Source organism: Piliocolobus tephrosceles, chromosome 4, assembly GCF_002776525.5.
Source record: "Piliocolobus tephrosceles isolate RC106 chromosome 4, ASM277652v3, whole genome shotgun sequence".
Taxonomy (NCBI): Eukaryota; Metazoa; Chordata; class Mammalia; order Primates; family Cercopithecidae; genus Piliocolobus; species Piliocolobus tephrosceles.
Window position 1 is genome coordinate 77,883,274 of NC_045437.1, and position 126,936 is coordinate 78,010,209.

General features: G+C 42.2%; 3 protein-coding genes and 1 long non-coding RNA gene across 10 annotated transcripts in view; 3 read left to right on the forward strand and 1 right to left on the reverse strand.

Annotated features, from left to right (window-relative positions):
- Positions 1-45,713, forward strand: part of RASGRF2 (Ras protein specific guanine nucleotide releasing factor 2) — a 273,755-nt gene extending 228,042 nt beyond the window's left edge. For both annotated transcript variants that reach the window (XM_023214960.2, XM_023214961.2), the window contains exons 19-27: positions 16,573-16,685; positions 21,738-21,798; positions 22,138-22,241; positions 23,581-23,665; positions 27,867-28,064; positions 31,480-31,559; positions 32,983-33,100; positions 34,984-35,052; positions 41,248-45,713. In XM_023214960.2, the coding sequence (XP_023070728.1) occupies positions 16,573-16,685; positions 21,738-21,798; positions 22,138-22,241; positions 23,581-23,665; positions 27,867-28,064; positions 31,480-31,559; positions 32,983-33,100; positions 34,984-35,052; positions 41,248-41,340 (921 nt within the window). In that variant the 3' untranslated portion in view covers positions 41,341-45,713. The remainder of the gene's footprint in view (positions 1-16,572; positions 16,686-21,737; positions 21,799-22,137; positions 22,242-23,580; positions 23,666-27,866; positions 28,065-31,479; positions 31,560-32,982; positions 33,101-34,983; positions 35,053-41,247) is intronic.
- A 3,104-nt stretch (positions 45,714-48,817) lies between these two features.
- Positions 48,818-81,256, forward strand: CKMT2 (creatine kinase, mitochondrial 2). Of its 2 annotated transcripts, none has more exons than XM_023214963.2 (10): positions 48,818-48,873; positions 65,275-65,446; positions 66,851-67,049; positions 68,599-68,694; positions 69,195-69,416; positions 71,182-71,267; positions 72,178-72,301; positions 73,623-73,757; positions 78,318-78,443; positions 80,991-81,256. In XM_023214963.2, the coding sequence occupies exons 2-10, from the start codon at positions 65,295-65,297 to the stop codon at positions 81,108-81,110; spliced, it is 1,260 nt and encodes a 419-aa protein (XP_023070731.2). In that variant the 5' UTR covers positions 48,818-48,873; positions 65,275-65,294; the 3' UTR covers positions 81,111-81,256. The 2 variants fall into 2 exon arrangements, with proteins under 2 accessions (XP_023070731.2, XP_023070730.2); XM_023214962.3 differs by having other exon boundaries at positions 48,821-48,869; positions 80,991-81,252.
- On the reverse strand, positions 67,326-109,955 carry LOC111544448. The gene is made up of 3 exons (XR_002732162.1): positions 109,680-109,955; positions 78,520-78,613; positions 67,326-67,806 (listed from the first exon to the last, which is right to left on the reverse strand). It is a non-coding gene; the product is annotated as an uncharacterized LOC111544448 (long non-coding RNA).
- A 13-nt stretch (positions 109,956-109,968) lies between these two features.
- Positions 109,969-121,683, forward strand: ZCCHC9 (zinc finger CCHC-type containing 9). Of its 5 annotated transcripts, none has more exons than XM_023214964.3 (7): positions 110,000-110,090; positions 111,181-111,307; positions 113,355-113,752; positions 117,126-117,276; positions 117,502-117,594; positions 119,749-119,817; positions 121,083-121,683. In XM_023214964.3, the coding sequence occupies exons 3-7, from the start codon at positions 113,372-113,374 to the stop codon at positions 121,199-121,201; spliced, it is 813 nt and encodes a 270-aa protein (XP_023070732.1). In that variant the 5' UTR covers positions 110,000-110,090; positions 111,181-111,307; positions 113,355-113,371; the 3' UTR covers positions 121,202-121,683. The 5 variants fall into 5 exon arrangements, with proteins under 5 accessions (XP_023070734.1, XP_023070735.1, XP_023070732.1 ...); XM_023214968.2 differs by having other exon boundaries at positions 113,380-113,752; XM_023214966.3 differs by lacking the exon at positions 111,181-111,307 and having other exon boundaries at positions 109,969-110,090.
- The last annotated feature ends 5,253 nt before the right edge of the window (positions 121,684-126,936 follow it).

A 126,936-nucleotide genomic window follows, 5' to 3' on the forward strand; every position in this document is an offset into this window, starting at 1 on the left:
CTGTGCACAGACAGATGGCTGGAGGCTGACTATAAACATTTCAGATCTCTGCACAAGCCTCTGTAGAAGGCCTTTCATGTACGATCTATGGCGATTTTGGTTTTCCTCAATCATCGTATTGACCAACCAGTTCTGAAGAAATGCTCTGTCCATTTATTGGAGGAATTTCACAGACCATGAGCGATGCTGGTAAAAGAGCTGCAGCTGTGTCTGCAGGCTACCACTAGCTCCATCAGGCTCTGGGTCCTATCTGAATGACAAGTGGCCGAGAATGAAACAGTCATGTATTTTCTTAATTGTAGGCTTAGGGGAATGTTTTTAAAACATGAGATCAGACAAAAATGACCTACCTACATAAAAATCTCCTCCCCAAAGGAGTTTACAGAGGAACACTGCTACTCCTTTTTCTGTTTTCTCACCTCCTTGATTCATTCACTAATAAGAATTGGGCACCAGAATGTTCCAGACACTGGGATAGGTGTGGGGGTGAACAAGATCCATGCAGTCTCTGACCTCAAGGGGCTTCCAGCCATTGGGAAAAGCCACTGGGAAAATGCCCACTAACAGTCAATGGACTGAATGTAATTCTGTGTGTGGCCGGCTGTTAAATTGAATTCTTCAGATTGTTTCTGACATTCAGGCAGAGGACCAAAGGCACCGGGGCAGGTACAATAGGTACCAGCAATAGCCTGCATGGCCTTAATGGAGTGGCTAGGCCACCTAAGCAAAACCAGCTAAGAGCTCGTGAAATCAATCCTGCTAGCAGTTGTGATCACCCACCTGTGGGAAGTTGAGGCAGCGGAGGTCAAGGAGAGGGCAATTTCCAGAGACAGCCATCTGTGTAAGTTCCCTACCACCATGGGGAAGGCAGGGTGATGCCTCCTTTTCACTTCCAGCCACATGAGAAATGTTTCAAGGAAACCACCCAGCTAGCCTCCCCTGTTAAGGTGAAAGGTGCTCGCTGGGCAAAGTGAAGAGTGGTGGATGCTAGAAGTGAGCTGCATTCATATGTGTTTCAGTGAACCAGGTGGGTCCATGGGGAGTATGGCCCCCAATCTGGATGGCCCTGGATCCTGCCCAAGAGGACGTCCTGGAGGGGTGATGTGTAGACAGACGCTGGGTGAAGCAGACCACTGGCAGCCCAGGGCCTGGGAGAGTTGAAAGTGACTCACAGGAGGGCAGACATTGCCAGGGTCAGGGGAGCTGGCCCTAAGTCTCTCACAGAGAGGTCTCCAAAGTCTCACACAGGAAAATCTGGCCACTGGCCACTGCCCGCCTGCCACATCTAGAGAGAGAGCCAGGACTGGGCTCCCCCTGCACTATCACACTAAATTATTGTTTTCCCCTGGTGAGCTGCAGGACCGGAAGCAATAGCCCGCTAGTGGAGAGGTGGTGGGGACATCCGAAAGGGTCTCCTATGCAGGCCACTAGGCTGGAAGCAGCCCACGCCAAGGCTGGAGGGAGGCTGGACTGAGGTTTTGAAGAATATACTGGACTGGACATTTTGACTGTTGAAATGACACCATTCTTGTAACTAAAAAGTAGTGAAAGACTTTGGTGCCTACCCAGAACTTCATGCCAGGTGGGGAAGGATAGACTATCAACTGGTTTACTGGGACTGGCAAGAAGCAGTAATGCTGTTTGATGATTCCATTATTACTTATGATACAGGGAGTCTAGGGTCCCTTGGGAGAGCAATTTCACAAAATCTATCAAAATAGCTCAGCTGTTATATTTCTAACTCGCTCCAGTTCTCTTACATTCATTTTATGGTGAACAAAGAGACACATATTTAGCTAATAATGAATAACTTGAGTTTACATTTCAGTTGACATGCTTTTTGGCATTTTTATTGAAATATCACATACCGCATATAAAGGACACTAAACTTCAGTGTGTAGGTCAGTGACTTTCTGCCTGTGTAGACGCCCATATAACTGCCACCCAGGTCAAGACCTGGGACATTGCCAGCACCTGAGGGGGGCCCCCAAGTCTCTGCCCCTCTTCCTGAGTGTTACCCTGTGCTCTGTTAGTTTTAGTATTTACATTTAGCATTGCTTATGGTATGTTTTACATATATACACTCATTTCCCATTATAAGAGGGTTTTATATATACTTTATCCTATAAACACAGACACACACACGCGCACACACACAAAACAGAGTCCTTATCACTCTCGTGAAAATATACCCTAACACTTTCATAACACAATTAACAAATAAATGTAGTCTGAGGTAGAAGACAGGAATTAGCGGATCTCACAACCCTACTCTAGTCACTTATAACAGCTGAGGTGAGAGTTTTTACGTCTCCAAAAATCACAGTAGGAGTTCAACTCAGTCCTAATGTGTCTTTGTAGCAGAGATCTCAGAGCTGGGGGACTTCGAATCCTGTTGGAGCTGTGAAGTTAGGATGATCGTGATGGAAAACCCTGCTCCGGCATTTATTGGCTTTTCTGAGCAAACTATTTGGCTCCTCCAGGCCTCCAGTTCTTCATCTGTAGAAATGGAGATTAATGCCACTTTTTCCTCTATGGGAGGGTGAGGATTATGTGAGTTAAAACATACAGAGTAGCCATTACAGATGGAGGCTCAAAGCACTGCGGATGCTGCTCTTGATAGAGATAACCGTGTGAAAGCGGCATCTGGTCCAAACCCAGACCTTCAAGCAGGCCAAATGCTGTTACCCCCATGTGACCAGTGAACCACGTAAATCTCAAAGGGGTCCAGTCAGCATTGTCCAGGTAAACTTGCTGTGATGGTGGAAATGTTCTATATCATGGTGCCCAGTACAGCAGCCTCTAGCCACATGCCGCTAATTGATCACTTGGAATGTAGCTAGCGTGGCTAAAAAGCTGGAGTTTTAATGTTATGTAATTGAATTAAATGTTAATAGTCACAGGTGACTAATGGTTACAGTATAAACAGCACAGTTTTAGACCACTCAAAAGCTGGAAACAGACCCAGCTGTCAAAATTCCTTCCCGTCTCCCAGAGTGCCCCATTCCTCTGAAACAAGAACCCGACCAGGTGGTCTCCACGATGGCTCCAGCAATAAGTCTGCTCAAGGGGGCACACCTGTGTTAGGTTTGTGGCGAGGAAAGCAAAGCCTTTGCGTATCCTCAGAGTCAGTGTTATCTCAGAGAAGACAATGGCTCTTTCCCAGCAAAGGACAACCAGTGAGCATCCGTCTGCCCCACAGAGTTCAGGTTTTGGGGCTGCAGTCCCAGGTCTGAGGTACAGTGGGGACTCTGACTCATTAAGGTGGAAAAGTGCGTGCCGGTGTGATGGCCTCTACTTAGTGCGTTCAAGGTCTCAGGGATCAGATTTCCCAAAATGTGAGTGGACACACTTTGTCTCTTCCGTTTCTTATTTTGACAGATGACAGGGGCCCCTTCTAAATTTTTTTTGTTTATTATCTGGCATTGCCTAGTGAAACACAAAACTCAGTGTTGAATTAGAGCACTGAGTTGAGGTTTGTTCATTGTTCCAAATCTGAAATGGAAGTTGGGCCAGGACAAACACAGCACAGAATTTTCGGTGTGGGCGGGAGAACGAGAAGCGAAAGAAACAACCGGCTATTGAGCAGGCAGCTGCTGTCACCTCTCCTGATGCTCCTGGCCTGCTGCTGTCACCTCTCCTGATGGCTCCTGGCCTGCTTCCAGCCCTGCCCTCCTCGTCCATCTGGGCTGGTGCCAGTCGGGTACTTTTCCATCACACTCCCAGCCCGGTCTCTGCCCTTAAAGAGCAGATCTTCTCTTCCATTTGCAAGGCAATCTCAGCCTATGGGGCCCTGACCTTTGAGCTCTTCGCAGGAGAAAGATGCCTCTGCTCTGAATGGCGCTTCTTGTCCCCACTTCCTGAAGAAGTTCAAGACTTTATAAGCCCCTTTCCCTGAGCCTTCACCATGGCTGGATGAGACTTCCAGTGGAAAAGTGTGTCACTAGGACTCTGAACAAGGAAGAAGAAGCATTGAATTGCATAGAAGTCATCTATCTAGGAGCAGCTGAAGTTTGGTATTGGTTTAGTTATGATACGGGGCACATGATCTTTTATGGGTGACTTGAGAACCTGATTCTTAGCATGAAGGTAGTTTCCTCTGTGAGGACGGATTCTGAATGACAGAAACCCAATTTAAAAAAATAACATACTGTATCACTTACTTTATGTCAGACACTGTTTTGTTTTCAAATATTAAGTCACCTACCATGACTCCACTCATTTGAGGGAGAGGAGGTCGATATTGTTATTACCACTGCTTTACAGATGCAGAAATGGAAGCTCAGACTGAACCATTTCCCTGAGGTTCCACCGATAGCAAATGGCAGCAGCAGGTTTCAGTCCGCACCGTCTGGCTGCACCATTTTTGCCGGGAACCCCCAATCTCGCAGCCTCTCCATCTTGCAGGCCAACTGTTGAGATGTAGACCGCTCAAAATGTGAAACATAAAAACCCGCTTCTGACTCAGGACAGCGAGAATAGCACATGTCAACATTGCCAATGCTTTCCCTGTTTCTCAATCTTTCCTTAGGAAAGTTACTTTTGACCCTGAGTCTATTTTGTGTTGCTTAAATGATTTGTACTTGCTAAAGGCTGGTGCAGGGAAGAGTGCTGTGCCTCTGCTGACAACCACTGCAGCACCTCCCAGGCTGAGATGGTGACAGTACCCACCCTTGCCAGCCTCCCCAGGCCACCTGCCTGCAGGAGGTACAGTTAGAGATGCCTGCGGTGAAGGGCCAGGAAACCCCCACTGTTCTTGAAGCCTCAAGACCCCAGACATCCCACCTTGACAAGTGGGTGAGATGCTGCCCACTGCTCAGGGGCCACAGAGTGCCACGAGGCTCCTGGGCATGTCCCCAGCTGGTGGGACTGATGGGGATACTAGGAATAAGAAGATAAAATTTAGTCTCAATGTGAGATGCTAGCAGCTATGAAATGTTTTTAAATGACTAATGAGCTGTCTACTGCTTCAACCTTGCAAATGGTGTTTTTTGGTTTTTTTGTTGTTTTTGCATGTGTGTTTCTTTTTTTTTTTTTTTTCAGAGATGGGGTCTTGTTCTGTCACCCAGGCTGGAGGACAGTGGTGCGATTGTAGCTCACTATAGACTTTACCTACCCCTTGCCTCAAGTGATCCCTCCACTGCCACCTCCCAAAGTGCTGGGTTTACAGGCATGAGCCACTGTGCCCAGCCACAAATGATTTTACACAATCACCATGCCAGAGGATAATTGACGGCCTATATACTTTTTTCTTTTTTTTTTTTTTTTTTTGAGACAGAGTCTCACTCTTTCTCCAGGCTGGAATGCAGTGGCACGATCTTGTTCACTGCAACCTACACCTCCCAGGTTCAAGCAATCCTCCTGGCTCAGCCTCCCAAGTAGCTGGGGTTACAGGCATGTGCCACCACGCCAAGCTAATTTTTTTGTGTTTTTAGTAGAGATGGGGTTTCACCATATTGACCAGGCTGGTCTCGAACTCCTGACCTTGTGATCCACTTGCCTCAACCTCCCAAAGTGCTGGGATTACAGGCGTGAGCCACTGCGCCTGACATACTTTTTATGTCGGTCTCACCCTTTTATTATTCTTCAGCACCCATTCACTTCTAGCTGTCGACACACTGTCAGCCTCTGCGTATCTCAGCCAAGAGATCCGAAACATCCACCAGGCACGCACCAGTGTTTGTTCACAAACAGATTTGCCATGACAGCAGCCGAAATGAAATAGAGAATGCTTCATTTGATTTAAATAGTCCAGCAACTTCAGTTCCTTTTGGGTTCTTCTGATTGCCTGGACACATAGGCTGACCCTTATCTTTATGGTAGTGCTGGGTCCTGCTGCGATCTTTTACTGACCACTGCCCTCTCTCTCCCCTCTCAGAACAGATGCCTTAGGCGTCACATTTCACTTTAGTTCTTCAGAGATTCCTGGGTCAAAAAGGTCTCAGATGAGGAGAGAAACCTGGAAACTTGCACACTAGTTTGGATTCCATTGTTAGCTTGCTAGTTTCCACATTTGTAAAACTGGCAAAATTATCTGTGTGGAGTTATAATGCACAAATGAATTATTTGTCATATCTCTCTGGAAAATATGAAATGTACGAAACTATTATCTGATAAGTATGGATTTTCTTTTATTTAATTCCAAAGATAGATTTTTATTCTCTCTTTTTCTCTGGTCCAGGCAAACAACCAACCAAGTAAGAAAATCCTAGTTCCTTGAACTACTTACCAAAGTTTTTTCTTATCTTTTATACATCCCTATTGTTATCCTTTAAACTCTCCTTACAGTGAGACATTTACAGCAGGATTTATTAAGCTAGCATAAGCTAGATTTAAGCTTTTAGGAAGCGTGTCTTCAGTGGCACTGATTTTCCATTTTCATTAGCTGCCGAAACATTTTCCCCATTGAACTAGTGCGATTCCTTAACTCTTTGTGGATGGATTTCGTTGATGGAATTGTATGTACTTCGATAGCTTCTTATCCCTGTTGTAAGAGTTTTCTGATGCAAGTGCCACAGAGAGTCCTTATTTTTCCTCATTTGTCTCCCACTCTTGTAATCACTCTTGGACCTCGGAAGCATTTCTGGAGACTGTGGCATGCAATCCTCAGCATGGGGAACGATGATCCTGACATCACCTGGTCCTTGTTTGATCCGACCAGGCCTGGACCAGTGCTTTCCATCACTTCAGAGCTGCCTCAGGATGTCAAGAGCTGACTTAACAATTGTGTATCAACAGGTTCTCAGGGCCCCACGGCTCTGCCTTGCCTGTTGCCTTTCTCTGTGTTCCTCTCCTCTCCACTCTGCTCTCAGATGTCACTAACTTATAGCTCCCAATCTCTTTGCATAAAGTCTCTCCTTGGGTGAATGTCAAAGATGCTACTTCCTGTAACTCGGAGTGCATCTTCTCCTTGGAGAAGGAAGGATGCACCCACCAGCTTTCTTTATCAGTCTTTTTCCCTCCTATGGATCAGGGTAAAAACAAAAGTATAACTAATAGACTACTTTCTAGTTATATTAGAATTAAAGATAATTTTATTGGCAAGGGGCATTATTTAACTAAGAAAGTTGAATACAGTTTTAAATATCAGCAATAAAAGGATGCCCTTCCAGACTTTTCTTTTTCCCTCTGGTCTTTGTCATTTTCTTGAAAACGACAATCCATATAAATTTACCACCTACTTAATGGAAAACACAGCATCCAGAAAAAAAAAAAAAAGATTCTCTCTTTTTCTGGTAAATGCTTTTTAAACTGACTGATTCCCTTTTGGGGCGTAAAGATGTAAGCTTGGAAGTGATCTGATTCTGGGGCTGTGGGGCAGTATTTAAAGATTCCTGTGTGCACAGCTGTTCAGAACTAGGGGCTGAATTTTAGCAAGTCATTCAAATGAAGAATCATTTGTCAGCAAATGATCAAATAAATAGTTTTCTTGATGGTTTTTTCCTTCTCACTGAATGAGTGTCATTCATTGCCATTTGCCTCTTCCCAGTTATTTTTGTTCTAACATATCTTCCACATTTTCACTGTGCCTTCTCCCAGGAGCCTCCCACTTCGCATCTGCTAAACTAATTTCCCAAACCACCAGTTTAAAACTTAGGTAGCTTGTTACCACTTGTCTCAAAGTCAAGTATTCTCCCCCATGGACTTTTATGCATTCATTCAACAAACGTTTGAGGGCTGACCAGGAGCAGGGCACAGAGCTTACCACTTTTGGGTTTAACTGTCTGTGGGTTTTACCACCTGAAATATAAGTCCCTAGATGATTGTCAGGCATATATTTTCTCTACATTCTGTTCCTCTTTGAAGATTCAAGAACCTGATGAATTGTTAATGACTAGTAAGTGTTGAACGTGTATTGGAAAGTTTAGAATTACTGCCGTATTGCTTTGTAGGGTTTAATTCCAAACTTACTGCCCTTCCTTATGTTTTTCTATTAGAATGTTCGTTTGCACCGTGTGAACAATGAGGCTTTTAAAATATTTTTGTAGTTAGGCAATGGAAAATGCCAGGAAACCCCGTCCTTTCACTTTTCCAGTGAGAAGCCCTGATTCAGAGTCCCTGTTGCCCCAAGGTAGCGCCCACGCAGGCAGGCCAGGGGTGGTGGCCGGTGGGCAAGGTGAGCAGGTACCCTGCAGAGCCTCCCATCCCAGGTTTTAGCCAGCACAATCTCCCCTGGAATAGGGTTTCAACGTTAAAGTTTTGAATAAGGTTTCCTCTCCTCAGAAGAGCTGAAAAGCACCTTGGTTTAGGAGGTTGTCTCCAGTTCATGAACATGAGGAATGCAAACCTGTGTACCCCAGACCCGTCAAGGCTGATTTGCATATATCATGTTCATTCGGTACCTTTGCCTCAGCTTCCCACTTTACAAACTGGCCCGAATCTAACCTAATGCTACACCACAATTTAAATTCTTCATCTTGTGTCGTCAGAGAAGACAGAAAACCATAGTATGCTTTTCATTTTCTTGAAAATCATTAAGTTAACCCCCCACCTCTTATTTCTGAGCTCAACATATCCTGAGTCCTTCTTTATAAGCTCTTTGTTCCAGATTTTAAAAGTATTTGTGTGATTTTAATCCACTCTGCAGTATTTCCACTTTCCTTTTAAAACCTCTGGCCACCATCAGGAATATACTGTACTTATTACACTGAGAAAATTACTCTCATAATTCTCTTTAGCCTCAAACTGCATTTATTGAATCAGATTTTCCCAATGTCCTAGAGTTCCCTTGGCCATGTATAGTAAATTACTAATTACTACCCTGCTCTCCTGCAAGAATGAATATCATTTCTAAAATGCCTAAGCTATCAACAGGGATTCGTTTTAAAGTGCCAGAAAATCTGATTTATTGCTTTGCAGATGATTTTTCTGGTATATGATCTAGCCTTATTAATGCAAACTAGTTTATTCAGACTGGAAACCTCGGTTTTCAGATCCCTGTCTCAAATGGTCATCAGTGAAGGGAAATAGTTCCCGGCTCAGCGACTGTTTGACATTTCAGCCTACCCTTCCCCAAGCCAGCAGCCACTAATTCACTGATAGGTGCTCTTTTCTTTTCTTTTTTTTTTTTTTTAGATGGGAGTCTCGCTCTGTTACCCAGGCTGGAGTGCAATGGCACGATCTCGGCTCACTGCAACCTCCACCTCCTGGGTTCAAGTGATTCTCCTGCCTCAGCCTCCTGAGTAGCTGGGATTACAGATGCCCACCACCACGCCTGGCTAATTTTTGTATGTTTTAATAGAGACGAGGTTTCAACATGTTGGTCAGGCTGGTCTTGAACACCTGACCTCAGGTAGATCCACCCGCCTCAGCCTCCCAAAGTGCTGGGATTACTGGCATGAGCCACCGTGCCAGGCCCGACAGTTGCTTTTTCTCAAGAGGCTGAGTGGTTACAGCAGTTAAAAACTCAGGCTTTAGCCAAGAGTTTAGCCTGGATCTAAGTCCTGGGCCTGCCACTTGCTAACTGTGTGACCTTGGATAAGATACCTAGATTTTCTGTACCTGGACTTCCCCACATGCAAAATGGAAATCATGATAGTAACTATGTTGCAGGATTGCTATTGATGATTAAATGAGATAATAAAGTAGTTAAAATGTGGCCCGGTGTGGCGGCTCACATCTGTAATCCCAGCATTTCGGGAGGCCAAGGCAGGTGGATTGCTTGAGCCCAGGAGTTGGAGACCAGCCTGGGCAGCAAAGAGAGAGCCCCATCTCTAAAAAATATTTTAAAAATTAGCTGGGCATGGTAGCATGTGCCTGTAGTCCCAGCTACTTGGGAGGCCGAGGTGGGGGGAATCCCTTGAGCCCAGACTGCAGTGAGCCATGATCACGCCATTGTACTCCAGCCTGGGTGACAGAGTGAGACCCTGTCTCAAAAAAAAATTACCTAGTATGGGGCAATCTCTCACTGTCTTACTTATAATTACTTTAAGAGGTTTTTTTTTTTTTCCAACCGATCCAGGGAAAATGCTGATTTTCCTAATTATTTATGAACATGTTGAGTAAAGTCAATACAATTTTGGTAAAATAGACTCATCTCACAACAGCATCTCTCCCTTGGAGGATTCTGACATCATCAGTGGACAATGTTTTGCTCCTAAGCATGTGCTGGGGGCCACACTCCACCCTTCCACAGTTTTTGTCTTGTTCCTGGCCCGAACTATCCCCTTTTTGCAGGTGGTTTCCGGACCTGGGTTTCCAGGCCCAGCCTCTCCTAAGGGTCAGTAGGGCATCCCCAATGGGGGCCCTTGCAGATGGGCGCCCTCCTCAAGCCTCTCCCAGTTTCTTTGGTTAATATTTCTTTCTTGTGCAAACCCACCCAGAAGTCTGCTGCTCCGCCTCCACTGCAGAGCCTTGTTTGTTGAGTTGCTCAGTAATTCTTTTTGAAGGAACAAGAGCGATGGGCTCCTTTTCAGAGAATGAAATATAAACGTCTTGCATTTTCCGAGTGCTCCACCTTTGAGAGCAGGGCGGTTTCTTTGTTCGAAGCCTCTGTCTCCGCATCCCTGCTTCAGGAATTGGAAAACAAAAACTAAATTAGATGCCGTTGCTTTGATAACTTCAATAAGTACCTCGGAGTCTCTTGGGTGCCATGGATTCGCTCTCCTGGCGCAGAAAGCTTCTTGCGGCTTTGTGTCCTAAACACTGGCAGGCGACGTCCCTCCTCCAGGCCTGCGGGCTCCACCCAGGGGCCCGCGCCAGGGCCAATGCCGACCCGGGAGCGCCATCTTGTGGGCGCCTCGATTGCTGCCTGCAAGAAGGCACTCGGGTAAGTCTTATTCCACCGTTTCAGGACTTGGGGAAATGTAGCCAAAAATTAAATGCTGGACAATTACAACTTGGCTGTCAGCCAGACATTAGCAATCATTTGTCTCTGGATTTAAATAGGGCAAATGTCTTTTTGCTGCTTTAGATTTCTTTTTATTGAGCAGCAGCTACCGTATTTTCAACAGGGACTTTTCAATGACCAATTCTGTATTTTACATGCATTTGTAAAAAATAAAATCATCCATTCTAGGTAGTACATCAGAAGATCTAGATTTCTTTTACTTTTTGAGAGTTTTTTTAATGATTTTTTTTTTTTTTTTTTTTTTTGGTAGATAAACAAAGGTAATGTAAAGTCTTGCTACTCAAAATATGGACCCCAGAGCAGCAACATCAATATCACCCCGGAGGTTGTTGGAAACGCAGAGTCCTTATCCCTGTTCCAGATCCCCTGAATCAGAATCTAATTTTAGCCACAACCCCTAGTGACCCCTGTCCACATGACAGTTTGAGAAGGGCAAGTATAAAGGTCTATGAAGGAGTCAGAAGGACTGGTGTTCTTGTCCCAGCCCCTCCATCTCCCCGTGCTTCTCATCTCAGCCCATGCGATCACCTCTCTTCAGCCTCTGTGGCCCATATGTGACAAGAGACCCTGAGATTATGGTTCCTGTCTTGTCTGATGCTGGGTCAGCTGAGGAAGAATTAAAATTATATACATGGCCGGCCACCGTGGCTCATGCCTGTAACCGCAGCACTTTGGGAGGCCAAGGAGGGCAGATCATTTGAGGTCAGGAGTTCGAGACCAGCCTGGCCAACATGGCGAAACCCCATCTCTACCAAAAATACAAAAATTAGCTGGATGTGGTGGTGTGCACCTGTAGTCACAGCTACTTGGGAGGCTGAGGTATGAGAATCCATTGAACCTGGGAGCCAGAGGCTACAGTGAGCCCAGATTGTGCCACACTCCAGCCTGAGCAATAGAGTGAGACTCTGTCTCAAAAACAAACAAATAACAACAACAAATTATATACTAAAGGTCACTTTGTACATTGTCAAAACCTGTGCAAATGTAAGTGAAAATTATGGATGGCAAAAATTCTTCCATTTCCTACTCCGTTACCAGAGATTCTGCTTTGCATTATATCAGAGTCTGATTTATATCATCAGCAGCAAAGCAACTATTCAGCTGCGACCATTTGTCATGCTTCAAATAGTGTCTTGGCAGATTTCATTAAGTCTTTCAAAGGTCCCTCTCAGGCCAGTCGTCCCAGAGTTCAAAATAAGAAAATTACATTATGTTTTTCTTAACAAGACCTTTCACACACTTGGATCCTGGGGCCCCAGAAGCGTTCGGCCCCATTGAGCCCAGTACGGGGCACAGTAGTTACTCACTAATGCCAGCTGATTAAACCACTAATTGGCCCTCAACACGGTCTAAACAGTAACCTGATATCCTTCACACTAATCGTGTGTTTATGGTAATCAGATTATTTGCATCATTAGAGACCTGACATAGCTACATGAAGACTTGGTTGTCTCACTAATATATATATATGAAATAGTCATTAAGGAAATAAAGTCCTGATGGCTGAGAATGTGGTGCACACAGACTGACGAAGGTGAGAGCATTAACTGTTTACAAACATCCCTTTACCTTGAAATGAGGGAGGGAGTGGAACCGAAGGAAAGAACACTGGCAAACTATTACTGTCTTCTCTTAGCATACATTTTAAAAAAATTAATACCGAGAAGGTGTTTGGCAATAAATAGGTGAAATTTTAGGAAAACATCATCTGAAGCCATATATTGAGGAGATGTTGACATCTGTGTTGCTCCTGGCCCCCAGTTGCTCCTGGGCTCTTGTTTCTGAAGAACTGGGACTATGGTCAAACAGTGAAAAGTAACATGTTGGGAATAATTTATGACACCATTTGTCACCAAACTGAGGTAAAAAAATACTAAATTCAAATTAGATTAGATTTGCATTGTCTACAATTTTTGAAATTATGATCTTGTTAATTGTTTTTACCAAATATAGTAAAATCTTGCTGTTTTCTTTTTATCTGATTTGTTGCAATTAACAAGATTCTCTCCAATCATTTAAAAGGATTCAGAATGTCAGTGCTTCATAATTGCTTTCCTTAAAGTTAAAATGTAATTATGATAAGTAACTTTATATGGTAGAAGATAAACACTGATGCCTGTACATATAAAGATATAGTCTATCGAGTAAGATCCTCAAAAGCAGGACTTTGCAGTGTTCAGTTCATCTCCGAATACCTAAAAATTCCTCTCTGCTGCCTGTACATGTTTCATAAGGATACATTTAATTAAAGAATGTAAGAGACACAGTTCTACCTTTTTGTTCCTTTTTTCCCAACATTTATCTTGAAAATTTTCAAATGGAGAGAAAAATTGCCAGAATAAAAGAAAGTATACTGATACACATCTAGAATCCCTCAGTAATCATTCCCATGTTTAACATGTATTCTCTCTCTCTGTCTCCCCACTCCCTCTAAGAACAAAAACCTGTTCTTTTTAAAAAAAATTGCATTTTTATTTTAGCTCGGGGGGTACATGTGCAGGTTTTGTGTGGTGCTAAGATTCGGGCTTTATTGATCTCATCACCCAGATAGTGAACATAGTATACAATAGGAAGTTTTTCAGCCCTGGCCCCACCTCCCTCCCTCCCTTTTGGAGTCCCCAGTGTCTACTGTTGCCATCTTTATGTCCACGTGAACTGAAGATTTAGCTCCCACTTATAAGTGAAAACATGTGATATTTGGTTTTCTGTTTCTGTATCAGTTTGCTTAGGATAATGACCTCTAGCTTCATCTATGTTGCTTTAAAGAACACGATTTCTTTTTTCCTTTTTTCTGTTTTTTTTTTTTTGTTGTTGTTTTGTTTTGTTTTTTGTTTGTTTGTTTTTTTTTTTTTTTTGAGACAGAGTCTTGCTCTGTCACCCAGGCTGGAGTGCAGTGGTGCAATCTGAGCTCACTGCAAGCTCCACCTCCTGGAGCTTCATGTCATTCTCCTGCCTCCTTCATGTCATTCTCCTGCCTCAGCCTCCCGAGTAGCTGGGACTACAGGCGCCCGCCACCACACCCAGCGGATTTTTTATATTTTTAGTAGAGATGGGGTTTCACTGTGTTAGCCATGATGGTCTCGATCTCTTCACCTCATGATCCACCCGCCTCAGCCTCCCAAAGTGCTGGGACTACAGGTGTGAGCCACCGTGTCTGGCCCATGATTTCATTTTTTATGGCTGCATAGTGTTCCATGATGTATGTATACCACATTTTCTTTATCTAATGCACTGTTGATGGGCACCTAGGTTGATTCTGTGTCTTTGCTATTATGAATAGTGCTGCAGTGAACATGTGAGTATATGTCTCTTTTTGGTAGAGCAATTTATTTTCCTTTGGGTATATACCCAGGGATTGCTGAGTCAAATGGTAGTTCTATTTTTACTTCTTTGAGACATCTCCAAACTGCTTTCCGCAGGGACTGAACTAATTTGCATTCCCACCAGTAGTGTATACGTGAGGAACCTGCTCATACATAGCCAACAGTAAAATGATCAAATTCAGGAAAATTTACCATTGGCAGAATGCTCTCTACTAGTGCACAGTCCTGATTCCATTTTAGGCAGTTGTCATAGTAATGCTCTTTTAAAGCATTCCCCTCTTGACTCCAGGTTCAAAGCTTGCATTTAGCTGTTGTCCCTTTGGTGTCCTTTGAGCTGAAAGAGTTCCTCAGTTTGTCTCTGTTGTTTATGACACTGACATTTCTGAAGAGTACAGGCCAATGATTCTTTAAAATTAGATCAATATTATGCATTTTAGGCAGAAAACTAAGGACGTATTACATTGTAGATCATTACATTAGTAGATACATGATGTTGGTTTCTGCCATCATAGGGGATGGTAACTTTGATTGCTTGGGGTAAGGTGGTATCTGCCAGATTCTCCCTTTGTGGCTAATAAGTAATCTCTGACGTGTACTCTGACACTTTTCATTCTGTTCTCTAATACACTTCATTCAACTATTTTAGCATTCATTCATGATCCTTGCCTGAGTCAGTGATTACCGCTTTGGTTGAAAATGGTGATTTTTGGCCAGGTGCAGTGGCTCATGCCTGTGTGGTGGCTCCCAGCACTTTGGGAGGCCAAGGCAGTCAGATGACTTGAGGTTAGGAGTTTGAGACCAGCCTGACCAACATGGTGAAACCCTGTCTACTAAAAATACAAAAATTAGCAAGGTGTGGTGGCACGCACATGTAATCCCAGCTGCTCAGGAGGCTGAGGCAGGAGAATCGCTTGAACCCAGGAAGCGGAGGTTGCAGTGAGCCGAGATCACGTCATTGCACTCCAGCCTGGGCGACAGAGTGAGACTCCATCTCAAAAAAAAAAAAAAGAAAAGAAAAGAAAATCGTGATTTTCTAACTCCTTTATTTTTTTGTATCTACTCTTTGGAATTCTACTATAAAGAATAGCTTTAGCCTGGGTGCAGTGGCTCACGCTCGTAATCCCATCACTTCAGGAGGCTGAGACAGGAGGGTCACTTGAGCCCAGGAGCTTGAGACCAGCCTGAGCAACATGGCAAGACCCTGTCTCTACAGAAAAATTAAAAATTAGCTGGTCGTGGTGGCACACACCTGTAGTCCCAGCTACTTGGGCGGCTGAGGTGGGAGACCACTTGAGCCCAGGAATTTGAGGCTGCAGTGAGCTGTGATCACACCACTGCACTCCAGCCTGGGTGACAGAGAGAGGGAGACCCTGTGATTAAAAAAAAGAAGAATAGTTTTATTTTCTACCTTTTAAAAATCTGGCTTCATGAGCATCAATATCAATAAGGACTTACAGGTTCTTCTTATTAAACCGGTTATTGCTCATTACTCTCATTATTCATTTTGATGCTCATATTGTCCCAACTGTCCCCGGTGGGTGCCTCTTCAATCTCACTTCTATGTTCATTCAACGTGGCCCCATTAGTCTGTATCATCCTTTAGCTCTTAGCATATCTATATTGATGTAGATATAGATATTGATAGCCTTAGCATATTTTCATTCAAGTTACTGCTCGAATGACAGATTTTATTCTTGCAGCAAGTATTTTTTGAGAGACCGATATGTCACAGTTACTGATCTTACTCATCATCCAGAAAAAAGCCAGGCAATTAAATTGGCCCTTGCAATGTAATACAGAGAGTTGACAGCTGTGAGTTACGTGTGCCGTGGGTGCACAAAGAAAAGCTCCCAATCCCACTGGGTGAATGAAGAAAGACTCCAGGGAGAGTGCGTATCATCTCCTAGGCCCCAAAAATGAATAGAAATAAATGTGTGGAGGCGGCATAGTGTTCCAGGCTACGGGAAGCACATATCTCTTGAGGAACTGAAGGCATTTGTTAAGTCTAGGACAGTGTGAGTGTGTTGGGGGCATGGTATGTGTTGCAGGCCACAGGGATGCAAGCAGTGTGAGAGAAGAGGCTGGAGGGGTGGGCCAGGGCCTTGTAAGCTCTTTTAAGAACCCTTCCCAGTGGCCGTCCCTAGAGGCAGTTGTTCTCAACACTGACTGCACATTTATACCCCCGGGGAGCCATGGGGGAGCCTGTCAGAAATACCAATAACAGACCCCCATTCCAAACCAAGTAAATCAGGACCCTAGGTGTGGCGTGGGACTCTAGGGTGCATACATTTCAATTTCCATACCTAGCTTCTAGAGAGTTTATCATGGAGAATGGTGTCATGTGTCACAGAGATAACCCTTTCAAAACTAAAATTTAAAAAGGTTTATTTTGTTTTATAGGATTTTGAACTCAACAATGAATTAAAGATGAATGTCCTAAATTTGCTAGAAGAAGTTTTGCGAGACCCAGACCTTCTTCCCCAAGAAAGGAAAGCCACTGCAAATATCCTCAGGTGAAGGCAACTGAAGATGCCGACTGGATGACATTGGTTGATTCTTGTTATGTTCATAGAAAATAAGAGCCTAGCAAACCAGAAGAATAAATCTTAGAATCCTGGGGACAGTGGGGCCTATGTTCTCAGCAGTAAAGCATTATGTATCATCTTCTCTTTCCTGGGGGCAATGTGGGGTCTGCTGTCTCAGGAAGACTTGGGACAGCGTGGTATAACTCATGTGGAGTGCAATTGCCATTATCCATGGAGGCAGACAGCGGTTTACCGTAGAACCAACAGTTAAAGAAAGGAACCCTTGAGGAGCCCCTCCTGCGAGTCCAGCAGGCATCAAAGAGAAATGATGTTTCCTCATGTGGGTTATTGTAAGCTCGTGTGTGTGAGGGTGGCAGTGTCTGTAGGAGTCTCATGCACCTAAATTGTGGATGGGACATCACAGCGTAGTTATGAATTTTCTTTGGCTCATTTCACTGGTCCCGACCAACTTTTCTACAGCTTGTCAGTTTAGGATTTCCATATCATGTAGGTGGTATAATTGTGGGGGATTGTCTAAGGTAGGACTCCGCACTTCTATGTGATAAAGTCTTCAACTTTGGCCATAGTGCTAGAGATTTGTGTCCATAGTTGTTGCACCCAGTATCCAAGTGAGTAACAAGCTTTCTTATAGCTTCTTGAACTGGTGGGTGGATTTTTTTCTTGTCCACTCTATGTGGAAAGGGCGGCCATCGCTGGCTTTGTGCAAACATTTCAGGTGCAGCTTCCCAGCTCACTCATAACTATGTCCTCTGTCCTTGCATGGGGATGGGAAGCCCAGCATCTCTCTGCAGGGTCTGGTACTTCTTTACCACTCTGATTTCTAGTTCCCTCTTCATTTACAACCTCTAGAAATGACCCTTCCTTTCCTGGAAGCTTGGCTGCATTGTCTGCTTGTTACATGCTATCCAGAATGCTTGTGTCATCCACAGGCAGTCTATTTTAGCTCAGTCCATGTTTCTGCAAGTCCTTCCTGAAGCAGCAACACCAGATGTTGGTTTGTGATGTGTTAGCAACTGGCCTGTAAGTCTTTCTTAGCCCCCATTAGCTGAAGATCCCATAGCCGGACCATTCTTTGGTGAAGGGACTTTTATGGGTAGAATTGTATCTCCCTACCCCCTAGAAGATATATCGAAGTCCCAGCCTCCCATACCTCAAAATGGACCTCATTTGGAAATAAGGCCATTGCCAACGTAATCAGTTAAGATGAGGTACTGGAGTAGGGTGGGCCCCAGTCTACTTCGATTGGTGTCCTTTTAAGAAGTCAACCATGGAAGACAGACACAGAGACAATGCCATCTGAAGATGGAGGCAGAGACTGAGTTATGCAGCTGCAAGCCAAAGAAGGCCAAAGATCGCTGGCTAACCACCAGCAGCTAAAAAGGCAAGGGAGGGTTCCCCTCCAGGATTCAGAGGCAGCACAGCCCTGCTGACAGTTCGATTACAGACCTCTGTCTGGAAGGTGAGACAATACATTTCTGTTGTTTTAAGCCACCCAGTTTGTGGGATTTTATTGGGGCAGCCCTAGGAAACAATTAGGGGCCTTCTCCACTTTTTCCAGTCTATGAAAACGTCTAAATAAGCCCAGGGATTCCATTACTGTGTCTGTTTTCAGATTTTAAAATTGTAAGTACATATTAAGGTGAAGCCTGGTTTCAGTGCATGAGGGACTCTGAGTGATTACTGTTTCTTCTCTCTTCATGACTGGTTTGTTATGCTCTTTGCATTTGAAACTAATACTTAAAAACTACATTCTGGAAGTTTGTGCCCCTAGGGATATTTGACTAAATAGCTGTCAGGGAAGTGAGGGTGTTCAGGCTGGGAAAAACTGTCAGGATCAACCAACGTGAGGGCCTTTTGTTGCCAATCCCCTCAAGACGCCTATGCCAGACTTTACCCATCAATTCTGAGAGTTTTCTCTCTGCACCAGGAGGTGACCTGAGAAGACAGTTAGTTGGAGTTGGTTCTTAAGATGAATCCTGTTTGCCATCCCAGGTCTTGATATTCATCAGGCTTCACATGTGCCAACTCTTTCTGCTGAATAATGACCTGAGAATTAGCAGTGTAGGACTGATAGGGAATAGAAATTTTAGTAGGCAGTACAGCTTGAAACTACAACACTGAGCAGAGTCTGATTCTACCTTTTGCAGCATGTCACAGGGCTAAATCTTGGCTCAGCCATTTACAGAGGTCAAGTTCTCAACCATTCCAAACCTGTTTCCTCATTTATAACGTTGGACTCGTAATAGCTACTTCATTAGGTTGTTGTGAAGAGTACATGACGTGAAGTGTGTAAGGAGGTTAACATGATGCCTGAAAAGTCGTTAGCACTCGTAGTAAAGTGAGTCTTATTACTGTTAGAAGCACTGACAGTAGTTCCCAGAAAAAGTAGTTTCTACCATTAAGGCCATATGGCCCAAGTGAAACCAGGCTGGATCTTACTCAAACTCAACTTTCTTTAGGCTTCATCACCTTTTCCACACACAGAGAGTGTGGACCAATCCCAGGACAGACACTGGTTGCTTTTGGCTTTGTTTTTGGACTACCCTAATTGAAAGAGGAATTTTCCAATCATACAACTTAGATAATCCCATTTCCTTTTATTTGGTATTTCATTATAAACGCACAATTATTAAACTGATGATACTGTTATAGACGTGGTAGTGATGGTGGTGGGGAACCCAGGATCCTGGAATGTTCATCAATGCCCAAGGGTCGCCAGAAGACTAGAAGCAAATCTTTTCTCTATAGGAACTGAACCAGAAGTGCAGAGGCCTCCACATCTGAAGGGAAAGAATTCTGAACCACGCCCTCTAGAAAATACAGGCTATGACTGTGAGAGATAAAAAACGTATCATATGGTGGTTAAGTGCAGCCCTGACTTTAGAGATTTATATGCATTCCTGACATATAAGAGATATGAACATAAAACATGTTTTTATGCGTAGGTTACATTAATGCAATGAAGCAAATGTTCTTTTGAATGAAGCCTCCCTGACTCACAGCCTCACAGGGGTCACTTGATGAATACACTTAATTGCCATTATATAGTTTATTGCCCTGTTTGTAAATAAAAACCTCTACTCAAAACTTGTATTTCTAAAATACCATCTCTCCTCCTCCAAAGTTGTCTAACTAGCTGTCTTCAAAATCTATTCAGTGTAGAGATTTTTCTAGACACCCAACATGCCACAAAATAAAAGAAACGGCGATTAACTTCTTGGATGTTCAACTGTGATGGGCTCAGGTCATAGAAAAGTCATCCCCAAACCCCACGTAGCGTCAGTGAGAAGACATAAAATGTTAGGTAACTTAATGGAACCAGAGTGCATCTTGGAAAATGAGGGTAAGATCATTGAGAAGAGGAACATTCGATGGGAGCTAACTTAACTTTTTGACCTTTTCTTTCCAAGGGAAAGATATTATCCAGCTTCATAAAAAGATCTTTCCCACTGGTACACATAATTACGGAGCCACTGATCTCTCTCCGGGAACCTAGAATGGCGGAAAAGATGATGTGCACTTTCAGAAAAGTCACTTTTATCCCTCATGGGTAACCCTTCATGTGATTTAATAGGCTTGGGAGAAGGAGTTAGCTTTAACTTATTTTTTCCACATCTTAATCTGCCCTTTAAGATAAGATGACTATTTATTTCTACTCACAAATAGTAAGGCTAAGTGCCAAAAAGAGGGCTGCTGCTAGTATAGTCCAGAAGGCTCCTGCTCCCCCTTCAGACAGCTGAGGGAAGGGAGTTGTGTTTATTGAGTGTGCTGTGTGTGGAACCCTTGGAGAGGTGCCTTCCCTGAGCCTGCTTAAGAGAAGTGCAGAGTAAAGGAATGGCCCACAACCTTGGCCAACTTAGTCAGTGTCTTTGAGCTTTTGTTTCCTTATCTGTAAAACGGAGATCACAATGCCTGCATTATCCACTATCCTGTATAACAATCCCTTGGAAGGGATTTGTTAGGATACAGGAGATAGTGCATGTCAAATGTTGAGCACATGCCTGGCATACAGCGGGCATACAGAGCCATCTCTGTTGATATTATATTTTTGAGAGTTGTGGTGGTTGTTTCAATCAACTCAGAACACAACGAAACAAGGCATCATCATTACTTCTTTTTAAAACTGGCTTCCTGCAGCAGACAGAGTACACGGTTTGGGACCGTTTAACGATTTTAATACTTTTAATATGTGCTTGTGCCTTCCTATTGGAAAACATAAAATCCTTGGCTCCAATGGCACATTATGTAATTGGATGCCTACTGGACTCCAGTTTTCCTGGACTCTGAACTTCTGTTGGACATAAAATACCCTGTAGTCTGAAACAAGTATCTAAGGTATTAACTTGTATTTATTCATTTACTCATTCATTCATTCATTCATCATTTATTTTTTAAAAAGATATTTATTGAGAGCTGAATAACATGTATGAGATTCAGGGCCAAAAGTGTCTGAGGAAAGTCCACCTGGAATGCAAGGGGGAGGAAGCTATCTGCTGGCTCCTGCCTGGCATTGTTCAGAGTCTTGCCACATAAGAACCCCCTGTGCTTCTGGTCTACATAAGCTTGAGAAGGCGGTGGCCGTGCGTCTCCTGCCTCTGTGACGGCAGGGAAGGCCTACGGTAGGAGATAGAGGCGTGGGGAGGAGGGCACTCAGGCCTAGGAGTATTACTGGCTGATAGCATTAGACGATGCTCCATTTTACATTATAGATGGTCACTCAGAGCACACCCAGCTCGCCCTCAGACTCACTGCGATGGCGGTGGTTTCATTTACAACCTTCTACGTCACCGGTTGGCTCTTTGTTCTAAATCAGCTGTCCCAATGATTCTCTCATGCCTTGAGCATGTTTTCTGTTTGGGGATTGCTCATCTCCAGCTCAGCAGCCGGTTGTGCTGCATGGCCTTGTAGACCCAAATCTTCAGACCTCCCATCCAGGGAAAACCAAACTGCATTTTATAGTTTTGTTCCTAGGTTGTCTATTTTTTTTTTCCATGGAGGATAATTTGATCTCTTTTTCAGGGCCCTCTCACAAGATGACCAAGATGACATCCACCTAAAATTAGAGGATATAATTCAAATGGTAAGTCTGACCACATTTTTATCTAGCACAACTATGTGCAAACTACCTCGCCAAGGTGGGCAATATGCTTGTAACTGATCAGGAGTGTTGTAGCATTAGGCCCTCGGTCCTATCTATGAAGCTCTGTGAGATGAACCACATTTGGCGTGGGGTCTAGCAGTTGGTCTAAGATATTCATGTTGGCTTTGATATTTTTAGCTTTCTGCCATTTTTTTCATAGTTAGAATTTAGCGGTGAACTTCATGCTTCCACACATGCAGCTGTGTGCCTCGCTGACCTGCAATGAGATGGCAGGCGCCCTCTCTTGGGTGTTTCATTTCCCTCCCTCGTCTCTTGCAGACTGACTGCATGAAGGCCGAATGCTTTCAGTCCTTGTCGGCCATGGAGCTGGCGGAACAGATCACCCTCCTGGACCACGTCATTTTCAGAAGCATTCCCTACGAGTGAGTGCCATCCCCGACAGCAGCAGGGCTTGGCTGCACTAGCTGGCTTAGAAGTTGACATTATTCCTAAGGCAGACTCTGTGTGTGTGTGTGTGTGTGTGTGTGTGTGTGTGTGTGTGTGTGTCCCCGCAGTTCCTGTGTGAATATCTACCAATTGTTTCCATCCATGGAACTGGCATACCTCTGTGTCCAGCACTCTGCAGGGTGGGAGCAGGACCAACAACAGCAAGGGACAAAGAACCTTGCCCAGGGACTCAGTCAACTTAAGTACATGTCAGAGTAATTTCAAGTGTTTTTAATGCCTATACAAAATAATTCCTATATGCTCCATATCGCTTGTCCCTTGTTTCTTGCTGTGTCTGGTGACCTGCTCAGGAATGAAGGGAATGAACTGGGACGCTGCCCTGAAGACAGCCCATCTGACCAGGTGGAGCTTCTGCCCCACTGAACTGCCTGGTCAGGGGAACGTGCGGTAGGAGCCTAAAAGGTGTGGTTTTCAGCCCTGACCATGTGCACCCTCCTGAGCACTGGGGAGAACAAAACACGATCCCTGCCTTTGAAATCTGCATCCTCCAGGAGAATGGCAGGCAGGGCAGAGCGGAGGGAGAAAATTCTGCTTCTGACTAACATGTTTGGCAGTAATGACATTTTTGGACCCTCGGCTAAGGCTTAATATTTGTAAAAGCTAAAGCCTGTAATCCCAGCACTTTGGGAGGCCGAGACGGGCAGATCACGAGGTCAGGAGATCGAGACCATCCTGGCTAACACGGTGAAACCCCGTCTCCACTAAAAAATACAAAAAACTAGCCGGGCGAGGTGGCGGGCGCCTGTAGTCCCAGCTACTCGGGAGGCTGAAGCAGGAGAATGGCGTGAACCCGGGAAGCAGAGCTTGCAGTGAGCTGAGATTCGGCCACGGCACTCCAGCCTGGGCAACAGAGCGAGACTCTGTCTCAAAAAAAAAAAAAACCCAAAAAAAACAAACAGCTAATCCTGGGAAAATAGTCTTGATTTCTAAGGTAGTATTTAACCTCTTTATTTCCCTTGTGTTGGTTCTTGTTTTCTACCTTCTGAGAAGCCTTTATAGGATCCTAATAGGGACACAGTTCCAAACATTTATAACAAAAAGCTGGAAACTGAAGAATCTTCCTTTTTGGCATTGAGAGGTAAACTGCTAGAGCCGAGGTAAAATCCGCTTGTGAGGCTGGCAGCAGCAGGTGTCAGGAACCATTCTAGGCCGTGTTAAATGGAATGTTTCTAATATTCATGACAATTATCCAGGATCATAGCCAGCACATTTTTAAAAACTTAATTGGTTTTGTGTTTTGTTTTTCACTTTCAGGGAGTTTCTTGGGCAGGGGTGGATGAAGCTGGATAAAAACGAAAGAACTCCTTACATTATGAAAACTAGCCAACACTTCAACGATGTGAGTAACCGTGACAGGAAAACCTTGGGTGTGTTACAAGAAGATGGATATTGGGGTCTAAAGAATCCTCTAAAATAAAGCAACTCTGTCACCCACTTTATTTATTTATTTTTTTTTTGAGATAGAGTCTCTATCTGTCGCCCAGGCTGGAGTGCAATGGCGTGATCTCGGCTCACTGCAAGCTCCGCCTCCCGGGTTCAAGCAATTCCCCTGCCTCAGCCTCCCGAGTAGCTGGGATTACAGGCACGTGCCATCATGCCCGTCTAATATTTTTTGTATTTTTAGTAGAGACGGGGTTTCACCACGTCAGCCAGACTGGTCTCGAACTGCTGACCTCAGGCAATCTGCCCGCCTCGGCCTCCCAAAGTGCTGGGATTGCAGGTGTGAGCCACCGCACTCAGCCTGCCACCGACTTTTTAAATAGAATTGATGGGATATTGAAGACAAGCTTACCTCTTGTCTAAGAGCTCACAGTAATGTAATAATGTCCAATTAACATCCTGACATAAGAGGTTCACCTTTGATGGTAGCCAAGTCTGGTAAGTGCTCAATAATGTACAGGTTGCTGTTCCTATTTTTATCACCATCACTACTTCCTGGTCATAAATCGACTAACAGAATGCACAGTACATGTGTCACTGGCCCCTGGTGGTGCTAGTGACGGTAAGGCTGGGTTGGTGCAAGTCCTCATCATTACTGAACGTTCAGCCTGAATTACATTCCAGGGTTGGAAGGGGCCTCTTGGAGCATAACCACATTGTGGCTGTAGTTCTGTGCAGCAGTGGCCAGCTGTCAGTCCATCTTCCAGCTCTGCTTTTCCCCAGCAGTAAGATTGGGAGATGCTTTTATACCTCCCTGCTCTTAATTAGTGCTGTTCTCATAGTCTTAGTCCTGTGGTAGAACAAGTAACAGGTGTGGGAGTGTCGACTGGCCTATCCAGGCAATGGGAAGCCTCCCTTTCCAGTTTCAATAAACTATAATAAAAGGAATGATGATTTTAAAAACAACAACAACAACAAACTACCAGGAACCCCATAGGTAAATTAATAAGTCATCTAGAATCAAAATGCAAAAGCGACAGTTTAGATTCCCAAGACAGTGTTTCATGCAGGCTTTCCCCAGAGTACGTGGATGCTGAGTGAATGCTGCCACACGGTGAGCTTCAGTGCTGCGCTGCCTAAAGGACAAGGGGCACGGCCCATCTAGTCCCTGCCCTGAGAAACAGGTTCCATGCTGTGGGAAACTAACCTCTGTTACCTGTGGTGAACTAACACACGGGATATAATGGACAGTCAAAAGAGAGGTTTGATCCCAGGCTCCAGACCCACATACCTCCTCCGCTGGGATGGCCGCTGCATTGCACTCTTGACAATGACAGATGGAACCTTTCATCTGCACCCCAGAGCCGCCAAGCCTGCTTCTTCATTGTCCTCTCTGTTCTCAGTCTCGGGTAGTGGCCTCACCATACACTCACTCACCCAAGCCCAGGATCTAGACGTCATCTCCCTCACCACCTCACCCTCACCACTGCCCAGCGTATTTGCAAACCCTAAATCTACATGTATCTCAGGCCCTTCCCCACCCTGCCTTCCCCGCTGCCACCACCTTGATAGGTGGCCTTTTATCCTTTCTCTCCAGGAGCTCCTAACTCATCTCTCCTCTGCAACCTCACTGCCCTCCAATCCATCTGTTAGGTTCAGGGTCAGGTTCCAGCCCATGCTGAGGTCCGAAGGGAGTGGGTGGATACCTGAAAGAACATGCAGGGGGCCATAGGTAGGTGAAAGATGATTTTGTTCAGCAGGAGTTCTCATCAGCAGCTCTTTCATCAGCAGCTCTCTTATGCTGTCCGCTCTGTCTCAGCTGCTTGAGCTGGTCACTCCCATGTATAGCTACGTGGCCAGCTCTCCCTTGCCTTCAGGGTCAGCAACTTAACTCTTTCTCTTTCTGGGCATGAGCTCCTGGACCATATCAATAGGGCAATTATACCCTTTACAGACAACAGTGGCTTAGAGCCAAGTGATGGCCCTCCATGTTTGGCTACTTGGCTGTGATAACAAGTGGAGTTACATGCCAATGCTCTAAACTCACTGAGTCCCTCTGGCCCGGATGTCCGCCTTGGCCTATCCCTGACCAAAGCACATATACCTTAAACCATCCTTCATGCAGCAGCACAGAAATGATTTCTCTGAAAGGCCGATCTAATTATCTCCCTCCCTTTGACAAAAATCCGTCAGTGGCTTCCCCTTACCTTAGGCATATGGTCCCAACTGCTCAACCTGGCATACAAGAGCCCAGCCCATCTGTCACCCTTAGCTCTCCCAGTTCTTATGCCCCTCAGATGGCTGCCAGATCCTCCATTACACCGTCCCTCCCACCTCTGTCCCCTTGCTCTTATACTTGGATCCTTTAACACTCAATGCAAGGCTGGATACTATAGCTCACACCTGTAATCCCAGCACTTTGGGAGGCTGAGGTGGGAGGATTGCTTTAGCCCAGGAGTTCAAGACCAGCCTGGGCAACATAGTGAGACCCTATCTCTACAAATACAAAAACTTAGCCAGGCATAGCAGTGCATACCTGTGGAGGCTGAGGTGAGAGGATCACTTGAGCCCTGGATGTTGAGGCTGCAATGAGCTGTGATCATGCCACTGTACTCCACCTGGGGAAAGAGAGCAAGATCCTGTCTCCAGAAAAACAAACAAAAACAATCAATGCAGGCATGAGCTCTTCCTGGAAGCCTCCTCTGTACTAGACCAGATGCCCCATGCTGCCTGTTTATTCTCAAACACTGCCGTGAATAGACTTAACTTTGTGTTTCACCGCATGGCATTTACCTGTCTATGTATCTGCAACCCTCCCCTTCCTACCTACCTAGGCTCAGATTGCATTAAGGTCATGGATGGATTTATTTGTCTTTCTGTTCCCAGCACCTAAAATAATCTGTTCTATCCCATTTCCTCAATAGTTATTGGCAAGAACTTCTTCATCAAAATTACTGATTAACAAAACCATTTATTCCCAGAACAAACTGGATTCCAAGTAATTCCTCTCCTCACGCTAAGGATGCGCAGGCCCTCAATGAATAGCACTGCAGTAGGTGCTTTAGTGAATTTCCACAGTGGTGTTGAGGCACTATGAGGTCTTAAGTAGCTTCAGAATCATCAAAGAATGGGTGAATCCATCAGATTTAGTGTACAGATATAAGATTATCCACCCTGGCCGGGTGCCATGGCTCACGCCTGTAATCCTAGCACTTTGGGAGGCCGAGGTCGGCGGATCATGAGGTCAGGAGATCGAGACCATCCTTGCTAACACGGTGAAACCCCATCTCTACTAAAAACACAAAAAATTAGCCGGGCGTGGTGGCAGGTGCCTGTAGTCCCAGCTACTCGGGAGGCTGAGGCAGGAGAATGGCGTGAACCCGGGAGGTGGAGCTTGCAGTGAGCCGAGATTGCGCCACTGCACTCCAGCCTGGGCGACAGAGCAAGACTCTGTCTCAAAAAAAAAAAAAAATTACATGCCCTATATTACCTTTGTTAATATGGTAATCCTATTTCACTTTTTTCCTTTCCATATTGCAAGAGCTGAGCTTCTTAAACTGGTTTTAAGTAATAAAATTACAGCACTTAGCCTCAAAACTGTAGGTCCGTTTAACTGCTGGTGAAGAACGAGATAAGATGAAGAAAATGTTCTCCTTTTCACTGCAGCCAAGTGATTCTGGTTTGAGAGTTAATCAGTTCAGAATTTGATCTAACTGGGGGCAAGTGTTTTTTCTTTCTCTGTGGTAACTGTGGCTTCCCAGAGTGAGGAATCACACGCTGTTGGGGGCCAAGGAGTAAGGGGAAAGGCCCCAGGGAGTGACCCATGATCTGCAGACCTTGCCTTTCCGCAGGCGTTAGGTTATTCTGTCCTGTTTCCTCAGTAATTATTAGCAATGACACCATCAAAATTGCTGATGAACAAAATCACCTCTTCCCCCAACAAGCAGGAAGCCAGATAATCCCTCTCTTCACTCAAAGGACAAACAGATGCTCATTAGCTTATTCTTATAGACTTCAGTCTCTTTAGAAAGTGGGTAGCTAAATGTAGAATATGATCAACATCCTGCCTTCCTGACATGTCTGCAGATAATTTACGTAATTTGCCTAAATGCATTGCTTTGGCTCTTAGACTGCCTTTCTGGGCTCTTTGATTGTCTCAGATGAGTAACCTGGTGGCCTCCCAGATAATGAATTATGCTGATGTCAGCTCCCGTGCCAACGCCATCGAGAAATGGGTGGCGGTGGCGGACATCTGCCGATGCCTGCACAATTACAACGGCGTGCTGGAAATCACCTCCGCCTTGAACAGAAGTGCCATCTACAGGCTGAAGAAAACCTGGGCCAAGGTCTCTAAGCAGGTGAGCCTCAGCTTGTGACACAGCCTGCTGCTAAGAGGAGGAGAGGTTGGGAGATGGGAGCCAAGTTAAATATTACTAATTAGGAAATCATTAACTGAAATGAGCTGCTCAGTTGCCAAAGAAAGGTGCCAACATGGGTAATTACAGTGCTCTTACCACTTAATTGATTTCATTCGTGTGTATTTCTAAACCATTCATTAAAGCATTTTGGGGGACAGCTACAAACAATGTGATTGTCAGTCAAGAGCTGTTTCCTGAATTATTTCGGAGGGCACATTGACTTTGAGTACGCACAATTATGTCCAATGGGTCCATTCATTCTCTCCCAGAGTGAGGGTGCAAACTCTGTGGGGCCAAAAGCCAGGGACAAAAGGCCTCATTTTTCACCTTTTTCTTGCTCGTTCATGTAGCAGATGTAAAGTTTTGGCATAATGACTTAGATGTGCAGAAATATAATTTTCATTTTCTTTCATTAATCTCAACTTGCCCATGCCTGTCATTTTCACTCAGATAATTTCAAGATTCAAACTAAATCATGATTCTTCGCCTGCCCTTTCTGCTGGCCTTCTCCCTGGGTGTTGTGTGCCTGGGAGGGTATCTCTGGGCTTCTGGGCACCTGTCTGCTCCTCTGGCCTCCTGTGGTCATTCTTTGCTGATTATTCATTGGGTACAGGCTGCTGTGAACTGCCTGTACCTGGTGTCACCTGGCCTGCCTGTCCCGCCCAGGAGCAATGCATGGTGATTGCACCCAGGGAGTGTGGCTGACCTCGCTTCAGGGGTGAAGGGGATGCTTCCAGGCTCCCACGTCCCATTGGTGCGAGAGGGTAGGAGGGTCTACATCAGGCCCTGTCTGCCTAATCCTCCCCTGCCTTGCTGTGAACACCCAGAGTTGGTGAGGGGAATCTACAGAGTGCCACCTCCAGGGTCCCACACCAGAAGATCTGGGTATAGTCTGCTGACATGGCCTAAAAACTGTCTTGTTTTATTCACCCCACTCTGAGGATTTCAGCCCCTCTCAGAGACATTCATTATTTCTTTTCTGTCTTCATTTTGCCCTCCAAGCCTTTCCCTTTAGCATAGGAGAACAATTTAATTTCCCCATGTGGCAGGAAACCAAGCCTAAGTCATATCTTTTGTCTTGCCTTCTCCCACTTATTTCTTAGTAAAAATGCAGTGCTCTGAGAATCCCAAATTCGGCCCCTTAGAATTCACAAGTCCTCTTTTCTGTCAACAATGGACCTAGTAAATAACAGCCACAGTTTTTACACATACTGGTTAAAAAAAAAAAACACCAAATTTTTGTTTTGAGATGATTATAGCTTCACATGCAGTTGTAAGAAATAATGCGGAGATTCCCAAGACCTTACACCCAGCTTCCCCCAGCAGCAGCATCTTGCATTACTATAGACAGTATCACAACTAGGAAATGAACATTCGTGCAATCCACCAGTCTTATCCAGATTGCACCAGCTTTCTAGGGATCACCAGCTATCACCAAGGGATCCCTAAATCTTCCTTAAGAAAGTTTCCAGGTCCACTCTGTAGTTAAGTGATGTTCTTGTCTTTTATAGGATGCGGGTTTAGGAATAACCGAACTGATCATGAAATAGAGATGGATGAGACTAATATTGAAATGATTGTTTCAATATTTGAATATACCATCTGTAAAGGCTCTAAATAAAATGTTAGCATTTCAGTCACATTATAGGTCACTCACAGTGGCCTTAGCATAGGCTAGTGGACTGTCCTCCAGAGAGGCTCTCTCTAGAGCCGAGTGCCTTACTCCAGTCATGGTAGGTAGGGCCTGGTTGCAGATACGCCCTGCTTCAGACACATTTGATGACAACATCTGCTATGCAGCTGTCCCTTCTCTGCATCTGAGATCAGCCGGGGAGTTGTTCAGCAGGCCTGATAATCTGTACTCTGGAACCCACAGATTGTGGCTGTAGGACAGGTTGTATTATCGCAACTGTTTTCAGCAAGGTTAGCCCTGGACCAAGCAGGAGGTCTCTAAGAGCCCTCAGACACCAGAATTGGGAAGACAGCCCTTTGCCTCTCAGGAAGCTGTGCAGCTCCTCTCCAGGTGAGACAAAGTAGTTTGAGGACCCTCAACCTGGGCATTCAAGTTCTTCTCCAGGTAGGACCTGGATCCTCCATGCCCAGCCAAGCTGCCTGGATGTGGGTATTCCCAGGAATGGGTTATACTCTCCAAGGGCCACCCTACCACTCTCCTATGTTCATGGAAGAAACCCCAGACCAATGTCAACGACAATGTTATTTCTCAGTAATTATCAGTTATACTTCTCTAACAAATTGATGAAGAAGATCACAAAAGAAAGGATCTGTAGTAGAGGACATTGTTCAGTCAATACCAAGGCAACCAAACATGTGTTTTGGTCAGTTGGAGATTAACACTCAAAAGGATTCATCGCAAAAGCTGTCTGACATGAGACCTCTCCTTTAAGATTCTACATTTGTCCTGGTGCGGTGGCTCATGCCTGTAATCCCAACATTTTGGGAGGCTGAGGTGGGCGGATCACTCGAGGTCAGGAGTTTGAGACCAGCTTGGCCAACATGGTGAAACCCCGACTCGACTGAAAGTACAAAAATTAGCTGGGCATGGTGGCGTGTGCCTGTAATCCCAGCTACTCAGAAGGGCGAGACAGGAGAATAGCTTGAACCCGGGAGGCGGAGGTTGCAGTGAGCTGAGATCGCGCCACTGTACTACAGCCTGGGCGACAGAGCGAGACTCTGTCTCAGAAAAAAAAAAAAAAAAAGATTATTCAACATGTGCTTGTCAATTCTTGTTTTTTTTTTTTTTTTTGTTTGTTTGTTTTTTTTTCTGTTTTTGAGACAGAGTCTCGCTGTGTCGCCCAGGCTGGAGTGCAGTGGCACGATCTTGGCTCAGGTTCAAGCAATTCTCCTGCCTCAGCCTCCCGAGTAGCTGGGATTACAGGTGCCCGCCACCATGCCCATCTAATTTGTGTACTTTCAGTAGAGACGGGATTTCAGGATGTTGTCCAGGCTGGTCTCAAACTCCTGGGCTCAGGTGATCAACCTGCCTCAGTCTCTCAAAGTGCTAGGATTACAGGTGTAACCCACTGCACCTGGCCTACTTGTCAGTTCTTTAAGTGCCTGTTTTCTATCCATTGCAATTTTTCTTTCTACACATTTTCCCTCTTTTTGGCTAAATGTGTAGATACAGGCACTTCCTCTTCTCCATATGTTGTTAACATTAAATGTAAACATAATGCCCTATCTCTACATCTTGAGAATCCTATCACACAATGACCTTTATTCTGGCAAAGGTATCAGCACCTGCCACCAAAGAAGAGAACTGAACATCTTTTGGCAATTCGCTGTCTTTTTAAACCATAGTATTTTCATCACACTAAGTTTTTTCTTTTCTTTTTAGACAAAAGCTCTAATGGACAAACTTCAAAAGACTGTTTCCTCTGAAGGAAGATTTAAAAATCTTAGAGAAACCCTTAAAAAGTATGTCTATCTTAATTATTAAATTATTCATAATTCAGAAATATATTTACATAATGTATATAGTATACAAACAGTGACCTACCGCCTACTTTGCTTTGAAAAGAAAAATAAATGGGAAACAACTTATATCATCTAGGTATTTTTCCGATTTTCCTTACTATTTGGAATACTGTGCATACAGTAATTGTCTTATGGATATACTCATGGCATGCAGATTAAGAATTAAGAAGGTAATACTACCATAATAAATCAGATTATCTTTTACTGTAAAAATTTTATTGATTCAGTTATTTCCTAATCTAAGCACAATGATTTCCTGTGAGTTTTATTTAAATATTCCAGCACCTGTTGATTGTTATTTTTGGTCTTTGGTTTCTAGAGCATTCCCTTTCTACACACACACATACACACACACACACACACACACACACACAGAGAGAAAGAGAGAGAGAGAGAAATTGAGATTCTCCTGCAACTGGTATTCTCATAATCTACCACATGTACTTACTGTAGAAAACCATGAGTCCTGTGATGGTATGAGTAAAAGCAAGACTAAGACATCATCATCATCATCATCATCATCATCATCATCATCATCATCATAGCAACAACAGCAGTAATAGTATAAGAACAAATTACCGAAGTATTTACTAAATGACAGGTTTTATGCTAAGTGCTTGATATGTGTATGTAAGCCTCACAAGAAATTCAAGAGATAAGCTTTTCTATCTCCATTTTACAGAAGAGGAAACTGCAGTTCAGAGAGTGTTCCCAGTATCACTTAGTAACTGGTCAAGCTGGGATTCGAACCCAGCTTCTCCTGCATCAAAAGCCCATGTGCTTAGCTTCCGGCCTCTGAGAAGACCAAGTATACCCAGCTCTCTCTAAAAACTAAACAAAACAGTGTCTCACCTTAGTCTGAGTTGTGATGTTAAGTCTACACTTTCTAAAAACATTTAAGAACCAACTAAAACAGAAAACAAGTTTTTACCAGTACAAAGCTCTAATTGCATGGATTTTTCCATCTAGTTCATCAAGGCTGAATGCTTGATTTAAAGAGGTAAGACCACAGAGGTTTTCCTCCAAGCTTCTAACCCTCAAAGAATTGTGGGCAATTTATAAGTATTGCAAACAATTACTGCTAGCAAATGCTGTGTATTTGTCTCTAAGATATCCTGTTGTTTGAACATGCCATTTTTTTTTCAAACACGTAGTAAAGCATGGGCTGTCATTTTTGTATTTTATTCTATTGTGAAATGTGTTTAAAATTCTGCATATCATGAATATGCTTCTGAAACTGAAATAAAAAGAGTTCATTCTTCAGGATCAAAGGAGGATCCTTTAATCCACCTTTGTTTAATTTGGGGAGGGAAATAGATATTTATTCGAATGAGTCTCAGAACAGTGCCTCTTGGTCTTGCAGTTGTAACCCTCCTGCAGTTCCTTACCTTGGGATGTACTTGACAGACCTGGCATTTATTGAAGAAGGAACACCAAACTTCACTGAGGAAGGCCTTGTCAATTTCTCCAAAATGAGAATGGTAGGTATAATTTCATAATTAGCCTGTTTCAAAGTCAATGTCTGCTTTTCTTGTTGTCCTTTTTTTTTTTTTCCTTTGGAGAAACAGTCTTGCTCTGTTGCCCAAGCTGGAGTGCAGTGGCACGATCTCTGCTCACTGCAACCTCTGCCTCCAGGTTCAATCAGTTCTCTTGCCTCAGCCTCCTGAATAGCTGGGATTACAGTTTCGTTCCACCATGCCCAGCTAATTTTTATATCTTTAATAGAGAAGGGTTTTCACCATGTTGGCCAGCCTAGTCTCAAACTCCTGACCTCAAGTGATCTGCCTGCCTCGGCCTCCCAAAGTGCTGGGATTACAGCCCCAGCCCGATGTTTGCTTTTTAATCTTGCGATGGAAGAGGAGGTGGATACTGGGACTAATACCCGTTGTGGGCTGATTGAGGAGATTTTTGGTCATGAAATCCTTATTTAAACCAATGTCTAGAAGATTTTTTCTAATGTTATCTTGTAGAATTTTTATAGTTTCAGGTCTTAGGTTTAAGTCCTTAATCCATCCTAAGTTGACTTTTGTATAAGGTGAGAGATGAGGATCCAGTTTCACTTTCCTACATATGGCTTGCCAATTATCCCAGCACCATTTGTTGAAAAGGGTGTCCTTTCCCCGCTTTATGTTTTTGTTTCCTTTGTTGAAGATTAGTTGGCTGTATTTGGATTTATTTCTGGGTTCTCTCTTCTGTTCCATTTGTCTATGTGCCTATTTTTGTACCAGTACCATGCTGTTTTGGTGACTCTGGCCTTATAGTATACTTTGAAATCAAGTAGTGTGATGCCTCCAGATTTGTGCTTTTTGCTTAGTCTTGCTTTGGCTATGTGGGCTCTCTTTTGGTTCCATATGAATTTTAGAATTATTTTTTCTAATTCTGTGAAGAATGATAGTGGTATTTTGATGGGAATTGCATTGAATTTGTGGATTGCTTTTGGCAGTATGGTCATTTTCACAGTATTGATTCTACCCATCTATGAGCATGGGATGTGTTTCCATTTGTTTGTGTTATCTGTGATTTCTTTCAGCAGTGTTTTGTAATTTTCCTTGTAGGGGTCTTTCGATTCCTTGGTTAGGTATATTCCTAAGTATTGATTGAGGAGATTTTTGGCAAAGCCATTTCAGCATCCCCAAGGAGATGAGGAATCCAAGGATGAGTTCCTAAGACTGACTAGTGATAAACACTTGCTGAAAGCTTCTTGCTGGACAGCCAGGTTCTTTTATTTATTTATTTATTTATTTATTTATTTAAGACACAGTTCTGTTGCCCAGGCTGGAGTGCAGTGGCCAGTGGCATGATCTCGGCTCACTGCAACCTCTACTTCCTGGGTTCAAGCAATTCTCATGCCTCAGCCTCCCGAGTAGCTGGGATTACAAGCCCATGACACCACGCCTGGCTAATTTTTGTATTATTAGTAGAGACAGGGTTTCACCATGTTGGGGCCAGGCTGGTCTCAAACTCCCGAACACAATTGATCCACCCACCTCGGCCTCCCTAAGTGCTGGGATTACAGGCGTGAGCCTCCGTGTCCAGCCTGGACAGCCAGGTTCTAAGCACTAAGCTAGAAGCAAGGAGCCCATGGATGACAGCACCCAGAGCTTGCCTCTCCCAAACATGAGGCCACATAGTGCCAGCTGTTCCCCAATTTTGAATTCAGTATCTTTTTGCTTTTGGCATTTCATGTACCTCCTTGAGAGTCAAGAAAGCACCAAGCATAGGGAATGGTCAGGCAGGCTCCACCTGCCTCACTGGAGGAAGGGACTGACCTTTCCGGGAAGAGGCCTCAGAAGAATGTGCTGCAATACAGGAAATACCTTTCTCTGCTTTTGTTGTCATTTTGTTTTGTTTTTTTCTCTGTTAGATATCACACATCATCAGAGAGATACGCCAGTTCCAGCAGACTTCCTACAGAATAGATCATCAGCCAAAGGTAATATTCTGTGGCTGTGAAGGAATTAATAAAGAACAAAGGGGAAATTACTGAATTAGAAAACAACAGTAAAAGTTGATCCAAAATACCAAAAGCTAGCTCATGGAAAAGACCAGTAAAATAGAAAATCTTCGGCTAGTCTGATTAAAAAAAAAAAAAAAGGAACATCAATTCATCATCAAGTTCTGTTGATTTTACTTCTTATATTTCTTGTGAATCTGTCCCTCTTCCATTTGTCTTCACTGCCATGACCCTTGGTCCAAGCTGCAATATCTGTTGCCTACTCTACTTGCATTCACTCTAGGATGCAAAATTCATTCTGCAAATCACAGCTAGGTAGAGCTCTCTGAAATGCAAAGTGGATTATTTTCTCCCTTACATAAAACATTTTCCTGGCTTCCCATTGTTCTTAGGATAAAAAAAAATTAAGAATCTTGGACATGACCATGAAGTCTCGCATTATGTGACCCCCACTTTTTTCTTAAGGTTCAGTTCACATCATATACCCCCTTACTGTCTCCATCCCAGTCACAAATGGCCTCTTACCCCCATTTTTTAGTAGACTTTACTTTTTTAGAATAGTTTTAGCTTTACAGAAAAACTGAGTAGGTAGTAGAGAAACTTCCCATATACCTCACAGCCAATGCCCTATTATTATCTTACATTAGTATGATGTGTTTGTTAGACTTAATGAGCCCATATTGATACATTATTATTATTATTATTATTATTATTATTATTATTATTATTATTATTTTGAGATGGAGTCTCGCTCTGTTACCCAGGCTGGAGTGCAGTGGCACGATCTCGGCTCACTGCAAGCTCTGCCTCCCGGGTTCACGCCATTCTCCTGCCTCAGCCTCCCGAGTAGCTGGGACTACAGGCGCCCGCCATCACACCTGGGTAATTTTTTGTATTTTTAGTAGAGACGGGGTTTCACCGTGTTAGCCAGGATGGTCTCGATCTCCTGACCTCATGATCCGCCCGCCTCAGCCTCCCAAAGTCCTGGGATTACAGGCTTGAGCCACCGCGCCCAGCCGATACCTTATTATTAACTGAAGACCACCGTTTATTCAGATTTCCTTATTTTTTACATAATATCCTCGTTCTGCTCCAGGATCCCATCCAGGACACCACATGTCATTTAATTGTCAAGGTTCTTTAGGCTCCTCTTGGTTGTGTGGTTTCTTAGACTTTCCTTAATTTGGGTGGCCTTGACTGTTTTGAGGAGCCGGGGTCAGGTATTTTGCAAGATGGCCCACTGTTGAAATTTGTCGGATGTTTACTCAGGGTTAGCCTGGGATTTTGGGTTATTGGAAGGAAGACCCCAGAGGTGAAGTGCCATTTTCATCACATCATATCAGGAGTTATATTATCAACCTAATTTATGACTGTTGATGTTAGCTTGAATTGCCTCGCTAAGGCAGTGTTTGCTGGGTGTCTCCACTGTAAAGTTATTCTTTTTTCCTTCCTTCCTCATCCTGTATTCTTGGGAAGGAAGTCACCATGAACACCCCATACCTAAGGAGTGGAGAATTATGCCTGCCTCTCCTTGAGAACGAAATATCTACATAAATTACTTGGAATTCTTCTGCTCAAAAGATTTGTTTCTTCTCCATTTATTAATTTATTCAATCATGTACTTATATCGGTATGGACTAATGGATTTAATACTTAGGATTGTCATCCAATAATATTTTATTCTATTGTGGAAACTGTTCCAAGCTTGGCCATTGGGTGCTCTTTCAGTTGACTTCTTTGTCATACCCTGATCCATGTAGGGTTTTCTCTTTTTCTTTTTTGAGGACTTTCTTACTTTCTGATAGTATAAGATGCTCCACGCCAGGTGTGGTGGCTCACACCTACAATCTTAGCACCTGGGGAGGCCAAGGCAAGAGAATCGTTTGAGGCCAGCCAGCCAGATTACCTGAGGTCAGGAGTTCAAGACCAACCTGGCCAACATGGTAAAACCCTGTCTCTACTAAAACTACAAAAATTAGCCAGGCATGGTGGCGGGCAGCTGTAATCCCAGCTACTTGGGATGCTGAGGCAGGAGAATCCCTTGAAACCAGGAGGCAAAGTTTACAGTGAGCTGGATCGCACCATTGAACTCCAGCCTGTGCACTCCAGCCTGGGCAACAGAGCCCCTGACTCTGGGGGGTAGAAATAAAAAGATGCTCTAGACTCATCTTTTATAATTTGCCCCAGTCCTAGACTCGGCTATTTCTGCCAAAAGCTGTAGTTCCTTTTTTTGGAGAATGGTTTCAGCAACCAAGATATGGACTTTAGATATGCTTGTGTTATGCATGTATCAGCTGACAGAGCACAGGAATCTATGTGTGTATACTAAGTCATATATATATATACACACACACACACATACACACACACACACATACTTATACATATTTATAAGTATGTCTCTATGTAACCATCAGTATTTGTGTTAAGCTAAATATACTGATGCCCCCAACTCTATTCTATTACCATGTGAATCATTCCAGCCCTCTCCCCACATTTGCTTATCCATAAATCCCTTATCCAACAGTGAGAGACACACTTTCTTTTAATAGCCCCTAGGTTTTGCCCCATTTCTGTTTGCCACAAGGCCTTTAGCTATGTTCTTCCTTCTGTCTGGAGTACCCTTTCTTCCTCATTGCACAGTTTGCTTGTACACAGCTTAAGTGTCACTTAGGAAGACTTCCCTAACTTTCCCAAACCCCACTCCACTCTTTTAAGGTTGTATTGCACCATCTAAGTCTCCCTTCTAGCACTTACTGCTGGAGTCACCATTTTACATTTATTTGTGTGATTATGTGCATATGCGTGATATCCATGAAGGTCAGAGTCAGACTTACTGTGTTTATTATCATAGCCCCAGCATCTTGCACAGTGTCTGGACCGTAGCAGATAATAAATGTTTCTTGAATTAGTTAATTCAAGTCAGGAAAAAGACACGGTTGTGACCATCACTGCTACCATTCAGTTTTGAACAGGAAAAAATTCACCATGGCAATGAAGCAATAAAAAGAAGCAAAAGGCATAAAAATTGGAAAGGTAAAGATTAAATACTATAATTCACAGATGATTTGATCTAGAATATCCAAGAGAAAAACTGATGAATTATTAAGGGAGTATAGCAACTGGACATGAAAAAGCCAATAATTTTCAACACATTGGCAATAACCAATTCAAATGTAATATAAAAAATCTCAATCAAAATAGCAACAAAATCTGTAATGCCTAGGATTAAGTGGGACAGGAAATATGTAAGACCTTTATGTACTGAAGTACATAGGGAGAAAGTTGTATCATATTCATGGATCAAAACACTATTGTAAAGAGGTCCATCGTCCTCAAATTAATCTATAAATTCACTGAAGTCCTAGTCAAAATCTCAACAGGGTTTTCATGGAACTTGACAAACTTATCCTGAAACTCTTATGGAGGCATGGATAGGCCAAAAACAGACAAGAACTTTTTGGTAAGTAAGAATAGTAAAGGAGAGTGTTCCCTACCAGTTATGGCCATATCCTAAACTGAGAGTAAATAAGGTAGGACTCTCCACTGGCCCAGCAGTGCAAATCCAGTGAGGCAGAAGAAAGTCCATGTGCGTGTTTAGTCTACCTGAAAATCTAATACGAGATAAAGAAGGCACTCAAAGAAAGTGCCAGAAAGAAACTGACCATTCAATAAATAGAACAGGAATTTTGGCTCTCCATCTTACCATTCACAAAAATAAATTCCAGATGAGTTCATTACCTAAGTTTAAAAAGAAGTATTTACATTATTTGAATAAAACAAAGGATAAAATATTCATGACTTTGGATTTGAAAGACCTTCTTTTTTTTTTTTAAGACAGAGTCTCGCTCTGTCGCCCAGCCTGGAGTGCAGTGGCCAGATCTCAGCTCACTGCAAGCTCCGCCTCCTGGGTTTACGCCATTCTCCTGCCTCAGCCTCCCGAGTAGCTGGGACTACAGGCGCCCGCCACCTCGCCCAGCTAGTTTTTTGTATTTTTTAGTGGAGACGGGGTTTCACCATGTTAGCCAGGATGGTCTTGATCTCCTGACCTCGTGATCCGCCTCGGCCTCCCAAAGTGCTAGGATTACAGGCTTGAGCCACCGCGCCCGGCCTTGAAAGACCTTCTTAAGCACAGAATGCAAAAGCTGTAAAAGCCAAGCTTGATAAAGTTAATGAAAATTAAGGATTTCTATATGACAGAGGACAATTATTTAAAAAGTCAACATATAAGCAGTAGACAAGGAGACAACATTTGCAAAATATAAAACAAAGAAACAGAATAAAAGCATTTCTATAGTCTATACTCTATAAGAAAAGCATAAACAATGCAACTCGTAAACCTGTGAATAGTTAATTCACAGAAGAAACAAAATGGCCAATAAATATTTTTTAAATACTCCTCTAGTAAAGAGAGAAAATGTAAATTACAGTGGGACATCATTTTCACTTATCAGATTGACAAAAATTTAAAAGATTGGTAATATCAAACCTTGCTTAGGATATGGGAAAACAGGTACTGTCACATACTGTAGGTTTGGAAACTTTGCAGGTCATTTTCCATCATCAGTTAAAATTAAAAATTGGTATATTCAATTACTGGAACTCTTACCATTTTTGGTGAGAATAAAACTGAACAACCACTTTGCAAAACTGTGCCATTTGGAAGTTTCTTAAAATGTTAAATGAGCACCTGTCTTAGGACTTAGCAATTTCTCTCTTAGGTATTTATCCAAAGGGAAAATGAAAGCATCCTCCTTAAAAGCCTTGTATAGCTGGGTGCGGTGGCTCACGCCTGTAATCCCAGCACTTTGGGAGGCCGAGGCGGGCGGATCGCAAGGTCAGTAGATTGAGACCATTCTGGCTAACATGGTGAAACCCCGTCTCTACTAATAAAAAAAAATCAGCCGGGTATGGTGGCACATGCCTGTAGTCCCAGCTACTCAGGAGAGTGAGACAGGAGAATCGCTTTAACCCAGGAGGCGGAGGTTGCTGTGAGCTGAGATCGCGCCACTGCACTCCAGCTTGGGCGACAGAGCAAGACTGGTCTCAAAAAAAATAAAAAACCTTGTATAAAATGTTCATAACATTTCTAAATAATAGCCCCTATTTGAGAAGAGCTCAAGTGTCCATCAACAGATGAATGGATAAACAAGTTATGGTACATCTCTACAATGGAGTAGTCAGCTATAAGAGGGAGCAGACTACTGATACAGGCCACAGCAAGGCTGAATCTCAAAGCACTATGCTGAGTGAAAGAAGCCACACATGAAGGCGTACACACTGAATGATTCCATCAATATGAGGTTCCAAAGTAGACAGAACTCATATGTGGTGATAGAAACCAGGGCAGTGCTTGATTCCGAGAGCAGATTGAGTGGGTAGGTGCATAAGGGAACTTTTGGGGATGCTGAAATTGTTCTTTATCATGAAATGTATGTAAGTTACATGGTGTATACATCTGTCAAAATGGATCAAACTATCCATTTCACTTTTGTGTGTTATATTTCAATAAAACTAAAGAAATATTTTCATGGAAATCCCCCATGCCCCAACATTTTCATTTCTAGTGTCAATTCCTTTCCTTTCACTTCTGATGTCTACCCTAGCCTAGCAGAGTATTCACGCATGCACACCAGGAAGCATGCTAACAAGGAATTCACCGAAACTTTGTGTAACAGTGAAGTATTGACAGCAACTCAACATCCATCAATATGAGATTATTAAATAAGCTCCAATATATTGCACTATTAATACTGTATAGCAGTTGGAGCTCTATCTACTGTCATAGGGAGCTCTCTCCGACCTATCATTAAGAGATGAAAGCAGAATAAAATGTGCGCCACGATGCCAATTTTAGGGGGGGAAATGATATATGTAAGTACATGTAATCTCTATAAAGACATAGAAAAACAACTGGGAGAACACAAACCAATTAGTAGCAGTAGTTCCTATTGAGGGAGGTACCTGAGATTGGGGGTTGAGAGAGGACTAGAGATGTTTGCCTTTTTTTTTTTTTTTTTTTTTTTTAACAATGGAAACATATTTTTGATTTTTTTGGTCAAATAAGATTTTTAGGTGTTTAAGAGAAAATGTTGAATTGTGTTAGATTCCCTCAGAAAATGTATGCAGTGGTATCTGAAAGAGGTAAAAGCTGGGACTTCCCCTTTTTTTCAGGTCACACAGTACTTGCTTGACAAAGACCTTATCATAGATGAAGATACGCTATATGAGCTGTCACTAAAAATTGAACCTCGACTCCCTGCTTGAAGATCTGGCCTTGCCCCTGAGTCCACGGGATGTTCATGGAAAGCAGGACAGACAGAATTGTGTATGCCTCACATGGTACAGCACGAAGCCAGTCTCCTTTCTCCACCAAAGAAGATAGAACCAGACTGGAATTCTGTCTCCATTCAGAGAGAAACCCAGCTGTTTGGGTCAAAGACAGATGCTTCAAACTTGGGTGGGAAGGTGAAAGATGGCTATTTAGAAAGCTGGTGGCACGTTTTACGTAAGGGAATGTTAGATGGGAGATGGTAGTTGCCATTTTAACAAAGCAGGTAAATTGGCAAATTTTAAACTCTGTCCGTGTTCTGTTAGAACTCAGGGACAAGGATCCATGAAAAAGACCTGTGATGTTTCTCTGGCACTTTACTGGCCTGGGCACACCTACCAATCTTCTAGGATTTGACTGGTTCCATTACATTTCCTTTTGGTATAAGCTTCACAGAAAAGCTGACACTTCCTCTACAGAGATGGACCAACACATAAGCAATTTCAGTCTACAGCATGTGCATGGTTTTCAGTGCATTCTAAATATTTCTATGTGAGGAATGGCACCTTCTGAAACTGGCTTTCCAATCTTTAGGCAACAGGATAGGAAAGAAAGAATGAAACACAAATGGATTTGTATGTAACATTTCCTTAATTAAAGTAGGCTGTGCCCCAGAGGATTGCAGACAGTGGCTGGCTGAGGTGGCTGGGGAGCTTTTCCTTGAGACTGTTGGTCCTAAGCCGCCAACCCTCTTGGAGAGGCAGCTGCAGTTTGCAAGAATGTGCACGTCCATCTCACCGACAAAACTGTGGAACAGACAGAAGGCCACCAAGTGCTGTGGGGAATCATGGGTTTCAGTGCTGAGTGAAAATCTATACCTAAAGATCATCTCTACACCTTGCTTTGCTTGTTTTCTTTCCCCGCTCATAGTACTGCAGGAATCTATTCTCATTTACACAGACCTTTTTTAGGCTTACTATGAACATTGGTTGTATTTTTTTTTAAAACAGTTTAGTGAAATTTTCTTTTCAAATCCCACACTTCCATATGCTGTTCGTAGATCTCTTTCTTTACAAAATGATGTTGAGAGATCTCTGAGAGTATTATAAGTGCATGGGAAATGGGCCCAACCACCGAACAGCTCTTATATTACGAAACCAAATGCAGGGGTTTGTCCTGCTACCCGAGGCTGGGGAAGTGACCTTACTTTTCCCAAGATTGTCAGTTGTTGAAGAAATAGGGCTATCTCATTGTTTACCTCCCTCTTCTCTTCTCAGGGAGACTGCTGCTTTAAAAGAAGGAAGAGAAAAAACATAGTTCTATTTCCCTGAACCTGTTGCACCTGACATTTTCTCTTAGCAGCATGAAACTTATTGATGCTGACAATGAAAAATTGATCTGTCTGGCTGTTTTCCCTCTTTCCTTGCACTTTAATTATGTTGTTAGAGCTAACAGCTGACTAATAAATTCCACCTGCTGGCTCTTAAGACCCAGTGGAAGAGCTAGCATTGATAATGTACCATAGAGGTAGAGAATGTACTTTTTCTGCATGGTAAGCACCATCTCTGTATGTAACTATATAGTGAAATATCAACTAAGTAAAATACAATACAGTATTTGAAGACCATTCCAAAAATATTTTCAATAATTCACATTAGCCAACAGTGTAGCACTCAACCCAAGGAGGGTTCCTTATGGATGCTTTCTTTTTCTTTTTTAAAGTTGCTTGTTTGTTCTCTTTAGTTTCAAATAAGAGGTTGACGCATCTTGATGCATGATGAGAAGCATGGGCTGTTTGGATCCTAACAACGCATAACTTGTGATTTATTTCTCAGTGTTCAGAAGCTGAGGGTTTGAAATAATACGTATCAGTTGCACCAAACACCTCGAGGTCTTGCAGAAGAAAAGTAAAGGTTAGCTTTCTTGGCTCAAAAGCGTAGTCCTGAAAGGTGAACTAAAACTGGGACAAATCTGTGAGAAGACCACACACAAACTAGTTTCAGGCCAAACAACATGTGGAAAAGTTGGTGCATTCTATCTGCCTTGAGGTTGCTAGAGTCCTTCAGAGGGAAAGGATGGTTCTGCGTGTGCTTTTTGTGGAAGTCTGGACTCATTTCTTTGATCCAAATGTTCCAGAGACGCTGCAGCCATTCTTATTAACGAGAAATATGACAGGAGTTTCCAAATGCTCCTTCCCTTTTGGATCACAGCTTTTCAGTTAGTGACAAAGCTTTTGCACCTATTTCCCGCAAGATGTTGGAACTGCCCCGCAGTGGTCATATTAGGCACTGCCGATCGCTATGCTGACTTTTAGGGGGTTTTATGTTTGTTTGAAAAACAGGGTCTCACTATGTTGCCCAGGCTGGCCTCGAACTCCTGGATGCAAGCAACCTTTCTGCCTCAGCCTCTCAAGCAGCTGGGACTGCAGGGGTGCACCACTTGCTAGCCCTTCACATTTTTGTTTGAGAATTACACCACTTTCTGGAGTCTGCAGCCTTCCTGGAGCTGCAAGAGAGCAAGAGAGAGAGAGGTCCGCCTCTGAGGGAGTGTCTGTTGATGACCTGCACTATTCGTGTGCCAGCTGGGAGAGGAATGCACATTTAAAACACCCTCAATTTGGTCAAATTAAAAATCCCCAAGAGCAATTTGCAGTGTTGTTAAAGTGCCGGTTCTCTTCTGCCTACACAAAAAGCTGGCATTCCCAGCTGCATCTGCCTCTAGTCCATAAATAAGAGGAGATGGGAGGTCAACCTCTAACAGCCAAGTAGCGAACATGTATACTGTAAAATTAACCTAGAAAATCAGAAGTAAAAGCCAATTTCAGGCTTTCGAATGAATGCCCACATTTTGTACTGTCAACGGAATTATCTTGGAGCTTTTAGGGGATGCCTCTGGTTATTAACTGAGACATCTAGTTTTGCTACAGGGACAAATCTCTTACCTAATCCAATATATTAATTTGACAGATTCAGGCATGAAGTAAAACGTTGTCACTTTTCCTTAGTGTTTTTCTGAAGGAATTTAAAGAGGGAATTTTAAACGGCCGTTGCAATATTTTCAAGTGGCTCTCACACCAAGTCCTATTACTGTTTGTTAAGTTGCAGTACGTCTTAAAGTACTACTTATAAACAAATGAAACTCAGAGAAACTGAATCACTTGGAAGAGAAAAATCCATTATGGTCCCATGTGGAGTGAGTAATGATGGATCAGCACCCTTTCTCTCATGTTATTGTATACGACGAGGCTTTTGGGCCAGCAGTGATTGGGCAGCTTTAAAATTCTTAACTAAAAAGAGTAATGCAATACAGGGATTATTCCCAATAAAAATAACTTTTATTTAAAAGCAAGAGATTTTACTTAGCTTTTTTTTTTTTCAAAGTTTGATTTTATCCCCTTGAAAAAAAACTCTTCACTTGAAGTATAAAGGTTTTTAAAAATACAATTGCAAAATGTATTATTTTTACAACTATTGAAATGGCATAAAAGAGAACATCCTATTTATGGCTGAAGGGTGGAGCCAGGCTAATGTCCACAGCCAGAGGGAATCAATAAATAAGAATCATTTTCATTTCAGTAAGAAATCAGACTGTAAGTTTAAATAATGGCTCTATTATAGATACCACCATGTAATTCTGGTAAGAAGACTTAATGAAATCTAATCAGTGTGCCATTTCTCATTGGCCATTGGTGACTTAAAATGAAGACGAGGCAGAGCCAAAATGGAAAACAGTCATTTTGTTGTAGGAATAAACACATGAACGATTCAGAAAATTATTCATCATGCAGCATGACATTAACATTAGGATTGATTGTACTTGGTCTGATCTGCTCAAGGAACATAATAGTTCTATTATACTTAAGGATGTTGGTTTTTACACAGCTCATTTCATTTTTCACTAGAAAACCAGTTATGAAAGAGAGCTGACCTAGGCATCCCAGCCCTGAGTCCTAGGCCCAGTCTCCAGCTGGAAAACCTTAGGCTGGTGTTTATACATCCCCGAGCCTCAGTTTCCTCATCTGCAAAATGGTGCGACTAGTAATCCCTGTGCTGCTTACCTCACAGGGCTATTGTGAGGACCAAATGGATTAGACTGTAAAGTGCAAAGTGCTGTCCGCATGTGAGGTAATCTGATTACTATGCTCAGCTCTCTTTTGTAGAGGATTTCAATGTATTTATCATTTGAGTGTGTGTGCGATGGACGAATATGTGTGTGAGTTTGAGAAGCATATCGTTCGTGTCCAGTTGCTTTGCAAATTTGTGGACATTTGTGATTGGACAGAGGGGTTTGTGCTGTGGCCTAACACTTGCCAGGTGAGGTGTAGGTTATGCCTATATGCAAATTAAACTTCACCTTTCTTGAATATTCAGAAATCTCATTGGTTTCTTCATTTAACTCTTTTCCCTATTTTTCTACATTGTCAAAACCATGAAATGTATACATGTAGAAAAAAATAGAACTTTATTTCTTATAAAGGGTTACAGTCTGCAGGCTGGAGCCTCTGGCCAAAGCCAAAAGCAAGCACTTCAGAGACAAAAGGGAGAGGCTGAGATTTATGCCCAACGAGATGAGCCATACGTATACATTTAGTAGGTTATAGGATAATCTTATGAATATTTATGAGGCCCTAATGTATGCATAGTCAGTAATCATACATGTTACATACAACCCATGTTCACTGTGGGATGGAGACTAACATTAAAATGTAGTAAAATTGGACTGTGTACCTCAAAAGATGAAACACGGGGCACAAAGACACTTGGTGTGCAGTCTCTGTAAACCGGCCAGAACCGGCTGCGGTCTGCCGTCAGTTATGAGGACGGAGTGCTTTGTAAGGCTCAACACTTGTCATGGGGAAACTGCGTTGAGGGAAGGGGGTTCGCCACGTCAGGCTGTCTGTTGAAGTTGAGGAAGAAATCTTCCAGACACAGTTTTCAGGAACTGGTTTTAGTTTAATTGTAGGAAAGAAAGTCTTGAGGCAGTTATCGAGGTGGGGGAACGTTGGGTGTGACTGACCTCTTGCCTTGCCAAAGCTGTAGAATCCTGGTTTTTAATGTTTTCTGGGGTCTCTTTTACCACAATGAGTCTGTTTTGTTTTGCCTGGGGGCCTAGGGGCTTTATTTTTATTTTACATCTTCTTCATAGCAGTGAATTCCTTCAGATATATTATTTTACTTCTAAATATTACTTCTAAAGTTCAGGGAGAAAAACAATTTAGAAGAGGCCCTAAAATTCAAAGAATTTGGGGAAAGCTTTGAAACGATATGAAGGATCAACTAATCACACTTTCTTTCCAGTGCTTAGATTCTTCCTGTGACATCCCCAGCCCATATTTGATTACCTCCAGGCACAGAGAACTCACTACTACCCGGAACAGCTCAGTCCACTGCATGGCAGCTCAACACTCCTGAATGGGCAGTGGAGACAGGAGAAGCCCACGTAGGAGGGGCTTCTGAAATAAGACTCCTATCTACCCCTAAAATTACTGCAGTGGTTATATGGATTACTATATATGAAAATACTTTAACTTCTATGAAGTTGTGGTAACATTTAGAGCTGATGGAATTAAGTTACAGTTGCTGGACACAAGAATAGATTAAGGAAAGGGGTTCCTCCTGCCCAATTCTGAAGTGAGCAATCCAGGCTGATGGGACACAGGAACCCAGGTTCCTTTCATCCTATTATTTGCCCATCCCACAAGGCATCGTCCTTGCCTACGAGGTCAAATTTGGGGCCTACTCTAGCCACACTCCTGCTGGACTCAGGAACAGAAAAGAGAATAAGTCCAGGACATTTTCCTTTAAAGCAAATGATATGGCAGTCACACACTTCAATTCTGTTCCTGCCCCTGTGGCAGAAGCCAGCCACGGGGCAGCCTGGTGTGGCTACAGCCCCAGAGCTTCAAAGGGAGTTGGCAACGATAAGAAGGGAACGGATGGCATGTGACAGAGATGGCATTTGAAAGATTTCCAGAAAGCCTGAATTTCTACTGTGAGTCCCTTATCGAGATTTCGTCCCCATCACACCACCTTTATAATATGCTTGAAGAGGACCAGCCCCCACAAGAAGAGTGGTACTCTCTTTTCTCAACAATGACCCAACTTTTCTTCTGACCTTACCAACACATACATTTACTCCGTAAAATATAAGGTGTTGAGGTAGGGTGAGTGGAGGGGGCCCTAAATGCTGATTAGGCAACTGGGGAGGAAAAGGAGGTTTCGGCTGTAACTGCCATCCTTTAAATCTACAATTCTATGCTCTTCAAAAGCCTTGTAATTTTCTGGATCTGGAAGCTGGGCTATTTTAGGGTCACTGGATTTATTTCACTTGGTGCCTGAACTGACTTGAAACAAGTGTGTGTGGAAAAGAGCTATTTTGAGAAGGAATAAACCGAGACTGCCCTGATGACGGAATATGCAAGCTGGTGGGTCTTGACTCCTTAAAGGATTACAAAATTAATTTGATTGGTTCCAATCTTTATAGAACCACCCCAATCAGGAACCTTTCCGTCCTGCCAAAAGGCCCCCTCATGTGCTCTCCCAATCAGTACCCCATGCAAAGGTAAATTCGATGATATTTTTAAACATGGGTCGTGTTTAAAAGAAATGGACACTCGGAAGGAGAAAGCACACTGGGCAGAAGGTTATTCCTGGGGCTCCACCCCCTGCTCCATCAAGTCCTTTGAGCATGAGCTAGGCTCTGAGAAGTAAGAGACAGGAACCAGCTGGTCATGTCCACGTGGCCTCAGAAGCCGAGTACGTGACGGTCACCAGATGCCTAGGCAGGCTCCCTTGAAATGGCAGGGCTGCTGTCCAAAATCCTGCTGGGTCATTGCTATTTACAGGCAACCTTCCCGGCGTGCGGTGGATATCCCAAGTAGGACTATTTTTAAGCTATGGCTTGCCTGCTGTGGGTTAAGCTGGTGTGGACAGAAAGCGAGATGATTTAGCCGTCTACTGCAGATGGCCTGATCTTGAACAGAAACGTGACTGTAATTGTCCCTGGATCTAGGCCCCAGACAAAGACGCTGGAAAGAGGTCCCTCCAGCCCCTGGCTCAGGGCCCGGTCAGCTGCTGGAGCCAGGCAGCTTGAGATATCCTCCTCTCCGACCTTGGCTTGAGGGGTTCATCCTCCAGAGCTTACCAGGGCCCCAAGGCTGGTACACCTGAGAGAAGAGGGAAACAAATCCCCCAACAGATACGCAATTTCACCCGCTGGGCCTTCCATTCTGAGATCCAGAGCCCTGGCAGAGGAGCCTTCAGGACCAGGCCTGGAGAGCAAGATTGGCTCCTCCTTTTACGTTTCAGAGAAAGGGCAGGTGCTATAAAGAGCCAAGCGCCCAGGGGCCTGCCTTCAAAGGTACAGCTGTGGGGGCCGGTGCGCCCGGAGGTCTGCGCTGGGATTGGCGAGGTCCTCTGGCCCCGCCCCGCCAGGGAGGCTTTTCCTGGCCGGCCCGGCCAGCTCGCCCTACATACACTTCTTGGCTGTGTGCGCTCGGCAGGACGTGGGAGACTCCGGCTTCAAGGTCGGTGAGTCCGTGAAACTCTGCTTTATTCCTCCAAAGAGGGGTCATGGCTAGAGCCAGTGTGAAGGGCCTTGGAGGAGTGGATGCAGGGCTGTGGACCGGGACCCTGTCAGGACGCTGACGGCGAGGAGGCAATGGTGACTCGCTAAAGCCAGCAGAGCGCCAGCCCTTGGCCGAAGCGCCCCCTCCCCCCTGCCCACAGGTGGGAGCAGCTCAGCACCAGGAGCAGAACAAATCAGCACGCTGCCTGCAGGGTTTCTTTTTGGTAGTGAATCAGGAATTTTTCTTGATTTGGAAAAAAAAAAAAAAAAAAAATCTAAAGGCTGTATTTTGACGCTAAGTTTGGGACAACTTTAAACTTCAAATGTCTTTCCCTTGTAATTTAGAGTCTAATCCACTGATTTCTGGGAATGTTTTTCCCCAGTAGTCTCAGTCTCCAAAGACGTGTAAATCAGTGACTTGGGATGAACTAACTAGACAATTAAAATTTTGAGAAGCTATTTACTAATAAGCCCAATAGCCAGGCCCAGTTTAAACTGGCAAATAGTACTGCTAGAGATTCAGTTTTGCCATCACTAACATTAATACATTGATAATGAGCCAAGTAACTATCTCCCCTCCCTGCCATCCTTACCTTTCCCACTGGAGGTTAATTTAAAAAAACAACAAAAACCTGTGGAATTGGCCCCATGTGTTGCACCTGGGCAGAGGCCCATTCTTTGCTAGCTTGCTTGCTTGGTAGTCCTGGGGTTAAAATCAGTCCTGTTCTTGTCCCTCAAGTGGTCTGCCTTCAAATGCTCTCCTCCGAATGTGAGGAAGAGTGACATTTGACAAACAGAGCAAAACCTTTAGGTCTCCTCAGTGCCGCCCATTAGACCTTTCAGAAAGTGTTGCCAGGCTCGTGACCCCTCACAGTGTCAGCCGAGTCAAGTGAGGGGCAGTTAGTGCCCTCAGGACAAGGTTACACTAGGTACACCAGTGCGCTGTTTCCAGAACGGCTGCTTTTCCTGTCTACGGCTCTCACATTTTCTCTGTTCTGAATTCGTGTCCTTGGTCTGTTCTGTCTATCCTCTCAGGGAGGTGAGCACGGCCACAGCATGTGGCCTGAGGCTTCCTGACAGGCTCTTCCAGGAGGCTCTGGGCCTTGTTTGGCGGTGTGAGCACCTCACCTTCCTCTGCGTTGATAGGCACCTTCTCCAAAGACCCCAGACTTTGGAGTTAATCATGCCTGTGGGTTAAGGCACTGTCCCAGCAAAGCACAGGAGTGCCACATCCACCCCATGGACTCTGCCAGCCTCATGACCAAATCACCTCATAAGGAAATGGCCCATAGCCAGGTCAGTTTTCCTAAGGAAACCATGGGTTGGGGGAGTGCTATACAGAATGAGGAGTCCTGGGGTTTCGGACACAGGAGGGGGACTGACTTTGCCCCTAGCTCAGAGGCCCTGGGCCTCCATCTCTGCCATAGTCTAGAGCAGGCTCCATTTGTCTTCCCAAAGGAAGCCCCGTAGAGCCTGTGTCGAGCATTCTCGGAGCTCCTGCCCACAGCCAGGAATCCAGCAGCAACCCATGCTGAAGGTGACTGCTGGAGGTCACACCAACCCTGCCTGGGAAGTCTCAGAGACTCCCTCCCTTGGGCGGGGAAGAAGGCAGCCCACTTCTTCACAGCACTTAAAAGGACTAGATGGCTCCTACCTTCCTGTTTCTTGAAAACAATTTACCCCTTGAGAGACAAGTCTGGTAATAGTTCCATGCCTTCATCACAGGCGGCCTGGGAAAGGCCTGTTTTACGGAGTAGGATTCTAAATATCTCCTGCCTAGGACTATTTGCTGAGTAGATCAGTGATGCCAAGAGTGCCCATTAAGGTTGGCTGTGTACCCAGTGGTTGTGAGGTAACGTAAACCCTTTGCTGTCTTAGAACTGGGAGGGGAGAGGCATTTTCTGCTGGCCTAGGAGCCTGGCATCGTGAGAATTTGTTCAGTGTGTTCTGTGGAGCTGGTCCAAGCCCAAGGACGTCCTCTGTTTTGGGGTAGCTCTCTGGATGGAAAGATGACATGTGGTCCTCCTCCTGGCCTTCCACCTGCCCTCTGGCTGAGGAGTTCAGACACAGGGACACTGAATGGCTGGACCAGAAACAAGTCTGAGTCAGCAGAAAGGCAGACATGGTCCATCCGGGAAGCCCAGGAAGAGCAGCGGGCTCAGGCTGGAGGCAGTGACAGAACCCAAGGCCTCCCTTTCACTTTCCAGGATGTCACAGAACCAGAGAAGACCATTAGACCGGGATCTGAACTCCCGGTATGCCTGCCTGGGACCAAGAAATGTGCAGCTTGTAGCCACTTAACAAAAGGGCTTGATGCAGCTGTCCTTGTTTTTTAGTGGGGAGGGTAGTGTAGGAACAAACAGGATATTATGGCTTTTGGTTCTCTCTGGCTGTGCTCTTGCACCTTCCCATCACCCCAAATCTCCCTGGCTTGGAGCCCAGGTATTCTGCTAATTTTAGCCTAGATGCTGTAAATGTTTTTCAATTCAGGAGTCATAGCGGTGTTCCAGGTTAGGGAAACTGAGGCAGACAGCTTCTATGGGGTGAAAGCTGGAGACTCCCTTCCTCCTCACACTGGCACAGCATCCCTAGCAAGGCCTGGCAGGCACATGGAGCAGCTAGGGTCAGAGTGGAGCGGGCAGAAATATCCCTGGCACTTGGGCTACTTCAGCAGGGGCCTGAGGACAGGGAAAGAGAACGAGTTTATAATCTGCAACTCTAGGAGGAGTGATGTGCCCTGAGGTGACAATCCTGTACGCAGGAGCTGCTGTGGTAAATGCAATTCTACGGTCTTCAGGGTGTGACCAAGTGGAATGACCTGTGGCACCACAGCTTTTAAGCCACAAGGGTGGGTTCCCTCCAACTGCTGGTCAGTGCAGGGCTGTATGTGAGGTGCTGGGGTCTGCAAGGAAGCTGAATCCAGGGCTAAAGACAAACCTGGGTTCAAATCCCAGCTCAACTAGTGTGCTGGTACTGAAACCTGGGGCAGGTCACTTCTCTTGAGCCTCAGTTTCCCCATGCACAAAATAAAGCATACTTGGCAGGATTGTTACATAGACTGATAGTGTTTGTAAGGTCCCTTGCATAGCGCATGGCTCATGATAGGAGCTCATAAATGTTAGTTCAAAAAGAAGACAGAAGGTTTGACTCAGTTGGTGTACAGGATATTCCAGGTAAAAGAAAACACTCAAGCAAAGGCTCAGAGGTGGCAAAGTGAAGGACCTGTTTGGTGATGCCAAGAAGTCATTGGAGACACTGTTGGAGGGGTCGAGTCTGGAAGAAGAACTGGGGAGCCCAACTGGTTAAATCCATTTTGTGAACCCTGATGTTGGTTTTCAGAAGATGATCAGTAGATCTGAAAGTATGTGATAGACACCTTTGAAGTCTTGACTGCAGAGATACAAAATACAAATTGAATGAAGCCAGCTGTGGTGGAGGGCAGGTGGATCACTTGAGGTCAGGAATTCGAGACCAGCCTGGCCAACATGGCAAAATCCCATCTCTACTAAAAGTACAAAATTAGCCACATGTGGTGGTGGGCACCTGTAATCCCAGCTACTTGGGAGGCTGAGGCAGGAGAATCGCTTGAACCCGGGAGGTGGAGACTGCGGTGAGCCGAGATCGCACCACGGCGCTCCAGCCTGGGTGACAGAGCAAGACTCTTTCTCAAATTAAATGAAACATTTAAATGCTAAAAATGTAAGCTAAAATCAAAAAGCATTCAGAAAGGGGCAGGCCGAGTGCTGGCTGCAGTAATCAGGTGTGGCTTCAGGGTGGGAGTGATGATGATCCCATAGCCTTAGGGTCATCAAGGGAAGGGACTCACATTTATTCAGTGCCTACTGCAGCCTGTCCCGTCGTCTTCACAACACCCCACAGGGAGACCTCATCATGCCCATGATGGGGAGGAGCCGCTGAGGCTCAGGTGGGCACCATGCAGCGTTCCTACACCTAGCGGGGCCTGGTAACATCCTGTAATCCGGGAGCTTTTTCTCACTATACATGTGAGGGCCCCATTCTTGAAGAGACTCATTCAAAAAGGTGGAGCCTAGAAATGCAAAATTTTAACACACATCAAAATTTTCTTTTTTAGGTTTTTACTTTTTTATCATAAAGGTAACACATGCTTATTTTTACAAATGATATAATACAGAGTTCCATTAAGAGAAAATGAATCTGCCTTCTCCAAGTCTGTTACTCTGAAGCAACCCTTTTAGCAGTTTGATGAATATTCTTCAAAACTTTTATGTTCATACAAATATATGAAAATGTATATGTACATACATCATCGCTACAAAATTGCAACCACTCATATTCAGTTCTAAGCAAGTTTTTCTTTTCCTTTTAACCTAAAAGGGTGTCACCGATGGGTATCCAGGTAAGTGGAGGCAGTTTTAACTCCTTTAATAGCTGCAGAATGTTTCACCATCTGAATGCACCAGCATTTGTTGAGTGGCAGTGCTGGGCTTCTCAACACAGATTTTATCTGTGGCAAAATCTCTTCTCTAATCCATAGCAGACCCACACATTTGTAAAACGTGATAAAGTGCAACTATTAGAAGCACAGAAGAAGGCCGGGCGCGGTGGCTCACGCCTGTCATCCCAGCACTTTGGGAGGCCAAGGCGGGCGGATCATGAGGTCAGGAGATCGAGACCATCCTGGCTAACACGGTGAAACCCCGTCTCTACTAAAAATACAAAGAATTAGCTGGGCATGGTGGCGGGCGCCTGTAGTCCCAGATACTCGGGAGGCTGAGGCAGGAGAATGGCTGAACCCAGGAGGCGGAGCTTGCAGTGAGCAGAGATAGCGCCACTGCACTCCAGCCAGGGCGCCAGAGTGAGACTCTGTCTCAAAAAAAAAAAAAAAAAGGTAGAATACACAGGCATGCAAAATGCCGGCTCAAAATTTAAAAAGTAAAATGACTATCAAAGCGCTGTAGGTGTTCTAAATGCTTACTCTCAATTCCTGTACTTACGTCGTCATGAACTGCTAACAGCCCACAGACCACACTTCGGCAGCACTGGTCTGGGGTCAACCTTCCATAAGTTGAATAAAATCACTCTTCTGCGAGGAACCTTGTTGTCACTTTTCACCGCCTCCAAATTCAAGTCCCAGGTCTCACAGTTTGTTCCTTTGGCTATGGCTCCAGTGCCATCGTACTTCGGCTCCAGCCTGTCTCAGCTAGTCCTTGCCCTGCCTCTGCCACTCATGGCTCCTGCCTCTGCACATTCTGTCCACTGTATCTGGAAAGTCCTCCCTTTATCCACCGGATGAGGTGAAGTGATAGCCCCAAAGATTTTTCATTTCCTCTAGAAAGCCCTCTCTGACCCACCAGGGAAATTTGGGTCTTCTCTCCTCTTTACTATTTTTGCTCTTGTCCTTTGCATTATAGTGGTAGGTTTTTACAGTGATCTGTCTCCCCTACCAGGCTGTACCCTGAACTTGATAAAAGCTCCTTGAGGGCAGCCCCAGTATCTGACACAGGGATTGATTCTCTAACATGTGTTGAGCAGATGGAGGGATGGATGGTTGGATGGATGGACAAACAGATGGATGAAAGAGCTTCCAGGCTTAGCTCTCAGGATGTAACATAATCTTTGCTGTACACAGGCCATGAACTTGGTGGTTGGCCTTGCCATGTTCAAATCCATCCCTGGTAGAACAGGTGTTCTGCTCTAGACTCTAGAATCTGTCAGGATTGTCCTGAACCTTGGTTTTCCTTGAGGCCCTCTAGGGTAGGTGGCCACCACAAATTCCAGGCACACTCCTAGCTTAATTCAACTCACCAAATTTCAGTAGAATTATCTTTCATAGAGTCCCTCAGAGGCAAATTTGTATTAGTGACAGTGGCCCAGGATGCTGTGTCCTCATCCTTAAGAATCTGGACTAGGAATAGAACAGGGGACACATTTAGTCCTTGTTTTTCAGCAGCATTCAAGGGTAGGCTAAGTCTGCTGTGGGCTGAGGGCAAGGGCCATTTCCCCAGCTGGAAGATGCCTGGAAAGCAGCTGTTGGGAGGGAGGAGTGGGGGCACACAGCATCCATAGTCCTCCATTGACGCACATGGGTGTGCAGGGGTCTATTCGTTGTTTCCACTGGAATCCTGTGCAGTGTGTGACCTGGTCCTAGTCCCAGGGCAGGTGTAGGCATGCAATACAATGCTTTGGTATGGTTAAGACCTGACAAGGCTCCTCAAACAACATCGCTGAATGGTCTGTCCCATAGCCGACCATGCCCTCCCAGAACCCCCCAACAGGCTCTGGCTCCCCAAGTAGACCACAAATCACACACAATTTCTAGTTGCCCAGCAGAGGGCCCTGGTTGAGTGTGGACTATGACTGCTGGCCAGAATCCCAGCGCTGCCACTCACAAACTGTGTGGTCCTGGGTGAGTTATTTTGCCTTTCTCTCCCTGCATCTGCTCACTTGTAAAATGGGAATAACACGAGCATCTACTTCCTGGGTCTGTAGTGAGGATTAAATGGAGTAATACTCATAAAACTAATAGAACCCAGTGCTCAGCCCATAGGGTTTTTCCTCAGACTAAGGACTGGAAAAACTGCCACACAGTAGGTAGTCATCAGATGAGTAAGTAGACAAATACTATCTCCACCCTCTCCTTGCCGCCTCTTTCCCCTCCTTCCAATGCTGCCCACCATGGCTTCTCCCTACCTGAAGCATATCAGTATCATTCACTCACTTGCCCTTGACTCACATGACCCACTGATCGCCTGTAACTCTGTGGTGAGTGGTGTTCCTGCGAAGGAAGGCCCCAAGGGCCATCCCCTGGTTCTGCTTCCCCTCAGTGCTACCTGGAAGGACACCTATGTGCTGTGGGCATTTTGGCCCCATACTTAGCCTCCCCTCGGCATTCGCCTGTGGAAACCCTGCTTGAGAGAAAACACTCAGCATTCCTGAGAGATCAGGGAGCATCTGAGGCAGCTAGAACTCTCTGGCAGCTCCATTCCTTGGGAGACAAAGGGGTTGACCCCATCTAGACATGCTGTAATACTTGTACGGTAAACCCTAGTGAGTGAAAGAATCTTTATTTAAATGAGTGCCTGATGCAGAACACGCGATACATGTGATTTCCCTTTAGCTGTGTGACCTTGGGCTGTTAGTTAAAGTCTCTGTTTTTGAGTTCCCTCCTCTGTGACATGGGATACTTGCTTCTTGGGATTGTTTTGAAAAAAGTACCTTGCCCTTGAAAGTACTCTGATTTTGTTTTCTCTCCTTATTGAGATATGAAAAATGTTATAATTAGTTATCCAGTAAAATGGGTTGCTTTGGCAAGTGGTGGGATCCCCAGCACTGCTGGTATTTAAGGAGAGCCTAGGGAAAGGGATGCCTGAATTTCAGCTGAGGTAAATAACCTCTAAAGTCTGTCGGGCTCCTGACATTCATTCACTCACTCACCAGACATTTAATGATAACCTATCATGTGTGGGCCAGCGTGCTTTGAGAACCAAGAGAAACTGTGGCCCAGTTCTACATTCATTGGGTCTTGTCCCTCTGAAGTATAGGATGGACCCAGTGATTGTCCCTTGTCCCTTTGATGCGTGGAATTCCCAGTGATTGTCCACCCGACTGGAGCCTTGCTAAGCTTCATACACTGTGCCCTCCAGCGCGTGGAGGGAGGAAACCAATTCATGCTCCTCGTGAATTCCAGAATGTTACCCCCACAAGCCCATGCAAAAAGTGGAAGAGCTTCTTCCTTTTCCTTAGAGCATTTCCTTTAGAAAACTTGTAAATTATTTTGCTGCCCTTTTGAAATGTATATAAATCTTTTAAAAAGCTAAGTAAGTCTCCAGTCGATTTTACAACCTAGGACTCTTTTCCTGCAAGGGTCTGGAAGCCATCTCTTTGAAAATGTAGACATCAAGGAAGATGGCTCCCTACGTCCCACTGTCAGTGGGAGGGCAGTGGGTAGTAGTTTCATTTAAGCACCTGGCTCCAAGTTGTAAAACTACCTGCTGTCCTAGAGACTTCAGTTTCATTTTTCCTTTTGAGAAAGGCAATTAGTGAACACAAATGGCCACCCCAATTACCAGGTGAATTTAGGAGGAATTATGCTTGACAAATGGTGCTGTCATGTCCTCTTACTTGAGTTAGAGAACATGTATGTAATGAATGGGTCCTATTTGCTTGCTTATATAAAAGGGTGGGATGTCTTTCTGTCTTTGCAATCTCCTTAGCAGAATGCTAAAGATACGCATCACTAGTTTCATGTTTATTCAATAATAAAATTTTTTTTCTCTCCTATATTTTATGGAGAGGAAATTCTGGGGTGGTAGGAAATTTAAATTGTTTCCCCAACACCCAGCACTTGCTCGTCATCTGAGTTCCTTCCCTATCTGCCTGCTCAGTCAGAACCCCTTAAAAAAAAAAAAAAAAAAAAAAGAAACAGAAGGACATGCACATTTATGCCTTGTACTCTGCTGGCTTTCATCTGTTATCTCTGGGGTAGTCTCTGCTGTGTCACACACGGACATCTCTGAGGATGGGCACAACGAGCTCCCAGGGTTCAGACAGCCTGTCATGGTCAAAATGTCAGGAGCCTGCACTGGGTCACCCTAATTTGCAGATATCAGAAAACAAAGCAGGTACATGCTCAAAACCAGACTTGACAGTCTCACCTGGTGGCTTTTATTGATAGGATTTCAAAATCCATGTCTGAAAGAAATGTATGTCACATCATATAAGTAGATTTCGTTCAAAAGTTTGTGGGGTTTGTGAGCCAAAGATTTATTCATTTCTTGTGTTTCAAGTACTCTTTGATGACATCCTTGGCGTCTGACTCCTTGCCATAGTCCTTAACTACTACACAACTACAACCAACCACTTTACAGGGTTTCCCCTCTCTGTCAATTTTGCAGAGGCCGCCTACTCATTCCCCTAGTTTCTTGTCGTCAACCTTAATTAGGTTGACTTGGTGTTCAGCACAAAGGGCCTCGACCAGCTTGACATACATAGGCTCATCAGAGTTGGATGCAAGTACACAAAGAAGGGGTTGGTTCTGGTCGCCCAGCATGCCAAAAAAGCCAAACATTGATGCTGGGATTTGTAGTGAGAAAAAGGCGTTTATTGCCGGGTGCCAAGCAAGAATGGGTACCTAGCGCTTAACACCTGAGCTCCCTGCTAGCTTATAAGCAAGGGTTTTTAAAGCAGGAGTGAGGGGGTATCCATAATGAGTTAAGAGCTAGGGAATGTCTGGAACTTCCTTATCTATTTTTTGGTTTCAGTCTTTCTGAGGTCTATGACAGTGGTCCGCATTTTCCATCTGGTGTGGGAATTGGTTTCTGAAAAGCAATGCAAGGGCATATGTCAAGATGCTGTCTTTAGTTTCTGCAGGGAATCATTTTGTGGCTCTGACTTGGGGTGGCTTTTAAGTTATTATCTTCTTGTTTAGCAGGTTATTCATTAACTTCCCTAATTGCTGGTTGTAGGACTAGCTAGGTACCTGGAACTTCCCTTAAAGGGACTGAGAATGTTGCCTTGATTTCTATGCTTGGCAGATGTGGGTAAGGGGAGGGACCCAGCATGTCCTCTGTGTTCTTGAAATGAGTAACCGCTATCTATGTGGGCGTTTCTACCTGTCTGCCTTGACCTGAGCAGTTCGACAGTCTGATGCTGCTGGAGGTCTTAGCCTGGTTGTAAGACAAAGTAAAATCAGACACAGATGTCATCTGCCTGGCATTTCCAGAAAGAGCTTTCAGACTGCCTCGAAAACATGCTGGAGCTTCTACACTACATATGCTACAGTTACATGAAACGAGGCAACTCTGTTAGGCTCTGCCCAAAGGAATTTCAATTTTGAAGACGAAATTGTGGGTAAGAGACTTCCTCTTCCCCGAGTGGACGAGTATACCATAGCAGGCTCCCAAAGGGCGCCACTGTAATGATACATGAGGGTATCAGCGGTTTGTCTTCACACCTCTCACTGCCCTTCCTCCTCCACCCACTGGCTCCATCAAGGCACATACCTGAAAGGTGTTCCTTTATCACAGTGCTACACAGGAGGAGAAACGGACCAAGCCATTGTTCCTCCGTCAGGATTCCTTTGTGTGGGCATGCATCCCCCTCACTACTTTTTTTTTTTTTTTTTTTTTTTTTGAGACAGTCTTACTCCGTAGCCCAAGCTGTAGTGCAGAGGCACAATCTCTGCTCACTGCAGCCTCCGCTTTCCGGGTTCAAGTAATTCTCCTGCGTCAGCCTCCCAGGTAGCTGGGATTACAGGTGCCCACCACCACGCCCAGCTAATTTTTGTTTTTTAGTAGAGATGGGGTTTCGCCATGTTGGCCAGGAATCCTGGCTTTAGATCAAGGAGTCAAATGCCTGGTACAGCATCTGTGACGTCAACACATGATGGAGGTCCAAAGTACGCCTGTGTTGAGGTTTTTTGGCAGCTGCCGCAGGCTTTGACAGCTGGGGCAGGGCAGAACCCCTTGTCAAGATCCAGAAAGTGGGGTAGAAAGAGGGGGTAGCCACCTCCCAGAAGTGTGAGGTGGGACAGCGGAGCTTGCTGGCCATGTGGAAAGAACATGAAAGGTGGAGTCAGATAGGTGTGCATTCAAATTCTCTCTCTGTCACTCCCTAGCAGCATAAGCCTGGACAAGTCATTTAACTTCACAGATAGTAGATATCACTTATACCTTCTCTGAATCTGGCTTCATCTGGAAAACAGGGACAATAGCATATAATGTGCCTGGTATAGCAGGTACCCAATGGTTCCCTCTCTCCTTTCCTCCTTGTAATGCAAATATTACTCATTTGGGTGGAGATGTACATTGAAGGCCTGAGAGAGCAGCTACATCGGAGGTTGTCTGGGTGTTGAAGAGAATGTGGGGAAATTCTTAGGGCACGATGTCATCACTGGGTATAGCAGTCTCTGTGGTGGTGCTGGGCAGCAATGGGGACTGATGGCCAGGCCTTCACTGTAGGTCTTACAAAGCCTTTGAAAGAGTCCCAGGAGCCAGCGGGATGGGAAAGCTGAGATGGGGCAGCTGGGGATCAGGCAGAGAGCGCAGCAGGGCCAGAGCTGTGAAGAGTCCCAGCGGCTGTGGTGCAAGGGGCCTGGGGCCACCACACAGATCATCCACATCTGCCAGCAACACTCTGCCCTCCAACTGCTCCCCAACCAGTGGGCCCCAATACCTAAGGCTCTCACCACCCACCCAACTGTAGACCAGAAATCTCAGGCATCCCCGATTTTCTCTTTCATTTCCAAACCATTAGCAAGACCTGTCAGTTCTGCCCCAGAATAGACTGCAAATACATTCTCTTCCTCATCCTCGCTGACTCACCTGGGTCTCAGCACCTCATCTCTCACCAGGACCACCTCTAGGGCCTCTGACTGCTCTCTCTGCTTGCATTCTGCACATGTCCCTCTAAACTATTCTCCACTGGCAGCCAGAGCTGCCCCTGTAACTCATAAAATGAGCTCAGCTCATCTCCTGCTTGCAAGCAGGGATAAAATCCAGACTCCTTAGGGTGGTCTCAGGGTCTGCACACCTGGCTCCCTTCCACCCCACCCCTCCATCCTTCCTGAAGCCCACTGTGATTTGCTCCCTGTGCTTCAGCCCACCGACCTCCTTTCTGTCCTGGGGCGAGTCCAGATCTGTCCAGCTTTAAGGCTTTGCTGTTCTATTCCCTGCCCCTGCCTAGCCTATTTAAAAGTAGATATCACTTACCCTTTCTCGGAATAATATGCTGCTTATTCCCTTGTTTGCACTCATCCCCACCTATGATTTTGTTTTCTTGTTTCTTAACCGTCTGCCACAAATGAATTAGAAGCCCGCACAGGAGAGAACTGTTTCTTTTGCTCACTTTCATATCATTGTTACCTAGTGCAATGCCTGACACTTAGTAGGCTCTCAGTAAAGAGTTCCTTGATGGATGAATTCCATGCCTCCTACTGGGGCTAGAAGCCAATCGCAGGCTGTAACTGATCTAAGACTTTCTGGGATCCCTGTGAGAAAGGGCACAATGGCAGATGGGAGGCCGGAAAACAGGGCCAATTAGAGTGGAGGGGATGGTGGGAAGAAACACAGGCAGCAGCGAAGTTGAGAAGCCAGGTTCCCTAAGCCTTGTGAGATCTAGCAGCCAGCGTTCCCTGGGAGAAGGGTCCTTGTGGACCCGTACCTGCCAGGATTGGAAGTGTGGTCCTCTCACCGAACTGCTCACCATATGCTGACAGGAAAGGTGGATCAGCCAGCAAGGACCAACTGCAAAAATGAATATTTGGGGAAAACATGTGTGTTTCCTACAAGCTGTATGTGAGATGCTCCTGCTGTTTCCAATCCCTTCTGGCTACAGAAGTGGAGCCCACAGTGAGGGTGTCTGAATGCTTGAGCTTTTATCCCAGAGAGAAACATCCTGGCTGCTCTGGTTCCTCATCTTCTCTCCCTAGTGGTCTCTGAACAGAACAGTTCGGTACGTTATGATAATGCTCAGAACATGGAGGGAACTGAAAACATTAAAAAAGCTTTGCAATGAGCCTGAGATTTCTTTTTGTTCCAAACTCTTGTCCTAATGGTTTCACAAGATATACTGACTTATAAAACCATGTTTGGAAGCTAGGCAAAACCAAATACTATCTGCTTTGGTAGACACAAATTACCCCTTACAAACAAACATCTTCCCAGCTTTACTTATGTCACATGTTATCATGTGTGCAAATAACAAGCCTCTTCTGAGTGGGGGTTACAGCTGCAGAGAATGCTTATGTAACATTTGGGGCCTGCCAGGTAACAGGGAAATATGTAAGACAAAGCAATGTTCTGACTGCACAGCTTTTAAAAGACTAACTTTTAACATACAAGAGAGATTTAGTTTAGTCATGAAGAAAAGTGATTTCATGGCAAGACTTGATTCTGGGTCTTTGGAGAGCATGGAACAGCCATTGCCAGATCACCAGCCTGTTCAGCGAGACCTTTGTTTCAGTTTCACAAACATGGTTACTAATTAAGGTCTTAATAGTGAAATTCAATACCTCTTTGTGTCCTGGCGAGAAAAACAGTCAAGGAAGCAGGAATTCTTTGCTTCAACAAAACTTGGAGTCTGTATCAATTCTCTTCAAGGAATCAAAGCAAGGATACCGAGGAATTTCAGTTCCAAGATTGCTTTGTTAGCCACGACCAAAGCTTCCCTAGGATTATCCACACGAATCATCCTTTGTTGCTCAGACATTAGGGCGGTATTGGAACTCAGAATAAATTAATAATAAATTCTAAATTAATTAGAATAAATTAGTTCCTTCCAGGAACTAAAATATGGATATGATGACACTTCAGACATTAATATTTTGAGCCAGATGCCTACTCACACATCACCCTTGCAGGGAGGAAGACCTCCAGTGGTCACAGGGCTATACATGGAGACCATTCACTCCCCTTCCTCTTGGCTCTGCTTCCTAAGATTTATCGTCACAAACAGACTCTGACTTGAACACATCAGTGGACAGGCAATTTAAGGAACAAAAAATAGAGACCAAAACATTTGGGTCATCCCTGGTCAATCCCAGAAAGAAACATACTTCCTGTTAGCTTAGGAAGACCATGTCTGGCTTATGTTTAGGCCCATACTGCCTGGAAAGAATCTGGGCAAAGCTTCTTTCACTTTGGTGAGTTCTACAGTAAACCTCTAGAGTGTCAGCATTGCCTCCCTCCAGTTAGAAAGTGGAGTTGAGGGTGTGATGGCAGATAAGATAGCCCAAAAAGATGTATGCTAGTGTTGCCTGCTGCAGGCAAGGACCAGGAAGCACTGGTGCAGCTCACTGAAGAGCCATTATCTATTCTTGGAGGGATACTGACATGAGGACCTGAACTCTAGTACAGGAGCAAAGAAGTTTACATGATGCGACTGAATGCTGGTCTTTACCAGTCCCCAGGACAACTTCAAGAAATGACCAATTTATCTTGTGTGCTCCTAGGAACTTAATTTAGAATTGAAATTGGCTTTAGAATTGAAAGAACTGTTTGCAGATATTAGCATGGAAGAGGAACTAATAATCTGATTTCCTGGGCTATCCTGTAACCTATATCCTGTAACCCCTACTCAGAAGAGACTTGATTTGTTATTTGCACACATAAACATTCTTAAATGTTTTTAAGGTCTTTGATGCTTTTAGTTGGGACATTCAGGTTTAGCAGAGACTTGCAAATGAAGGTTCTATTAGGAGCTGTTGTTTATCCTTCACTGGATGGCCCAGGTTTTCAGCTACAGCCTTACACATCATCAAGTTCTTTGAAGCAATCAATCCATCTAAGCTTGGAGCATCTTGCAGCTGAGTCTTGGGAGCCTTCCAAATGTTAGGGAAATCCATACTATCTATCTATCTATCTATCTATCTATCTATCTATCTATCTATTTATTTATTGAGACAGTTTCGCTCTGTCATCCAGGTTGGATTGCAGTGGTACAACCTCAGATCACTGCAACCTCCACCTCCTGGGTTCAAGCCACGGAGGATTGAACAAGGAGGATTGATTGAACACGGAGGCTCAATCAAGTCATGATTCTCATGCCTTAGCCTTCTGAGTAGCTAAGACTACAGGTGCATGCCACCACACTCAGCTAACTGAGACAAGGTTTTGCTGTCTCTACTAAAAGATAGCAAACAATGTTGGCCACGCTGGTCTCAAACTCCTGGCCTCAAGTGCTCTGCCCACCTTTGCCTCCCAGTGCTGGGATTACATGTATGAGCCACCATCCTGGGCCCACACAATCTTTATTTGGGCATCATGGAGATCAAATAGAGAGTACTGAGAACTACCTGCTCTTTTGTTTTCTACTCAAAGAGCCACATAACACAGCTCCCTGCTTGGGGCTAACTGGCCCTTCTAATGTCTGTGCATGTTTATCCTTTTTCATTTGTTGGTAGTTCGGTATTTGTATTATAAATATATAAATACTTATTTACATTTATATGTGTTTTCTCCATTTTTTGCATTTCAGGCTCTCTCCTTATGCTGTCATTTCCTTTCTTTCTGAAGCATATAGTTTAGTAATTCCTTTGTTACTGATCTGTTTTTTATCAATTTTTTTTTACTCTCATTTTTGAAAAAATGGTTAGACTAGTTCCCCAGTTCTAGGTTGACAGTTATTGCTTCTAAAAATATTATTTACCTGGGCTATTATCAAAAAATCAGCTCGTTTGTCATTTCTTTGTAAGTAAATTGTCTTTTCTGACTGCTTTTCACGTCTTTTTCACCAATATTCTGCAGTTTCATTATCTGTCTAGGTGTCACTGTCTTTTTTGTTTGCTTAGATTATGTTATACCTCTTGAATCATGGATTCTTTTATCAGTTTTAAAAATGTCTCAGCCATTCCTCTTCAAATCTGACTTCTCTGTTTTCTCTATTCTGTCTTTCTGGGACTTCACTTTAATGTGTATTTGAGCTTGACATTCTATCCGTCATATCTCTTAATTTACATCTATTTTCCATTTTCTTATTTCTCTGTGCTACATTCTGAGTAATTTCTTAAGATATAGCTTCCAGTTCATTCTATGTTCAGCTGCATCATAATGAGTGGTGCAATTTGGTTCTTTCAAATCAGCTTGGTCATTCTTAACAGTCTTTTGTTGCTTGCTCATAACTATGATTCCACACTTTAAACATTCAATATAGGGCTTACTGATATTATTGTCTGACAGTTCCAGCATCTTCAGTCATTAGCAGTCTACATCTGCTATTTCTTCTGTTGACTCTCATTCACTGTACCTCCTTGTGTGTTTGGCGATCTTTGGGAGTTCATTGTTTCATCTTAATCTGTAGGAATCCAGGGCCTAAACTGAATATAATTTCCTCAGAGAGCTTTTAGACTTGCTTCAGGCAGGAGCCAGAAGTTGGGGTCTGCTGACTTTGTGCCACTTCAGCCTCTTTCAAAGGTCCTGCTTCAATGGGGGAATCCCAGTGTCAGCCCCTATTCCAGGGTGGTCCTCAGAAATTTCTCCTACCTTTCAGAAGTCCAGAAATCCATACTGTTCAGGGTCTAGTTGTGATGCAGTGGCGAAGTTCAAAAGAGCACCTGGTCTGTCAAATAGCTGGAAGAAGACATCCTCTGCTGTTATTTTTTTTATCATATTAACAGAGAGAAGGCATGGCGTTAAGGAAGTTTAGACATTAATGTCTAAAACTACCCAGATTTTCCCAAGCAATATGAAGAAAAAAGCAAAGCAAGAAATAGAAAACACACACACACACACACACACACACACACACACACACACACAGAGAGAGAGAGAGAAAGAAAAACCGGACAGAGAGGCTATGGCTCCTGCGGTTCTCTTGCCTGTTGACCTCTATGCTGTGGCTCAGGGTCATCCTATGTAGCTATCTAATCCAGCTTCTTTGCTTTCCAGACACTCATCCAAGAGGAAAGATGGCCAGTATCTTTTCTAAGTTGCTAACTGGCCGCAATGCTTCTCTGCTGTTTGCTACCATGGGCACCAGTGCCCTGACCACTGGATACCTGCTGAACCGGCAGAAAGTGTGTGCCAAGATCCGGGAGCAGCCCAGGTTATTCCCTCCAAGGTAAGGGCTCCTGACTTTAAAACAACTTCAGGCTGGGCGCGGTGGCTCATGCATGTAATCCTAGCACTTTGGGAGGCCGGATCAAGAGGTCAAGAGATTAAGACCATCCTGGCCAACATGGTGAAACCCCATCTCTACTAAAAATACAAAAAACTTAGTTGGGCGTAGTGACACACGCCTGTAGTCCCAGCTACTTGGGAGCCTGAGGCAGGAGAAGCGCGTGAACCTGGGAGGCAGAGGTTGTAGTGAGCTGAGATAGCACCACTGCACTCCAACCTGGCGACGGAGCAAGATTCCATCTCAAACAAAACAAAACAAAACAAACACAAACACAGAAAAGCTTCAAAGACCAGCAAGAAATATGCCTTCCCCTGCTGGAAACTGTTAGCAAGGGTCCTTTTTGCTTTTGAGGAAGACTAACACGGAAAATCATTTTGAGGCTCGTTAAACCAGTGACCTGTGGTGTATACAAAGAAGTGTAGCATCATCATTCTTGCTTAGAGCTTGCAGTCTAGTTGAATAGTAATAATGGGGATAGTTAACATTTGTGGAGCACTTTCATGTATGACCAGCACTTTACATGGAGTATCTTATTCATCTTAGGATCCTTTGGTGATGAAATGAAGGCCCAGAAAAATTAAACAGTGCCCAAGTTCACATAGCTCGTGCAGCCAAATGCAAATCCAGGCCCCCCAATTCCAGACCCATGCCTCTCTCACTGCTCTACCTCCTTCTGGAAAAAAGGGGTATCGTAGTACTGACTGTTAAGTGTCAGCTCTAAAGGGCACTGCAGATGGAAAGTGGAGGAGTGGCGTGAGAGGGATGAAAATAGACGTGTTTTCTCAGCCCTTGGAACCCTGCCATGGATGAGATAGTGTGCGCTGAGCAGAGTTCGAGTGGCATGCAGAATTCCACATCGGCAGGTATGGATGAGAGACGAGGAAAACCACTGAGGTGTCTCTTAGAGACATTTACTATCTCTTACGGAAATCAGGATCTCTGAAGGAATCACCAGCAACCACCATGTACCTGGGGAATTCCTGAGGTGACATGACCTGTGTTTAAGGCTGTGGTGGTCCTGAATCTCCTATTCCTCAATCAGTACACACCCCAGGGTGAGACAGCACCCGATTTGATTTCTGTTATTCCAGAAGATATTTACTGAACACTGGTTTCAATAGCCAGGGACTGTTCTCAAAAAGGCAAAGTCCCTGCTCTCGTGGAACTTGCTCATTTTTTGAAACCTGGTGTCTTCATTTATGACTCCTGAGCAGTTCTAGCCAAGTAGCCCTGTGCCTGCTGGCTGAAGGGAGCCTAGTGGAAGGATAGGCAAACACCAAGTCCTTCCATTGGCCCCTTTCCTCAGGGGCTGCTGGCTGACAGCTTGCCCTCCTCCCCACACAGCGCAGACTACCCAGACCTGCGCAAGCACAACAACTGCATGGCTGAGTGCCTCACCCCCGCCATCTATGCCAAGCTTCGCAACAAGGTGACGCCCAACGGCTACACCCTGGACCAGTGCATCCAGACTGGAGTGGACAACCCTGGCCACCCCTTCATAAAGACTGTGGGCATGGTGGCTGGTGACGAGGAGTCCTATGAGGTAAAACTATTGGCTGCTGGTTCCAGGGTGGGAGGGATGCTCTGGATATGATTGAACTGCACAGTCCTTGGGTCCTTTTCTTCTCTATGGGGCCAACTTTCTACCTTCTCAGGAAGGGCTCCCATAAAGGGAAGCCAAATCCAGCAGAACCATCTGGAATGCTTTCTGAAACAATGAGGTCTATAGCTTCCCAGGGACAAGGCTTCCCTTGCTGCTGTGCTAAGATCCCTCCCTGTGGAGGAATGAATTACATGACAGAACTCTGAGCTTGTCGAGGGGATGAGTTGGTACAGAAACAATAAAATCGAATGGTGTGTATTCACCAGTAAGACATTAGGAGCTTGATGTGTTTGTGGCTGAGCTTTATTGGGTGGGGGTCGGGAGGAGGGTTCAGTGTATCTTTAGGAACATGAGGAATTCTCCTCTTATTACTTCTATTGTATGAGGAATTCTCCTCTTATTACTTCTATTATTGAATTCTCTCCTATTACTGATTAGACAATCACTGCAGCCCAGACTACTGAATTCACCAAGTCTCTTGGATAAATCCCATGACCTCGGCATCCTCATCCTCAATGCTGAAGCACAGGGTGGTCGGCTGGAACAGTGCTCAGCCACCATGCGTCCCCTCCACAGAGCAGCCTCTCGGCTGAGGCAAATGCCTGCAGCCCTCCTCCTTCAGGTCCACCCTTTTGGGTTCTCCTGTTTGGGTTCTCCTGTTTGGGTTCTTCTGTTGCAGGGAGCTGAAGGCAGTTCCCTAGAAAGGCAGCCATACAGAAGAGAGGGAGCCATCTTGAATAAACATGACTGGTGGCTCATTTACGTACAGCAGTGCACAACCCTAGGTCTAGTTTGGGTCCCAAGCCAGCGGTAGCTCTATGGACCCAAAGCCCTCCCCACTTCCCACAGCTCCCAAAGTCTGCTGGGTGCTTTGTTACAACTTCTTTTAACATTTTTTTTTAAACGTAAAGGACATGCCTGAGGTTTTGTTTATAGAAAATATTTTGCACGAGATAGTTTGGGCTGGGGAAGGTCCGCACAGGGTGAGAGGTCCCTGCTTTGCCCGAACTGCTGCTATGTACTTTTCTTATGGCATAGCCAGGTTTTCAACAGATTTCATAGGTAGCTTAATGTTTAGAATCTGACTTTCCCTTAAGCATAAAACTGTGTAGCCTCTGATTAGGTAGCTTCTTGTAACCCACAAAGGCAAACATATCTAGGAAACTCCTTAAATTCCTAACCATAAGTATTTTCTTGCTCAGTCTGATGGCAGTGATTTTGGTAGAATCACTCAGGGGGAGGCTAAGATAACAGAACTCACCAGCTCCACCCTGTCTCAAGGGGCAAGATGCCTCCAAAAGGCTTTCTCTCTTGTTATTATTATTATTAACCAATCCATTCTCACATCCATTTCCTACATGATAGTCCTGAGAATTTCAGAGGAGGGCATCAACTTTGGCTTTTAAGATAGAAGGGGCAAGTGAATGGAAAGGTCTTTGAATAGTAGGTGAACCAATTAAAGAGGAAACACCCATCTTCCCTCCTGCAGGTGTTTGCTGACCTTTTTGACCCCGTCATCAAACTAAGACACAACGGCTACGACCCCAGAGTGATGAAGCACACAACGGATCTGGACGCATCCAAGGTAAGCTCCAGCCTCCCTCTCCCTCCCCACGAAGCTGGCACTCCAGAGCCGAAGGGGAAGAGCCTTGGAGAGAGGGGTTCCCCGCTCTGAGTCAGATACCCCTGGAAAGCACTGACTGCCCTGGCATAGCCTTCCCCCTGGAGGGCCTCAGAGAAGGTTAGGAAGGTCCCAAAGTCTTTGTTTTTTTAAATAAATACAACCAGGGAAGGGTTGGTCATTGGGAACTTTAAACCTTTCCTAAAGCTACTCCCTTTTTCATCCCAAACCACCCAGTGACGTTCAAGGACCCCAGACCACACCATTTAAAACAGCTTTCCTCTTTACTAGTTGAAGGCCCCTGCCCCAAGACTTCCAGAATGGATCCAACTTATGGATTGTGCAGTCGTGCACAGTGCCTGAGGGTCCCCAGGGAAACCGCGGATCAGCAGATTAGAACCCACTGTGGCTGGCAGGACCATGGTCCGAGGCTGGCCGCAGTGACCCCACACTCTGCTTGGCAGATCACCCAAGGGCAGTTCGATGAGCATTATGTGCTGTCTTCTCGGGTGCGCACCGGCCGCAGCATCCGTGGGCTGAGCCTGCCGCCCGCCTGCACCCGGGCCGAGCGGAGGGAGGTGGAGAACGTGGCCATCACCGCCCTGGAGGGCCTCAAGGGGGACCTGGCTGGCCGCTACTACAAACTGTCTGAGATGACGGAGCAGGATCAGCAGCGGCTTATCGATGTGAGTAGCAGATGGGGCTCCCTGGAGAGGAACTGGACCAAGGGCTCTGACCTGCACAGGAAGGCCTCTCCTGGTGCTCTGCTTAAGCCCTTACCCTGGCCGGGAGCTTGCAGGGCTCCACCCCTTGGCTCAGCCCAAGAGCATCTACTTGTTCAGTATAAGGAAGAAGGATGAGGCCATACATTGTACTTGTCAAACACTGAAATATTCTATGGATAAAATCTGCATAGGAAACTCCAATAAGGAGATGGTGCCTACGGATAGGAGGGTGGAGATGAATGGAGGATCTCCTAGCTTGTTGATAAATGGGAACAGTTAGGTGTGGAAGTCCTGTCTGTGCCCAGAAGATGGTTTCCATTATCACAGCCAAAGAAAATCCTGGAAGCCAGGAAAATCTAGAAAGGAAATTCCAGGTGGGAGGCCTGCCCTGACTCTTGTGGAGTCAGCCTCTGCATTTCCTGGTGGGGTTGATTCCTGTTGCTTCCACCATGTCCACCATGGCTTCCCTCTGGCACCAGGGTGCACAAAACTCAAGTCCCTTACTTATTTTCATCTTAGCAGAGCTAAAACAAGATAGCATTTTCAAAAGTAACTTTTACCTCTTAAAAAAAAGCAGACACAAAATTTTGTTATTTCAAAAGATGCAAATGCTAAGAAATATGCCCCATTTCCAAACCAGAGAGGCCAACTATATGGCCTATGGGCCTTAGTCTCCTCGTCTCTGTGGCCACCAGGCCAACTATTTTCCTGCCCAGTTACAGAACAAGCCCCCCTCTACCTCAAGTAGCCACTCTGGTTTCCTGCTTAAGGGACATGGTGCTCCCTGGGCAGTGGCAGGTCACAATCCTCTCCTGGCTGAAGTCTCTGATCTCTCCCACTTAGAGACTGTAGGACTCCTCTCCCCATATCCACTTGGTTTCTTACCTCAGTGTAATCATATTTGAATATATCTCACTGTAGAGTACATGTGTAGCTATGCAAGAAATAGTATACACATTGCAAAAAAAAAGTTTTGACTTTGATTTTGATATGTGGAGTAGTACACTGCAGTGGTTAAAGGCACAGGCTCGGGAGTCACAGAAGTCTAGATTTCAATCTATACTCTGCTACTTCCTATAACCATCCTATTGGACAGGTTGTTTGATCTCTGTGAATCTGTTTTCTTCATTTATAAAATAGAATAATTACACTTATTTCATAGAGTTGTGAAGATTAAAGGAAATAAAAGCCTGTAATCTAGAGCCTGGCACAGTCAGCATTAATGGTAACTATTTTTATTTATTGATCATTATTGTACATCTCTAATACTTTTTAATGAAATAAATAATAAAGCAATAATGCTAGAAACAGAGAATGACCAGTGTGTAGACCAGCCTTTTCAGGATAGTATCCCTCATTCATTGCTCACTCAGCCACTGCATAGGGTTGGCATTGGTAGTGTATACCCACTCCACAATGGTGTAATGAGTATCCACATGGACTAACCCAGTGTTTTTCCAACATGAGCTGTACACTAGAATCACCTGAAGAGTTTTTAAAAAGTCCTGATGCCCAGACCAGTCTATAACAGCTAGGTCAATCTCTGGGGGATGGGAAGTAGGCATTGTTTGAAGCTACCAGGTGATTCTAGTGCGCAGCAAAGCTAGGAACCACTGCTAAGAGACAGCAGCCATGGTAAGTGAGTTGGAACTTGTTCACCTGGCACTTGCAGTCCTGTTTGATCTCATCAGTCTCTCCTCTCTGCTTTATCCCTTTTGGCCTACAGGACCACTTTCTGTTTGATAAGCCAGTGTCCCCTTTATTAACATGTGCTGGGATGGCCCGTGACTGGCCAGATGCCAGGGGAATCTGGTATGGATGCAGCATTTTCGCATTTGCAATATCTGCAGAGGATCTCTTTGAGATCACCTGCTTATCCTAACCTGGAGTTTCTGTGTGCTACAGCTGACAGCATGCCCAGATGAGCTAAACGAAAAAGACTACTTGGAAATTGTGTGTGTGTGTGTGTATATCTAAGTATTGTGATGTTTCTAAGATGTGTGAAATATGACCTGGTTTGCATGAATTATGCATGAGAAAAAAGGCTGGCTTTTAAGAAAAAATTTACTTCATATTATTTGACCTCACAGATAATCTGTTTCATAACATTAAAAGAGCAAAACATAGAAAATATTGAGGATTTAAGAAAAACCCTAAAGAACTGATATCTAGTGCACACACGTTTTATGTTGGCCAACAGTCCTCAGCCCACTTTGCTTCCTGCACAGGCTATATATGAGTGTACCTGAAGGAGCAGAAATAAAAGTGTTCATATGCAGCTGCTCTGTAGGGATGGACAGGCAGGATCTATGGAGCAAACCTGTGAAATGCTGCATACCTTAACATCTTGGGTGGAAGGTAACCCCTATCTCCTTTTTAAAGCACAAGATTTTGGTTGAATTGTTTAGGAGACAAAACATTCTTGTGTCAAAGCCAAATGTTATGCAGTTGAATTACTGTCATCCTAGTCAGAGGACCTAGGGGAAATTATATTCTTGTTTGCTAAAAACATGACATCTTTAAGGGGGAGAGTTGGTCTTAATCTTCCTTCTGTCAAAGTAACATTATTTTGTCATACTTGTTTAGGCACAGTTAAGAGATTAAGGCCATCTAGGAAATGAGGAAGGTGAAATGAAGCAATCAAGCTAGGGAGGTAATGGGAGTTTTCATGTGTTGAAACAAATGCAGTTAACACTCAGTACCATATTTCTCTCTTCATTAGGCATAATTATGATAAGACATTTCTCATCTGGATAAATGAGGAGGATCACACCAGGGTAATCTCAATGGAAAAAGGAGGCAATATGAAACGAGTATTTGAGCGATTCTGTCGTGGACTAAAAGAAGTAAGATGTTATCTGAGATTTCCGGATATTTATTAAAATAAAATTACCATATTGTTCTTGAACGAAGACACTATGGGAACTTCCAACATGAAGCTAACATTTTTTCTAGAAATCAAGGCTTTTTAATTAATTTTTTTGAGATGGAATTTCCCTCATCACCCAGGCTGGAGTACAGTGGCGTGATCTCGGCTCACTGCAACTGCCGCCTCCTGGGTTCAAGTGAAAGTGAATATCCCGCCTCAGCCTCCAAAGTAGCTGGGATTACAGGTGGTTACCACCATGCCTGGCTAATTTTTGTATTTTTAGTGGGGGGGGGGGGGGGGGCGGCGGTTCACCATGTTGGTCAGGCTAGCCTCGAACTCCTGACCTCAGGTGATCCACCTGCCTCAGTCTCCCAAAGTGCTGAGATTACAGGCATGAGCCACCGCGCCCAGCCTCAAGGCATTTTTTGGAGTGGAACTTCCAAGGTAGTGCGCTTCAGAAAATAGGTGCCTTTCTCTTGTTATTAGAAAGTGATTTTGCTTACCCCCCCCCCCCCCCCATTCCACTGTGGTTTAGGGAAGTCTGTGGATCATTACTTGTTTTTTGATTTATTTAATATTGCTCTGGGCTATTCTAAGCATAGAGATGATAGAGAATGTAGCCTGTCCATAGACTTACCTGCTGAGAATTCCTATATTCTCCTACTCTCTTGGCATGAAAAATACCACCAACTAACATTCATTGAGTGCTTAGTACGTGCCAGGTACTATGTTGACTGCTTTACATCAGGGGTCCTCAACCCCCAGGCCACGGACCTGGTACCGGTCTGTGGTCTGTTAGGAACTGGGCCGCACAGCAGGAGGTGAGTAGTGGGCAAGCCAGTATTACTACCTGAGCTCTGCCTCCTGTCAGATCAGCAGAGGCATGAGATTCTCATAGAAGCACAAACCCTATTGTGAACTGCGCATGGGAGGGGTCTAGGTTGCATGCTCCTTATGAGAAGCTAATGCCTGATGATCTGAGGTGGAACGACAGTTTCATCCCAAAACATTCACTCCCTAGGATCCATGGAAAAACTGTCTTCCAAGACACCAGTCTCTGATGCCAAAATGGTTGGGGACCACTGCTTTACATGGTTCATTTAACTAAATTGGGCCATTTTAATAGTCTGGTAGGGGAGGTATTATTTTCTCTTAAAGGAAAGGAGTACTATAAATTTACCTTAATTTCATTCATGCCAGCGGAGGGTACACATCTCTCCCCCACTGGTGCTAGAGATGTGCTGAATGAATGGATGTTGGAAAATGCTATCATTTGTTCACTGTGGTTCTACTTGTAGGTAGAACGGTTAATCCAAGAACGAGGCTGGGAGTTCATGTGGAATGAGCGCCTAGGATACATTTTGACCTGTCCTTCGAACCTTGGAACAGGACTACGAGCTGGTGTCCACGTTAGGATCCCAAAGCTCAGCAAGGTACTGTTATGTGCCCAATGGCCCTGATGGGCCAGGATCAGCTCAGATGTGACTGTGGAGGGAGAAAACACCACTGCCCACTCCTCCTTAACCCTTACTTTCTCTACCTACAATATAAAAATAAGAAAAAATTAAGTTTGCCTCAAAAGACATTTGTATTAGTTAGAATAAAAGGTTAAGGCTGTAAGAAAAAGATGGTAGCTTCAAGAATAAGGCCTTTACAGTTTTCCTCATGTAACAAATTGGGATAGGTAGTCTCTGCTCTCTCTGGTTCTTTCTATCGCCTTTCTCTGTCTCTTCTAGTTCAACCAGTTCTCAAACTTGAGCATGCACAAGATCTCCTGAAGGACTTGGTAAAACACAAGTTGCTAGGCCCTACCTGCAGAATTTGCATTTCTAACAAGTTTCCAGATGATGCTGGGGTTGTTGGTCAAGGGTCTACACTTGGAGGAACACTGTCGTAGAGCACTGTTCTTAGAGACCTACAAAGAGACTTAGACTCCCACATAGTAATAGTGGGAGACTTTAACACCCCACTGTCAATATTAGATCAACAAGACAGAAAATTAACAAGGATATTCAGGACTTGGACTCAGCTCTGGACCAAGCAGACCTCATGCACACATATCTATAGAACTCTCCACCCCAAATCAACAGAATATATATATTCTTCTCAGCATTACATCGCACTTATTCTAAAATTGACCACATAATTGGAAGTAAAACACTACTCAGCAAATGCAAAAGAACAGATATCATAACAGTCTCTCAGACCACAGTGCAATCAAATTAGAACTCAAGATTAAGAAACTCACTCAAAACCGCACAACTATATAGAAATTGAACAATCTGCTCCTGAATGACTACTGGGTAAATAACGAAATGAAGGCAGAATAAGTAAGTTCTTTGAAACCAATAGAGAACAAAGACACAATGTACCAGAATCTCTGGGACACAGCTAAAGCAGTGTGTGGAGGGAAATTTATAGCACCAAATGCTTACAGGAGAAAGGAAAGATCTAAAATCGACACCCTAACATCACAATTAAAAGAGCTAGAGAAGTGAGAGCAACAAATTCAAAAGTGAGCAGAAGACAAGAAATAACTAAGATCAGAGCAGAACTGAAGGAGATAGAGACACGAAAAACCCTTCAAAAAATCAATGAATCCAGAAGCTGGTTTTTTGAAAAGATTAATAAAATAGATAGATCATGAGTCAGACTAATAAAGAGAGAAGAATCAAATAGACACAATAAAAAGTGATAAAGGGGATATCACCACTGATCCTACAGAAATACTACCATCAGAGAATACTATCAACACCTCTGCAAATAAACCAGAAAATCTAGAAGAAATTGATAAATTCCTGGACACATACACCCTCCTAAGACTAAACGAGGAAGAAGTCGAATCTCTGAATAGACCAATAACAAATTCTGAAATTGAGGCAGTCATTAATAGCTCCAAAAAAAGTCCAGGACCACACAGATGCACAGCTGAATTCTACCAGAGGTAGAAAGAGGAGCTGGTACCATTCCTTCTGAAACTATTCCAAACAAAAGAAAAAGAGGGACTCCTCCCTAACTCATTTTATGAGGTTAGCATTATCCTGATACCCAAACCTGGCAGAGACACAATAAAAAAAAGAAAATTTCAGGGCAGTATCCCTGATAAACCTCGATGCGAAAATCCTCAATAAAATACTGGCAAACTGAATCCAGCAGCACATCAAAAAGCTTATCCACCACAATCTAGTAGGCTTCATCTCTAAGATGCAAGGCTGGTTCAACATACACAAATCAATAGCACTTACTTAAAAGTGTGAGAGAAAAAAACACTAGTAGGCAAAACTATAGAGACAGTAAAAGATCAGTAGTTGCAAGAGTTTGGGGAAAGGGAGGCAAAGAGGGAAGAGATGAATACGTGGAGAATAAGGCATTTTTTAGGACAGTGAAACTATGATATATGTTACTGAAATAGTGGATATGTGACATTATGCATTTGTCAGAACTCATATTGCAAAGACAAGGAACAAGGCTAGAATCTGATACCCAGAAGGATATGCTACTGACATGCAGTTTTTCTACATCCCCAAAAGTAAAAGAACATAGGGCCCTCTCAACCAATTTCAATGAGGGTAAAAAAGCACCTGGATAATAACAGACCACTGGTTCAACATACGGAAATCAATAAACGTAATCCAGCATATAAACAAAACCAAAGACAAAAACCACATGATTATCTCAATAGATGCAGAAAAGGCCTTTGACAAAATTCAACAGCCCTTCATGCTAAAAACTCTCAATAAATTTGGTATTGATGGACTGTATCTCAAAATAATAAGCTATTTATGACAAACCCACAGCCAATATCATACTAAATGGGCAAAAACTGGAAGCATTCCCTTTGAAAACTGGCACAAAACAGGGATGCCCTCTCTCACCACTCCTATTCAACACAGTGTTGGAAGTCCTGGCTAGGGCAATCAGGCCAGAGAAAGAAAGAACGGGTATTCAGTTAGGAAAAGAAGAAGTCAAATTGTCCCTGTTTGCTGATGACATGACTGTATATTTGGAAAACCCCATTGTCTCAGCCCAAAATCTCCTTAAGCTGATAAGCAACTTCAGCAAAGTCTCAGGATACAAAAATCAATGTGCAAAAATCACAAGCATTCCTATACACCAATAGACAAATAGAGCCAAATCATGAATGAACTCCCATTCACAATTGCTACAAAGAGAATAAAATACCTAGGAATACAACTTACAAGCCATGTGAAGGACCTCTTCAATGAGAACTACAAACCACGACTCAAAGAAATAAAAGAGGATACAAACAAATGGAAGAATATTACATGCTCATGGATAGGAAGAATCAATTATAGTGAAAATGGCCATACTGCCCAAAGTAATTTATCAATGCTATCCCCATCAAGCTACCATTGACTTTCTTCACAGAATTAGAAAAAACTACTTCAAATTTCATATAGAACCAAAAAGTAGCCCGTATAGTCAAGACAATCCTAAACAAAAAGAACAAAGCTGGAGGCATCATGCTGCCTGACTTCAAACTATACTACAAGGCTACAGTAACTAAAACAGCATGGTACTTCTACCAAAACAGAGATATAAACCAATGGAACAGAACAGAGGCCTCAGAAATAACACCACATATCTACAACTATCTGATCTTTGACAAACTTGACAAAAACAAGCAATGGGGAAAGGATTCCCTATTTAATAAATGGTGTTGGGAGAACTGGCTAGCCATATGCAGAAAACTGAAACTGGACCCCTTCCTTACACCTTATACAAAAATTAACTCAACATGGATTAAACATAAGACCTAAAAACCATAAAAATCCTAGAAAAAAACCTAGGCAATACCATTCAGGACACAGGCATGGGCAAAGACTTCATGACTAAAACACCAAAAGCAATGGCAACAAAAGCCAAAATAGACAAATGGGATCTAATTAAACTAAAGAGCTTCTGCACAGCAAAAGAAACTATCAGAGTGAACAAGCAACCTACAGAATGGGAGAAAAATTTTGCCATCCTTCCATCTGACAAAGGGCTAATATCCAGAATCTGCAAGGAACTTAAATTTACAAGAAAAAAACAACCCCATCAAAAAGTAGGTGAAAGATATGACCAGACACTTCTCAAAAGACGACATTTATGTGGCAAACAAACATGAAGAAAAGCTCATCAGCACTGGTCATTAGATAAATGCAAATTAAAACCACACTGAGATACCATCTCACACTAGTTAGAATGGCAATCATTAAAAAGTCAGGAAACAACAGGTGCTGGAGAGGATGTGGAGAAATAGGAATGGTTTCACACTGTTGGTGGGAATGTAAATTAGTTCAACCATTGTGGAAGACAGTGTGGCGATTCCTGAAGGATCTAGAACTAGAAATACCGTTTGACCCAGCAATCCCATTACTGGGTATATACCCAAAGGATTATAAATCATTCTATTATAAAGACACATGCACACGTGTGTTTATTGATTCACTGTTCACAGTAGCAAAGACTTGGAACCAACCCAAATGCCCATCAATGATAGACTGGATAAAGAAAATGTGGCACACATACACCATGGCATACTATGCAACCATAAAAAAGGATGAGTTCATGTCCTTTCCAGGGACATGGATGAAACTGGAAACCATCATTCTCAGCAAACTAACACAAGAATGGAAAACCAAACACCATTATGTTCTCACTCATAAGTGGGAGTTGAACAATGAGAACACATGGACACAGGGAGGGGAATATCACACACTGGGGCCTGTCAGGGGTTGGGGGTTTGGGGAAGGGAAGGGATAGCATTAGGAGAAATAACTAATGTGATGCGTTGATGGCTGCAGCAAACCACCATGGCACATGTATACCTATTTAACAAACCTGCACGTTCTACACATGTATCCCAGAACTTAAAGTATATAAAGTTAAACTTATCTCTCACTATATGTCTTTTGTCAGTAAATGCACCAATGATTGTGAATTGATTTTGCCTCTTACCACATTTAAGTATTATCCCTTTGTCCTAGGACCCACGCTTTTCTAAGATCCTGGAAAACCTAAGACTCCAGAAGCGTGGCACAGGTGGTGTGGACACTGCCGCAGTCGCAGATGTGTACGACATTTCCAACATAGATAGAATTGGTCGATCAGAGGTAATGTCTCTCTCACTTTCGTAACATGAACTAACAAAATCACCCTAAGAGAATAGAGAAAAGCAAACAGCCTTACCGTTTTCACAAAATTCGAGACTTCCTCTTCACCCATCAAGTCCTGAGTTATGTTAGCTTTTCATTCTGTAACATTATTCTTCCATGGGAAGTAACTGCATAAAGGTAAACATAATGTGAGCTGAGAATTTATAGGCAAGTATAGGAATTCACAGTGGGACTGTTGTCACCGACCTGCCACGAGAGCTATTCCAACAATCCTCAGCGAGCAGGAGCTCTGTTATGCTAAAGGACTGCAGTTTTTTATTACTGCAGAGTCAGAACATCTATGCTATCCCTCTGAGGGTGGCAAAATAGTGGAATTTTCTCTTGATTCTGAATTTTCTTTGGTGAAGGCTACAAACGATCATCTTCACTTTGCTGTTCTTAGATACTCAATGGTTTCTAAACTGTTATTTCTTAGGCTAAAGATAGCAAATATGTTATGTGCTAGGTTTAGATAAGTTTGTGCTCATAAAATCCTTAGGATTCTGTGATGAATATGTAGGATGAAAAGGATTTGTAGACTTTGTGTGGCCTGAAACAATGAATGAGGCAAAAAGATGACACGTAAGGAACATGCAGCTGAAAGCTAAGCAAATACTGATTGTGGTAAGTTATACCAGCTTATCTGGATGTGGTCCCATTGGACATAATATGCCCATCATTAATTTAAAAGCCTCTTCTCATAACAAAACTCTTAATAATTCAGTGACTGGTTATTAAATCTGTGAATTATCAAAGTTCTCTCTTCCTTACCAGTTTGTGAATATTTCACTGCCTATTGATATCCCTACCAGTAGGTACACTGAGGAAAAGGAAAGGAAGAAACACTCAAAACAATTAGATCAGCCAATGTGCTATCAGCTCTGGTAAAGTACTTGAGGGACAAGCAACTATAATACCACAACTTCTGAAATTTACTGAATCATGTGTGGTGTAGTGAATAAAGAAAATCTGGGAGGCTAGCCCTGTTGATTCTAAGATTAACTAGATATTTATTACTGGAAAACAATGTAGTTAATGCTTAAAAAATGTTAAGTCAAACTATACTAGGCACTCACTATAAAAGTGAGGAAAATGCCAAAAAATAATTTTAAAACACCATTTATTTAACCCAACAACCCTGATAACCATTGTGAACATTATTCTAAATGGCTCTTCATTCTTTTTAAAAACAACTCAAAAAACTTTAAAAATTGTTATAATACATGTTTAGTACTATAACCAAATACTGGTTATAATTTTTTCCAATGTATTATATCATGAGCATCTTCCCACAATATTAAGTATTCTTCAAAACCATGATTTTTAATCACAGTAAAGATAATCTATTATCTATTTAATGTTTTCCTGATTGTACATTTGACCATCTCTATACATAATTCTAATCACAACTCTGGTTATTTAGTTAGGATATACTTCTAGGAAAGGAATTCCTGGGTTAAAACCAGGGTGCTCTATTTATGACCACGTTTTCTACCAGATTTATACCAAGATAGAGTCTACTGGCATTGAGTGAGAGACCTGTCTCACCATACTCTCACCAATACTGGAAGGGATCAAAGGGCTAAGTAGAGAATATGTATTTTAGTTAGTAGTGACTAACATTCTGATTTAACCCTCTCTCGGAGCCTGTTTCCTTATGCATATAAACAGATAGGGAGGCAGCTGGAATATGTGATGCCTAAGAACTAACATTCAACGATCCCTTCCATCCTTGCTGCTCATTCTTGAGTTGTATAATGTATGTCTGGAATTAACTAATTTCTCTCTTAGTTAACTAATTTCTCTTAGTTAACTAATTTCTCAAGAGAAGTTAACTAATTTCTCTTGGGTTTCCTTGAGAGCAGTGCAAGTCATTTGCTTAGGAGGTGATCCCATGGGGGAAAAAAAATTAAGTAGATATGCTCTGGTTTAAGGAAAACAAGTATTTGGAAACCAAACTTCTATACATAGTTTAAGAACAGGAATTTTAGAAAGTATATCTTAATTTGTAAAACTTCATTTCATTAATAAGCTTGCCCAGCACAAACATGATTTAGTTGCCAAACATTTGACATTAATTTTTCAGGAAGACACCCACTGTATTAATGATGACATCTGAACTATATTAGCATACCCAGTGCTCAGATTAGTGGCAGGTCAGAATTCAGATCCAGGCCAAAGAACAACACAAAGGTGTCACTGTAGTCTTACTTTTAGACAAACTCTGATATTGTATAGACTGATAGGAAAAAAATGTTTGAGATGCAAACTAATGGTTTTCATATAGTAAAAAAGCTTTCACATACAAAGTAGTATCCCCATCTTAACTATGGAAAGATTGACAGAAACCCTTATATCTCTGCCTTCCGTCTCTGGGAAGGAAGAAATTGTTGTGAAGTCCATCTAAGTGGCAAGTTCTCATTTATCCCAGTGCTGTTCCTGTTAATCGATGCCCTGCAGATGTCTTCTATTCAAATTAATCATTCATCATCTTCACTGTCAAAGGTTGAGCTTGTTCAGATAGTCATCGATGGAGTCAATTACCTGGTGGATTGTGAAAAGAAGTTGGAGAGAGGCCAAGATATTAAGGTGCCGCCCCCTCTGCCTCAGTTTGGCAAAAAGTGAACTTTCTCTTTCCCAGTTTATAAATAATCTGTTTGCTGGTACGACAGACATAAAGAAATCTCTACTCTGAGAGTTTTTGTACACTTGGAAAAATGTAAAATTGTAGATCCTGCCTATCTTTACAATAAAAAACTCTCCTTAACATATCTTTGCTTTGTTTCTGATTTTTTAAAATAATACTAAGAAGGGCAAACACATCCGATTACAAGTAGACAAGAAGCAAAATATTTTAAGACAATAAAACTAATATTTGTAAGTTTTGATTTTGCCACAGCTTACACCTCTAAATAACCCTTTAGCTATCTAGATGTTAGTCAACCCTTTAGGAAATCTCTTATGGACCCCATTGGAAAATAAGGAATTAATATAATAAGCAATTTTCTGGCAAATGGAGCAAGAGAAGACTTACCTATTGAAAGTGTGGCAATAAAGACTACACAAATAGAGGCTACTTATTCAGAGTTTGCTGTCACAAGGGTGTCAACCATCATCACTTGCATTTGGCAGTGACTCAAAGGCAGGCAGAGACATGAGAAATCTTTATGGTGAAAGAAAGGGGAGGTTTCAGGTATGCTCTGATTGGGGTTGCAGGCGTGGGGTAGTTGAAGACAGGCTATCTAGAAGTGGGGTATGCTGTGTGATTATTTTGGGAAGCATATTTGGTTTTATCTGATTGGTCCTGAGTTGGAGGCAGGGGCAAAAATTAGAGAAGTCAGCAGTCATTGACCAAGTCCTGACCATCCTGTACTGACTGCTACAGAGGTTAGGGTTTGACCGCTTAGAATGATTGCTTTAGAGGTTGTGGGGGAGAGTTCTGTTGTCCTGTGGTCTAGCCATTGTCTCTCTATATACTCAGTCTCTCAAAAACAATTCAAAATTTGATGTCTGAAATACTGAAAATGTTTTTAGTATATCTGAAAGCAGAATTCTTCCTTCAGCATGCAGATTATTACCTTGAATCTTGTTATTTTCCTTCTATCCTGCGATGTCTATAGCCTGAAGGAACGTGATAGAGTAGGTGGGAGCAATTAATTGTGTAACAAGTTAGGAAACAGCTCCACACACAAAAGATAAATACTTTTCAATAGAAATGAGATCAAGTTATGCACCCTATAGTAAGTGACATCATCCTGTTTGCAGAAGTTGTGATAAGTTTTAATTTTGCTACAAGAAACAAGCACATTGGCAATATTACAGTCAAAATAAGACCTTTTATAAGATGAGTCCATTGGAAGAGATAAAGGGACTTTTAATTACTAAAATTCTAAATGAATACCATATCTTCCAGCCATGGGAGTCATATAGCATGCAAATAGTTCCTGTCTACTAAGGTCTAGTACAATCAGTATTCATTAAGCACTCATATGAACAGAGCATGGTTCTGAGTCACAGGCCTTTTAAAATTTGCTGCATTCCTTACACCAGAGGCAGATGCAATGAGAAAGCTTCGATGGGTGAAAAATCATTCTGGCTCTCTTCCTCAGGGGAAGAGTAACAGGGGTCTTCTCCTTGACTTCTGGGCTTCCACAGTAAGTCTGCTTATGGAGACTGAGCTACTCTCCCCTCACGCCAAACATCATAAAAGAGCATGTCTGAATGTTCTGAAAGCAGCCAAAATAATTTTTTTTTCCTTGAGACAAAGTCTCACTCTGTCACCCAGGCTGATGAAGTGGTACAGTCATGGCTCACGGCAGCCTCAAACTCCCAAGCTCAAGCGATCCTCCCACCTCAGCCTCCCGAGTAGCTGCGATGACAGGTGCACACCACCATGCCCAGCTAATTTTTTATTTTTTTTTGTAGACACAGGGTCTTACTATGTTGCCCAGGCTGGTCTTGAACTCTTGGACACAAGCAATCCTCCTGCCTTGGCCTCCCAAAGTGCTGGGATAACAGGCATGAGCCACTGTGCCCAGCCTAAAAGAAGTTGTTTAGAGGTCAAAAAATTTGCATGAGATTCAGGCTCATGACCAAAGGTAAATTATTTAACTTAATAGTCTTGATTTCATTTGTAGAATGGAGAGAATTCCTGCCTTATAAAGTTTTTATGATGATTAAATAAGGCAGTGACTTACTTTTTTTTCCCCTTTTACTGTAAAAGGAAAAAAAACATGTGAAAATATATATTTCACATTAGAACCCAGTACACAAACAGGCAGGCTGCAGGCTCTGGGAGACAGCCAGAAAACTGTGAGTGCCCAAGGTGTGAAAGTGTAAAAGGGGGATAATTTGCCCCGACACACACATCTTCACTGGGGAACCTAAAGGTCCAGATCACAGAAGAATTTGACCTTGCCTGGGAGCCGAGATAAATTTAGAGAGCTGAGTCAAATACAGGGGTAGGAGAAGCAACAGGAAGGGCCCTGTGGAAACTCTCCATCCCCAGGGAAGTCGTTTCTGACTCTGTCTCTCAGGTATCCTTGGGGAGGGCTGCCAGTGAAATTGGGGAAGGACCACAAGGAGAAGGAAATTTCCAGCTGAACTTTGTAACAATTTCCACCAAACACAAAGTCTCCTGGACAGAACCTGGGGAGCGGGCAAACCAGGAGTGCAGATACAAGCCGAGAAGCTGTGGCAGGCAGGGAGGCATGAAATCTGAAAGCCCTGCTTGCTTCCTCAGTCGGGAGGCATGGAGCCTGGGGCACGTTCTCAGCCCCACTCACCAGCTGCCTGGAAATAAACTCAGTGCAGCTCAGGATGGGGCAACCTAGCCTCACGGCTTGCGTGGGAGCTGGTAACGCCTGTAACTGCCAGCATTCTCCCACTTCCCTGGCAACATGCACGACAAAGCAAAGGCAGCCATAATCCTCCTGGAAACATAACTCCATTGGTCTGAGAACCACACCCCCACACCCCACAGCAGCTGCAGCAACCCCTACCCAAGAAGAGTCTGAGCTCAGACACACCTAACCTTGCCCCCCACCTGATGGTCTTTCTCCATCTGCCCTGGTAGCCAAACACAAAGGACATAGTGTCTTAGGAGCTCTATGGCCCCACCCACTGCCTGATTCTCCCTATACTACTGCAGCTGATGCTCTCTTGAAAGTGCTACTTCCTGGCTAGAGGCCAACCAACACAAAACTAGCACACTAAACAAAAATACAACCAAGGACCCTCACAGAGTGCATTTCACCCCCTGCAGCCTCCACCAGAGCAGGTGCTGGTATCTATGGCTGAGAGACCCGAAGACAGATCACATCACAGGACTCTTTGCAGACAATCCCAGTACCAGGCTAGAGCCTATTAGCTCTGCTGGGTGGCTAGATCCAGAAGAGAAATAACAATCACTGCAGTTTGCCTCTCAGGAAGCCACATCCCTAAGGGAAGAGGGAGAGCACCACATCAAGGGAGCACCCTGTGGGACAAAAGAATCTGAATAGCAGCCTTCAGTCCTAAATCTTCCCTCTGACATAGTCTACACAAATGAGAAGGAACCAGAAAAAACAATCCTGGTGTTTGGACCAACAGAGGCAAGATGGTGCACTTCCGGGTTCTTCATCCCCCCCGCCCCCAGCTTTTCCCGCGCCCGCAAAAATGCAGCCGGCACCCGGGAGGGTGCAGACCAACTGGGCATGTGCCAGGTGACGTCAATCCGAAGAGACCAAGATTTACCTGGTCACACCTGCGGAACGCCCCCGACACGCCCGTGCCCTGACTATTGCCCTCCCACTCCTAGAAAAGCCGCTCTCGGCCAGTGAGCCAGGGGGACTTCCCAGCCCCACTCCTGTCGGGATGTCGGGACTGCAGGAACTCCATCCGAGAGCCCCACCGGGGGACTCTGCCGGCCTTCTTTGCCAGAGGCAGACAGACCTCTTCCCCACACCTTAGGTTACCAAAAATAAACTTGCAGTTTTGCTCCTACCCTTTGCCTAGTCGCTGGTTCTTTTGCACTCGCTCTGGTGGTCTTAGAAAAACAAATCACCTGGTAATATGATAAAACAAGGTTCTTAATACTGCCAAAAGATCACACTGGCTCACCAGCAATGAATCCAAACCAAAAAGAAATCTCTGAATTGCCAGAAAAATGATTCAGAAAGTCGATTATTAAGCTACTCAAGGAGACACCAGAGAAAGGTGAATACCAACTTAAAGAAAATTTTAAAATGTTACAGGATATGGATGAGAAAATCTCCAGAGAAATACCATAAATAAAAAACAATTACAACTTCTGGAAATGAAGGATGCACTTAGAGAAATACAAAATACAATGGAAAGTCTCAGCAATAGAATCAAACAAATAGAAGGAAGAACTTTAGAGCTCAAACACAAGGCTTCTGAATCAACCCAATCCAACACAGACAAACAAAAGAGAATTTTAAAAAATGAACAAAGCCTCCAAGAAGTTTGGGATTATGTTAAACAACCAAACCTAAGAATACTTGGTATTCCTGAGGAAGAAGAGAAATAAAAAAGTTTGGAAAACATATTTGAGGAAATAATCAAGGAAAAACTTCCCCTTCCTTGCTAGACATCTAGATACCCACATACAAGAAGCTCAAAGAACACCTGGGAAATTCAATGAAGAAAGATCATTGCCTAGGCACAGAGTCATCAGGTTACCTAAAGTCAAGACGAAGGAAGGAATTTTAAGAGCTGTGAGGCAAAAGCATCAGTAACCTATAAAGGAAAACCTATTAGAGTAGCAGCAAGGGATTGGGGTCCTATCTTTGGCCTCCGTAAATAAAACAATTATCAGCCAAGAATTTTGCATCCAGGAAAACTAAGCTTCCTAAATGAAAGACACAGTCTTTTTCAAACAAACAAATGCTGAGAGAATTTGCCACTACCAACCCAGCACTACAAGAACTGTTAAAAGGAGCTCTAAATCTTGAAACAAATCCTTGCAATACATCAAAACAGAACCTCCTTAAAGCATGAATTTCACAGGACCTATAAAACAATATTACAATGGAAAAAAAAAAAAAAAAACCCCAGGTATTCAGGCAACAAATACCACATGAATATAACAGTACCTCGCATCTCAATAGTAACTTTGAATGTAAACGGCCTAAATGCCCCACTTAAAAGATACAGAATGGCAGAATTGTTATGAATTCACCAACCAAGTATCTGCTCTCTTCAAGAGATTCACTTAACATACAAGAACTCACATAAACTTAAGGTAAAGGAGCGGAAAAACATATTCCATGCAAACAAACACCAAAAGCAAGCAGGAGTAGCTATTCCTATATCAGACAAAACAAATTTTAAAGCAACAGCTGTTAGACAAAGAGGGACATTATATAATGATAAAAGGACCTGTCCAATAGGAAAATATCACAATCCTAAACATATTTGCACCTAACACTGGAGCTCCCAAATTTATAAAACAATTACTGCTAGACCTAAGAAATGAGATATACAGCAACATAATAATAATGGGAGACTTCAATACTCCACAGACAGCACTAGACAGATCATCAAGATAGAAAGTCAACAAAGAAACAATGTACTTAAGCTATAACCTACAACAAATGGACTTAACAGATATTTACAGAACATTCTACCCAACAAATATAAAATATACATTCTATTCATCAGTACATGGGATATTCTCCAAGACAGACCATACGATAGGCCACAAAACAAGTCTCAATAAATTTAAGAAAATCGAAATTATATCAAGTACTCTCTCAGACCATAGTGGAATAAAAGTGGAAATCAATTCCAAAAGAAATCCTCAAAACAATGCAAATACATGGAAATTAAATAACCTGCTCCTGGAATGATTCGTGGGTCAACAATGAAATCTGAAATCAAGACGAAAATTTAAAAATTCTTTGAACTGAATAATAGTGACACAATCCATCAAAACCTCTGGGATACAGCAAAGGCAGTGCTTAGAGAAAGTTCATGCCATTAAATGTCTACATCGAAAAGTCTGAAAGAGCACAAATGGACAATCTAAGGTCACACCTCAAGGAACTAGAGAAACAAGAACAAACCAAACCCAAACTCAGAAAAAGAAAAGAAAAATAACAAAGATCGGCCAGGTGCGGTGGCTCACGCCTGTAGTCCCAGCACCGTGGGAGGCCGAGGTGGATGGATCATGAGGTCAGGAGTTCAAGACCAGCCTGGCCAACATGGTTAAACTGCATCTCTACTAAAAATACAAAAAAAAAAAAAAAATAGCTGGGCTTGGTGGCAGGCACCTGTAATCCCAGCTACTCGAGAGGCTTAGGCAGGAGAATCTCTTGAACTTGGGAGGTAGAGGTTGCAGTGAGCCAAGATCACGCTATTGCACTCTAGCCCAGGTGACAGTGCAAGTCTCCATCTCCAAAAAAAAAAAAAAAAGAAAAGAAAAGAAAAGAAAAAAGAAAAAATATATAACAAAGATCAGAGCAGAAGTAAATGAAACTGAAACAAACAAAAATACATAAAATAAATGAAACAAAAAGCTGTTTCTTTGAAAAGATAAATAAAATTGATAGACCATTAGCAACACTAACCAAGAAAAGGGGAGAAGATCCAAATAAGCTCAATTAGAAATGAAACAAGAGATATTACAACCGATACCACAGAAATACAAAAGATCATTCAAGGCTACTAGAACACATTTATGTGCATAAACTAGAAAACCTAGAGGAGATGGCTAAGTTCCTGGAAATATACAACCCTCCTAGATTAAACCAGGAAGAAACACAAACTCTGAGCAGACCAACAACAACAAAACCAGGACCAGATGGATTCACAGCTGAATTCTATCAGATATTCAAAGAAGGACTGACAATATTCCAAATATTGACACTATTCCAAAAGATAGAGAAAGAGAGAATCCTCCATAAATCTTTCTGTGAAGCCAGTATCACACTAATACCAAAATCCAGGAAACGACATAACAAAAAAAGAAAACTACAGATCAATTTCCCTGAGGAAAACAGATGTAAAAATCCTCAACAAAATACTAGTTAACCAAATCCAACAGTATATCAAAAAGATAATCCACCATATCAAGTGGGTTTCATACCAAGGATGCAGGGATAGTTTAACATCCACAAGTCAATAAATGTGATACACCACATAAACAGAATTAAAAACAAAAATCACATGATCATCTCAATAGATGCAGAAAAAGCATTTGACAAAATCCAGCATCCTTTTATGATGAAAGCCCTCAGCAAAATTGGCATAGAAGGGATATATCTTAAGGTAATAAAAGCCATCTATTACAAACCCACAGCCAGTATTATACTGAACTGGGAAATGTTGAAAGCATTCCCCCTGGAACAAGACAAGAATGTCCACTTTCACCACTTCTATTCAACACAGTACTGAAAGTCTTAGCCAGGGCAATCAGACAAGAGAAAAAATAAAGGGCATCCAAATTGGTAAAGAGGAAGTCACACTGTCGCTGTTTGCTGATGATAAGATCATACACCTAGAAAACCCTAAAGAATCCTCCAAAAAGCTCTGGAACAAAAAAATGAATTCAGCGAAGTTTCAGGATACAAAATTAAAGTACACAAATCAGTAGCACTGCTATAACACAACAGTGACCAAATTGACAATCAATCAAGAACTTAACCACTTTTACAATAGCTACACGCATACACACACACACACTCCAAAATAAAAACCACTGAGGAATATACCTAACCAAGGAGGTAAAAGACCTCTACAAGGAAAACTACAAAACACTGCTGAAAAAAATCACAGACAACACACACACAAATGGAAACACATCCCATGCTCATGGATGCGTAGAATCGACATTGTGAAAATGACCATACGGCCAAAAGCAGTCTACAAATTCAATGCAATTCCCATCAAAATACCACCATCATTCTTCACAGAACTAGAAAAAACAAACCTAAAATTCATGTGGAACCAAAAAGGAGCCCACATAGCCAAAGCAAAACTAAGCAAAAAGAACAAACCTGGAGGTATCACATTACCTGACTTCAAACTCTACTATAAGGTCATAGTCACCAAAACAGCACGGTACTGGTATCCTCATCTCTCACCTTATACAAAAATCAACTGAAGGTGGATCAAAGACTTAAAGCTAAGACCTGAAACCATAAAAATCCTAGAAAATAACATTGGAAAAACTCCTCCTAGACACTGGCTTAGGCAACTACTTCATGTCCAAGAACCCAAAAGCAAATGCAATAAAAACAAAGATAAATAGGTGGAAATTAAACTAAAAAGCTTCTGCAAAGCAAAAGAAACAATCAGCAGAGTAAACAGACAACCCACACAGTGGGACAAAATCTTCACAATCCACACATCTGACAAAGGACTAATATCCAGAATCTACAAGGAACTCAAATTGGGAAGAAAAAACAAACAAACAAACAATCCCAACAAAAAGTGGGCTAAGGACAGGAATGGACAATTCTCAAAAGAAGATATATAAATGACCAACAAACATATGAAAACATGCTCAAAATCACTAATGATCAGGGAACTGCAAATCCAAACCACAATGCAATACCACCTTACTCCTGCGAGAATGGCCATAATCAAAAAATAATAGATAATTGGTGTAGAGGTGGTGAAAAGAGAACACTTTTACACTGCTGGTGGGAATGTAAACTAGTACAACCACTATGGAAAACAGTGTGGAGATTCCGTAAAGAACTAAAAGTAGATCTACCATTTGATCCAGGAATCCCACTACAATCCCACTATTGGGCATCTACCCAGAAGAAAATAAAACATCACACAAACAAGATACTTGCACATGCATGTTTATAGCACCACAATTCACGACTGCAAAAATACGGAACCAGCTCAAATGCTCATCAATCAACGAGTGGATAAAGAAAATGTGGTATATATACTTGGAATACTACTCAGTCATAAAAAGGAACAAAATAATGGCATTTGCAGCAACCTGGATGGAACTGGAGACTATTATTCTAAGTGAAGTAACTTAGGAATGGAAAACCAAACAGTGTAGGTTCTCACTCATAAGTGGGAGCAAAGCTATGAGGACACAAAGGCACAAGAATGATACAGTGGACTTTGGGGACTGGGAGTAAAGGGTGGGAGGGGGGTGAGGGATAAAGACTACACATCTGGTACACTGTACACCACTCGCATGATGAGTGCACCAAAATCTCAGAAACCACCACTAAAGAACTTACACATGTAACCAAACACCACCTGTTCCCCAAAAACCTACTGACATAAGAACAGAAACAAAGCAAATTACAAGAAAAAAGAGTAAACAGGCAAACACACAAGTCATCCAGACATTAATGAGTCAATAAGAAGATTTTAAGAACAACTTTATGCCTATACATTTGACAATTTCAATGAAATAAGAAAATTCCTTGAAAAACCATCTGACAAAAACTGAAAGATATGATTTGGATTCGAAAAATTTACCCTATTACTTAAAAAACAAAAAACTTTTCACAAAGAAAACTCTAGTGATCTCTTTCAGTGAAATCTTCAAAACATTTAAGAAATAACACACTTAGACAAACCCTTCTAGAGAACAGAAAAAAAAAAGTTATACTTACCAACATATGATTTTTTCTTCTTTTTTTTTTTTTTTTGAGATGAGTTCTCACTCTGCCACCCAGGCTGGAGTGCAGTGGCACAATCTTGGCTCACTGCAACCTCCACCTCCCAAGTTCAAGCAATTCTCACGTCTCAGTCTTCCAAGTAGCTGGGATTACAGATGCGCACTACCATGCCCAGCTAATTTTTGTATTTTTTTACTAGAGACAGGGTTTCATGAAGTTGGCCAGGCTGGCCTCGAACTCCTGGTCTCAGGTGATCTGCCTGCTTCGGCCTCCCAAAGTGCTGAGATTACAGGCATGTGCCACAGTGCACCAGGCCTTGCCATTTTTTTTTTTCTTTTTTTAGACAGGTTCTCTCTCCGTTACTCAGGCTGAAGTGCAGTGGCAGGATCACAGCTCACTGCGGCCTGAAAACTCCTTGGCTCAAGTGATCCTCCTGTCTTGGCCTCCCAAAGTGCTGGGATTACAGGCTTTAGACACTGTGCCCAGCCCCAATTTATAACTTTGATAAACAAGCCTGACAAGTGTATTACAAGGAATAAAAATGGCTGTACAGACTCCAACATAAATGTAAATGCAACAATTAAAAAAAACCCAGTACACACATATATGAATATCCAAGTGAATGTATATAAAATCCAAACAAAGCTTTCATGTAACAAAAGTTACTCTTACAATCTGAGATGCACTCTGATACTTTATTCTATACTGTCTTAATCTCCTCCAATTTAAAAAAATTCTGATTGTAATACATTAAATGGATTTCACAGCACATTAAGGGCATAAAATTCAGTTTGAAAAACAGACGTAATTACCTGGCTCAATAATCATTAAATTCCCTCCTCCATTCTTTTATTCTTCCTTCAACTCTAAATATTTTGTTCCATTTTCTTCTTTCTCCATGTTTTTTGACGAAAAGTTCATGGTTATGCAAATAGTTGTTTTTCTATATGTCATGTGTCATTCTTCTGATGGCTTATAAGATTTTCAGTAGTTAACGTGCCTAGGTGATTTTCTTCATATTTATATTTATTTGAGTTTCACCGAGCTTTTCTTATGTTGATTTATATCTTTTACAAAGTTTGGAAAGTTTTTGGTTATCATTTCTTCAAATGTTTTTTTCTGTCTCATTCTCTATCTTTTCCTTTTTAGGACTCACAATTAGACATATACTGGACCTACTGCTATTGTTCCACAGTACTCTGAGTGTCCATTTTTAAAATAATTTCCCCCCTTTTCTGTTTATTCCATCATTTCCTTTTCTTCAGAATGAATAATTTCTATTGTTCTATCTTTAAGTTTCTAAATTCTTACCTCTCTATTCGACCTCTGTCCTCTCTATTTTGCTACTGAGCTCAACCAGTAATCTTTTTTCATTACAGATATTTTAACTTTTACTTCTTAAGTTTTCATTTTTTTTTTACATATTCTATTTCTCTGCTGAGATATTCTATCTTTTCATTCATTGTAAACATCTTTGCCTTTATTCATTGAGCACAGTTAGAATAGCTGGCATAAAGTCCTTGTGTTGTTATCTTTTGGTCACCTTGTTCATCTCTGGGTAAACCTCTGTTGGCTGTCTTTTTTCTTGTCATATTTTCCTAGTTCATTCTATGTTAAGCAATTTTGGATTATATCGTGGACGCTGAGAATGTTATATTTTGTATAACCTGAGATCTACTGTACTGCTTTAAAAATGACTGAGGTATTTGTCTTAGCAGGCAGTTACCTTGATTAGACTCAAACTGTGGCCTCACCTGCAATGACTGCAAGTTCAATATACAGTTAAGTTATTTCAGCCTCAGTGGTTGTTTTGAAGCTGCTTCATTCACGTGTAGTTCAGGGGTCAAGTAAAGATTTGAGCAGAGTTCATCCAGAGAACCTGGACCTCCACTTCTCTGGGTCTCTCCTCTAGAATACCCCCTCTGGTGGCTACGCTTATTCCAGGCTCCATCTCCTGGTTTACCAGGCCAGAAAAGAGCTTGGTTCTCTATTGGAGTCTTAGCCACTCCATGCTGTACTGTATCTATAGCTTATGCAGGCTAATGCTGCAAAATTTGAAATGTACTTTGTGCAATCTCAACCTCTAAGATTTGAATACTCTCCAAAACCTACCTGCTTTTTTCCAATCTCCAGAGTTCTTGTATAATTTTAAAAATTTAATCAGAGTTTATAGTTCTTATCTGTAGGAGAGTGTGCCTATTAGGAGCATACTGCATCACAGAAGTAAACCTCTTTCTTCTTCCAAGACTTTTAAAGAAAACTGATTCTATTTTAATAGGAAAGGGGAGGAAAAAATTAATCTTCTGACAAAACACTTTAAAGTCATCAATAAATTAATTCCTAATGAAGGAAGAAGAATACAATTCTTTTCATTGGGATAAGTGCAATAAATTACAGTATCTGTGGAAAGCCAACTATATCCACAATTACATCGAATATAAATAGTTGGCTGGGCACAATGGCACATGCTTGTAATCCCAGCACTTTGGGAGACCGAGGTGGGCGGATTGCTTGAGGTCAGGAGTTTGAGACCAGCCTGGCCAACAAGGTCAAACCTCATCTGTACCAAAAATACAAAAATTAGCTGGGCATGGTGGTACATGCCTGTAATTCCAGCTACTCAGGAGGCTGAGGCATGATAATTCCTTGAACTTGGGAGGCAGAGGTTGCAGTGAGCCAAGATTGTGCCACTGTACTCCAGCCTGGGCAACAGGGAGAGATTCCATCTCAAAAAAAAAAAAGACAATCTACAGCTACAGGCAAAATCTGACTCATCGTAGCCATACATTCATTTACATACTGTCTGTGGCTGCTTTTGTACTACAATGGCAGATCTGAGGAACTGCAACAAAGACGGTGTCATCCATCCACAAAACTCAAAATATGTAGTATGTGGCTCTTTACAGAAAAAAAAAAAAAAAAAAAAAATTGTGTCAATCGCTGGTCCAAACACTCCACTTAAAAGGCAGAGACTATTAGGCTGGGGAAAAAATTTTAAAAACCAATGATATCTTGTCTACAGGAAACTCACTTTAAATATAAAGACACAAAAAGTAAAAGGATGAAAAAAGACATACTGTGAAAATACCAATCAAAAGAAAAGTGTTCTATTTTATTACTAAAGTATACGCCAGAAAAAAAGCATAAAGGGGGGCATTTCATAATTATGCACATGTCAAATTCATTAAGACTTAAACATTCTAAATATGCGCTCATCTAATAACAAGTTTCAAAATATATGATGCCAAAACTAACAGAACTGCAAGAGGAAATAGACAAATATGCAATATGACGCACTCTTAGAATTCCATAGAACAAGTAGACAAAGTATCAAGAAAAAACCAGGAGACTTAAACAAGAATATCAACTGTGTTTTGGGCTGCCAAGAAGCAGGCACCAAGACAGGATTTAACATGAAAGTGATTTTTGTGGGAAAGGATAAGAAGAGGTAGATATTTTCAAATCAGTACGCTAGACTGAGAGGGAAGGCAGCAAGAAGGGGTAGGAAAAGTCCCAGACCAAGAAAGTTTCAACCAGGCCAATGGATTCAGCCGTCTTCACACCCGCTCTAAGAGTTTTGCATCTCCTAAGGCAAGAATGGACTTTACTCAGTTATGAGCTGAACACAGACTACAGGAAGCCTGGCCTCAGTGTCAACACAATGGTTCATCCAGAGGGGCAGTAACTGAGGTTATTTGTCAATTATGGTTCCCACAAGAGGGAATTTCAGTTATATATTTTCATGGTCACCACAGTCCACTGTGCATCATACAAATTTACTTCAGGGAAAAGCTCTTCCATGACTTCCATGGGTCTCACATCCTAAGGAACATCTTAGAAGAGGGAGGTTAGTGGTATGGACTAAAGTCCGATTGCTGCTACTTATCTTCAACCTCCTCTATTATCTATTCTAAATTTCCCTCACTTTCATCTATCACCTTGGTAGACTTTGGTGGCTTACTTCATTGTGTAAACCAAACATTCAGCCCTGAGCCTGCAATTACATGCTCTCAGGCCGGGTTTTATCACATCTCTGTCAAGTTACAACAGAACAAGTTAACAGTAAGAACCAGGAGGCAGCCAAGTCTCTATTCCCCACTGCTCCCTGCTCTATGTAAAAACAGTCTTTTTTTTTTTTTTTTTTTTTGGTTGTTTTGTTTTTGAGACAGGGTCTCACTCTGTTGCCCAGGCTGGAATGTAGTGGCACAATCACAGCTCCCTGCAGCTTCAATCTCCTGGGCTCAAGCAATCCTCCCGCCTCCGCCACCTGAGTGGCTGGGACTACAGGTATGTGCCACCATGCTTGGCTAATTCTTAATATATATATATATATATATATATATTTTATAGAGATGAAGTCTCACTACATTACCTAGGCTGGTCTTAAACTCTGACCTTAAGTGATCCTCCCACCTCAGCCTCCCAAAATGCTAGGTTTATAGGTATAAGCCACCACACCTGGCCAGCTCTACCTTTCTGTTCCCAAAATTGACTCCCCTTTCACAACAGTGACCCCTCTTCTCAACTGTAGTCCCTAGACAAAAAAACATTTCATTCCTTTTGATTGTCAAAAACTATTTCATACCAACTTTTTGAAATTCAAAATTGAATCAAGCATAATTTTTAAGTGCAAATCAGGGATATATAGCTGTTACTCAATTTTAATGGAGAAAAGCTTTGTTATAAAATGACAAAATATCTAATGTATTTGACAGTCATTTGTTTATTTCATTTCTCATCTATGCAGGGAACTAAACAGGAGCTTATAATTTTATTGGGAGGCAGAATACATGAGGGGGCCTCAAAACCCTCAAAAAAACGTTAAGGTCAGTTATTAAGACTTCCATCTGAAAATTAAACTAGAAAAATCTGCACATAGTGGAGATTAGCCATCTGCAAAACGAAACCAAAGAACCACCCAGGAGGCAAGATTGGAATCGGATGATTCAGAAAAGGATGCTGTACCGTACCAACTTCATCTTCATTTTACCCTTTCTGTAAAAAAACACTTTTTTTTTTTTTTTATACAGAGAAGGCAAATGGTTATCATGGAACCTAAAAAAAGGGAAATGAAGAAATCATAACTGGGCCAGGAGCGGTGGCTCGTGCTTGTTATCCCAGCACTTAGGGAGGCTGAGGCAGGGGGATCACCTGAGGTCAGGAGTTCGAGATCAGCATGGCCAACATGGTGAAACCTTGTTTCTACTAAAAATACAAGAAATTAGCCAGGCATGGTGGCAGCTACTCGGGAGGCTGAGGCATGAGAATTGCTTGAACCTGGGAGGTGGAGGATGCAGTGAGCCAAGATCGTGCCACTGCACTCTAGCCTGGACAAGAGTGAAACTTCATTTCCAAAAACAAACAACAACAAAAAAAGACCGAGATCATAACTGATGAATAAACGCTCAGCATCATCAGAGAAAGCTCTATTCACCCTAGGGTGGAAATGGGGTTAGACTGTTTGACCATGTTCAACCAATCACTTATCTGAGTGCTGTGAAAACACCCACACAAGAAATGAAGGATTAAAGAGGTGTACCCATAATTAATCATGTATTCATTCTGCAAACATAATCTATATCTGAAAATGAGTAAACCTAGTTTGAGGCATGTAATTATGAAACTGTAAAAGCAGGATTTAAGAAGATTTTTAATAGCTTCATGAAACTTAGAGTTACAGTGGAAATCCAATGAACTGATATTATCATTTACTTTTTACTATATACATGAGATTCCCTATTCTTCAAAAGTGTACTAGACTCATAAGCTGTATCTATATTCAACCTGAATGCCAAATTTTGGCATCATCACAAATTCTTTGCATAAAACTTGTTTTTGACATAAAAGTAATTACGAAAATAGAAAACTCTTTTAAATAATGTAGATGGGGCCAAAAAGGAAGACACTGGGCTCCTGTATTATAAAAACTGTGCTGCTGAAGACATGTGCAAACATGCATAAAACAGATGTCAATATAGACACAATTTGTGAACACTGCAGACAGGGCCTGAATTACTTGGAACTCATCAGGACTGATGAGGCACTAACTGCATTCAGGTGCACTTCAATCAGAACTAGATTATACCATTAAAATTAACGAGCCACAAAAAGACTTTAATGAATAAAAGAGGACTGGTGTTAAAATCTTTTACACATTTTACTCATTTGGCAACAATGTGGTTAACAGTGCAGTCACATCTCTTTCTGGTAGACAGGTAAAAATTTTTTATTATTCAAGCTTTTTTTTTTTTTTTTTAAGACGGAGTCTCGCTCTGTCACCCAGGCTGGAGTGCAGTGGCACAATCTCAGCTCATTGCAACCTCCGCCTCCCATGTTCAAGCAGTTCTCTTGCCTCAGCCTCCTGAGTAGCTGGGATTACAGGGGCCTGCCACCACGCCTGGCTAATTTTTGTATTTTTGGTAGAGATGGGGTTTCACCATGTTGGCCAGGCTGGTCTCAAACTCCTGACCTCAGGTGATCAGCCCGCCTCAGCCGCCCAAAGTCCTGGGATTACAGGCGTGAGCCACCGCGCCCAGCCTCAAGATGTTTTTTAAGTAACATACTCCCTGGCACATCGCTTCCATATTCACCTAAATGGCCTATTGCTTTAGTTTAATTAAAAAGAGATCAACTTATCTGTCTTTTGCCATCCTGTTCTTTTTAAAAATAGAAACAAAACATCTTTCTCTAATCCCAAATTTTCTCATTATACTGCTGAGGTGTTGTTTTTTCCCTCTTTTAAGTTGTTAGCGCTTTTCTAAGCCAAAAAGGCCCCAATTTAAAAAAACAAAAAAACCCCTCTTTTCTAGGAATATATTCCCCATTCCATGATAGGGATGGAAAGTCCAACCATCTTCAAATAGGGCTACTATAAGATTCTGCAATATATGAAGTTGGCAAGGAAAGATGAATATTTGTCAGATATCAATGTGTCCTTTATTATTAGCCCAGCAAGTAACAGAATGAAATATTAGACAATCTCAGGAAGGTAACATGGCCATATCTCTCAGCACAGGGAAGGAAACAGACATTTAAAATTCTGGATCCACAAAACCTCACATATCAATATTAATCTTGAATGTAAATGGTCTAAATGCCCCCACTTAAAAGGTACAGAATGGCAAGTTGGATTAGAAAAGCAAGACCTATCCTCCATCTGCTGTCTTCAAGAGACCAATCTCACACATAAGGACACCCACAGACTCAGTAATTTACTAAGTTTGGGAAAAGATCTGTCATGCAATGGAAAACAAGAGTAGCGATCACTATTTTTATATCAGATAAAGCAGACTGTAAACCAACAACAGTAAAGAAAGGACAAAGAAGGGCATTATATGATGATAAAGGGTTCAATTCAACAAGACGACGTAACTATCCTAAATATATATAAGCACACAACATTGGAGCAACAAGATTCATAAAACAAGTACTTCTAGATCTACAAAAAGAATTAAGACAGCCACCCAATAATAGTGGAAGACTTCAACACCACATTGACAACATTAGAAAGATCATCAAGGTAAAAAACTAACAAAGAAATTCTAAACTGACATTTGACATTTGACCAACTGGACCTAACAGACATCTATAAAATACTCCACCTATCAATCACAGAATATACATTCTTATTTTATGTTCCGGGGTACATATGCAGGATGTGCAGGTTTGTTACCTAGGTAAACGTGTGCCATAGAGGTTTGCTGCTCCTGTCAACTCATCACCTAGGCATTAAGCCCAGCATGCATTAGCTATTTTTCCTGATGTTCTTCCTCCCCTAGCCCCTGACCCTGCCGACAGGCCCTCATGTGTGCTGTTCCCCTCCCTGTGTCCATGTGTTCTCACTGTTCAGCACTCACTTACAAATGAGAATATGCAGTATTTGGTTTTGTGTTCCTGCTTTAGTTTGCCACAAGACACATTCTTATCTGCACATGGGAACATACTCCAAGATCAACCACATACCGGCTATAAACCAAGTCTTAATAAACTAAAAAAAAAAATCAAAATCATACCAACCATACCAAGAAGATCGCTCAAAACCACACAATTACACGGAAATTAAACAACTTAGTCCCAGAGGACTTTTGGGTAAACAAGAAAATTGGGGCAGAAATCAAAAAATTCTTTGAAAGAAATGAAAATTGGAAGACAACATACCAAAATATCTAAGATATAGCAAAAACTATACTCGAAATGTTAGAAAAATGTCAAATTAATGACCTAACATCACACATAGAGGAACTAGAAAAATAAGAACCCCAAAGCTAGCAGAAGAAAATAAATTTTAGTTATTTCAGAGCAGAACCAAACAAAATTCGGACCCAAAAGTCCATACAAAGAATCAACAAAACCAAAAATTGGTCTTCTGAAGGATAAAAAAGATCACAGACCACTACCTAGATTAACAAAGAAAAAAGAGAGATAATCCAAATAAGCACAGTTAGATAGGACAAAGGTGGCCAGGCATGTTGACTCATGCCTGTAATCCTAGCACTTCAGGAGGACAAGGTAGGTGGATCACTTGAGCCCAGGAGTTCAAGACCAGCCTGGGTAACATGATGAAACCCTGTCTCTACAGAAGTTAGCTAGGCAAGGTGGCATGCACTTAGTCCCAGCTACCTGGGAGGCTGCAATGGGAGGATTACTTGAGCACAGGGAGGTTGAGACTTCAGTGAGCCATGATTATGGCACTGCACTCCAGCCTGGGCAAAAGGGTAAGACCCTGTCTCTAAATAAATAAAGGACAAAGGTGATATTACCACCAATCCCACAGAAATACAAAAGATCCTCAAAGACTATTATGAACACCTCTGTGCACACAAACTAGAAAATCAAGAGGAAATGGACACATTCCTGAAAACACACAATCTCCCAAGATTGAATCAGGGAGAAACTGAAACCCTGAATAGACCAATATCAAGTTCTGAAATTGAAATCAGTGACAAAAAAAAAAAATCTATAAGCCAATAAAAGCCCCAGACCAGATGGATTCACAGCAGAATTCTACTAGACATACAAAGAAGAGCTGGTACCAATTCTACTTAAACTATTAAAAAAAAAAAAAAAAAAATCAGGGAAGAACCTCTTCCTAAATCATTCTATGAAGCCAGCATCACCCTGACACCAAAACCTGGCAAAGACACAACAACAACAAAAAAAGACAACTATAGGCCAGTATCCCTGATGAACACAGATGCAAAGATCCTGAACAAAAATACTAGCAAAGATCCTGAACAAAAATACTAGCAAACTGAATACAACAGCACATCAAAAAGTTAATTTACTACGATCAAGTAGGCTTTATTCCCAGAAAGCACAGTTAGCTCAACATGTGCAAATCAATAAATGTGATTCAGCCCATAAACAGAAGTAAAACAAAAACAATATAATCATCTCGACACACAAAAAACGCTTTTGATAAAATCTAATACCCCTTTATGATAAAAATCCTCAAGAAACTATGCATCAAGGTGTTGTGGCTCCTTCTCTCCCACAGTTCAGTGAGTTCCAAGTTCTTGTCCCATGACCAAGAGGAATGAGGTTCATGGACACCAGAGAGTAAGTAAGGCATAGATTTTTATTAAGCAACAGGAAAAGCTCTCAGTAGCAAGACTTGAAAGTGGGCTGACGCCTATGGGCTTGTCCCCAGGGGTTTTTGTCCCCCCTTTCCAGGGGCGTTTTTCTCATTTGCGTCTTGCACGACTCTCTACGTCCTGGTTGCTTCCTGATCCCACTTCTTTCTGCACAGGTGCGTTCTTGTCCAAAGTTACTCCATCTTCGTTATTACCCATAAACATCACAGAAAAGCCCACTTGGCGGGGGACGGGGGGTGAAACTACCATGCAGATGTCATGTTAACTATGTATATACAATGAGCTGGGTCAAGTTAAGGACATTACGTTTATTTACTGCACCTAGCCTAAGTTGGGACACTCCCTTCTTGGGCAAACATCCTGGTGTAAGAGGAAGCTCTTCACCACATTTTCACCTGTTTGCTACATAACAGGGGCAGTGCAGCTGTGGTCCCATAAGTGTTATTCTTCTCCAAAGACCTTCCCTAATTGCCTAGCCAACCCCTAACCGCCACCTCTCTCAAAAGGAACATACACCAAATAATAAGAGCCATCTATGACAAACCCACAGCTAACATCATACTGAACAAGCAAAAACTGGAAGCATTTCCCTTGAGAACTGGAATAAGACAAGGATGCCTTCTCTTACCACTTATATTCACCACAGTAGTAGAAGTGCTAGCCAGAGCAATCGGGCAAGAGAAAGAAAGAAAAGGCATCCAAATAGGCAAAGAAGAAGTGAAACTGTCTGTCTTCATGGATGATATGATTCTATACCTAAAAAACCCTAAAGCTGGCTGGGTGTGGTGGCTCATGCCTGTAATCCCAACACTTTGGGAGGCCAAGGCGGGAGGATCGCGATGTCAGGAGTTCGAGACCAGCCTGACCAACATGCTGAAACCCCATCTCAACTAAAAATACAAAAAAAAAAAAAAAAAATTAGCCAGGCGTGGTGGTGCATGCCTGTAATCCCAGCTACTCAGGAGGCTGAGGCAGGAGAATCACTTGAACCCGGGAGGTGGAGGTTGCATTGAGCCAAGATTGCGCCATTGCACTCCAGCCTGGGTGACAGAGCGAGAGTCTGTCTAAAAAAAAAAAAAAACCCCTAAAGCTGTCATCAAAAAGCTCCTAGAACTGATAAACAACTTCAGTAAAGTTTGAGGATACAAAATCAATGTATGAAAACAGTAGCATTTCTATATTCCAGTAACATTCAAGTTGAAAGCTATCTCAAGAATGCAATCCCATGTACAACACACACACACACACACACACACAGAGAGAGAGAGAGAGAGAGAGATACCTAAGAACACATCTAACCAAGGAGGTGAAAGACCGCTACAAGGAGAACTACAAACACAGATGACACAAATAGATGGAAAAACATTCCATGCTCAGACTGGAAGAATCAATATCATTAAAGCAGCCATACTGCCCAAAGCGATCTACAGATTCAATGCTATTCTCACCAAACTACCAATGTCATTTTTCACACAACTAGAAAAAAGCTATTCTGAAATTTACATGGAACCAAAAAAGAGCAGGAATAGCTAAAACAATCCTAAGCAAAGGGAACAAAGTTGGAGGTATCATATTACCTGACTTGAAACTATCCTAATAGGTTACAGTAACCCAAACAGCATGGTACTGGTACAAAAAGAGACACAGAGACAAATGGGAATAGAAAAACCAGATATAAAGCTGCACAATCATCTTATATTCAAGAAAATCAACAACAGCAAAAAAGCAATGGGGAAAGGACTTCCTATTCGATAGTGTTGGGATGGCTAGCTACCAACATGTGGAAGAATGAAACTGGGTTGTACCTTTCAAAAATTAACAATAGATAGATTAAAGATTTAAATGTAAGACCTCAAAGTATAAGAATTCTAGAAGAAAATCTAGGAAACACCATTCTGGACACTGGCCTTGGAAAAGAATGTATGCTAAGTTCTCGAAAACAACTGTAACAAAAACAAAAATTGGTTTAAGTGGGACGATCTAATTAAACTAAAGAGTTTCTGCACAGCAAAAGAAACTATCAACAGAGTAAACAGACAACCTACAGAATGGGAGAAAATATTCACAAACTATGCATCCAACAAAGGTCTAATATCCAGAATCTATAAAGAATGTAAACAATTGAACAAGTACAAAACAACCCCATTAAAAAACGGGCAAAAGACATGAACAGGCACTTCTCAAAAGAAGATATACAAGTGGCCAACAAACATATGAAGAAATACTCATCATCACTAATCAGCAGAGAAATGCAAATTAAAACCACAATGAGATACCATCTCCCACCAGTCAGAATGGTGATTAAAAAGTCAAAAAACAATAGGCTGGGCAAAGTGGCTCATGCCTGTAATCCCAGTACTTTGGGAGGCTGAGGCAGGCAGATTACAAGGTCAAGAGATCGAGACCATCATGGCCAACATCACGAAACCCCGTCTCTACTGAAAATACAAAAATTAGCCAGGCGTGGTGGTGCGTGCCTATGGTCCCAGCTACTTAGGAGGCTGAGGCAGGAGAATCACTTGAACCAAGGAGGCGGAGGTTACAGTGAGCCAAGATTGCGCCACTGCACTCCAGCCTGGGTGACAGAGCGAGACTCCATCTCAAAAAAAAAAAAAAAAAAAAGTCAAAAAACAGCAGATGCTGGTGAGGCTGCAGAGAAAAGGAATGTTAATACACTGTTGGTGCGAATGTAAATTAGACCAGCCACTGTGGAAAGCAGTTTGAAGATTTCTCAAAGAACTCAGAACTACCACTTGACCCAGCAGTCCTGTTACTGGGTATATACTCAAAGGAACGTAAATCGTTCCGTTATAAAGACACATGCACTCATATGTTCACTGCAGCACTATTCACAATCGTAAAGACATGGAAATCAACCTAGGGGCCCATGAATAGTGGATTGGATAAAGTAAATATGTACATATACACCATGGAATACTATGCAGCCATAAAAAGAAACAAATCATGCCTTTTGCAGCAACATGGATGAAGCTAGAGGCCATTATGTTAAGTGACTTAACACAGGAACAGAAAACCAAATACCACATGTTCTTGCTTATAAGTAGGAGCTGAACACTAGGTATTCACGGACATAAAGATGGCAACAACAGTTACTGGGGACTGCTAGAGGGAGGAGAGCAAGGGTTGAAAAACTAGTAGGTATTATGTTCAGTACTTGGGTGATGGGATCAATCATACCCCAAGCCTCAGCATCATGCAATATACCCATGGAACAAACATGCACATTCTTAAGAAGGCTGTGTTTCACAAATTGCACATTCCAAATTCAAATTGTTTTTGTGATAAGGGAAAGTATACATAGCTAACACCTTGATTCTTAAATTTAAGAGCAACTTAAGTAGTAAATAAAGGAGAAAGATGTAAAACTGAGCTTCAAGAGAATCAAGAAAATACTACTCATAAAATGGTTAAACACCAGTTTAAAACAAAATTTTTTTTATATCGTGGTAATACACATAAAATTTACTACTAGTCATTTTAAGTGTACAGTTCTGTGGCATTAAGCATATCCACGATGCTTAAAATCCACCATTCTAAATTTCAGTTTTAAAAACAGCCAATATAGGAAAAGTGGCAACACATGTAGATTGAGTACTGGTACCTTAGGATTAGGTCTTAGAAGTCCTTCTTAGTATTTAAAAGAAGAATTTTTTAAAATTATATATATATAAATAAATAAAAACAAGCCCTTCTATCTGGTTTGCTGTCCTTCTCCAAGATACACTGTTTACAGATCTAAAAGCCACACAGACCCAGTGTAGCTAATGTTCCTATTTGAAAACTTGCTGGTGACTTCCATATTAAGCTGCCCTGGGCAAAAGTCCACTCCTTCATTTGCTCCTTGAGGAATTTATAATCTGTTTTTCTTTTTCTTTTTTTTTGAGACAGAGTTTCAGTCTTGTCACCCAGGCTAGAGTGCAACAGAGCAATCTCAGCTCACTGCAACCTCTGCCTCCCAGATTCAAGCGATTCTCCTGCCTCAGCCTCCTGAGTAGTTGGGATTACAGGTGTCCGCCACCACGCTTGGCTAATTTTTTTTTTCTTTGGATTTTTACTAGAGACGAGGTTTCACCATGTTGGTCAGGCTGGTCTCGAACTCCTGACCTCAGGTGATCCGCCTGCCTCGTCCTCCCAAAGTGCTGGGATTAAAGGAGTGAGCCACCGCACCTGGCCCTGTTTGTCTTCTTTACTAGATTCCTCTGGGAGTATGAACTGTGTCCAATTCATCTTCATACAGCTCACCATCGGACTCTCACATCTTCCGGAATATATACAAATAATGACTTTCTACATTTTCTTGGTCCATAAATGTTTCTTAAAAGATTTGTGGGACCTCGTTTCCTAAGATCATTTATTTGCTATGCCATAGTTTTGGGCAGGTTATGTTTTTCCTTGTATGTGGTCCTCTTAAATTAGTTTATCTGAAATCATTAATTACTGTACTGTTTTTACCCAGAATTACTGGTAGATTATTTTATATAGTAGTTTCTAAATTGGTATGAAATACTATGTTCACTTTGACCTTTTATAAAGTAGTAGCATAAATTTTTATCTCTTTTTTGTGTGTCAGTGTGTGTCAGTCTTATCTGCAAAAGCACTTCAGTTTATTGGAGAGGATTTTAGATTGAGTACATGTATTTGTTTTTTACTGACTCCTCCTCACCTCCATGATCCCTCTCTCCAGTTGTCTGCAACACACCCTACTGTGAAGTTTTTCTAAAACTTCCTAGGAAGTTTTAGATTCTTCCCAGGAAGAATTCTTTTATCTGTAATCTGTATACCACCATAATTCCCTCACTATTTATAACATCAGTTTATTAGTGGTTTTTTTAAATTATTTTTTTATTTAAAGAAAAGATGTTTATTTAGCTCATAGTTATGCAGGCTGGACAAAAAGCATGGTGCTGGTATCTCCTCAGCTTTTGGTTATTTTAGAAACAAATTTGGCAACTTGTTTACTTCAGGCACAAACCCTATAACTGTATCTCTGTATCCCAGAGAGAGAGAAACAACAACAACAACAACAAGAACAACAATCATAACAGAAACATTAACTAGAAGCATCCCTTTAAAATTTCCATATCTAAAAAGAGATGAATATTTAGGACTTTGGTCCTGCATCAAAACATGGCAGAGGTCAAAGGGGAAGTGGGTGTGTGCAAAGTGGGACCAGACCCAAGAAGCATCCTGTCTTTTTAACAACCCACTCTCATGGAAGCTAACCTATTCCTAAGAGAACAAATGCCATCTTTCCAGAGAGAGAACTCTGGAAATACCAAGGGAACAGTAGCAAACCATTGATGGGGGATCTGCCCCCTTGATCCAAACAGTTGCCAGTAGGCCCATCTCCCGACACTGCCATATTGGGAATAAAATTTCAACATGAGATTTGGTGGGTACAACAAGCCATACCCAAACCATAGCAGAAGATCTTAACAATGATCTGACACATTCTACAGGGTGCCTTTGGGTGCAGGTTTCAGAGACCATTCATGGTCTAAATGTCTCCTTTTGAGAGTAAGCAGAACATTTTCAAAATAGGCAGCTTTGCCTCCATTTTTTACCCTCACATCCACAGTAATCATTTGACCTGTCCTGATAGCTATTCTTTTAAAATAATCTGTCCTTACTCTCACAGGCTCTTGGCTGCTTAAGGGCAGGGACCTCTCTGTCATTTGCACTTAGCACTTAAGGTACTGGCACATAGTAGATATCCAAAAGGGCTTTTTCCTCACCTATCCTATTTTACAGAATTCCATTTGTAACTATACGACCTCTCACTGTTCCTTGGAATGGACAGTCTAAGGCCCATATCTGGTATGACTTCCTCAGACATGAGGAGGAAGAAGTACTCATTTCAGAGAATAAAGGAGAACTTGCAAATCTTGCCACTTGTTTGTAATTTAGATTTAAGTATTCATTTGAAGCACTTAACATCCTAACCACTAAAACATATGATTAGGAACTCAAATTTGAGAAATACAACAGAAGACGGTAAGATGAGTCAGAAGGACACATCATTTCTGTGATTAGTGTTCCAACGCTATTCTTTGCCATGTTTAAGCAAAGAATATGAAAGAGATTCAAGTTTTTTCAGAGGACAACACAAACTTTATATTATTCCTATTCCTTACTGCCTAGGAACCTCAAGCAACTTCCACTAATAGGTTTCTCCTGCTCCACACTTCCAGTAGTTTTTCTTTCACTTCTGAAATAAAGCAGTATTGCTCGTAACTTTGTTACTGAGAAAACCAACAATGCAAATAAAAGCACAGAGCCATTTCTATGTGCAAGTTAGCAAAATTCAGTCACTAGCATTGTGTTCTATGGCAATCACTTAACTTCTCTGAAATTAAATTTATTGATCTATAAAACAAGAAGATAGGGTTTTAAAAGGTACGTATTTCTATGAATCTATAATTAGAAATTCTCATGTGTTGTGTCAAAACCTCCATGGATTAAAAATAACTCTTTAATAATGATTCTAAATGTAATACACACCCATTAAAGAACATCTGTAAAATTATGTATAAAGAAAAAAACCCTCACAATTCTATTACTCATGAGCCTTATTGTAAGGATCCTAAAGCAGTTAAAAATATCACTGACAGGTTTTTAAGATGTCAGAATGTCACTGGTCTGAATCTTTTTATTTCCAACAGCAGGGTCATTAATTTTTTTCCTCTCTCTTCTGCTGTATTTTTCTGCATACTATAAACAATTCAATAACTGCCCAGAGAATGCATTAGCTACAGTTTTCCGTACACAACCCTCTTTTCCAGATCTATTTTATGGGATTTCCTGTATGATCTAAAACACTATCAACAGTTCTTCATTGCTTAAGCTCTAATGGTCAAGTTTGAACACTGTAATTTCACATTTAAAAACACTTTAATTTGGTAAAATCTCATCCCAGCCTTCCTTTCCAGATCCACTGTTCTCCATTTCAAATTGCTCTATAGGTAAACTGGCTGCCTGGAGGCTGTTCACTCTAATATGTGAGTCAGCTAGAGGGATGGTCCACCCAGACTGGGCCTTGGACACTTCTAGTCCTCATCGCCTACTGGTCCCTTCATCTAGGGTGGCCAAGCGCCTATTATCCAGAGAGAATCTGGGCAAGAATGAAGATTTAAAATTCTAATGGTAGTGGTTCCAATTCCTGGTAATATGGAATAAACACACTCCACTGTCTCTCCCCGTGAATGAAGCTACAAAACATAATACATAGATCAGGAATTTGAGGACTGGAAAAGAAACAGCAGTAGGAAAATTGGGAAGACCAGAATTCCTCATTTAACATTTACCTTGCTGATAATATTGTTATAAAAAATACATTTACAGTATTTCAATAAGATGGGAAAATGGAATACAAACATAATCCCTTGAACTGTAAAATACTTTCTAAAAAAAAAAAAAAAAATCGAACATGGGTCAGGATAACTTAGTAAAGTGTTTTAAAGTGGATCAAGTAGACAAACAATCCTCTGCAGTATTTCAAAGTAGCAGAGCACACAGGTTTAGACTGAGATCTTGGTTCAAATCCTGGCTCTACCTCTTATTAGCTGTGTGAGCTTGGATAAGTTAGGTCAGCTCTGTGAACTTATTCCCTCATTGCAAAATGGAGAAAATAATAGCACCAACCTCACAGGATACTGAGTGGACTAATTAGGTATATATGCAAACCATTAAGCATACTGCAGGCACCTATAAAATGTTCAGTAAAGTTAGCTATTAGTAGCAATAGTTTCCTCTGAATTTCAAAGGACTTATTCTATGCCCTATTTATTCAACTACAAATCTTTATTGGACATACCGCTACAAAAAGAAATCGGAATGTTCCTTTACTTCCAAGAATGAATGACCTACAGTTTAAAATGCAATATACCAATAAAAAGAAAATTTTAGTTAAATGCGCCCTCTAGTGGTATGTTTTGTGCAAGTACCTGGCATCTACAAAAGATCAAACCTCTTCATGAAATGTCACTACCCTGAAGCCAGCTGGTTGAGATCATTACAGTATGGGAAGCACTACCACATATCTTTCAGGAAGTTTCCTATCTTCAAGAGCTGGAAGGTGCTGTTGTTTGTTGTCTTTGAAAACTTCCTCCACCATATGACGTAGGATATTTGTGATATGTACCAAACCAAATCTCAACATTCCTACAGCACTGACTTTAAAATCCCTTCTCTTAAAGAAAACTGGGCCACTTTCTAGTTTGCTTTAAACAAACATCGCAAAGTACTTATTCTTCATTTACTTAATAAATACGAGGGCCAGGCGCAGTGGCTCACGCTTGTAATCCCAGTACTTTGGGAGGCCAAGGTGGGCGGATCACCTGGAGTTTGAGACCAACCCGGCCAGCATGGCGATATCCCGTCTCTACTAAAAATACAAAAACTAGCCAGGCGTGGTGGCGGGCACCTGTAATCTCAGCTATTTGGGAGGCTGAGGCAGAAGAATCGCTTGAACCCGGGAGGCAGAGGTTGCAAGCTGAGATCGCACCATTGCACTCCAGCCTGGGCGACAACAGCCAAACTCCTTCGCAAAAAACAAAACAAAACAAAACAAAACAAAAAAAAAATACGAAGCGAGCACCAACGATGTACCAGGCAATGAGGATACAATAAACTTACACAATTATTATGTAATTACAAATGTGAAAAGTGTCATAAGAAAGCATAGACTGCCATGAACACACAGTAGGGGATTGGTCCTGTATGGGGGTAGTAGGGAGTTGGAAGGCTTTCTTGAGAATAAAATATTTAAAGCCTTGAAGGGTGAGTAGAAAGTAACTGGAAGAAGAAAAGGAGTACCATACAAAGACAACAGAAAATGTAAAGGCCTGGAGACGGCAAGGAACACATGGCATTTGAGAAATTGAAGAAAGATCCTATGCACGGTGCTCAAAGGAGAGATTGTGCAAGGTGAGGCTAGGGAAGTAGGCAGGGACTTCACAAGGAGTTTGAATTTCATCCTAAAAACAATGGGAAGCGATGGCAGAGTTTTAAAGCAGTACAGCAGTAATACGACTTACATTTTCAAAAGTTCCGTTCCTACGGCACGGATAATGGATTTGAGGGAGCTGGGGCAGAATGAATCCCCAGAGCAGCTGTAGAACCACAGGTACAACATGGGACGAGGGAGGAGGTGCCAATAAAGATAAAAGAAGTGGACAAATATTCAAAAGGCTAAATGAATTGAGCAAACAGTTGAGAGTAGTGGTCCTGGTAAATCACATTTTTTCACTAGGCACAGCTGGTGGTGGTATGCATTTGGAAACACGCTAAAGAAAATGAGCCGTTTAGGATTCTAGAGTTTTCCTTTTAAAAAGAGAACTTGTTTGGCTACCAAGTGTTAACATTTTAATGCTCAACGAGCACTGAAGAGGGGACATGAGGCACTGCCTCTCACCCAAGACACCCCCAAAATGTCCTTTTCAGACTTTTATCACAGTGACCCACTCCCGCTGCGCCTTTACCTTGCCTCTGCCTGGAATGTCCTGAACTCCCTCCTTGCCGCCAATTTCACCAGATTTTTGTTTTCTTATCCAGTCTCAGGAAGCCTCTCCAGCATCTCCCACCCTACCGATCCTCCCGTCTATCTCGCCTACTACACTGTGAGTTCAGACAGCACGGATAGAACGCTTCATCTTTTTGTGTCGGCGCCCTGCCCATCGCCAACCCATCACTAAGCTCGCCGCAAACTCAGCTCAATTTTAACGCCCACGAGCCGCTTCTAGAGACCGCCTGTGATGCCGGAAGTGACGCGCTCTCGGGCACTATGTGATTCCGGTCTCCAATGCCGCAGAAGGGCGGTCTTTCCTGGCTCGTTAACTCGACTGCTCTGGAGGATTCGTGCGCGGTAAGAAGCTGGGCCGCAGGGCAGTGAGGTGAGGTTCTCGGCCATGAAAACTGCAAGGTGGTGTTCGTTCCCGCTGGCCTGGCAGAACTTGTATGGGAAGCTGGGAGGACAGAAGGCCTAGCCGCTGGGTCCCTGAGCTGGCTGAGCGCGGGCTGCTCGGGCTATGTAGGGGTGTCGGCCTCAGCTATTGGGCTCCGGCTGCTGGGGGCTGCGCGTCCAGCCGCTCTGGAATCCTCATGCGGGTGGGCCGGCGTGCTCTCCTACTTCATGCTCTTGATAACCCAGAGCCTCCCCCTTCCCACTTACGCGGGGGAAGGATAATCCACTTCGTTTTGAACAGCTTTGGTCCCCACTGGGACAGTCGCATAAACTTCAGCGAAGAGTGCGCTCGTGAAGTGGCATGGAGCCTCTTACACCTATTCACTGGGTCCACCCTTCAGCTTCTGTGGAAGGGATCTTTCTGTTACCAGATGCTGAGACTTGGGGGATTGCGAGGGATGCTGGTCTTAAAAGGTGATGACTTAGGTCGGGCGCGGTGGCTCACGCCTGTAATCCCAACACTTTGGGAGGTCGAGGCGGGCGGATCTCCTGAGGTCAGGAGTTCGAGACCACCTTGGGCAACATGGTGAAACCCCTTCTCTACTAAAATACAAAAAATTAGCTAGGCGTGGTGGCACACGCCTGTAATCCCAGCTATTCCGGAGGCTGAGGCACGACAATCGCTTGAGCCCTGGAGGCAGAGGTTGCAGTGAGCCGAGATGGCCCACTGGACTCCAGGTTGGGCTACAGAGTGAGACTCCGTCTCAACAGCGACAACAACAACAAAGGTGGTGGCTTAATACAGCCATGCTTCCCTTAACAACTGGTATAGTTCTGAGAAATGGTTGGGCCGTTTCATGGTTGGGTGAATATCATAGTATACTTATACAACAAACCTACACACCTGAGCCGTATGGGATAACCTGTTGCTCCTAGACTGCACACCTGTACAGTATGACTACTGAATACTGTAGGCAGTTCTTTTTTTTTTTTTTTTTCCCTGAGACGGAGTCTGGCTCTGTCGCCCAGGCTGGAGTGCAGTGGCCGGATCTCAGCTCACTGCAAGCTCCGCCTCCCAGGTTCACCGTGTTAGCCAGGATGGTCTCGATCTTCTGACCTCGTGATCCGCCCGTCTCGGCCTCCCAAAGTGCTGGGATTACAGGCTTGAGCCACCGCGCCCGGCCTGTAGGCAGTTCTAAAAGCATGGTAAGTGTGTATCTAAACATAGAAAAGATACTGTAAAAATATGGTATAAAAGCAAGCATGGTACACCTGAATAGGACACTTAACGCATGGAGCTTGCAGGGCTGTCCGTAGCTATGAGTGAGTCAGTGAGTGGTATGTGAGTGTGAAGGCCTAGGATATTACTTAGGGTATTACAGTACACTACTGTAGACTTTATAAATGCTGTATGCTTAGCCTAAGTTTATTTAAAAATGTTTAAAGCAATAAACTTAGCTTACTGTGCTTTAACTTTATAAACTTTTAAATTAGTTTTAACTTCTTGACCCTTTTTTTTTTTTTAAGACGGAGTCTATTCTCTCTCTCTCTCTTTTTTGAGACAGAGTTTTGCTCTTGTCACCCAGGCTGGAGTGCAGTGGCGCAATCTCGGCTCACTGCAACCTCTGCCTCCCGGGTTCAAGCAATTCTCCTTCCTCAGCCTCCCAGGTGGCGCGTGCCTGTAGCCGCGCCTGTAGCCGGGGCTACAAGCGCACGCCACCACACCCAGCTAATTTTTGTATTTTTAGTAGAGATGGGGTTTCACCATGTTTGCCAGGATGGTCTCGATCTCCTGACCTCGTGATCCACCCTTCTTGGCCTCCCAAAGTGCTGGGATTACAGGCGTGAGCCACCACACCCAGCCCACTCTTTTGTAATAACACTTAGCTTAAAACGCTAATATGTTGTATAGCTATACAAAAAATGTTTTCTTTATTCCCTTACAGTATTCTATAGCTTTTTCCTGTTAAAATTTTTTTGTTATTATAAACTGAGACACACACATTATGCCTACACCGGGTCAGGATCATCAGTATCACTCTTTTCTTCCTCCACATCTTATCCTACTGAAAGGTTTTCAGGGGCAGTAACATGAATGGAGCTGTCATCTCCTATGATAACTGCCTTTTTCTGGAATACTTATAATTATCTAGTATTATGTACAGTACATCATTGTAAGCGCTATGCTTTTATATGACTGGCAGCCCAGTAGGTTTGTTTACACCAGCATTACCACAGACATGAGTAATGTGTTAGACTACAAGTTATGAGGGTTACAAAGTCAACAGAAATTTTTCAGCTGCATTATAATCATCTGAGACCAGTATCATGTGCAGTCGCTGTTGACCTAAATGTTATGTACTATGTGACTGTAGCTGATGAATCTTTGATTATGGCTGAATGTTCTTATTCATTGCAGGAAAAAAAATATCCTCCAAATTACTAGGATGTAAGTGACCAAAACTTTGTTCCGTTTTATGTTGGAGCCAAATAATTAGTGTTAGGATAAATTACTTCTTTAAAGTATGTATGTGCTCTAAAATGAAAAGTATTTCTGAACATTAAAGCATAGGTATTAAGAGTATAAAAACAAGATACAGATTTTGGTGTGAAATGTATCTTATGATTCAAATCATAATTTAAATAAAATCGAAGATGATGTGAAATCACTGGGCTGGAAGTCGCTTATACCTTGATTAGTAAGAGAGGAAGCCTGGGATCACCCTGTGATACTAAACACTTTTTTATGTTTTACTTATAACTCTGTCAGGAAATTTCAACAAACTTCATATTAAAGGACATGATTTCTGTATACTTAGTAATTTGCTATGCAAATTGTTGCATTGAAATGGCAGACTAAGCAAGACGATTGGGAGAAAGTAGCTGCGGGACTTGAGGAAAATAAACAGGAAAACTGCAGAATGTGGAAGGAATAATTGCATTCATTGTATTACTATCTGATTTATATTTTATGAAACAATTTGATTTCTTAATTTTTCAATTTTAAGCACAACTTTTTTAACTGGTGTGGCAGCTTTTCTGGTAAGTGGTAGATTTATATTAGAAGCATGTCTGCAGCATATTATAGCATTAAATATGTATGTAGATATCTAACTGAAGTAAAAAGTGTTTTAGTAATTAAAAGTTTAACGTATGGGCATATGTGAGATATAGTGATATAGCATGTCTCTTTAGTTTTGCTGTTTTTGTTGTTGATGACTAACCACCCATGCTTGTCTTAAAAATTGATAAGGTACCTCTGATGAAATTATGACCAGGTGGGCCCGAGTTAGTACCACATGTAACAAGAGACCCTTGCCTGCAACATCATGGGAGGACATGAAGAAGGGATCCTTTGAGGGAACAAGCCAAAACCTACCAAAGCATAAACAACTTGAAGCCAATAGGCTATCCCTCAAAAATGATGCACCCCAAGCAAAACATAAAAAGAAAAAGAAAAAGGAGTACTTAAATGAAGATGTGAATGGATTCATGGAATACCTAAGACAGAATTCACAGATGGTTCACAATGGGCAAATTGTAGCAACAGACAGTGAGGAAGTAAGGGAAGAAATTGCAGTTGCTTTAAAGAAAGACAGTCGACGGGAAGGAAGAAGATTAAAAAGACAAGCGGCAAAGAAAAATGCAATGGTGAGAGCATCGCTTCTACCATGTTATTTACTTTATTTAGCTGGAAACTATTCTTATACTCACATACATATATATCTTAGCAGGGTCTGGTTACCATTATGTCCCAGATTCATAGAGCATCATTTTAAGGATTAGTACTTTTTTAGCACATATATGCTAGGCACATGATGTACTGGTTAATTATCACAACAACACAGCAAAGGTGATGGCATTATTCCCATATTATGGATGGCAAACACTGAAGTGCAGACAGATTAAATAACTTGTGAAAGCCACTTAGCTAGTAGCAGAGGTGAAATTCAAACCTAGCCTGACTTCGAAACCTATGTTATAGACCAGATGTGGTAGCCCATGCCCGTGATCCCAGCACTGTGGGAGGCTGAGGCAGGAGGATCACTTCAGCCCAGGAGTTAAAGACCAGCCAGGGCAACATAGGGAGACCCCATCTCTACCAAAAAAAAAAATTAGCCAGGTGTGGTGATACACACCTGTGATCCCAGCTACTACTGCCAGCTAAGGCAGGAGGATTGAGCCTGGGAGGTCAAGGCTACAGTGAACCATGTGATCAACCACTGCATTTCAGTCTGGGTGACAAAACGAGAGTTTGTCTTCCAAAAAAACCAAAACCTATCCTCACCTTCCAATAGCCCCTTTTTCAAATTAGCATTGAGAAAATGTCAAAATTATGAAGAAGATAAAGTACAACAGATTAAATGTGTGTGGGTCCCTATTACTTGGAAAGGATATTCTTTATCTATGAAATAGTGAAGCACAGGAAAGAGGTACATAGGAGTCACACTAGTTAGAGCAGAGTAATAGCAGAATTAAAAGTCCTTGACACTCCCTAGTCATTGCTTCCTCCCTCCCCCATATTACATTCAGAGGAATGCTGGGGGCAGCAGGTTTCTTTCTGTAATGTCTAGCCCTAGATTTTAAAGTATGTCAGGCAAAGGGGATGAAATACTTGCTATAATTATTTCCCTTCTCTAAGTGAGTTTCCCAAGTCTCCTAGCACGCCACTTCATAAGAATGAAGACTTGTTGCTAGTTATACTTTTATTTTTTATTAGTATTACTATATGTAGAGCACTGTTTGCACCAATGCAGGCTTGAAATGTTAACAGCCTCTATAAATGTGTCTTTTGGCTGTTTGCAAGATTAGTCTACGCATTGTTCTATTTAAAGATAATTATTTAGAGATAATACTGATGAAACATTCCTTATGGATAAATTTGGATAGAAAGGATAACATTTCTATTGGTATCAGGATAGAGTTTTGTCTAAGTTAACTATTTTTAAATATTTTAAGACACTTTAGTTGACATAGGCAGTATGGTGAATTGCATACCATTTGAAGACATTTACTGTTAGGATCTCTTAAGCATTATGTTTGTAATTAAGTGGGGAAGGATATTGTTTTTTAAAAAGGGGAGTGCTATATAAATAGTATATGGCTTGTTGTTACCTGTTGTTAATTTACTTCCTTGCTATTTTTTTAATGCCTTATACTAAGCATCAGTCCTTAAATGCTAATAAACTGATTATGCTATTGAAATTTACAATCAGCGCTTCACAATCCCATCTACATTAAACTTAAGGACCATTCAAAAATGTTGTAGTAAGTGATGATTAGGTTTTAAAGGAGAAGGCTGTGAACTAAGGCAGTAGTCTCAGCTTAATAGAGACCACTTTGACTTTACCAACAAGCCAAGACTTCCTATAGTGGTGATGCAGGTTTTAGCAATAGCTTTTCCTGCATTTGTATAATAAATGCAGCTTCTTTTTTTTTGGACCAGCTCATTCTAAATGTACAAGTTACTGAAGAATTTAAAGGGACTCATTCTATTTCAATATTTTATTAAGTAGGAAAAAAAGAGGCCGGGCGCGGTGGCTCAAGCCTGTAATCCCAGCACTTTGGGAGGCCGAGACGGGCGGATCACGAGGTCAGGAGATCGAGACCATCCTGGCTAACACGGTGAAACCCCGTCTCTACTAAAAATACAAAAACTAGCCGGGCGAGGTGGCGGGCGCCTGTAGTCCCAGCTACTCCGGAGGCTGAGGCAGGAGAATGGCATAAACCCGGGAGGCAGAGCTTGCAGTGAGCTGAGATCCGGCCACTGCACCCCAGTCCGGGCGACAGAGCGAGACTCCGCCTCAAAAAAAAAAAAGAAAAAAAGGACAGAGTTGCAAAATAAATGTTTTATTTTGCCGGTTGAATTTGCTTTTTAAAAAAACCTGTGGTTATTTTGAAAAACATAATTAAATGACTATTTATTATCCAAGAAATATATATATCTTTTTCCAGCTTAAATAAAATAGTTTAAATATCTGCCATTTTTGATTATGGTTGATGTTATCATTTATTGCAGCAAAAAAATTCTTCAAATTTCTGTAAATAACTAACCATTGCTCAGTTTTATGTTGGAGCCAAATAATTCATCTCAGAGTAAATTATTCCTTTAAAATGTATTGTGCATATATTCTAAAAATGAAACCTATTTCTGAATATTAAAGAATGTGTATGGCCAGGCGTGGTGGCTCACGCCTGTAATACCAGCACTTTGGGAGGCTAAGGCGGGTGGATCACGAGGTCAGGCGATTGAGACCATCCTGCCCAACATGGTGAAACCCTGTCTCTACTAAGAATACCAGAATTATCTGGGCGTGGTGACTCGTGCTTGTAATCCCAGCTACTTGGGAGGCTGAGGCAGGAGAATAATTTGAACAGTATTATTGGGAGGCGGAGGTTGCAGTGAGCCGAGATCACGCTACTGCACTCCAGCCTGGTGACAGCGAGATTCCATCTCAAAAAAAAAAAGTCTATTTAGGGTACAAAAACAAGGGTGTACTTTTTGCTATGAAATATATCTTATGGTTTGAATCATAACTTGAATGGAAACATTTGACCCAAATTCATTCAATTATGTGAACTTTAAAAAAATTAATTTTTTAAAAATTTTGAGTACATAATTATACACAAATACACATTTTGAGTGATAATTTTTATAGCCACTGCCCATTTCCTATAGAAAACGCCATTTTTCTACTGCAGACATTCCAGTTACAAAATGAATAGTCCATATTTGCTCAATTCATTTAAGCAATTGCCTTCTACAAAGCCACATATATAACATTGTTCCTGAGATTGATAGATTTATCGATTGAGGTTTTCAAAAGCAATGAAACCCTCTGATGGAAAGGACATCTCATTGTTTAGGAACATATGAAACCTTTTTTCTACAAATAAAATATTGAGATTTTAGAAAAAGAGCTAAATAAGATGAGAAATGTTTTAAATATGTTTTTGATAACAAGAATTAGTAAAGTCACTGGTATAGTTTTGCAGTGTGCCAACCCACATTTTGTTTTCCCAGGTGTGTTTCCATTGTAGAAAACCTGGTCATGGAATTGCAGATTGCCCTGCCGCCCTTGAAAATCAAGACATGGGCACTGGGATATGTTACAGGTGTGGGTCCACAGAGCACGAAATAACCAAGTGTAAGGCTAAAGTAGACCCGGCTCTTGGTATGTGTTTCTTTCAGTTTTTTGCTTTGTTCATGGGGAAAGCCAATAAATAGCACCCTGGGTATATTTTTAACACAATTTGTTAAGAGTGTGCCACTTAGTATTTGGAAATCATATGAGATTAAATTTTAAGTTATGTAAAAATATTTTTTATTCAGTGTTAATGTGAATTTTATGACTTGCCATATGTATTGTCAACTGAATAGGAACTGTTGATTTTTACAGGCGAATTTCCTTTTGCAAAATGTTTTGTTTGTGGAGAAATGGGGCACCTGTCTAGATCTTGTCCGGATAATCCCAAAGGACTCTATGCTGATGGTAAGTACTGTTATCTTCATATAGCAGAAATGGTGAGTTATCGTGCAGTTGTGATTTAGTTTACACTCAATCAGTTCTTGAATAAATTCTTGAATAAATTGCAAAACCTTGAGAATTACATGATTTTTATCAAGTGCTATCATATGTACTGGGCTTTTTGTGCAGTTTGACTTCATATGTTAATAAATCAGAAAAAACTAAGGTGTGTATTTCCAACTGTGCTTGCTTCATCATTTGTGAGACTATTATACATTTCTACTTTTAGACATAATAGAAGCAGAGGGATTATATATATCTCAAGCTAATATGAGGTTTTTAAAATCGTAGTATATATTCAGCCTCAGCCAGCATACCATTTTTGTGGAAGGGTGGGTACACGATTCAATACTGTAGCAATGTTTGCTTCTGAATTTTTTTTCTTAGTTATTTGTCTGGCATGGGATTATGTAGCTTTTTTCTCTTTAACTTAGGCAATTAAGGTTCACACAGTAAAGTCTATGCGGTCTAAAGCTTTAAGGAGGAGGCTGTTATCTGTTGATGATGGTGGCTGGTGCCATCAGGCTCTAGACATTTCTTGTGTCATGTCCTGGGTGTCCCCCTGGAGAAGTTCAGTGAAAAAGCGTAGCTTTTGGAGTTGGTCAGACTTGGGTTATAGTGCCAGCACCGCCACTCACTAGCGCGGGGCTTTGGCCAACTTACCAAACTCGATCTCAGTTTCCTCAGCTATAGAATGGAGCTGATAAAACTATATTTTATTGATTCTAAGATGCACAGTTTTTCAATTTTAATCCCTTGGAAATCAGAATGTATCTTACCATTGGTGGGTCCCACATAATTGACAGCTGTTTTTCTTTCTGAGAGGTATGTGCAATAATGATACATCTTATAATCAATGGTGTCTTAGAGTTAATGAATTATGATATTTGCCTAAAGAGTTTTTATAAAGATTAAAGTGTATTATTCAAGTGCTTCTTTTTCACTATGGCATATAAAGAAGCCAGGGCCTGAAAAATGCTCAGGTGCATTTCAGTTTTGAGCTTATAAAAATGGGTAGTTAACATGACAAGTGAGCAAAAATGGCTTTCACTGGTCAACCAAAGTGACTAGATGTAAAAAAAAAAAAAAAAAAAAAAGATTTAATGCAGCAAGGAGAGTAGATCCCATAGATGTGAAAATTTGGCCAGATTAGCCTGTGTGTACTTTGATTTTATAACTTGTAGTCTTTTGTTTACAGTAAGGGGCTTTCTGTGACTTGTTTTAATTTAGAACACTTTGATAGCAATAGAAACATTGGATACATTTTTGTGTGGTACATTTTATGTATGTAGAATTAGTACTTTGTTTTTAAGAGGTAAAGCATTATGTTAGGGGGAAAAGTAGGGTGGGTTTCCAAATTTGCATTTTTTATATTGAAAATAAAGTCAAGATTTGGGGAAAAAAGAAAATTCAGCCAGATTTGTATCTTTGTATCTGATTAGGTCATTTTTCTAAGTCACTTAACATTTTGAGCATGATCAAATAATGCTTGACCATTAAGCAACAGTGTTTGATCATTAAGTGAAAGACTTATTTTAGAAAGCACATGTGTTGTGATTCACAATTCTGAAATGTTTAAAGTAGGCAGATGGGCATTTTTATAGGGTTAGGGTGCCTGGCCAATGGAAGGCACTGAAACAAAAATTAACTTTCTTTTGTAAATGCTTACCCCCATCTGATCTGTACAGTAGAATAGTAGTTTCTAATCTGTTTTTGGGCCACTGACAGAGAATCTGACATGCTATTCAGGAAAGAGCATTTGCTTACAACTTTTATTTATAGGTCCAAGGGTTCACAGACTCTTGACTGTCTAAGCATTAAGATCCAGGCTTCTGTGCAATAGCTCTTGAACAAGTGCCTTCCATCATAACTCATTTTCCTACTTCTCAAGGCCACGTGCAAGAAGCAGTGGGTGGGTACAATTTACTGCTCTGTGAGGTTAAAAGGAATGGAGAATGAATTCTTAATACGAATAGTGGCACCTCCCTATGTTCCTGGTCTAGCTACCTTTACAACTGACAAGGTTGTGAGGATCCAGTAAGATGTGAAGGTGCTTTGAGATGTTAAAAACCCTATGTAAGTATGAGATGGTATTCAGTGGCTTTGCTCTTTCAATAGGTGGCGGCTGCAAACTTTGTGGCTCTGTGGAACATTTAAAGAAAGATTGCCCTGAAAGTCAGAATTCAGGTGAGACCTCTGGGCCTCTACTTAGAAGGGGTGAGATTAATATTTCTCTGCATTTTATTCTGCACTTATTATGAATAACTCATTGGGATGCTAATGATTTTAAGACCTGTTTTCCTACTGTAGCAATCACTTAATCTCTGTCAGCAACAGACACACATCGTACTGAGTAACTGAAGAGGTGGGGAAAAAAGTGACCAGTAAGCCTTAGGGGACCCTGACTTTATAAGACATCTTATTCATAAGCATTTATATTTGCTAACTAATGAATTTAATATAATAGAGCCAATTCTGTTACTTAAGAAAAATATGAATTCACTAAGGGAAAATTAAAAATATGAAATAACTTTCCATAGTCTTAATATTGAGTGTCCTCATGTATGCTTTGCTTTGTATGTACCTAAAAGATTCAGAGTTGATTGCAGAAACTACCAAAAATATTAAAAATGTGTTATCCACACAGAATCTGGCTATTTTCTTCCTGATGAAATACCAGCCTTATTCATCAAAAACTTCAGAGATGTTCACTATACCTATGGCAGACTTTTGAGGAAGTGGAGATGATTATTACATTAGTTTGCCTGGACTAGAATGATGATAATCCTGTGTGAAGGCAGGCAAGAAGACAGTAGGATAGCTCAGCAGTGCTTCTTATGGAAAGAGCAAATTTCTTTTTATTTCACATAGTCACAACACTACACAAATAAGTCTGCTCATTCTTACTTCCTATCCCTAACATTTAAATTTGAAAACCAAGAGTTCTTGTTTACAAGCTTGTCTAGAAGATAGTCTTTAGTACACTGTAGGCAGTAAGATTGAAATGATGAAGTGGAATTTGAATTCTCCCCCCTGGGAGGATTGCCACTTCCCAAATGACAAGACTGACAAGCAGATGTTGTATAATTTCACAGGTAGAATCTTATGCATTTAAAACTGATGCTTCATAAACCTTGCTGTTTACAGACTCTTGGAATTCATTGACTCTGTAATGATGAACTCTGGGAAAGAATGAAAGAGCTTTCTCATCAATTCGTGCATTGCAATGTAGTTGCTGCATTTCCCTAATTGGGATGAGAAATTGCCTGTGGTACTCTGAAATCAAGGGTTATAATCAATTACAGAATTGCTCACTTTCCTTTAGTGATGGAGTCTTCCCTCCTTGTGATTATTCATGTCAAAATGAGTTCCTTTCCAAAACCAGTAACAATCTGAGTGGATGCATTTGATTACTGTTTTTCTCATATTCTGATTTTTCTATTCCTTTACAGAGCGAATGGTCACAGTCGGTCGTTGGGCAAAGGGAATGAGTGCAGACTATGAAGAAATTTTGGATGCACCTAAACCACAAAAACCCAAAACAAAAATACCTAAAGTTGTTAATTTTTGATAACAACTAGCACTATCATTAGTTACCACCTCATCATTACTTTCTAAACCAGGCCCACTTCACGAGTTAGAGTTGAGCTCCCTTGTAGCCAGGACTATACTGTAGATACCAGTATGATCTGGGTGTGATCGAAAACAATTTTGTTTATTCTGTCCATCAAATTGTACTTCTACCACTGTTTGGAGAAAATTGAAGAAAAGAATAAGATGATTAAATGGATTCTCTAAAAGAACATATTTTAAGAGACAGAACTTAGACATAACCAAGTAGTTGTATACCTGATTGTAACAATCATCTTTTATAAAAGCAAAATTATGCATAAATGTAAAACACTCCTAAACAAAGGGTACAAGTGAATTTTTGGTTATATCATTTTCTTGGCTCAAAGTATCAATTTATTATTATAATAGAAATTTATAAGTTGCTAGAAAGTCTATGTTTTTAAAATATGGAATAAAAATGCATTTTCTATTGCTTGTTTTTCTGAATACTTGATTCTTGATTGAAATAGCCATTGTTCGTTAATATCCATGTAACAATCCCTTTGGAAACAAGATTTTTTATGAATCCTAGATGAGAATAAACAGGGATTTGGTTTTTGTTTTAGTTTTGACATAAAGGATTACAAGTTACTAAAGTTAAAATTGAAATACCTCAATTTAACAGCAGCTCTTTTTTGCCCTTGATTTTCAAGAGAGAAATTCTAGCCAAAAATCAGTTTTCATTACTTAATCAGAATGACGGCACATAACAGATTGTATAATAAACTTAATAGCATTTTGTTCACATGTTTTAGATTAGTCAGAGTGAGAGGGAAATATCACCATAATAGAGTTAGAACACTAATCAGAGACCCATTAGCTTCTTTGTTTGATTTGATGAATTCATGCATACTTAATACATATATTTCACAAGGCTTAACACTACCATTGTACTGTATAATGGAATGACTCTAGTGGTTTTGTGTTTCATTTCAAATTTTACCTGATTGAATCCATTTGTAACTAAAGGAAACAGCTGTGATTAGTTACTGATGCCTCAAAAGCAAAATATTTACCAAATAAGAAAAGAAACACTTTTGTTTTCATATCTGCACAACTCTACAGTTCTAGTCTTAATAGGAGCTGTTCTTTTTTTTCAGTGTGAGAGGAAAACATGATGACAATACTGCTCAGCATCCCAGAGCTTAAGGAAATGAGTGCCATTTAGAAGGAATTGCACAAGCCATGCAGCTGGAAAAGGACAGTAATGCTGCCTTAGTCATCTAGTCTGAACACACCCAGATTTATTTCACCTGTCCCATCAGGAGCAGAAGGCTTTGTAGAGTCTGCAGCCTGTCAGCTGAAAGTTAGGTCTAATGCTTTTTGTAGTCTTCAGTGCAAAGATGTTGGTATCCATTTTGTCTTTCTTGGATTACTTTGTGTATGTGTGTGCGTGTATAATTTTTTTTTTTTTTTTTTTGAGATGGAGTCTCACTCGTCACCTAGGCTAGAGTACAGTGGCGCGATCTTGGCTCACTGCAACCTCCGCCTCCTGGGTTCAAGTGATTCTCCTGCCTCAGCCTACTGAGTAGCTGGGATTACAGGCATGCACCACCATGCTGGGCTAATTTTTAGTACAGATGGGGTTTCATTATGTTGGCCAGGCTAGTCTGAAACTCTTGACCTCATGATCTGCTCGCCTCGGCCTCCCAAAGTGCTGGGATTACAGGCATGAGCCACTGTGCCTGGCCTACTTTGTTTATAATTTAATGATCTATAAATATTAGGCAGTGAAGTCATTAGAAATAAATTGCAGGTACTGAATGTAGCATTAAACACGTGTACAGACACTGAAAGGAATGCACCAGAGGTAGAAATCCTGAGAGATGCTGAGTGTTTCTTAAAAGGAACTATGGATATTGGTTATTTTCTTAGCTAAAAATGCCTAAAGAGGAAGGCAAACAATGTATTCATTCATCTTGTATGTTTCCCAAGCACTACTATGTTCCTGTTACTCTTATGCACTTGAAATTGTGGCAGTCAACAAGACAGACAAGGCCACATGCATTATAATGGGGCTGAATAATGGACAGGAGACTTAGGAAAAATACCAGCAAGAAATGTTTTATTACAATCCTAAAATATTTTTTGAATCCCCTAAGACTTTAAAAAAAATTTTTAGATGGGGTCTTACCCTGTTACCCAGGCTGGAGTGCAGTGATGCAATCATAGCTCACTGAAGCCTCAAACACCTGGGCTCCAGCGATCCTCCCTTCTCAGCCTCCTGAGTTGCTGGGATTACAATAGGCATCAGCCACTACACCCAGCTGAATCCCTTAGTCTTTAGCGCTCCTTCAGTCTTTTGTAAATTTCATCTCTTCTTACAAACTTATCTTTCACTTTTACATAAATGACTCCTAAATCTCCAGCTAGCTCTAAAATCCCAGGTTTCAGTCCTGTCTTTCCACCTGCCTGCTGGATGTTCCTACTAGGATGCTCCACTGATACCTCAAATTCAATATGGCTTTAAACAGTCTCACTTTCCCCTGGGGAAAAAAAAAGAGTTTACCTTTTTGTCTCTTTTTTCACTACAACTACATTCCAAGCCATGAGGCCTGAATCTCAAGTTGCTCTTTCCTTGACATTTCCTCCAGTCCCCACAGCGACACCCCCTTATTTCCTCCAGGCATCTGCTATGACCAGCTTGAGTCTTTCTATGACCATCCTTATAGGAAGGAGCAGCTCCTTCCTTCCTCATCCCAATACCTAACACTATAGCTTTATTTGTTCCCTCTCTACCAGATTATAGGTTACATAAGGGCAGGAATTTTGATTCTTGTTCATTGCTATATCCCTAGAAATGCTTAGAATGTGGAAAGCATTTGCATTCGTTGAATGAGTTAATTCAATGAATAAGTGATATAAAAGAAATCAACAGAGATGATGCAAGTGACTGGGTAGCTACCTTAGATTGGATAATCAAGGGAAGGCCTCTGTGGACATTTTTAAGCTAAAATCTGAATGACACAAAGGAACCAGTCATGAGTTAGCCAAAACCCCTCAAGAGAGAATGAGTTTGCCATATTTGAGGGACAGAAAGGAGTGTAGCTGAAGCCTAGAGAAGGGCTGCATCAGGGCTATTCTAACCACCCTATTTAAAATAGAATCTGTATCTCATCCTAACGCTGGCACTCCTGGTTCCCCTTACTTTGCTTTATGTTTTTCTGTGTCACTTATCACCTTCTACCATATTAACTTATTTATTATATGTGTCATTTATGTCCCATCTGTCTGCTAGAAAATAATCTCCATGGAGGGGGGGGGAATTCTTGTCTGTTCACTGATATACCCCAAATGCCTAAAAAGCGCTTAGCACATAGGAGACCCATAATATGTATTTAACAATACATTTGACGAGGTCAGAGAGGAGGTGGGGGCAAGATCACATTGGAAAATTTAGGAAGCCATTGGAAAGTTTTGGTTTTCTTCCCCTAAAAGCTTTATTGAGATATAATTCACACAGGATAAAATTCACACTTCTAAAGTGTACAACTGACTTTTAATCTAGTCAGAGTTATACAACCATCACCATTAATTCCAGGACATTTTATCACCCCATTGACACCTAATACCCATAAGCAGTCGCTCCCTATCCCTTCCTTCCCCCAGCTACTGGCATCTACTGATTTACTTTCTGTCTCTGTCGTGTTGCCTGTTCTGGACACTTTATGTAAATGAAATCATACAATATGCAGTTGTGATTGGCTTCCTTCAGTTAACATGATGTTTTCAAGATTCATCCATAATAATCCATTGTCTAGATATTCCACATTTTATTCATCAGTTGATGGGCATTTGAGTGTTTTCCACTTTTTGGTTATTATTAACAATGCTACTGTAAACATTTGTGTATAATCTTGTGAGGACATGTTTTCATTTCTCTTGGATATATACCTAGGAGTATATATCTAGACTATTTTTCGAAGTGACTATACCATTCGATAATCCAACCAGCAATGTATGAGAGTTTCAATTCTCCACATCCTTGGCAACATTTGATTTTGTTTCTCCTTTTTATTTTCGTCATCCCAGTGGGTGTAAAGTGGAGTCTCATTGTGGTTTTGATTTGCATCCCCTAATGATTAATGATGTAGAACGCCTTTTCATGTGCTTATTGGCCATTTGTTATGTGATCTCTGCAGAAATGTCCATTCAAATACTTTTCCTGTATTTTTTAATTGGGTTGTTATTTATTGCAGAGTTGAAAGGGCTTTATTTATTCTGTATACAAATTCCTTATCAGGTTTATGATTTGCAAATGTTTTCTTTCATTCTGTGGTTTGTCATTTCACTTTCTTGATGGTGTCCTTTGGGGCACAAAAATTTTTAATTTTGATGGAGTTCATCTTACCTGATTTTTCTTTTCATCCTTGTGTTTTTGGTGTTATCTTCGATGTCACATCTAGGAAACCACTGCCTAACCCAAGTGTATCAGTCCGTTCCCACACTGCTATAAAGAACTACCCGAGGCTGGGTAATTTATAAAGAAAAGAGGGTTAGGCCAGATGCAGTGGCTCATGCCTATAAAAATCCCAGCACTTTGGGAGGCTAAGGTGGGCGGATCACCTGATGTCAGGAGTTCAAGACCAGCCTCGCCAACATGGTGAAACCCCAACTCTACTAAAAATACAAAAATTAGCCAGGCACAGTGGTGGGCACATGTAATCCCAGCTACTCAGGAGGCTGAGGCAGGAGAATCGCTGGAACCCAGGAAGCAGAGGCTGCAGTGAGCCAAGATCGTGCCACTGCACACCAGCCTGGGCAAGAAAGAGAGACTCCATCTCAAAAAAAAAACAAAAGAGGTTTAATTGACTAATTGACTCACAGTTCCACAGGCTGTTACAGGAAGCATGGCTGAGAGGCCTCAAGAAACTTGCAATCATGGCAGAAGGTGAACGGGAAGCAGGCATAATCTTTACATGGTGGAGCAGGAGAGACAGAGTGAATGGGGAGATGCTCTACACTTTCAAACAACCAGATTTTATGAGAACTCTGTCACGAGAACAGCAAAGGGGAAGTCTGCCCCAACGATTCAATCCCCTCCCATCAGGCCCTTCCTTCAACACTGGGAATCACAATTTGGCATGAGAGAGGTGGGGACATAGAGCCAAACCATATCACCAAGGTCTGGTTTTCTTCTGAGTTTTATATTTTCAGTTCTTATACTTAGGTTCACATTTTTTTTTTTTTTTTTTTTTTGAGACAGAGTCTATAGCCCAGACTGGAGTGCAGTGGCGCAACCTTGGCTCACTGCAACCTCCATCTCCCAGGTTCAAGCCATTCTCTCACCTCAGCCTCCCAAGTAGCTGGGACTACAGGCATGCTGTACCACACCTGGCTAACTTTTGTATTTTTAGTAGAGACAGGGTTTCACCATGTTGGCCAGGCTAGTCTAGAACTCCTGACCTCAGGTGATCTGCCCACCTCAGCCTCCCAAAGTGCTGGGATTACAGGTATGAACCACTATGCCTGGCCCATAATTCAATTTTAATTACTTTTTTGTTTATGACTGGAGGTAGGGAATCCAACATCAAGTTTTGCAAGTGGATATCCAGTTTTCCCAGCACTGTTTGTTGAAAATTTTAGAGTATTCTTTCTCCATTAAATTGTTTTGGTTTTCTTTTTGAAATCAATTGACCACAAATATAATAGTATATTTTTGGACTCTCAGTTCTATTCCAATGATCCTTATGT

Coding starts and splice junctions, on each gene's coding strand:
- CKMT2 (XM_023214963.2), top strand. CDS start 65,295: ATGGCCAGTATCTTTTCTAAGTTGCTAACTGGCCGCAATGCTTCTCTG. Junction 71,268..72,177: donor CCAGATGCCAGGGGAATCTG/GTATGGATGCAG, acceptor TCTCTTCATTAG/GCATAATTATGATAAGACAT. Junction 72,302..73,622: donor TCTGTCGTGGACTAAAAGAA/GTAAGATGTTAT, acceptor TTCTACTTGTAG/GTAGAACGGTTAATCCAAGA.
- ZCCHC9 (XM_023214966.3), top strand. CDS start 113,372: ATGACCAGGTGGGCCCGAGTTAGTACCACATGTAACAAGAGACCCTTG. Junction 117,595..119,748: donor CAAAGGACTCTATGCTGATG/GTAAGTACTGTT, acceptor CTCTTTCAATAG/GTGGCGGCTGCAAACTTTGT. Junction 119,818..121,082: donor CCCTGAAAGTCAGAATTCAG/GTGAGACCTCTG, acceptor ATTCCTTTACAG/AGCGAATGGTCACAGTCGGT.